Source organism: Leptodactylus fuscus, chromosome 4 (assembly GCF_031893055.1).
Source record: "Leptodactylus fuscus isolate aLepFus1 chromosome 4, aLepFus1.hap2, whole genome shotgun sequence".
In the NCBI taxonomy this organism is placed as follows: domain Eukaryota; kingdom Metazoa; phylum Chordata; class Amphibia; order Anura; family Leptodactylidae; genus Leptodactylus; species Leptodactylus fuscus.
In genome coordinates, this window is record NC_134268.1 from 167950437 (window position 1) to 168094615 (window position 144179).

At 41.9% G+C, this 144179-nt stretch overlaps 2 protein-coding genes across 3 annotated transcripts; one reads left to right on the forward strand and one right to left on the reverse strand.

The window, feature by feature from the left end:
* The first annotated feature begins 7652 nt into the window (after nucleotides 1–7652).
* On the forward strand, nucleotides 7653–44868 carry AZI2 (5-azacytidine induced 2). Of its 2 annotated transcripts, none has more exons than XM_075271337.1 (8): nucleotides 7653–8063; nucleotides 13097–13323; nucleotides 16627–16737; nucleotides 18103–18202; nucleotides 26161–26303; nucleotides 31697–31758; nucleotides 40310–40434; nucleotides 43930–44868. In XM_075271337.1, the coding sequence occupies exons 2-8, from the start codon at nucleotides 13102–13104 to the stop codon at nucleotides 44307–44309; spliced, it is 1143 nt and encodes a 380-aa protein (XP_075127438.1). In that variant the 5' UTR covers nucleotides 7653–8063; nucleotides 13097–13101; the 3' UTR covers nucleotides 44310–44868. The 2 variants fall into 2 exon arrangements, with proteins under 2 accessions (XP_075127438.1, XP_075127437.1); XM_075271336.1 differs by having other exon boundaries at nucleotides 7653–7757.
* A 12339-nt stretch (nucleotides 44869–57207) lies between these two features.
* Nucleotides 57208–94234, reverse strand: CMC1 (C-X9-C motif containing 1). The gene is made up of 4 exons (XM_075271378.1): nucleotides 94123–94234; nucleotides 86439–86531; nucleotides 59849–59939; nucleotides 57208–57426 (listed from the first exon to the last, which is right to left on the reverse strand). Exons 1-4 carry the CDS (start codon nucleotides 94139–94141, stop codon nucleotides 57306–57308), a joined length of 324 nt encoding a protein of 107 aa, XP_075127479.1. The 5' UTR covers nucleotides 94142–94234; the 3' UTR covers nucleotides 57208–57305.
* Between the last annotated feature and the right edge of the window lie 49945 nt (nucleotides 94235–144179).

Genomic DNA, 144179 nt, shown 5'->3' on the forward strand with positions numbered 1-144179 from the left:
GGATACATTTCTGATTGGTTCATCTTCGGAGGGATTGGATGGAAACGCACTGCGCACCATCGGGGCATGCCTCATGATACTGCCAGTGCTCATTGGCTTGTATATCTGTGATGGGCAGTACAGGCTGGGATTCTGTCTGTTACGGTTCTGTGTATATATATATATAAAAATAATAAACTTTAACTACAGAACCGCTAGTCTTCAGACACTGCAGAGAGGTCCACAGGCCCAGATGGGCGGCTGTAAGTCTGAACAGCGTGCTACCAGTTAAACTGCACTGGCCGTCATGTGGCGCGGTACACAATGTGAACAAGCTGCAACAACACCCTGCCAGTTAACCTCACTGGACAGGTGCACAGTACAGCTGAAACAGCAAGGCTGCAAAGGGTTAACCCCAGGTCAGCAACAAAACATGCTCCTGCAACAGCTAGGAGTACACAGGAAGTTTGACAGTATAAAGAGGCTAACTCAGAGACCACACCTGCTGTCAGCGCCTCAGGCTGGAACAGAGCCCACCGCTCCTAGCCTAGTGTAGGGCTGACAGTTCAGGATTTATAGGTACTAACTACAGAGCAGATAGAGGCTAAAGAAACCCCATACAGAGGCCTAGTCTGAACACCTGCCTGGATACTTGAGCCTAGCCCTGAACTACTGTCGTTAGCAAACTTCAGTCAATCTTTACACCCAGCGGACGTCGGCTCACACTATTTAAAGGGAACACCCCACCCAATAGGGGTGGTGGTCATGACCTCACCACTCATGCTCAGTAGGGGAGAAATGACACTTAGCTTGTGAGCAGCTCCAAAAGTCTAAGCATGCTCAATAGGGTGAAAGCTGGACTTAGACTGACCCGCAGGTGGCGCTGTGCGCCGGGAGAGCAACCTGCGAGACCCAATCCTAACACTGTCTCATTATGTCGTGCCGCTACTATCCATGCGTATGCGCTGCTAGAGTGTGTCTGTACTGATATTCTATCTAGTGTAGGTAATTTCATCCAACCCCTGATGATAGTCTATCCCATGGAAACGCGTAGGGTCGCTTATTCACAGGGTTTAGGCCAGTATACAGCTATATCAATGTAGGAGTTAGTCACAAGGCTTAGTACCAGGGCTAAACTGGGTGGTCTCCCTAGGGACTGTATAGGCTGGATAACACTGAGGGCCATGGATTAATATATTAGAGGGTTTGAATCCACTAACAGATCCATGGATCATTCTCTGAATGTAATGTTTTTTAAGTTTTAGTTCACACTCTTTGAGCACAAATATGTTAGATTTGTTATTTTTTATCGGCTAGTTTAATAAAAGATACATTTTATTTTGAGACCTTATACATATATTTTTCTCCAGTGAAGTTCAGTAGTATCTATAGGTCCATTTATCTTAGCCTTAATGTGTTAGCTCAATATTTTGTGGTGTATAATTTTCAGAGCATTTCCTTCTGTCTAAAGCAAGGAGTGACTAATTCACCTTGTTCATTGATTTTTCACCACACCCGTCTCCTTCACCTTCATTTCCCTCTGTCCCTCTAAGAGTTAAATTTTGTTTTGCCCTGTGATTGACAGCCTGCCTTCCTATCAGGTCCCGGGCAGGTTCTTCCTCCCTATTTATTCTAGGCTCACATTCACATTGGTGCTTGCTATTGCTCTTGGGTGCTGGCTTTTTCCCCGGGCTAGCTGACCCCCTTTTGTTGTTGTTGGTCTTGTCTGCGTTTTGTGTTTATAGGAAGGGATCGTCTCCAAGTTGCCGCCTATTACATAGGATAGGACTAGGCAAGCAGGAAGGGACAATGGGGGGCTTCAGCTTAGGGCTCACTGTCTCTTGTGCCCCTTCCTCCAGGGTTGAGCAGCTACTGGGGAACTGTTGTCCTAGCAATTCCCTAACACTGATTATATCAGGTAAGAACAGTCCATTAAAAAACATATATAGCTATATTGATTTTCATCTGAAACAGATAGTGGAAACCCTTCTATCTTATTTACGTAACACCAGTGATTTATTGAAAAGAATTGACGGTCTACCCTTGGATAGTAATGTAGACTTGTTGGTAATGTGTGATGTTTTCCATGAGGACGGCCTGCGCGCTGTCCGATTTTTTCTTGGTATGAGTAATTTGTCACCTGCTTTGTGCGAGTTCATTTTGGTTCTTCTCAAATACATCTTGACAGATATTTTTTTTACATTTAAGGGGTCCTTCTACCTACAGCTCCAAAGCACAGCAACGGGGGCTGCATGTGTGCTCTCATATGCTAATCTGTTCCTGGGGCTGTGGGAGAGAGACCTCCTACTGGACGATGTCGATGTGTCGATGACCTGAACATTCACCTTACCTACAAATTTGACATATCCAGGATTGATTTTTTGGATGTTTGTCTTTTCAGAGATAAGGAGGACACTTTACTATGTTCAGAAAGGAGAATTCAGTCAATTCACTATTACTTGCTTCTTCACCACATCCTACCCAGACAATTAAGGCTGTCCCTATAGGTCAGTTCTTACAGATGAAACGGATCTGTTCAACGGAGGAAGGCTTTGAGAAATCTTCCCAAAAGCCATCAGAAGTTAAACACCCAGAAATTTTTGGGTAAGTAGCCCTAGTAGCGGATGTTTCCCTTGTGGCCGTCGTGTGGCCTGCCCTAATATTCAGAGGGCCACAAACTTTCCCAATGCTCAAGGTAACAAATCATTCCAAATTAAACATCGGATTACCTGCAACACACACTATATAATAGCTACATGTCCATGTTCCAAAATCTATGTGGGTTTGACATCACGAGAACTAAAGATCCATGTAAGAGAATATGTACGTGATATTCTTGCAACCCCTAATCTTGAGGTTACCGCGGATAGGTCTAAACCTATTACTAGCCACTTCGCCTTATGCCATGATGTTAATCCTGCATTATTACACATACATGCTATTCACTGTATCCCAATTAACATTTGTGGTGGTAACCTTAAAAAATGCTTGGACCAATATGAGGCCAAGTGGATTTGGACCCTGGGAACTCGTTCCCCGATGGGATTAAGTGAATCCCTTAACTTTGGTACCGTTGGTATGATCTGCACATTGCTCGGTCATTAGTAACCCAAATAGTTTTTGTATAGGGGTTGTGGGGTTGCTTTTTAATTATTTTCATTTGTGTTATGCAAGTTCATTGTTTGTTCTATTTCTTCAGTGTTTGACTCACACAATTGGGGCGACTTTAATTGGATTGTGTGATTTGGCGTACTCTCCTCTGGACCTTAGCACTTTGCATTTTATCTTTTTGTCCCGGACTCAAGAGATTATCTGGACTTTATCACAGTATAATCATTATTATTATTTTTTCTACCATTATTTTGTTCTTTATTGTCTCATTCTTAATTATTTCTCACGTTTTTTTAACCTCTTTTTCCCTTCACTTTTTCTGGAATTTGGCCCTCTATGTACTATCACGTGGTCTCGTTATGCTTTGTATATATACTTCTGATAATTTCACATCGTGTGTCACTGTTTGTATGTATACTTTGTATTTTATTTTCACTTATGCTTCTCTGTATAATTATTCATATTCATTACACTATTTCATTCATGTGGTTTATGTCATGCCTTTTAGTCCTATATACTTCCCCATGTTCTATAGCCTACCCAAAGTACACAAGGGGTAACATCCTCTCAAGGGCTGCACGATTGTCTTGGGCATGGGGGGGGTGACAGAGGGTGTGAGTAACTACTTGGATCAAATCCTACGCCCCTTCATTTTGGCTCTCCCCTCCTATGTCCGGGACACAATGGATGTCCTCCGTCACCTGGATGACGCCATCAGGAAGTGCGGTATGGCGCCAAATTCAGATAGCCGCCGCTCACCGGTTTACAGGTACTTTGTGGTGGGGGTGGGGCGTCTTATACCTGCATAAAAACCCTCAGTAGTAGGGATACGGTGCTGCCAGAGTCACTACCTGAGGTAAGCATTAGGCAACAGCCCCGGTCATCTGGATGTTGTCCTACCACTGTGGGCATATCTATGTGGAATACAAAAAGAGAAAAACATGGCCCGCACATCCCAAGCTTATACATTGATCTAATGCTTCTCAGCAAATTTTACAATACAGAACATGAGGTTCTTAGTATACATATTGATCAATGTGCATAAGCCCACTAGCCACTTCACAGCGACCTCTTTATAGTGATAGAAGGACCAACAACTCAGTATGAATCCAGGAGTAAGGAACTGCGCTCTCTTGTTTGGTAAAATGGCAAATTCGGTTTTATTAACATCAAAAACTCTCACACAACGCGTTTCGGCGTTACACTATGCCCTTCTTCAGGTGTACTGGTTTCTATAATTAAAATGTAACAATAACACATGTCTAAGCAATATGTACTTGAATAAATAAATAAATGCATAAAAACATAAAAAGCTGCACTAAAGATTGGATAAAACGTAAAAAGACCATTTAAAACTACATTACACAATATCTATTGGTCCACAATTCAATGTATAAGTAACATTTACACAGTGTCTCAAATGCCCGTCATTATCTTTATGGTGTATGTTAATGGGCATAACTTGATACAATGACTTGGATCAGAAGCCATTTCCCAACACCCTTATAGCGGGGGCCTGACATTACTTAAACTCAAAATACAGTACTTATAAAAAAAATGGCAATAAGAAAGCCAAAGGAAGGGATAAATAGGTTGTTGGTTACCTCTGGGCTGGTTGCTTGACAGCCCGGCAGAAAGCAAGACCATTTATAGCATTGGTGGGGGTGGTGAAAGGGAAGCTATTGCTTCCCACGCGGGCGCGTGCGCTCATCTCGGGCCGATGTACGGCGTCCAGAGAGGCGCACGGCGCGTGCGCCCGCTCCCTTGTTCCCCGCATGCGCCTGCCTTGATAGCCGCGCACGTGCGGTACGTTATTTCTTATTTCTTTGAAACCTCTTTACAGTGGGTCCCTACTCTACTGGGCACATCATGGAGCGGCCGCATCATGGAGGCGCCCATAGCCGTGTATACAGTGCTCATTGAGCGCTGTATACACAGCGATCGAGAAGGCAGGGACAGGAATAAACCTTCCCTGCCTTCTCTCTGGGAGCTTCGGCTGAAGTTACAGCCGGCTCCCAGTGAAAGCAGTTGCACGATCTTGTGCAGCTGCTGTGTTCTGGTTAGACGTACCGGTACATCCTGTCAGAACAAGGCAACCAATTCCCGGACGTTTATAGTCTATGGGCGGTCCGGAAGTGGTAAAAAAAAAAAAAAAAAAAAAAGTTTTTTTTTGTTTTTTTTTTTAAAGAGGACCTTTCACCACTCCAAGCCTGTGCAGCTTTCTGCACCAAGTTATAAGTGCAGCTGCACAGACTCTGGTGCACTTTGAATCATCTCCCTAGCCCCCCTCGTTTTGGAGCTCTGAGCCCCGTTAATTCTGGCGCCATGTATGATAATGAAGCCATTCAGTGTCAGAAGGGCGTTTCTGACTATAAAGACAAGAGCTACATCAGTCTGACTCTGTCCAATTAGCATTGGACAGTGTTGGAGCTGCTTCCAGCTGAGTGTTCTCGTGAGTTCTCCAGAGATCAGGCAGTCTTCTCTTCACAGGGCTGCACAGAAGACCCTGAGAAGCGATCCAGGCCGTGTATTGAAGTGGATGAAGGAGAACATCAGTGACATTGCTACAGGTAAGTAAAGAAACCCCTAAGCAATGAGCATAACTGCCCAGTACACCCTGTGGACCTAGGTCTAGCCCCTATACAACGAGCATTAACCCCTATAGCCCCTAGGCAATGCTCATTGCCTAGGGGCTATAGGGGTTAATGCTCATTGTATAGGGGCTAGACCTAGGTCCACAGGGTGTACAGGGCACTTATGCTCATTGTTTAGGGGTTTCTTTACTTACCTGTAGCAATGTCAGTGACGTTCTCCTTCATCCACGGCCTGGATCGCTTCTCTGGGTGTTCTGTGCAGCCCTGTGAAGAGAGGACTGCCTGATCTCACGAGAACACGCAGCAGAAGCAGCTCCGTCACTGTCCACTGCTAATTGGACAGTGTCAGACTGATGTAGCTCTTGTCTTTATAGTCAGAAACGCCCTTCTGACACTGAATGGCTTCATTAACATACATGGCGCCAGAATTAACGGGGCTCAGAGCTCCAAAACAAGGGGGGCTAGAGAGAGAATTCAAAGTGCACCAGAGTCTGTGCAGCAGCGCCTATAACATGGGGCAGAAAGCTGCACAGGCTTGGAGTGGTGAAAGGTCCTCTTTAAACATAGTAAAATTGGTGAAACATAGAAAAAAATATAGAAATTTGGTATTACTGTAATCCTAGTGACCCATATAGAATGAATATGTCATTATTGCATTTTTTTACATATTGCTTTTTTAATTTTTTTGCCACAATTATTTGAAAGTTTTCATTACTGTCCCCACTCCCATCTGCATTTTGGAATCCTACTAATATTACAAATGTGAAAGTTTGTGTGTTTGGATGTTTGTTCCTCAATAACGCAAAAACTGCTGAACGGATTAGAATGAAATAGATAGTTTGTAACCTCGATTAAAACATAGGCTACTTTTTATTCCGGTAAATGACATGGCTTCACGACTGTTATGAATTTATGTTCACATACTATATTAAACTGCTCTTATCTCAGCTTCAGAGAAAGCCAGGGATGTTATCTTTCTGTATAAACACACGCTAACCCTCAGTAGTTTGTGTTCACACATTTGCATATTATCTGATCTGCTCCAGGCAGTGCTGACATACTGGATGGGAAAACACCTTTAACCCAAATTGGCAGTTTGCCAGTTTTCAACATGCCTGGAAAAAGAAAATCTAATTTGTCGCAAACAACAAGAGCTATGAAGGTAACCAGAAGTCGCAGAGCTCTCCGCAACCGAGTTGAGGAGAATCATCGACGCCAACAACGCACTCATTATATGGCATCCCAGCGAGCTGCTGAGATGCCGGAACAATCACGGGCACAGCTCGAGGAATAAGTTCAGCGGCAGGCCAGCCTGACAGCTGCTGAAACGCCGGAGCATGCAGATCATCAACGTCAACAACACGCTCATTATATGGCGTCCCAGCGGGCTGCTGAGATACCGGAACAATCATGGCCACAGCGCGAGGAATGAGTTCAGCAGCGGGCCAGCTTGATAGCTGTCGAAATGCCGGAGCAGACGGATCATCAACACCAACAACACGCTCATTATATGGCGTCCCAGCGAGGTGCTGAGATGCCGGAACAATCACAGGCATGGTGTGAGGAACAAGGTTGGCAGTAGGACAGCTTGAGAGCTGCCAAAATGGCGGAGCAAGCAAACCATCAACGGCAGCAATTTGCTGAATATAGGCGGATCATCAATGCCAACAACCAGCAGACGAAGTCACGGGCAGAGGCTAGTGCACTGTAGTATATACTCGTAGTACATGGTGCCAATAAATACTACAACTCGTCAAACAAAAACACTTCAAGTGTCAATAAAGAAATTAAAAAAAAAGTTTTTTGACTTTTGGAAACAAAAAGAAAAAAAAACAACAATCAGCCCTCCCTTTTCTGGTTACAGCAGTCACGTGACGTCCCCTATCAGTTCTACGTTCGGTTCCGTAGCAGACGGACAACCAATGACAGAGCTCCGGAACACGTGACTGCGCTGAGATCGAGGCTTGGACCGCAGCGTGTCAGTGACAGTACAGAACCGGTTCATCACGCCAGTGCGGACCGGTGGACTTCCTGACCCGTCGCAGTGTCGCTTTGAGCTGGAAGCCGCCATGGGTGAGCCCATCCTCTCCGCCCAGCTTGCTGTCCAGCAGATTTGTTCTCCGGTGTCTGCTGGTTACTGGGATAGCCCAATGCAGTTTTGCAGCTGCTGGAAACAAAACCAAAAGTAACCTGTGTGTCCGGAAGAGCCGAAGCTCCGCCCTCCTGTCCACCGAGGCCACAGACTAGTGCGGTGTGAACACAGGACCTGGGGTGTGGACTGCGGTGCCCAGGGCAGAGCGGCCCCTGGTCAGCCTGGATGAGTCCGGGAGGTTGTCGGGGCTAGAGCCATAGAAAGTGCTGTAACTCTGCGCCTATAAGGTAAGGGAGTGATGGCGACTATTACCTGCTCCTCGCTGAGCTGCTGTACATAGTGAGTGTGCCCTTTACCTCTAGGGGGCAGTGTTGTGGCTTGTGTGTTACCTGGGATAGCAGCTCTAGTCCTGGGGTAGGGGTCTTGTGTGTACAGGTAAGTCTAGTGTTCCCACACTTGGTGGATAGGGGTAACTAACCTGCACAGGGCTGGGGGTGATACAGTAATGTCACAGCTGTTCTACCATATAGATATATCACCTAAGAAGGATTCAAAGGGATTAAGAAATGTATGACCTATCCTTGGGCTTGTTTGTTTAATGCGGCCACAACATTTAAATGAGCACTACCTTGTCCAAAGCTCTGCCCCATACATTGTAAACCAGTTGTCCCTGGTATTACGGCTCAGCCCCATACACTAGAATGAGACTGAGCTATAATTGGGTCATATGAACAGAAGCAGCGTTCACTAAAATACAAAGGCTCCGTCTCTTGTCTGTGACCTATTTTAAGGACTTAAAGGGAGTCTGTCCCCAGGGTGAAGCATAGGAAGGTCAGGCTCACCTCAATGTAGAGACTTTTCCCCATGAAAATCCCAGGTCTTAGTTGTTGATATTCATTTATTTCACTATATGCAAATGAGCAATCTGATGGCTCTGTTGAATCAAACTACTACGCCCCACACTCTAAGTGACAGGTCAAGGAATCTAAGCTGTTCCCATGGTGAGGGGTATACCTTCTCCCACCGGGCCAGATACACGTTTGCCACCATTGAGCTAAGGTAAATGTTTTCCTGTTCTCACAGTCACAATGCCTGTCCAATAATGGCCCCCTGCACTTAAGCTAATGCATCAATTATCAGATAGGCAGCGTGATTGTGACAATACAGGGCAAGGCAAGAGTTCACCTTCACTCCCTGGCCCTGTCACTCAACAAAGGGAGGGGGGATGAGGGTGTATTAGTTTGGGGTGTTGCAGGTTAGAGTGATGGAGCGGCTCTCAGTGCTCCAGATTGCTCATTTGCATATAGTGAAATAAATGAATAACTCAACAGCTGAGGGATGGGATTTTCATGGGGAAAAATGCATTACATTCAGGTGAGCCTGAATGATCTGTATTATTGGTTTACTATACTTTACCTTGGTGACAAACTCCTTTTAACTGGGATTTGATGCTAGAAATGGAGAGTTCCCTCTACAAGAATACAAGATGTGCCATGTTCTCTGAGCATTCTTTCCCTAGACCTGGAGAAACTCTTGTAAAAGTCCTGACAGATATGCTAGGAAATCGCCTACCTACCTGTTAGAGCTTTGGAGACCTCTATTTATGGCTGGGTTCACACTAACATTGTTAATGTCCATTGCTGGCTTCTGTCATAGAATGGCAGCAATGGACATTAAACTGATTCTGTATCTGTTTCCATTGACACCAATGTAAATAACGTGATGGACGCTATCTTACGTCATGTTTACTTTTGTAACAGAAGGAAATGTCCTGCATACACAACATTCTGCCTAACAAATGATTTATTTTTTATTTTTTTTATAGCTTTGCATTATGCCGTTCCTTTGTTATTCCTGAATACCGTAAATTGACATCTGAGTGTTACCAGTCCCTGCATAGTCTAACATTGTGCACCCTTTTGACAAGGGTAATGGTAATAACATAAGAAAAGCATAGTGTCAAGTTTTATTAGGGTTGTCTGGGATAAATATAAATTCTTACACTAGTCTTAAAGGGGTTGTCCCATCACAGGGATCCTATCTATACTGCTTGTTAATGTGGATGTAAGACCTTTCCTAAATACACTGCTTCAGCAAAACTGCTTTGTTTGTCCACTATCTTACTTTATTCAATTCTTTGTGGCCACAGCCCTGACTTAGCTGCTCATGAGTCAAGTGATGTATCTGCTGCTCTCAGGGGGGAGGGAGGAGGGGCTAAGTGCAGGGAGCGAGCCTGTGTATCTAGCTATTCCTGTGTCTACACCACGTGACCTTGGTCCTGCACTCAGATAGAGGAGCTGCTTTCGTTTCTTCTGTCTCCCAGTTATCAGGTTAGCTAATTCAATTGTGTTCATTATGGCAGAGACAGGCAGTCTCTGTATGTAACACAGAATGGAGTTGCTGCTGCCTGTACTTCATAGTCCAATGTGGGTGGGCGGAGCTACACACGAATTTGGGGGCAGAGCTAAACGGCAGGTTGCCTGTGAAACCCCGCCCACCAAATGATGCAAGAAACCAGGAAGAAAGAAGATTTTACAAGAGTGAAGACTGCTGAGTATGTGAGGTGGGAATACCCCTTTAACACCCTCCCCCGCCTACTTTCTAGATGACATAATTCAGCAAAAATGTATAATAACCCATACATACATGTTCTGATTATCCGGTGACGATTTTTTTCCCCGTTTCTGTAAACAGAACGTCACTACTTCTCCCCCTCCTCCTCTCCATCATACTTGGCTCTCTTCTTTCCAGACTTCCTCCTGCGGGGAACGAAGACTCCTTATGGGATGTCTGCCTGCACGTGTACAAAAGAACTCGAGTCCCGGCTCTGTACTGTAGCCGACAATCCATCTCTATTGTGCATGCGTAGGAGCCAAGCACACCTGCGCAACGGAGATGGAGCGAAGGCTACAGCACATTGTTGGGACTGCTGCACAGTTGCTGGCAGAATCTTAGAAGAGATGGAGCTGTTACCTGTAGAGCGAAGTCTGGACAGAAGGAGATGGGCAAGTATAATAGGTAGGGGGGTGGGCTGAGTTAGTTGGGAAGGGCTATCGGTGGGATAGCTAAAGAGACAGGGAGGGGGTGTTAGGGAGTAGAGTTGAGCGAGTACTGTTCGGATCAGCTGATCCGAACAGCACGCACGCATTGAAATGAATGGAAGCACCTGGTGCTTCCGGTTTGACGGCAGCCGCTTAACCCGCCGTGTGCCGGCTGCGTGCATTGATTTCAATGCGTGCGTGCTGTTCGGATCGGCTGATCCGAACAGTACGCGCTCAACTCTATTAGGGAGGAGTGAGAGGGAGATGGTGTGAGAGGCTACAACTACCAAAATGCGTGGCATTAGCTAAAGCAACAAATGCCACAAGATGCCAGGTGCTCCAGACACCCAGAAATCACTCAAAACGCTGCTAAAGGTTTATGGGTGCACTTATTAACCCATTAATAGCACTAATAGACCTTTTAATAAAAAAATATTCCTATTTTTTATGTATACAAATATTAACACTACATGCCAGAAGTGATGTGACTGAAATACAGTATATACTATATAAATTTAACAAGCATGAACAATTTTGGTGCACTCACACACACGGCTACATGCAGTTTTTGCTTTGGTGTTCCATTGAAGGGACTGTATTTTCTGCAGTTTTCCACTGTCCTGCTCTCTGCCACATTATTACCCTGGTTCTGTATTGTGAGAATGGAGACAGCAGACAGGATGGCAGAATGTGCTTGTCCTATTCACAGGGCAGCAATGATTTAACACTCAGGGCCACATATACATTTTTTTTTTCTTGACTACTGCTTGTTTCTCTTAGGCCGAGTTCACACTGATATTGATCTGATCCGTCAGTGGGTGTTACCTATAATTTAATGCTATTGTGTGTATATATATATATATATATATATATATATATATATATATATATATATATATTTTTTGTAAACTCAAGCTTTTAAAGGATAGCTGTATAAAAGACGAGAGTTCCCCTTTAAGAAGCTGTCAGTCGAGGTTTCCCAAGTTCTCTTTTATGTAACTTGTCAGTTCCTGCGGTGACTCAATATCAATCAATAGTACCTCCTGGCAGGCCGGTTCCTGTGTAAAATGTCAGAAATCATCTATCGCATTTTAATTACAGTTCCCATAAATAGCCAGCATGGGTCCACGCGAAGTAGCGTCCGCCTAACCTCTACCAGTCTGGGAACTTACTGATAGTAAACTTTCAAACAGTATTTTTTTGCATAGGCCTTTATGTATTTGGACAAATCTATCATCTCTTTCCTAAACACGGAATTATTAAGGAGGATGTGTCCATGCCATACATCATTGGATTCTCTCAATTTGGTGTCTTTTGTTTTCTTTTTAAAATCTGTCCACATGTTCAAAAGATACGGCCCCTGGAAGGTCGTAGCTCTGATCCTCCGAGTGTGCGGTAATCTTATGTTTTTCTCCCGCATGGAGAATCAAGGCTAGTTCACATATAATCTTTTCAAGGGCCATGTCTTTTAAATGGGTGGATGGATTTTAAAAAGGAAAAACACCAGGTTGTTCTAGGGGACAACGAGAATGAAATGATGGTATTTGGCATTTCCTACTTGGTGACAGGTCCTCTTCAAGGAGGAACAGTGAGCCCCCCACATGTCTTATTGAGTAGCATATGTGTTGTCCTAGTTGTTCTTTCTCTTATTTCTAGATACAGGTTGTGTTCTGGCCTATTCTAGTACTGCCTGCCTACTAAAACACTCAGGTGTTGGTTTACGTAAAAATTTCCAGGAGGAACAACTAAGAACCAATGCAGAGCTATAAGAATTAATGTTTTATAGGGAATGTATGATGTCATGACAGACAGGTCCTAGTTAATAATATACACTACGGATCATTTAGCTACCGTATCAGGCAGACAAGTACTTCCCCTTCACTGCACAATTCAGTACATTGTATAGTAGGTGTGCTTTGTATTGCACCTCAGCCAGACTAAGCTATGAACTAGCCTGTGAAGTTTTGATTGGTGGCGTGCGGGGTGTTGGACATCATCCAATGTGATATTGATAATCTATCCTAAAGATAGATCATCAGTATTTAAGTCCTGAAATAACCTGTTATAACTTCCCAGCACTTCCCTGTTCATTGTACATGAAGCTGCAGTAATGCTATGTAAAGCTGAGCGGTAATTCCTCAGGGCCCTATGCCCGTTTAATACCCAGCTTTTGATTTATAACTTGCAGTGTCTTTGCTGAAGGTTTCTAAGCAATGTTCTCTATTTCTAATCAATATTAAATTTCCTACTTTTTTTTCTCTCTTTTTTTTCTATTTCAGCCATCATGGATTCCTTCCTAGATGACGATATTTGTATCTTAACACGTGAGAAAGTAGATCAAACAGGAAAAGATCAATGTGCCCCCATGTCTGTGTCTTCTGGGGAGGCATCAGTGGCCTCACACTTTGCCCTGGTTACAGCATATGAAGACATCAAGAAGCGCCTCAAGGACACTGAACGGGAAAATTACAACCTAAAGAAAAGATTGAGGGTAATGGAGGATAAGGTACGCATAGTTCAGACAAGGAAAGGTATCTATTCCTAATGAAGAACCTGTCAAATGCAGCGATTTAGAGAAAACCTAGTTTCTCTAAAAAGAAGCTGGCAACAGGAAGAAATAGTCAGCTGGGCGGCTTCCCATGGCCCTGTTTGGCTAGATGGACAGGTAACTTCCTGTAGGTAACAGGATTGTCAGTGTAGCTGATCCGAGCAAGGAAAAGCCAGCAGTAAGCCGTCCAGATGTCTCGCCTGTTCCTATGTTTTTGTTTTTTTTTTCTACGAGCCCAGTGGGATTCCATACTGCACGTGGTTCTGGCTCCATGGAGCTCCTGACAAGTTCTTGTTTGAGGACTAGATCTAATACATACTAAATATTGGCAGTTAAAGCGCTTTTCCCACCCTATAGCATTTTTTTTTTTAATTTTCCCACCCCTTGTAATGCCCAGAATTAAAGGGATTATGAGGGGGGGGGGGGGGTTAGAATGCAATTTTGATAATTACAAATACAGTTAGTTGAGGGGGAAATCGCCTATTATGACTGGCGGACAAGTGAAGTGACTGCTGCAAAGAATTCTCCTATAGAGAATGGAAACTCTCAGCATATTATTTGACTTAGTGGCCAGAGCTGGAACTGAGTGTAACATGGGAAAAAATATAATCCACCATAATTCATTCCAAAATGTTAAATATAAAACTTGATTGTAAAAAAAAAAAAAAGGTAATTTTCTGACCAGATATTCCTTTTTAATACCTGATATTTTGTGCAGGTTTCTCCTTTTAAGGTTGAATGACATTTGTTCACCTGACTATTGATTCATATAAAACTGCCCCGGAGCAAACAAATTTATTTGTTGGATCCTCAAATTATTTATGAGGGGATTAAAGTGCGCGTTGGTCAGCAGTGACATACACAAAAATGGCCGCCGTCCTAATAGAACAGTGTGGTGGCTTAAAAAAATAAAAATGGCAGTAGAGAGCGTTCCTCCTGCATGTAGTCTGCATTGGCGCTATGGTGCTTGGGCTGCGCACACAAACCGTCTATGTGAGGTTCATCTGTTTTATGACAAATGCAGTGCAGGTAGGACACGCATACCTGAAGTGCAGGAATATCCAGTCTTACCTCTACAATATGACCCTGCGGATGTTACTGGCTGCTATAAGGGGGCGTTCACACTACCGTCGGTGTCCGACATGTAGTGTCCGCTCCAAGTGTCCGCTCAAAATCTGTCACGGACACTAGGAGCGGACACTAGATGTGTCCGTGACACCTGTCATTCAAATGAATGGGCATCGGGTGCGTTCTTTTGCACTCCGTGCCCGTCCTTCCCTGTCCGCAAGAGAAGATGTCCGACTTCTCAAGCGGACAGAAAAGCCCTGCATGCAGGGTTCCTCTGTCCGCTTGAGAAGTCGGACATCTTCTCTTGCGGACAGGGAAGGACGGGCACGGAGTGCAAAAGAACGCACCCGATGCCCATTCATTTGAATGACAGGTGTCACGGACACATCTAGTGTCCGCGCCTAGTGTCCGTGACAGATTTTGAGCGGACACTAGGAGCGGACACTACATGTCGGACACCGACGGTAGTGTGAACGCTCCCTTACCGTCGCACACACATTCACAAGTCATCTAGAACAATGTATGAACATCTTTAGTTTAGTAAATTCTGTTAAATTTTAGGACAACTAACACTGTGCATAATGATCTATTAATATTTTTCTCAAAAATCTTGTACAGTTGAGGGATCTGAGGCAGTCTGGTCAGCAGGGGATATTTATTGGATACAGCAAGGGAATTGAACATGGCCCCATAGATCTGACTATGAGCATATGTGGCTTAATGCTGAGACCAGTGTCCTTGTGAGTCCTGGCTGATACTGCTGTATCGTTCCCTGCAAGGCTTTAATGTGTATATTGTTGTTGTTTTTTTTTTTTTTTTTCTTATTTTATTACTATTAGGAAATTCAGCTGTCAATGTCTGACGTGTCCCATAATACGTACCGCTCTGCAAACTGGATTTCTTGCTCATGGCTTATGATGTGTGATACAGAAAAAAAAATCTTTCTAAGGGTGCATTCAGACTACGTAACGCCGGGCGTGTATGAGAGCCGTACACGCCGGCATTACGGCAGACTGCCGAACACTTCCCATTCACTTCAATGGGAGCGCTCGTAAACGCCGCTGTTACGAGCGCTCCCATTGAAGTGAATGGGAAGTGTTCGGCAGTCTGCCGTAATGCCGGCGTGTACGGCTCTCATACACGCCCGGCGTTACGTAGTCTGAATGCACCCTAAAACAAAAATGTATTTTGTTTCCCAAAGCAACCAATCACAGCTCAGCTTTCATTTTTCAAGTGCTGTATAAGAAATTAAGGTTGTTCTATGATTGGTCTCAAATGCAAAGTCGCAGTGTTGGCAGTGCCTATCCCATATGTGTTATTTTACACCGTGCTTGTAAACCATCATCTGGCTATTACAGGAACGCCTGAAACTAATGCAGGGAAAAAGTATAGAAAACCTCAGACTAAGTAATAGTTTTTGTAGGAGTTGATAAATTTGAAGCACGCCATGTACTCTTGTTTACTATGTTTTTGGTACAACATGCTTAATACCGTATATACTCGAGTATAAGCCGAATTTTTCAGCCCAGTTTTTGTGCTGAAAAAGCCCCCCTCGGCTTATACTCGAGTCAACAAAAAAAAAAAAAAATTTTTTTTTTTTTTTTTAGGAGGGGGGGGGGCTATGACCAGCCACAATATTAATGTGCAAAAGAAAAAAAAAAGATTTAAAAAAAAATTAAAACATAAAGGTTGTAAATCACTCCTTTCCCTAGAATACATATAAAAGTAGAAAATGACTGTGAAACACAAACACATTAGGTATCCCTGTGTCTGACAGTGCCCGGTCTACTGAATATAGGGGATCTGCAGTGCTCCTGTCCCATCGGGAAGGGGTTAGGAATAGGAGCACTGCAGATACCCTATATTCAGCCAGACTGAATTCCAAGTGGGGGGAAGAAAACCCCTCAGTCCTAAAGCTCAGGGAAGGGGCAGACAGACAACCAAAACACACCCTCCCCTCCCCCAGCATCTACTGCACCCAAAAACTCAGACCATTTTAATTTTTGAAATTTTCCAGTAGCTGCTGCATTTCCCCCCTAGGCTTATACTCGAGTCAATAAGTTTTCCAAGTTTTTTGTGGTAAAATTAGGGGGGTCGGCTTATATTCGGGTCGGCTTATACTCGAGTATATACGGTAATCTTCAGTAATGTTTATCTTGAATCTCATGGACTGTTTCTAATTGTAATGTCTAGCTTTCTGGAGACTCCAGTATGGGGGAAAGTGACAAAGTGAACAAAGCGTTCAGCGCGTTCCGGGAGATTTCTATCGAGCGAGACAATCTGAAGAAGAAGCTGAGTGCAATGGTAAGTGTTTTGGTGTACCTTATATTGCCTGTAGAGGTTATTTTGCTTTCCCCATCTTTAGGTATGAGTGGAGGTTATAGACCAGAGAATTTTCAAAGTGTACCTATATTTTGTCTCCTTTCCATGAAATCCTGTCTGTATTATCTATGGATATACAGTATATAACTGGTTGAAAACACTGTTAGGATATGGAAGCTTTATGGGGGCCACATGGTGGCTCAGTGGTTAGCACTGCAGCCTTGCAGCGCTGGAGTCCTGGTGTTCAAATCCCACCAAGGGCAAAAAACCATCTGCAAGGAGTTTGTATGTTCTCCCCTTGTTTGCATGGATTTCCATCCCATAATCCAAAAAAGACATACTGATAGGGAAAAATGTACATTGTGAGCTCTATGTGGGGCTCACAATCTACATTAAAAAAAAAAAAAAAAGATATGGAAGCTTTATATATTGTGTATACATTTTGGTGCTATATGAAAGTTTAGAATCTCATCTTTCTTATGACACCAGACACCACTGTTCTAGGTTTTATAATGCCCACATGTACGCAGTGAGATGAGTTCAGGTGGAAATAGACACTGGAAAGAATAAATAATGGATAGTAGATTTACCGTATATACTCGAATATAAGCCGACCCGAATATAAGCCGAGGCTCCTAATTTTACCACAAAAAAAAACTGGGAAAACTTATTGACTCGAGTATAAGCCAAGGGAGGGGGGGGGGGGGGGAATGCAGCAGCTTCTGGAAAATTTCAAAAATTAAAATGGCTGGAGTTTTTGGGTGCAGTAGTTGCAGGGGAAGGGAAGGGGGTGTTTTGGTTGTCTGTCTGCCCCTTCCCTGAGCTTGGGGACTGGGTTTTTTTCCCCCCACTTGGAATTCAGCCTGGCTGAATATAGGGTATCTGCAGTGCTCCTATTAACCCATACCCGACGGAACAGGGGCCCTGCAGATCCCCTATATTCAGTAGACCGGGCACTTTCAGACACAGGATACCTAATGTGTTTGTGTTTCACAGTAATTTTCTACTTTTATATGTATTCTAGGGAACGGAGGGATTTAGAACTTTTATCTATTTTATTTTTTTAAAGCTGCTTTTTTTTCCACTATTTTATGGGAGATTCTATTCTACACATTACTATTGCGGCTGGTCATAGGTGCTGAAAAATTCGCCTTATACTCGAGTATATACGGTAGATAGTAGAATAATGGATAGTGGATTTCAGCGGAGGATGTCATGAAAAGGAGCCAAAATCTTTACAAATTTTAACAATGTAGATATTCATCTGCACATAAATTCCAACATGAAGTAAAATCCCATAGTGGTTTAATTCCTTTATCAATAATTCTGAATATTTCATTTATGTAGGAGAAGGACAAAGCAGAGTTCACAAGAAATTTCAATGAACAACTGCAGTCAAAAGAAGTAGAGCTTCTGCAAGTGAAATCTGAACTGGAGACTCATCAAGGTAAGCTGCTCTGTACTGCCATATTTGTGGGCTGCACTACTGCGTCCAGTATACTAGGCTTTCTTCAGATGAATAAGTGATTAAAATACACATAAAAAGGAGAGAGCTTTTGAACTTTTTATAAGAAAATATGGTATAAGGAAGACTGACTCCTTGAAAAGCAGGCCTTTCATAGTTGGAGCCATTTCATATTTTGTCTGTGTGATGGCCACATTTCTACACCTGGGCACAGTCCTTCTGAAATGAATTCATAGCACCGTATTGATATATCCTGTGATGAGTTCCAGAATCGCAGCTTTTTTTTGTCCCATACTTACACGTATGCTCTCTAAGGAATGAGTAGAGAAATTGATTTTCTGTCCACTCACACGAGCTGTTCTAGAGTCTTATTGCTGATCACATGACACAGTTGAGGACCAGAATGTGTTGGATATCTCACAACTACAGCGCTAGTGAAATAACTGCCTTGGGGCGGAGTCTGATCGCGGAGAGAGATGGACGCCTGACTGCAGAGCTCCGTCGAAAATAGCCAATTCCTCTCTGTTTTCCAGCAATTTTAACCAAAATGGTAAAGACGGGTAAAGAAAAGAGAAAAGAAAAGAGACTGGAACCCCCGGATACTCCTAAGCGCTTGAAACGGAAAAGGGATCTACAAAATTTTTTAAGAAAACAGGCTTCACACTCACCAGCCCGCGCTCTTAAAATGGCGCCTTCCTCCCACCACGATCCAGACGCAGCAGAGGAGTCTGACCTAGACAGCACAGCAGATGGTGAGGATGGAGACTCAGACTGTACAACGATCTCTAAAACTTACTTCCAAAAAGCTCTTTCCAGGGCCCTCAGGCCAGTGTATACTTGCAGAGATTAAAGCGGAGATTCGGAATGCGGGCACGCGAGTACAGGCTTTTTAGAAACTAGCTGTTCCGCGCTTACCAACCACTCCACCTCAGTTGCGGCCAGAGTCCATATTTATAAAGAGTACGTAGACAGATCTCTAACTTCAATTGAAGATCAAGAGAACCGCAATAGACGGAGAAATATTAGAATTACAGGCTTAGCAGAATCGGGCCTTCAGAAGATCTCACTAAAATGGTGTCGCAGCTCTTTTGTGATCTGTTAGGAAAGGACTGTGCAGCGTCATTAGTGGTGGAGAGGATCCACAGAGCAGTTAGACCTAGGCCTCAGCAAGGCGACCCACCACGTGATATTGTCTGTGGCCTCTTGTCCTTCCAAGACACTGCAGCGATATTAGCTGCTGCTAGGAATCATCCATCAATTCAAGCAGAAGATGAAATTACTATTTTCCAGGACATTGCCCCATCCATATTGGCAAAACACCGCATCCTCAGACCTCTCCTAGAAATTTTACGCCAAAAAGAAGTTAGATATGCATGGTTATATCCATTTGTCTTGGCAGTGACACATAGAGTTAAACGCTTCTCAATTCACACTCTAGATGATCTTCCAGCCTTGTGGGCTCACCTGGATATCCCACCAGTAGAAATACAATCTTGGCTTCCTATGCCACCACTACCAGATCTGCTCGAGCTTCCTGACACAGATGTGGCAAACAACCCAGCGACATAAGTCCCCAAGAGCCAAGAAGTTTTATCTCCCAAGCGAGACGGCAGTTGCAGCTCTGATAAGACATTCTTTCCTCAAGGCCTTCAACTCCAGTTGGTGAGAGATTGAGCTGATTTTCCCAGTCGAGAGGACTCTTCCGAGATTCATTTTGGTTTCCTGGTATGAATATCTATTGGATAGCTATCTCTACATGGATTCTTATCATACTGTTTCATACTGGAGAATCTATTTACAGATTGCACTTAGAATGATTGATTACTCCTCTAGAGTTCATTCCTCTAGAAGCGACTTTATCGATATAAGTTGGCTGTTCAGCTTAACGTTATCAATGGTGCCTTTAATCTGCTCTATATAGATACCTTGCCTAAATCCCACACCTCTCCTGCGCTTTCTTTAATTTAGATTGTTAGAATATATAGACTCAGTATCTGCATGCCCATTCTTTTCTAACCTTACTCTCCAACCCAAACTATTCCCCCCTTCCCGTTCTATCTTACTCTTATTACAGGCTCTAAGTAAATACATTGAGTATTTAAAGGGATTCTACCATTTTTATAATTTTTATTTTTCTAGTTGACACGTTGGAATAGCCTTAAGAAAGGCTATTCTTCTCCTACCTTTAGATGTCTTCGCCCCTCCGTTTGGTTAAAAATCCGTTTTTTGTCGGTATGCAAATGAGTTCTGTTGGAGCACTGGGGGCGGGCCCTAGCGCTCAAACACTGGGGGCGTCCGGAATGCTGTGAGAGAACTCTCTCCAGCGCCACTTCCATCTTTGTCACCAACGGCCTCTTAACCCTCGTATTGTGTTAGCTTTCAGTTACTCTCCCTTATGTTAACGGGTCGGTTTCGACCCGTGTCTTAAATCATCCCTAGGATACCCTAAAAACAGTTATTTATGATCCAATTAGTTTCTTACCTCTTAGTTACCTTGTTAGGGTTTCTCATCCATGGAAGGATTGATTTTAATATTTTGGGTGTGGCCCCCTGGGCCTTTCATTTGAGAGCATACCCTTCATTTTCAATATAAAAATATTGTCAAATGAACCTCAAGAGAATAATATAAACTTTAAAAAGTTTGTTATATCATCTGACTATTACTGAAGGGTTTTAGAAAACATTTCTTAAATGTAAAAAAAAATATACATATATATATTTTATATTATTAACTTTAGTAACATCTATGGTGTTACGGGTCAGTTTTGACCCGTATCTAACTACTTTATGAAAAAGGCAAAAAAACAGTTGTTTTTTTTTAATAGAACTTTAATGCAAATAAAAGCTGAAAATTATATTAACATTAATAGCAATAATAATAAAAAGTAGCTTTTCTAGGTCAAACAAACAAACAACAATCAATCAAGCAAATCAAATCAACAGAAATCAAGTACTAGTTTTTAGATGCATATGTGGCAAAAAGTGATACATTTTGTGTGTTCTTTGCAAAGGTATTTTTTTGCAGACAAAGCATGATGTGTTTTTCTTTCTGTCCTTATTGCTAGGGCAGACCTGACACCTCTTTCTTTTAGAATCAGGTGGTCTCACTGGGGTTGTGGCTGTTGTGGTTGATGTTGAGGCAGGGCTGGTTGAGGAGGATGCTGGTGATGATGCTCTTTGTGTTGCTGTGGGTGTGGGCGAAGCACTTGTTGAGCTCTGGAGTTGTCGGACCAAGGCTGCAGCGGCTGGGTCTCAGGGCACTCATTCCCTTTGGTCAATGTGCGCCTTGACAAGGGATCTTCCTAGTACCTCAAGAAACATCCTTTGTTTGTTTGTTTGTTTTTTCTTTGAATTCCATCCTTGGTGAATGTGGGTCCACAACACAAATGCATTGTATGCTGCCACATCAAGGATGTTTGAAAATACAACCATTGGCCATCTCCTAGTCACTCGCTGGCAAGTGTAGGTGACAGCTTGTCCAGGTTGTCCACTCCTCCTTTCGATGCGTCCCAGAGACTATCAGTGGCCTCATTGCAGGATTTGTACACTCCAACAAGGAGAAGAACACCAATGTAGGCATCCAGGTCATCATCATGAAGGTCATTCCACATGTTGCCATGGACTTTTTTTCCTTCAAGGTTTGTCATAGCAATAATGACTTTTTTTTTTATTGACAATGGCATAAACAGATCAAAACATGTCTTGATGTCACTTACTCTTGTCACAGCAAACCTTGTGATCCCAGGGGTCATTTTTATGACATTTGCAGCGTCTGCCCTGCCATGTACATCTGGAGGTACTGAGCTCCAACTGATCTTGCCACTTTTGGATTTGAATCTTTCAGTGGGAGCAGCTTCAGCACCTCATCAGACTGATCAGAATGGTCTGTGTCTTCCGGTTGATACTCCACATCATCTTCCTCCCCAGGAACCTGTTCATCTGTATCAGTTTTCTGCTGTGTGTCCTCTGATTCATTATCATCCCAGATATAATCCAGAATTTGGCTTGCATCTAATCTTCTCCTCATTGTTGCATGGTGTAAACTGAAGATGTATACTCTGCAAAGTACCAACTGTAAGCTGATTTGGCCATACATGCCTGGACATGTCCCTAACTCAAGTTGTTGGAGGTAGAGCTGGCTGTGGGCTGTTGGTTTATATTGTGTTTAGGAGTTCAGTTTTGGGACTTATTGTTTTTTTACTCTTATAATAAACCTGGGTCAAAAACGACCCCAACAACACAAGTGTTATAATTTTAATAAGAGCATTTTACAATTTAGTAAAATAGTTTTATTTTATTGTATTTTGTTTAAAAATAAGTTTCAGGAAAAGTCAAAAAGTCTTTAATGCAATAAACAAATGTATGTAGAATTTGTATGCATTTAAAAACTAAAACGGGTCGGTCACGACCCTAACACAAGAGGAAAGTTAATCTTCTTCCTGCGCTGGGGGTCACACTTGTACATCTGCGCAATCGGCTTTGCCATCGGGCTGCAGGAAGAGCCGATTGCATATGCCGGTGGCCGTTTTTTTTTTTGTTTTTTTTTGTGGCCGCTTATGCAAGCATGCGCAGTACGCTCCTGTAGTTCTATGGAGTACAGAGTGTACTGCGCATGCTCACGTAAGCAGCCACAAAAAAATGGCCGCCGGCATGTGCACTTGGCTCTGCCCGTGGCCCGATGGCAGAGCCGACTGTGCAGGTGTACAAGTGTGACCCCCAGCACCGGAAGAATAAGATGAAGAGGCAGTTGCTGACGAAGATGGAGGCGGCGCTGGACAGAGTCCTCTCGCAGCATTGGGGACGCCCCCAGTGCTGTTTGAATGCTGGGGCCCGGCCTCAGTGCTGCGAGTGAACTCATTTGCATACCAACGAGAAACGGATTTTTAACCAAACGACGGGGCGAAGACAGACATCTAAAGGTAGGAGGACAATAGCCTTTCTTAAGGCTATTCTGACGTGTCAACTACAAAAAAAAAAGGTTGTTGAGGTAAGGCTAGGTTACCGATCAGACATTACCTGCTTTAACGCTCCCGACTTTATCTCCTGTTGGACAACTTGTCTCTCGTTAAGATTGTATAGAGATGGATCTCCTGCCTAGATAAGAGATCTCGTTGGTAATAGAAATATCGACCTGTTTAGGGAGGCACATTCCGTCCTTTGACACATTTGATTAAAGGGCTCCCAATTGCACATTTGGTGGACATGTGATAAGATTACACCATATTGGTCTCAGATACAACAAAGGATTAGAGATATTATCGAATATCTCTCCATCACCTTCTCTTATACTGCTCGCACTTCTACAAACCAAATGACCTGATTACTCATTTAGTCGAGGCAGCAAAAGCTATCATTCCTGGTTACTGGCTACAACAAAACCCACCCCCGATCTCCCACTGGACAGAAAAAGTACACCGGATTGCCAGGTTTCAGGAACTGCTAAGCTGGTCAAGGGGCACACATGCCAGTTACCTGAAAACATGGCTTCCTTGGCTAAAATACCATGGAACTACTGTTAATACTGACACTATATCATAAATGAATCTCTAACAGATTGCAGGACTCTCCCGTACCACTTTTAAGTTTCTCATTCTCTCTCTTCTTTTACTCCTCCTTCTTCTTTTTCTCTCGCCTCTTCTCGCTCTCCCCCACTTTTCTTCTTGCCCCAAGTTTTCTCTTCCTACTCCCCATCCTAAACCAAACTTGCCTAACGAGACCTCTTAGGCCTCATTCACACGGGCAAAGGGACTGCGTATTTTGGTCCTAATTTTGATGCGGGATGGCGCGTCAGAATAGGACCAAAATGTGACTGTCGCAGCTTTGGACAGTCACAGCTTCCCGCTCCAGAGTAGGCCCAAATGAGGGTGTTGTCGCGAGGTGGACAACGGGGCTGACTCAGCTGCGGAATCCGCCTGAAGAAAGGGCAGCATGACCCGGAACATACCACTCACGGAAAAAAGGAAGGTAGCGATCTACATAGACCTCCATTGTGAGGGGGGCGAATTCTGAGGTGGATTTGGCATCAGATTCCGCCCCCTTTTGCCCCTTGTGAATGAGCTCCTACTTTCTCCGATTAGATTAAACAAATCACCTTGGTAGGCTTACATAAGTCGCTTGTTATTGTTAAAAGTTGCTTACAGTTTTTTGGATTCAATGTTTTTGTTATTTCTTGTATGCAGTCAGTTTCTTAGAACTTGGCCTTATCTTATCTCCTGGATATTGGACTTAGCTTGAACAGGCCTAATTCTACACTTCCTGGACTTTAGGGAATAACCTCCCACCAATGTTCTTGTATTGTATGATGACAGTATTTCACTTGTTATTTATGTTCTTCCTTTGTGAAAAATTTGTGCGTATGTAAACTATTGAAAAAACAATAAAATTAGATTTACCAAAAAAAACGGCTTTCACTACAGTTTACAGAATGCCCATTTAAAAGGTCAGAGAAAAAAAAATGTTAACTTTATAACTGACTAATACAAGAGAATGTACTTTAAGAAACTTTGTAATACATCTTGGTTGTCTTGCAATCAGTCTTCAGGTCTGCAGCGCATAGAAGTCAATGGAGAGAGAAAGTAGGAGGTGCACACAGATGATGCTGCTAGCCAAGGTTGTAGAGTCAGGGGCCACACCACCAAATGACTTCTGTATTTTTGCTCTGACTCCATTAATGGCTTAATAGTCATAGTCAGTCAGACACAGTAAAGTTTCTTTGATTCACAAAAAAGTAAGCGATTGACTTTGTATAAAAGCAGCAAACTATACATCTAATTAACTTATACAATATTGATACTTGTATAATCTGATTTAAAATGAGTTATTTTGATGACTGCAGAAAGCAAGTCTGAAACAGCTACAGGAATGGTAAAGGTGAAACATATAAAATCATACCAGCCTGCCCCCTGCACTCTGGTGTCTGATGCTGCCATCTGGTACAGCGTGCTCCTTGCTTTTACGGCAGAAGTTCTGAGGCCAGTTCGATTTCCTTTTCTGTGGTCACTGACTGGCCTCAGCAGACGCATGCATATATATACAAAAAGCAATGGTACCGCACACTCGCAATAGATGTAGCATGGTGCTAGCAGTAAAGGGCCCTTCGACCCTATGGTTCAGTATGCAAAAATGCTGCTGCACGCACTGTCGAAGAAAATGCAGTTGATTTATTTACAAGAAAAAATCCTGTTTACAGTCGTTGTGCAGTTGGACATAAGAAAAAGTCGGCATGTCTGAGAAACAATAGATCAATAAACCTTAACGTTTCGGTCTTTGGACCTTCATCAGAACTGATCTAATAGAGCAGTGCCGGGTAGTCTAATCCGTCCAAGGTGTGACAGTCACGTGCGGCGCAGGACTTCCGCGCCAAAGACATGGCACACAGTGGAACGAACAGTGACGGCAAACACTAGAGCGCCTGGGAAAGTTGGGCGTGTGGGTTTTTTTTTTGTGTTAAGTAAATGTTTCACCTTCCCTGGCCTCCTCCCTGACTTCCTGGACAACCCCTTTATATTCTACATATGTAAATCTTTACTTTTACTTATGTTGTATTGATTTTGAGAAACTTGTAACACTTTTTCAGTCTTTGCACCCAGCTGCATCTGTCTTTTGCGCTTTGTCTCATGTCAGTATTTTCTCTGTATGCATCTATCATGATGGATCAAAATTGATCAGTCGTAGATCCTGTCCAAGTGAGAACAGTGTCATAAGGCTCTCTCTCTAGTACAAATTACAATGCACAAGTCTATATAGCGTAATATTAATGTACTATATATAACATAACATTTGTACCTAGGAGGTAAGTGGCTGCATTAAGAAGTAAAATCTGTTAGGAAATCCCACCGTGTTGTAGTAGGGTAATTTTCTTAATAAAAGACATCATTGATCTACTCACTGCTCGGCAGAATGGCTCCTTCTGGATGAATTAACATTTTTCTTTTCTACAGTGATGAAAAGCTTAAGCAAAAGTATTACCGACTGGGAAATTGAAAAGCTAAACAGTGAGCTGAAAATCCGGTCAGTGGAGCAAGAACTGAAATTGCTTCAGGAAGAATGCGGACGTCTCCGAGCGGAACTTGAAAGGACAAAGGTAATTGTCCATATTGAAAACAGTGCAGTAAAAGCTTCATGTACGTCGCAGACTCGAAGTGTTCATTGCTCCAGGTATATGGTCTATAAGGAGTCATCCATTTTATTGTTAGCAATTAGTAAATCTCGCCTGCCGGATTGTACATTGGATTGCTATCGGCAGCAGTGAGCAGAGAAAGCTGAATCTGAGCGGGTCTCAATTCATATTTATGGGACTTAAGACTCCCATACTCAAGATAGGTGCAAGATCTGGAGGTGGACATGTGTAGCATATCATGTGGGCATGCCACAAACAGGAAAACCCCTTTAATAACACTGGATCAGTTGTCGTCATTCTGTGCTGATTACGTATTTTTTGGACTATAAGACGCACCTAGGTTTTAGAGGAGGAAAATAGGGAAAAAAAATTTTGAAGCAAAAAATGGTAAAATATTTAATATATGGGAGTTGTAGTTTTGCAACAGCTGCAAGGCCACATTGACAGGTGACCCTGCAGCTGTACGGGGACACATAGTGTTTTTTTTTTTTTTTTGCGGGGCCAGATGTACTTTTTAGTTATACCATTTTGGGGAATATCTATTGCTTAGATCACCTTGTATTGAAAAAAAACCCGGCTGTTTATGATATGATTTTCTACTGTTATATATATTCTAGGGAAAGGAGGTGATTTAGAACTTTTATTTATTTCATTTTTTTTATTATATTTTTAAAGCTTTTTTTTTTTTTTTTTTTTTTTATATATATTTTATTCCCCCCCGGGGGCTTGAGCCTGCGGTCACCGATATCGCAGGAGCCGGCCTGCAACTTTACAGGTATGGGGCCGGTGGGGACCGGCCCCGGGGGAGAAGGGGCCACCAATACTGACCCGGCATCCGCTGTACGCTGTACTAGAGAGGCGGATGCCAGCGAGGGATAGACGCCGGCACAGGTGCTGAGCCTGAGACATCGCTACGCTCCTCTGCCCTGCATGAAGCCAGCAGCGGGGGGACGGAGGAGCAGAATAGCATCACTCCTCCCGCTGCTGGCTTCATGCAGGGCAGAGGAGCGCAGCGATGTCTCAGGCCCCGGCACCTGCATCTATCCCTTGCTGGCATCCGCCTCTCTATTACAGCGGATGCCAGGCGCCACATTCGGACTATAAGACACACCCTTCTTTTCCCCCCAAATTTGGCAGAAAAAAAGTGCGTCTTATAGCCCGAAAAATACGGTATTTTACGAAACATATCCCAAATAGGTAGTACTATATGAGTGGACTTGGCATACATCAATATTACAAAGAATATAATAACACTTATTAGCGAAATTACCTCCTCCAGTCATCAGGCTTGTCTGGTCATACATTCAGTATTCACTGCTAAATCCATCTTGGCTGCCCGTATAATTTATACTTATTTATTTTCTCACACACCCCAACCATAGCGTTTAGTGAGTGTTGTACCTCACGCCAGTGCTGGATTCACAGCTGCACAGGTCATTACTTCTCTATTATGTCGTCCATGCTTGTGTTGGGAGTGTATGGGTCAGATAGCGGAACAGAATGTCATCGTCTATGTGTCCAATGTACGGGAGATGACATAGTGGCAAGTCCTCATAGTTGGAGAGAGCTCATGCATGGTTGCATTTATTTTTGGCATATGCCTCATAAGTGAACTGGAAGGAGAGAGTGAATCTGCAATTCGGGGTTTCCAATCCCTTTAATTTTGTTTTGTATATAACTCACTATGACATGTTGTTTAAAGGGATTCTCTAGTGGGTAAAAATTAATTTTTATTTTTTTTCTTAACCTTTATAAAGAAAGAAGCAACTGTTACCTACTACTCCCCTTTGGTCGTGTTTTGATATTTCCTGAGTGCTTCCTGATCCCTCTCCATACAAATGTGATGACCATTCAGCTAGTTGGTTATATAACAGTCCTAGACTGTATAGAAGATGGAAAGTAACTGATAATGAATGTAGTTTGTCAGACTGGGTCACACCCGTACGGGGTAATATGTAAATTTACTGTCTGTAGTCTGCCACCCATTTTGCACACGTTTTCGCATGGTGAGACTCAGAAACTCCTTCATTTTTTTTTATTTTTGTAAAATAATTTTTATAGTCAGATGTTTCTTATATGCTTTAATCTGCAGAATCCACTAGATGGCAGCAAATTCAGAGATATAAAACCTGTCATGCTACGATGCCTAATGTATACTACACTTATATCAACATTCACGTATTGGTCGTCCAGCTTTTAGTCCTGCAATACATTTGGGGAAAGTTATCCAGTCTAAAACGTGCTATTCATGGCATAATTAACACTTGTGGTGGGTACGAGGTGGCGGTAGTGACTATTGCTGCATTTATGGCCTGTTACTACTTTGGTTGGTCTCCTTGCATTATTGATTTTGATATAGTGGGATGTTTGTATCACTTCTACGGTTTTATCAGGGATTCCTGAGTATTATGGATAATAGACATTGGGCAATATTAATCGTGTGTGTATAAGACATGGATTTCTCTATTTATTGATTTATTCGTGCGGCCTGAAACATTGCGTGGATGGCTACGACTTTCCTTACGGTTTTAAAGATTTTAATGGACATCTGACAAACACTTTAGGATCGGTTGGTTTTTGTTTTTAGTGTATCCAGAAGAAAAAAATCTATTTTTGGTGGGTTCAACACTTGTTCCCTATCCTGTTGTTCCCGTGGATAGGAGATAAGTGAATGCTGGAAGTCTGAGCAACAGGACCCCCAGCAGGCACGTGAAAGGTGGTCTCCTAATGCTTCATGTGAGTGGAGTAGTGAGCTCTGCTTTATTAATTTCTGTGGGACTGACAGAGGTCACTGGCCCAAAATCTTATGGACCTAAATGAAGCGCTGGTCACATGCATACCACTGCCCCATTCACACACTTTACCCTGGGACCCCACTTCTTGTGGTCAGACACCTTAATCCCTATTCTTTGAGGGTCAAATGTACATCGGAGTGTACTGGAGAGCAGCGGGACCTAGGATACCTGGACGCTGCTTATCTCCGTCACTTGTTGAAATAAAGTGCACAATGCAGAGGGTAGAAACAGCAGCGTACTTGCAGTTCTCATCCTCTGACCTCCATGTCAGGCAATTTAGTCCTATACAGAACTTGCTAAAATGGACTTATCTGAACTGCAATCTATGAGAGCCAAGAATCTCCTCCTTCACTCGTCGCCTGAACCTCGTTTCTCCATTTTATAATTCCTTAGATCTAAGTGTTGGACACCATCTAACACATCCGTACATATACACTATAACAGATCTGTAGGACTTGGCACTATATGTAGTTTAGGACACAACATAGGTTAAAGGATTTCCTTTGTAATTTTCTGAACCTCTTCTCTATGAACATCCCCATGTGGGTATCCCCAGTACAGTAAGACCCTTCAGAAGCAGGGCTGGTGCGAGTGAATCATCATGACATGGCGTGTTGGGTTTTTTTGTGGTTATTACGGTATCTTCAGTTTACGATTAGTATGAGATCAGTTCGTAGTTATTTTTTTTTTGCACCTCGCTTTAGAGATGTAAAGATGTCACACCTACAGTCAACACATTCATCTGCTAAGCAGAAAGATATGGAAGTGTGCTGCCATACTCTTCTTGCATATGTAGTAAAGAGAAAAAAAAAACAACCCACATTTTGGTCAGTTTTGTGAATTTTTATATTAATAAAATATCTGCAATGTACCGTATATACTCGAGTATAAGCCGACCCGAATATAAGCCGAGGCCCCTAATTTTACCACAAAAAACTGGGAAAACGTATTGACTCTAGTATAAGCCTAGGGGGGAAATGCAGGAGCTACTGGAAAATTTCAAAAATTAAAATGGTCGGTGTTTTTGGGTGCGGTAGTTGCTGGGGAAGGGGAGGGGGTGTTTTGGTTGTCTGTCTGCCCCTTCCCTAAGCTTGAGGACTGGGTTTTTTTCCCCCACTTGGAATTCAGCCTGCAGTTCTCCTATTAACCCCTTCCTGACAGAACAGAAGCACTGCAGATCCCCTATATTCAGTAGACCGGGCACTTTCAGACACAGGGATACCTAATGTGTATGTGTTTCACAGTCATTTTCTACTTTTGTATGTATTCTAGGGAAAGGAGGGATTTAGAACTTTTTTTTATTTTTTTTAAAGCTTCTTTTTTTCCCCCACTATTTTATGGGAGATTCTATACATTGATATTGCGACTGTTCATAGACCCCACCCCCCCTCCTTTAAAAAGAATAAATACAAATTTTTGCTGACTCGAGCATAAGCCGAGGGGGACTTTTTCAGCACAAGTATAAGCTGAAAAATTTGGCTTATACTTGAGTGTTCATTACCGAGAAATATGCCAAGACCCACCATGGAGCGTAACAGCGGTCACCATTACCCATTACACTATCAGTACATTGTGTGGACTATGCTGGTTATTTATAAAATGGCCGATAAGAAAACCATTGCGAACAAGTTTTGATTTTCTGGCTACATTTATGACCTTTTGTAATTTTTTTAACAAGTTTTAACAGGTGTGAAATCCTGTATTTCTTTCTTCTTCCCCATGCTCCTCTACTGTTGCGCTGTGCGTAAAAATCACACTTGGCGGGCCCTTCACACCGCGTTTTGATCATCTATCAGTTTGGCGGATACAAAAACAGATGGGATATGAAGACCGTCCATTTACATAGTCACTGTTAAATAAAAATGGATTGTTTAATAAAAACAGAACGGCTGACGCTAGGTTCACACCTGCGTTCAGCCTTCCGTTCTATGCTTTCCGTCTTCTGCATGCCAGAAGACGCAAAGCACAGACCGGGTCCGGCCGTGAGCGGCGGTGAGCGTTTTATGCTCTCCGCCGCGAAACCGGATTTTTTAATCCGGACACAGAGTACTGCAAGTCCGACTCTGTGTCTGGATTAAAAAACCCGGTTTCGCGGCGGAGAGCGCAAACCGCTCACCGCCGCTCACGGCCGGACAGCTTTCTCACCCATTCAAATGAATGGGTGAGAGACTCCTGCAGGTTTCCGTCTCCTTCTCTGTTTTATGCAGGAAACGGAAACCTGCAGAACGGACCCCTTGAACGCAGATGTGAATGAGCCCTTAGGATGAAAAAGTCAAAAGAACAGACAGAAACTGATTGTTTTTTCTTTACATTGAACTGAGGCTCTTCAGTTTTCACCTGCTTTCATCTGTTTTTCGCATCAGGTTTTTTGTTTGTTTTAGATCCACAAAATGGATCAGTTAACAAATGATCAAAACTTGATGTGAACGGGGCCTGAGACTGGTAGTCCTTTCCACAAGCAGGAGGTATTTTCTTCTCCTGATCAGATGTATACTTGTAGAGTTTCCGTAAATCTAGAAGTTCTTGTGCGTGTAATGTAACCCATTCTGCTTTATATTTTAGAATGCTGCAGTTGATAGAAGTTCGCTGTGTACAGAGAAGGTTCAGGTCAATGCCGCTGACAGGTATTTTTTCACTTTCGTGTTTTTTGATTCAAATCTAATTTTAGGCTAAAGCCCCACATTGCGAAATGTTGCTAAAAAAAAAAACGCTGCAGAAAAAAAAAACCTTAGCAGAAACAGGTTTTTTTTTTGTGTAGATGGGATTAGCCGAAATCTGCTGCACTTTGCTGTAATGCGTTTTGGGTTTTTTTCTGCTGCAGCAATAATGCTGTGTTTTTGTAAGGTGGAGCTTTTAGCCCCAGTATCTTTCTGCTGTGTGGGGCATTTAAAACCTACTCAACATTTCACTCACATCTGGAAAAAAACCGCATTATGCATTCATAAAAAAAAAAAATTTCTCGTACATATAACACAGACAGACACATACATACATACACACACACACACACACACACACACACACACACACACACACACAGTGCCTTATCTAGTAGAAGTGACGGTTGTGCCTCCTCCATTAATAATCAGGTTTGTGTTTCATTCCATTGTAAGATGTGTGTCGGGGTTTCCAGGCAGTACAATTGTGGTGCAGATCACATACATTAGGATGATTTCGGAGTACCATTTTCAATTTATGTGTAACCTAGTAATATGACTTTTTTGTGTGTGTGTGGTTATTTAGCATGTATTTAAAGTGTATGCACTGAACACTGCACACAGGGCGTACAAGCAGTCCTTCCTTGTTCTAGTTGTTTTATGAGTTTGCATTTATTTTTAGAGCATACTGTTCTAATTGAAATAGCAAAAAAACATTCATTTACCATACGTTAGAAACTGCACCAACCATACCCCCGCTCTCCTGCATTCTCTTAATCCTGCTATATCACCAGTGTGCTGGCGATGCCGCTCGCACCATGGCTCTCTGTATCACATATTCTGGTCCTGCTCGTTTATATTGGGTTTCTGGAGGGAGGTGAAGGCCATGACAGATTCCCTCTTTATTCAGGGGGTTCTGCTGGAGCCGTTGATTTACCTCCATGGCCTTCCCCCTTGACACCTTGGCAAGGCATCTTCCCGGCTATTCCTGTACCTTTGCACGGCTGCAAAGACCTTTATTGCACGTAATTGGAGATCAGTGTCTTCGCCGTTGGGGCCGGATTTGCTCGGGAGGATGAAGGATATTCGCACCCTTGAATATATGACGGCAAACCTCAACAACAACACCGAGTTGTTCCAGGCTGTTTGGTCGCAATGAGATGCATATTGCATTCTCCAAGGCCTTTAGGTCGTTGACAGGTCTTTTTCCCTTTCGTCTTTTCCTTTGCTTCCCCCTTATATGTGCCCCTCCCCAGGCTAGTCTTTCTTTCTTTATTGTGTCCTATGTGTTCTCATTACTGTATTGCTGATGTGGTTGTTGAAATATCCAGAATTGTTTCTCCTTTCCCCGGTTCATGACCGACCTAACTACTGTTTTACTATTTATTTATTTTCATTTTTTTTTCTCTATTATCAACAAAACTTGAATAAAAATTAGTTATTGAGAAAAAAAATCAAAACTGTGCACCAGGCCCGTACTATACTAGTATTCTGTCACTTCTCCATAAGTGTCTGAAATATCACAGTGATCTTGCATGGACTGCTTCAGGTTTGATCCCTGACCAGCTCCTTCCAGTATCTATTCTCTCTCGCTCTTTTTATTGAATTGGGGCCATCTCAAGCCCTAATCTGTGGGGCATTAAATTATATCTCTATCTAAAATAAATAGATAATGATTGGTCCATCTATGTTTAGTGATGGGAAAGCATTATTGAGCACATACATGCTATCTTGCACACCTTTTCTTTTTCCCAGTCTTCCTTGTTGTGGCCGTGAAGGACTCAAACTAGTAAAGATGACTGTACATTGGCCCTGCACAGGGTGTATATATTATGTGGCTGTGGTATACAGATGAAGGACAGCTGCTGCTTCTTTTTTTTTGCCTGGTAAAGTAGCAAAGTTCCCCACTATGGTGATATCCATGGATTATTGTACAGCAGTCGTGCATGTACACATCTTGACCACAAGGGGGAGAGCCAGAGCTGAGAACGGGCCTCGTCTTACCAGTCTTCTGTAGTGTTTGTTCCATTTCTTCAAAGATTCTAAATAAATTGATGCAAAGCACTAAAAATAAATTAGAATAAATGTACTGTGCTGCAGATTGTGCAGTTTTACTTGCCTTACAGAAACATCTGCTTGCCTCCTAAAACCCCAGAGTGTTCGGCACGTAGGTGTAAACCACTTAATTAACAACTTGAGGTCTAAGAATGCTGGAAATGTTTCCATGTCTGTTTTCATATTCTGACTTACTGGTTAAGTGAAAGTAGGCCTCTTTTTTGATTAGAAGATTTTAGTTCATTTTTTACCTTTCATGGTAGCAAATGTTTATTAGGCTAAGGCCTCGCGTAGCCGGCCGCAGCAACAAAAGCGCTGTGGGGAAAAGCACAATGGAAATGCGTTGTAGTTTTTCCTACAGCGCTTTTCACAGAAAGTTTGCAGAATTTTCAGAGACGCCAGTATTTCTGCAGGTAGGATTGACTTGCTGCGACTAACACAAGTGCCATGGTTATTTTTCTGCAATGTATGGGTGGGATTAGCCAGAATCCCATTGACTTTGCAGATACTGTAAAACGTTGTGTATGAACTACATCAGGCCCTGGCCTTAAAGGGGTTTGCCAAACCAGAGGAAATGTGATAAAATAGTAAAAGAACCCATACTTATTAATTTGCCCCCACTGTTTAGTGCCACGGCTTCGGCCCTACTTGCCAGTCTGCTGACAATATACCCACATGAAAACTATTCAAACACTAGCCTCGCTGGTCTCCTACCACATACCAATGACTGAATCAGTGATTGGCTGCTGCAGTGATATAGCCAAATACCCACATGACCACTGTATCCAATCACTAGCCTCGCTGGTCTCCTGCCACATGCCACTGACTGGCTGCTGCAGTGACATAGCCTTGTACTAGCCTCGCTGGTCTCCTGCCACATGCCACTGACTGGCTGCTGCAGTGACATAGCCGTGTACTAGCCTCGCTGGTCTCCTGCCACATGCCACTGACTGGCTGCTGCAGTGACATAGCCACATGCCACTGGTTGGTTGTAGTAAATAGACTGTTGTTCGAAACCTCTTCTCTTCTCAGGGCCACACTTTGCCCATTTCTCAAGAGTGACCAAGTTATTAAATCGTAGATAAACTCTTAAGGGTTACAGCCCTAAAAACAGAATCCCCTTGGCCGTCTCACTACTTTTATCATCGACTTGATGAAACTTCTCTATACTTCCCTGGTCTCTAAATGTTCTTCATCCAAAAAATAAATAAATAAATAAATAAACTGTAATGCCAGTAACACGTTTGTACAGTCTTTTATACAATATTGTATTTATGTGCTGAAATGATGCGGGCTTCCACATCTGGTTCACCTTTGACTGTTCTTATGATTTCGTCTACTTTCAGTTGATGGTAAATGATGGTTTTGACATTACCAGGTAATTCCATCTTATTATTCAGAAGAACATATACTTTTTCTCTGTATTGTATACACAGTCACTGGATTTACGTCCATTTAATGGATGCTTTAAAGGGATGACAACGAATGGCCATCTTTATTTATAGATGACCATCTATTTTTAGAATCTTATAAACCGTATACACTCGAGTGTAAGCCGACTTTTTCAGCACAGTTTTCATGCTGAAAAAGCCCCCCTCGGCTTATACTTGAGTCAGGTTTCACGGAGCACAAAGAACTGAAGGACCTGCATAAATTAAACGAAGGGGGAGGTCCTTTAGTGCTACTGCTCTGTGATTGGCTTTGTCATGTAGGGGTCATTCCATATCAAGTGATCCAAATAGGAATATTTTTTTTACCTGACGTCTTTAGATTTTTTTTATTTTTATTTTTTATGAAGTACAACTTAAGTTAATTACAAATAAAAAGTTTTGAATTTTTTTCTTCATCAGTTAATTTTTTATAGACTTCTAAAGTTTTGAAAAAGTGTGAATTTTGGCCTGGTATGGCTTTACATTTTTTAACATATCTTGGGCTAGAATTAAAGGGGCTCTATCACTAGGAAAAGTCATTTTTAACTAATCACACCTTTGCATAGCCCTTAGAAAGTCTATTTCACACCTACCTTTTGTATGTAGATTGCCTCACTGGTTTCTGAATAAGTCCGTTTATATTCATATGCTAATTAGACTAGTGCACGATAGAAGGTGCACACCTCTCCTATTGTCTTCTATGGGAGACGGCTCCTGCTGCTGCTGATGACTCGCTTCCTGTTTGCCTCACACACATAGAAGATAATAGGAGAGAGGAGGCTGCTGGGAACTTCCTGAGCTGGCTGGAGGCTCATTAGCATATGAATTAAAACGGACTTATTCAGAGACCACTGAAGCAATCTACATACAAAAGGGAAGTGTGGAATAGCCTTTCTAAAGCCTATGCAAGCATGTGTTTAGATAAAAATGACTTTTCCCAGTGATAGAGCCCCTTTAAGATAAATAGGTGGGAGAGGCATCATTTTTCTCAGAGCGGTACCGGCTTTCATTTGATATGTCACAAGACGATGTTTCTTTAGATTTTGTTTTGGAGAAATCAAATTCAAAATTTTGATGCGCAATTGTGAAAAAAACGTATGTTTTAAAATTGTGAAAAAATGCATTTGTGTTACTTGTGTTCTTGGTTATATTTGTACAGGTTTTCAACTTGGGACCAAATTGGGATCAATTTTTTTTTTTTTTTTTTTTTTAAGCCTTGAATCATCTGATTTTATGTTTGTGTGAGCTTCTTCCTTTTTTCTTTTCAAATTACAACTTGCTGAATTCAATATTTATATGCAACAATAAAGAGACACAAAAAAAATCCCATAAGTGCCAGAATAAATGCATCTTATCATCAGAACACAGCTTGTTCAGCATTTTCAACCTGAATGCATTGAACAAACCGAAAGAAAAGAGCTGCTCATATCCTCAAGTGCGATTTTCTAAATAGTCTCATCCTAATTATATGTTAACAAGAGTACAAGAACCAATATTTATAACACCTATTTCTACATGTAACAATTTTTTTTTATTATATCACTAAACATGTCATTTATTAAGAAAAATAGTCCAGTAGATAAATCCTCATTCTATAAAATATGAACTAATCAAACAGTTAATAGGACATTTTTAAACTACTGGCCTTTTATCATCAATTTGTCCTTTCTAGTGAGTGAAATGTAATCTTGTCCATAAGCGCTGACTAGTAATGGCCATTTCCTTTTGTGTCAAAGAGTATGTCCGGCCTGTCATGGTGTTCGGCTCCACCTGAGTTAATATCTGATTTTTGTTGACTTGTAAAATGTCTGGTTTTCTTGGATACACAAAGGATGGTGCTGGACCAGAAGGATGCAAAAAAGTCAATTTTATGTCTTCATTTTCACAATCTTTGGAGAGTACAGTTGCCAGCCACCAGCGCTGATCATATTCACAGGTCACATAACCAGTTATGTCATCCATTGCCAATCTTGTGCCGCCTTCCTTACATCAGTGACTGCATCAACATATACTGAGCAATGCAATATGAGAACATAACAACATGACTTCTGTATTAATTACTCTACCTTTAATAATAAGGGACATGCATCAAACATGAAGATTGGAACCTCCCTTCTTGTGGTTATCTGAGGTGCACTACAATAAGTGTCCTACCAGAAACACACCTCTGAGAGAGATGGTCCCACTCTAGTGTCATATTACAGGACCTGTATACTGCTAGTCTGACACTAGTTAACATTAAAATTTTGTGAGGTGGATCATTCTCTGTACATATCTCACATATAGACCCCACACTTTTAGACCACAGGCTGAACAGATCTGAATTCAAGATTTTCGCAATGACACTGTAATAGTTATATTTTAAAATATTATCCCATTGCGATCCCAACTTGAATTTTGGTACAGATGTGGCTAAGGGCATAGCAGGCCCAAGTGCATTTTTTTGAAATTTTTAAATAAAATGTTTTTTTTGGAAATGCGTTTTAAAATTTTGCGTTTGCGTTCACATGGGTAAAATATTAACAAAGATACTCTTGTGACATATTTGGTGAAAGCCTGTATAGTTCTGAGTAGAATGGTGTTTATTTTGTTTCTCTATCTTTTTTCTAGCCTAAGTTATGAGGAGAAATGTAAAGGCAGGCAACACAGAAATTCGCACTTTTTCTGAACTTTGAAAATCAATTAAAAATCAAAAAAAATTTCTAGAATTTTTTTTTCTTCACACTTTGCATTCTCTGACACACTATTACCAAATAACACAATCTCAAAAGAATTAAAAATATAGAGGGAAAAATCATTGGTTCACTTGACACGGAATGACCCGTAGGTGACTATGAGGTCTTGTAGAAACTAGAATGTAACATCTGCAGATTAGAGATGAGCGAACACTGTTCGGAACGGCTGTTCCCATAGAAATGAATGCTCCCATAGAAATGAATGGAAGCGGCCGGCACGCGGGGGGGGTTAAGCGACCGGCAAAGCGTACGCGCCAGGTGCTTCCATTCATTTCTATGGGAGCGTGCTGTTCGGATCGGCTGATCCGAACAGTGTTCGCTCATCTCTATTGCAGATAAGTCAGTGGCCATTATGTGCAGGATTCATTGTGTCTGAAGATGTCTGTTGCATGGAGGAGACAAAGCTACAGTAAAGTGATAGTAAAACACGCAGGTACCTGCTGGTTACTATTCCTATTAATGTCAGGCATTTGGGGTTATTTTAGTTTCAGTAACTGAATGTGCCTCACATTAATAGCAGTTATCCCTATCATGTCCCTCATATTAACCCCTGTGTGCCCCATGAGGGTACTAATAAAGGACCTTAATTATGAAGATACCTAATTATCACCTCCATATGTCCCACATATCAGTAACTCTTGTGAGGCACGCAGGGGGTTAATGTGAGGGACATGATGGGGTTAACTTCTATTATGAGACACATGGTGTTACTAAGCTGTAATGCACATAACCATACTTTTTATCTGCAATGGTGGATTCCCCCCCCCCCCCCCCCCCCGGCTTATACTCAAGCCAATAAGTTTCCCAGTTTTTCGTGGTAAAATTAGGGGTCTCTGCTTATATTCGGTTCGGCTTATACTCGAGTATATACGGTATGTGACTGCTAAACTGATGGATTCCCCAGCCTGTACTTTCATTGTTTACTGGTAGCACAGTATAGGATGATGTGCTACTAGTGATCAATGAGGTTTTTTTTTTTTTTTTTTTTTAAAATGAATTAAAAATTAAGATTAAAGAAAGATCACCAGATAATAACTAATACTGATAAAGCAATGTATTTGTTACGTGCGCTCCTCAACTTTGAAATTCCAACACAAAGAAGGACAAGCCGTAAGCTTTTGCATATTGAGGAAGTAGCAGGTGTCTCTGCGATCTGCAAATTGTCAAATTTTCAATATGTGGAAGGGGCATAAATGCCAGATTGAAAGCTAAGTTTTATGGCTGCTTAAAAAACCCCTCAAAAATTAGATTGTGCACATGCTCCTGTGTGTCAAAACCTTGGTTTATTTCTCCATCAGATCCTAGCGCCTAGGCTAAAATGTCATCACTATTCAACGTTTAGCTGTATCGACAACACAATGTACTAATTACTAGAGATGAGCGAGTACTGTTCGGATCAGCCGATCCGAACAGCACGCTCACATAGAAATGAATGGACGTAGCTGGCACGCGGGGGGGTTAAGCGGCCGGCCGCCGTCAAAGCGGAAGTACCAGGTGCATCCATTCATTTCTATGGAGCGTGCTGTTCGGATCGGCTGATCCGAACAGTACTCCCTCATCTCTACTAATTACCCGTGATAAGAGTCCTCTCTGATACTGGGCACTGGCGCCAGAACCCAGCACCATAGTTAAAGTGCGGGTGTCAGTCATATGACTACAGCATGTTAACCTGTTCTCTGCCATTGGTGAGGAACAGGTTAACAACATGCTAGAGCTTAGATGTGCCTGAAAGTCTGTGTTCTTTTTTATTTATTTATTTCCAAATGCAGAAAAATGCTTTTACAGGCATTATTGCAAACTTTGTGGCATTATATGTGAAGTGTTGGTGGCCCACAAAAGACGATCGTATTTGGAAAACATTATGACCTGTCCTAAGGTCACCGCAACTTGAGGAACCAATATATATTTATCATTATATATTAGGGCTTGACAAATACCAGGTTCCTATGCCTGTAGGAATGCTGCTGATGTCTACATACAACTTTTGATAACATTTTGGGGCCGGAGATAGAGATAATATATATATATTTTTTTCATATATGTTATAGAGAATGTGCTGTCAGTTTTCCTAAAATATGAAGCAGCCATTCCCAATAGAAGTCCTCTTAGTGATGTAACTACATGTGTCTATTGTATATGTATCCATAGTCATTTAGAATAAATATTGCTCTTTATTGCTCTACGCTGTGATCTATAAAATATAAAGTAGCAACAGCCTGTGTCCCCAGGCAGGTGAAGTGGAAGATGAAAGATGCTACTGGGCAGCAAATGAAACCTTTCTATTTTCTGTTCTACCAGCGAGAGCAGCATGCGGCAGGCGTACTGGGAGCTGAAGAAGGAAATGTCTAATTTACATCTAGTGACTGAGGTACAAGCCGAGGTGCTAAGAAAGCTGAAAGGAACAGTGGCTGCGACCAAGAAAGGCAAGTCACATTACTTGCTGTAATAGGGCTCCTCCGAACCTCCTATCCCTGCAATGCCATTTAAAGAGCAACTGGCTATCATATCTCATCAGAATCTCTCTGTATGAGGCAGACGCGCCTGAGTGTATTAGAAGCTAAACCAGAAAATCGGGTAGGCTGCAGCTCGGTCTCATGCTGCATACTGGTCAACTTCACACATAAAGGTGTTGCTGATGTGTTTTTCTGCTGCGCTGTATTTTCTTCCCCCTTGTGGCTTTTTTTTTCTCAGCCAGTCTAAGTGTACAGGCAGAGGTGTTAACAGTTTATTTGTATTTGACCTTTTACCATATCTGCCGTGCATAAAAACAATGCAAATACTTCTCCAAGTTTCTCTATTGTCATCTGACTAGCCAGGGAAACTCAGAAGGCAGGTTACAATTTATGTCAATGTAGTTAACTTTGTTCTACATTTTATTTATTGTCAGATTTAGTGTTTCCTGCTTTCTGATAACTAAAGCTCCTACTCTATATGTAATACTATGCTCCATCCTGTAGCCCTAATAACATATGCAGCATCTCTGCCACGAAACCGCTTTTTTTTGCACGGACACAAAGTCCTGCATGTCTGACTTTGTTACACAAACATGGAATAAAGGGCACAACAACATCCAAAAACAGCATAAAGTGCCACTAATTAAGGTCATAAGTATACGCACTTATACAACCAAACGAACAAAATAAACAAGAAAAAAGGTTGAAAAATGCTAAGAAATGTATTCAAAGTAAATAACTGACATACAGCATTTAAAGTTAAAAAAGGTGACAAGGTACTACCATCAGGCAGGTGTGAATGAACCAAAACAGCAGGAGAGAAATATCAGATAATGAATCAATGTAGAAGTACATAAAAGTATACTGGGTAAGTAAACCCTACGAAAGTTCATACATCATATATTTGTCTAAAAAACCAATAGACACTAGACAGAATTCAAATATGTTAAATATAAATGACTCATAGGAAGTAAATAAGGAGTATGGGGCGGACAAGTGCCACATGATTATGTTTACCCTATCTTCTGTCTAAAAAAAATCAAGATTAGTGCTAGAGATGAGCGAACACTAAAATGTCCGAGGTTCGAAATCAGATTCGAACAGCCGCACACTGTTCGACTGTTTGAACGGATTTCGAACCCCATTATAGTCTATGGGGGAAATGCTCGTTTCAGGGGTACGCAAAATTCGATAAAATTCTACCTACCAAGTCCACGAGTGACGGTCGGGCTGGATTCTCCTTGAAGTCTTCTCCCGGCGCAGCATCCCCGCGTCTTCTTCCGGCTAGAATTCACTCTGCCTAGGGATCGGGGCAGAGTAGAGTTAGTAAATTTAGAAACTGTGAGGAGTCGATGGAAGACTAGATCAATCGTGTTTCCACCTACATGTGTGGCAGAAGACGGGACATGCGCAGTCGGCTCTGCCCGGCGCCTGAGCAGAGCCGACTGCGCGCGCATGCGAGGGCATGTCCGCGCAGTCGGCGATGCCTAGGCAGAGTGAATTCCAGCCGAAAGACGCCGCGGGGATGCTGCACGGAGAGGACTTCTAAAGGTAAGAGAAGAACCGGCGTTGATTGGCCGACTGTATAGCATTCTGCCAATCAACGCTGGTTCTGCATCGAACCTTAAACTTCGAACAGCAGTAGTGTTCGATCGAGTACAAATACCGTAGTATTCGATCGAACACCTACTCGCTCATGTCTAATTAGTACCTCTCCTGTTACTTCTTTACATAGATACCTATATACATATTCGTGGATTCGGCGACTATCTTTTTTTAGGAGTTATGGTGAATGTTTGCTCATTTACATCTTATTCTCCAAGTACTTAGCCCACTCTTTTACACCAGCCTTATGGATGAATTGAATTTACTAAGTATTATTAGTGTACTACTTTTGGACTAGCATTTGATTATTTATTGGTGACACTATTGTGGTACTTGTTGTCCGCCCATACTCCTTATCACTTTACTTCCTATGAGTCATTTATATTTAACATATTTGAATTTTGTCTAGTGTCTATTGGTTTTTTAGACAAATATATGATGTATGAACTTTCGTAGGGTTTACTTACCCAGTATACTTTTATGTACTTCTACATTGATTCATTATCTGATGTTTCTCTCCTGCTGTTTTGGTTCGTTCACACCTGCCTGATGGGAGTACTTTGTCACCTTTTTTAACTTTACATGTATGTCAGTTATTTACTTTGAATAAATTTCTTATCATTTTTTCAACCTTTTTTCTTGTTTATTATGTCTGACTTTGTGTCTGTGCAGAAAAAGGCGGTTTCACAGCGGAGAGGCTGCATACGCCACCAGCGGTTTGCGTTAAAAATCCATTGAAATGAATCGTTTTTTTTTTTAACTGACCGTATGCAAGGTGTCCCCAAGCTGTTTTTCCTGCAGTTTTGGCAGAATCACAGTGGGCAGACAGTGGCGCAAGTGTGAACACCTCCTTAGTAATGTCTCTCTCTGGTTTCCATTTTTTACACACAGAATGTTATATGACAGTGTGCCATGTTATATTAGGCATCAGAGATCAATGAAAGTGACTCACAAGTGTGAACTGAGGTTGTACCTATGCATACCTCAGTTTCAAATGGAAACCAAGCGAATTGTGGCCTGTTTTGAGGATACGTGCCATATGCCTTAGGGCGGGTTCACACCAGCGCCCGATCTCCGTTATGCAGGTTTCCGTTTCCTGCCCGAGAAACTGGACAGGAGACGGAAACTGGCATTCATTTGAATGGGTTTGAAAAATGTCCGCCAGTGAGCGTCTTCTGCTCTCCAGGGCAAAACTTTTTTTTTTTTTTTTTTTTTTAACCGGACACAAAGTAGGGCATGCAGGACTTTGTGTCTGTTTAAAAAAACAAACAAAAAAAACCCAAAACACAGTTTCGCCACGGAGAGCAGAAGACAGTAACGGGCGATTACCGGCAGACACTGAATGCAGGTTTCCATTTTCTGCCGACAGAAAACGTAAACCTGCATAACAGAGATCGGGAGCTGGCGTGAACCCGCCCTAAGACTGTACCCTTGGCTTTAGATGTGTGAAGGCTAAGGGTTAGTGCACACGGAGTTTTTCTGACACTGAATCCGCCTCAAAATCAGCCTCCAAAAAAAGCCTCCCAATAGAGTTCTATTGGGAGGCTGATTTTGATGTGGATTCAGCATCAAAAAACTGTGTGCACTGACCCTTAGTCTCTGTTCATTTTAATGAATTAGTAATTAGTCTCCATATTTGGTTGAGGTCATCGGGGTCACCATTTGAATCCATCCTACAATGGCCGTGTCAATATGTCATGGCTTCTAAATGAAAGCCATGATGTAATGTGAAGCTGCTATAGGCAGCCAAAACCGTTCTGCTTATAGACAGTTGTAATAAATCTGCCCTGATTTTATTAGGACTTTGCGCACACACCTCGTGATTCTAGAATAACTCAGTCCTTTATGTTCTTCTTTCAGCTTCTCATGGCCCAGTGCAATGTGAAGAAGACCTCGAAAGGACCTTTAATAAACTGCAAATAACTGCTGGTGGAGTCATTTACCAAAAGGCAGTATCCTCTAAAGAACAAAAGCTTCACGGCGCTTCCTCCACATTGCAACCGCAAGAAAGTACTGTGAGTACATTGTCTGAAAAGCCAGAGGGTATACAATGGACAAATGAGAGGCCTATTCCAATAGGCGGAAGAGACTGCGAAGAGACGGACTCTTACCAAAAGTCATGTTCTGAAGAAAATTCTTGGGTTATGCCAAGTCCCCCAAAGCCCAGTGAAACCCTTTTCTGGGAGACTAAGAATAATCCGGGCCAGTATTATAATCCAAATTATAATTTTGAGAGCTAAGACAATGGTCCTAGCATATTAGTATGCAATCCACTCCTCCTCTGAAGTCTTTCCTGTGTGTATATATAGGTAATTTATGCAATTTGTGGATTCATAGCCAGGTTCAATAACCTCTCCTTATGGACATTGACATGGATTCTGTTATGCACCTTATGGTTTTTCCTCTTTGTTAATTTAATTCACTAGTTTGATAGGATTCATCATATTAGGACATCATCTCTAACAATGGAAAGATTCTCGAGGGAGAGTGTCACTTCTATATGTGCCAGGAATATACGAAGGATGTGTCTATTTTTAATAACGATATAGTATTGATGGTAGCCTATCACCATCATGGAATGAAAACTTTCAGATCTATCTATGCACATAGATATAGTTGTAAATGATATATATATATAGCTGATTTTCTTTTTCTCTTCTCATATCATACGCCTGTAGTCTGAGACTTGAGTAGACTTTGGTGGTTGTGTGGAGCCATCGCAATGTAGGAACTCAAAAATAACACTGCAAAAAAAAACAACACTTTTTCTACCTATGTGATTAGAAAGAACTTGCTCATGGGTACATTGTTAGATATATATAATATATATATATATATATATATATATATATATATATATATATATATATATATATATATATATATATATAAAAATGTTCTTGGTCCAAATAAGAAGTGTAACATGTAGAGTAACCTGCACTTAATCTATTGCTGTACTCTTGTGATCACACAGCATTGTGACCAGGATAAAGCACGCATGTCATCTCTTCTCATTTTCCTGTCTCCTATCACTATTGCGTGTTGTGAACTATATAATTCAACTACATAACATAGAATCTGATATTGTTATCAGTTATCGATGTGGGGTTGTCCATCCACCGAAGGCTGGATTCACATCTGTGTCGGAGACTCCACTGCAGATTCTGCTTAAAATCAGCGGAGAGACTTCTTGCAAGGAGCAGTTTTCTCTCTACCGGTTTCAGTATAAACCCATTAACCTATGGGCTCCATAACTAACCACTCTTTAAGAAGACTCTTTAATGCAGACCCGAACGACTGAGACGCAAACGCTAGTGTGAAACAACGAAAAATAACCTTGTTATTCTTCCGCTGGTCTTGGTTCTTCCTGTCCCAGAGTTGAGGTTCTTACTAAGACAGCGACTGTTCAGTTATAAGAGCAGAAAAATGAAGACTGTCTGTCTCATCTGTCATGTATTGACTCTATGGTTTCCATTATATTTTGTGATTTTCTGGATAAAATAGTATATACACATACAGCCAGCCTTAGGTAAGTGTTACAACTTTTATTAAGCATTCTGTAATTTTTTATTTAATTTTTTTCCCCCCCAAAGTTTAGGTGGATTGGGATTGAGAACCCCTTAACCCCTGCACGGTGTAGGTTCACTTTATAAATGGACTAGATATGTAAGTGGTAGACCCGATCAGTAATAAATCTTTATTCTTTTACGATTAGTTCCCGGTCTTATGGGCAGAGCTAAAAAACCAGGTTGTTTATTGCCCAGCAGTAATTGTTTCAGATCCTCTATCATTATTGGGAACAGCAGTCTAGCACCGTATCCTGGGTTGTAAAACTGCAGTGTGGACTATCTCAGGCCCCGTAGCTCAAACGCTTCAGCGCTTTACAGTAACTGCAAAATGGATGAGATTCTGGCTAATCCCATTCGTTCATTGCAGAAAAACATCCGCAGCAAATCTGCTGAGATTTTAAAAAAAATGTTGCATTTTTAAAAAATCTCAGCATTTCGGTTAGAACTATAGAAGTACTGGCGTTTTCCCTATAGATATAAATGCAGCAGAAAATCCACAGGGGAAAACTCTGGAAATTTTGAAAAACACTGCAGGAAAAAAATGCAATGCAGTTTTTCCACAAGCGCTTTTTGGCTGCGGCTTACTATATGAGGCCTTAACTTTACATAGAATTGTAGTCTGGAACTGCCCCACTATATATAATAGCAATATGGTGGTATAGTCTGGATGTCTTACGCTAGCAGACTATATTGCTAGACTGCTGATAACCTAGGTTACAGAGGACAGGGTGTAGCCGTTTGCCCCCTCCCCTTCTCCAGCTTGTTATTTTAACAAATTTTCCTGGTCAAAGCTAAAAACCATACGCCCTACTTGTCAAGTATAAAGTGAGTGTACACTTTAAATGGGTTTTGGCAAATAAACCTTATTTATTGTATAATTCTCCGATTTTCCAATTTACTTTTGTATATAAATTTGTTTTAAGAACTCGACTTGTCATTGGATCAGACATTTCATTGCTAATATTTAGAGGTTGAAGATCTATCCCAGTCATGTGATAATCGCACAAACACTAGGCTCCATCTTTATACAATGATTTCCTTTTATTTGCTGATGGTGAATTGCTCCTTTTAGGCCGGGGCCTCTCTGGCAGTAATAAGGCAATGCGAACTTGCTGGTGGCTAGCAAACAAATTTCCTCCACTTGTTGCAACTAAAACCTGCAATGCAAAGTGACCTGCCCTCCGGTTCTCAAACCCACAGCATGCCAGTTGGATTTTAAGATGCATGTTGAGGCAGAGCTGTCAGAGGATCCTGCAGTTGAGCTGGTGCAAAACACATCTGGATGCGATACTGAATCTTCCGAATGGAAAGCACTTTGCTTTTTTTTTTTTTTTTTTTTTTTTTTGCAGTTTTTGATGCAGTTTTTTCGAGCCAAAGCCAGTAGTAAATCAACAGGGAGAAATAAGTCCTTCTTGGAGCATGTCAAGGCTTTCCCGTAGATATAATGGTGACAGAGTCCGCGGAGGAAAATTCTGTGAACTTTCTGTTCAGAGTGCCGCAGAAAGAGCCGCGGTTGTTCCTGCAGTGCTTTAGCTTGGCGTTTCTGGCCCGTGGGACATTAGCCTAAAATTGCAGACAGAGTGCTGCATTCAGGACTGTTTAGTCCATCAAACTGACAGAATATGGCATATACCCAATGCGCACCCAGTTATAGTTTGTGTGGATGAGCCATATGTTCCTATAATGGAATAGAGGAATGAATAACTAACTCAGATGTGAACTTTCCCTTACAATTGTTGCAGGCATAGGTACCTTATAGAAATCAAAAGTGGAGATGTAACCAGGCTTTACCACTCTAACCCAATGATTTATATGGTCTCACCAAGCCATCTGAGATCCGGAAATACTTAATTGCAAGACATATCGATCCAATTGCACATTAAAATGATTAACTGTCCTAAGACTTATGACTATTTCTTGTTTCTTTTGTTTTTCAATGAAGGAAATAAATTTTTTCTATGTTACTAGTGCCTTTTTTCCTTTACTTTTATTGGAAATTTGACTATACCACCATTGTATTGTATTATACATAAATGTATATTCTGGTTTTGTGTAACCAACAAGAAGTTATGATGAAAAGTGATGGCAAGAAAAATCGCTGCGAATGTCTACTTTCTAGTTAAAGTTTTATAAAGCGTTGTTCACACAGAAGAAACTTTCCTAGATGAGAATTCAACTTCAGGAATTTGAAGCAGATTTTTCTGTTTGTTCAAATTCATTTTGCGTCAGAATCCGTACCTGCCAGGTGGTATTTTCTGCCCCACTACCCCATTCAATGCAATGGGAATTATTTTTCTGCTACCTGAAAAAATCCAGTAGAGGAAGATCCAGCGTCTGACTCCCATTGAAATTAAATGGAGGCTGGTTTCATGAAGAATTTGAAGCCGATTTTAAGGCCTCAAATTCAGTGCCAAATTCCTCCATGTGAACATTCCCTTACAGAAACACAGCTTACTTTTGTTGCAGATTTTGCTGCGTTTTTTTGAGCCAAGGGCATTGGATTGAGCAGGAGGTAAAAGTATAAGAACTTTCTGTATATTTCCCATTTCTGTCGTGGCCACTTTTGGCTTCAGCTCAAAAAACTGCAGCAAAATTTGCTACAAAAAAAAAAAAGAAAAGCTGTTTGCAATGTGGGAGGAGGGGGGTGGTGTAGAGCTATAGTTAACCAGAGCTCTCAGGATGCTGCCATTGCCAACGGTTAGTCTTACCGTAGATGCTACATCTTTCTATATTATAAAAATGAATTTATATTTTTCTGTCTGTTCTTCATGCATGACCAAACAACTAGAATGAAAGAAATTTTTTGAGAGAAGTCCTCAGTAGTTGATACCTTTTTTAATGGCTAACTCAAAAAGTTTTTTGATGACATATCAAGCTTTCGAGACTCTATAGAGGTCTCTTCATCAGGATGGTATAACACAATTTCTGAAGGTAGGCATATATATACACAGAGAAATGGAGTGTTAGATGCAAAATAGATGGAGAACAGAACACAATATAAATAAACATATATATCAGTTCCCAAGGAAGTTCTCTGGGTTTATAGCTTCTTTGATCAGTGACGTGGTGTCTAGTGGTTGTAAAACGTCATAAAACCCTGGGCCTGGTTTAACCCCCTTTGGAGCGTGTCAAAGTTCGCCATAAGTTTAACCTCCCATATGAGGCGATGTTTTCTGCTCTTGAAATTCCCTCTCAGTACCAGGATCTTCATATCTAGAGAGCAAAGAATGGACCTCCCAGTGCCAAAACACTTCTGCAATCAAAATCATAATATGACCCAGGATATGAAGATCCTGGTACTGAGAGGGAATTTCAAGAACAGAAAACATCGCCTCACATGGGAGGTTAAACTTATGGCGAACTTTGACACGCTCCAAAGGGGGTTAAACCAGGCCCAGGGTTTTATGACGTTTTACAACCACTAGACACCACGTCACTGATCAAAGAAGCTATAAACCCAGAGAACTTCCCTGGGAACTGATATATATGTTTATTTACATTGTGTTCTGTTCTCCATCTATTTTGCATCTAACACTCCATTTCTCTGTGTATATATATGTCTACCTTCAGAAATTGTGTTATACCATCCTGATGAAGAGACCTCTATAGAGTCTCGAAAGCTTGATATGTCATCAAAAAACTTTGAGTTAGCCATTAAAAAAGGTATCAACTACTGAGGACTTCTCTCAAAAAATTTCTTTCATTTCATATCCACTGGCTAACACGGTACAAGGATATATATTTTTTCTCAAACAACTAGAGCAATCGTCACTAAATTTGGCACACAGATACTTCAGGTGTCCGGGAAGGTTTAGGAGGAGCCCTAAACGCGCTCGGATGTACCGTTGCTGATATACAGCATTCCCAAAACAATGACCACCCCCCATTAGCCCATACAAACCTGCAAGTCTTTCACTCATATTCCAACTGCAATACACATGGTCACTCCACATGCACAATCCAACACTAATGTACAAACTGAGATACATGCATCAGAGGATTAGATACACCGGTCAGCACCCATCATCATACGCCAGAGGATTAGACACTACCACATGCTGGAGGATTAGATACGTGCCACTGCACACAGTATCACATGTGGAGGGTTAAATATGTGCCTCTCCAGACAATGCTACAAACCAGAGGATAAGATATGTCCTACTGCACACAATACCACATGGGAGGGGGGGAGGATTAGATATGCGCCTCAGCACACAGTTTCAAACACCGGAGCAGTAGATACGCGCCTCAGCACACAGTTTCACACGCCAGAGGAGTAGATCTGTGGCTCAGCACACAGTACCACACATTAGTTTTACTCCAAGTTTCCATAGCAACCCAGCCATTTTTCTTCACTGCTGTAGGTCAGCTTTAAAGGGGAAGGGTGCTGTGGATGACATGGTTACACAAGGTCACATTCACACAGCTTTATTTCCAGGTATCCATAACAAACGATCACAGGTTTTTCACTGATATCCAAAATAAGATACACATGTGGAGCAAAAAACAACGCATCTGGCCTGACGTGACCTGCGAGAGTGGATCTCCTTCCCATCACGGACCTCTGGTTCTTGTTTCCTACACATGATCACGTGACGCTTATGGACAAGCACAAATGACATACAAAATAGACCAGTGCAAAACTGGACAATTTTTATGGGAGCCACTACACAAACAAAAAAAATTAAATCTACCCGTGCAATATTATATGTGTCTCTGAAGAATGATTTCCTTAGGGATTACAGCTGGTTGGAAAACAGTTACGTAGGGCACACTCCCCACTTGGGTGAACCTATACGCGCCTCTCTGCATAGCACTGACTCCCTGGAGGCTTATTAAATTCGCAGCATCAGAATAGCTCTCTCTCTCTCTGCGTTTAAGAGGGAGCTCTTTTTCTATGGGAATAGCTGATTTTAAGAGGACACACACTCTTATTCGTGCACGTCACATGAGCCGGGCCTGCATTCCGGGTCATGTGACGTCTGACGTCATTGAAGATCGACTACTTCGGAGGTCAACAGCGTAGGAGATGGGAGATAGGTGAGTAACAGAGTTTTTTTTATGTTTTTCTCCCCCTGGGTCTCCAATTATTATACTCTGGGGTCTGAAAAGGGGCCCCGCCGTTCCTAGTTACGTCACTGAGGAAGACTACTGGATATGACGGTGCTCCATGCACAGAAATACCGTATAAAAATAAAGTATTGATTTCAAAAACGGCGTTAGAGAAAAGATTAAGAAAGGTAGGGTTAGAATAGGAAAATTACCTAACTGTAATCATAGACTCCCTTTAAGGAGGCAAAAACTCCCATTTGGTTATTTAGATTTTTTTCCCCTCAATCAGTGATTGATGTGGAATTACCGTGATAGCTTAGTAGGAAAAGGGATAGCAGAAGAACGCTTGGTGAGTAATCGAACTTAAAGAGGACCTTTCACCATTTTGGGGACATGCAGTTTAATACATTGCTAGAAAGCCGACAGTGCACTTTCCCGTTCTGTGCCCCAGTGAAGAGCTATCTGCGCCAGTACGTAGCTCTTCACTGTCAATAGGGCGTTTCTGACAGTCAAAGAACTCCCTTCATCACAGCAGCGTCTATAGGGCTGTACTGTGAGAGGGGGCGCTGCTTACCGCCCAGTGATGACGCTGAGCAGTGAGGAACGCCCCCCCAGTACTCGTCTATGGAAGAGTACTATGAGGAGAGGGAGGGGCGTTCCTCCCCGCTCTTACAGTACAGTGTTACAGTAGATTGCAAGTAGCGTTTCAGGGACTCTGTACCAGTGGGAAAGAAGCCTGTAATTGGTTTCTGATATGTTACACAAGATGGAGAAACCATGATAACATTGGAAAGCCCTTCTACATTGAACTGAGGGGAATGATTTACCAAGCTCCCTACTCTCTAAATGGAAAAATCAATTCTTTGTTGTTGCAGAATTTCCTGTTTTGTTTTTTTTTTTGTTTGTTTGTTTTTTTAGCAATTCCATGAGTGGATTTAACAGAAGGGATAAATGTTTCCTTTATACTTCCCATTCCTTTTGATGCCATGCTTGACTTTGGCTCAAGATCTGCAACAAGATGCAGATTTTCCGCAACAAGGGCTCTTTACCTAACGCTAGCTTTACATTAGTGCTGTAGTTTTCATTCTTCAAGTCCACTTGGGGACCTAAAAACAGAATCCCGATCTGCTTAAAAACCGGTTACCCATGGACTCCATAAAGTATAATCGGGTCTGCTAGGTTTCCACCTGAATTTGGCGGAGAAAAAAGTCCTACAAACGGAATCGGGGATGTAGCCCCCGAAGAGTCACCCAATGCAGGTATGATCAAAGCCTAAAATTCTTGTTTTGTTATGTTTTATGTTACAGGCTACAAACAAGCCAGTCATGCAGTTATACTTCCTTCTTATTAGTATATATTTCTTAAGTTACTTTCAGCCGTATGCAGTAAACTCCTCTGTGTGGTGGTTGCAGAAAAATTAAGATCTTATTGCTATAACTATGTACAGAATATTAATTGGAAGATCATTTTGGACCTAATGCACTTAGGCTAAAAAATAAAATAAAAAAATGCTCAAATATGAACATTCACTTCAAAAGGATCTTGATGGTGTTAAGATGTAGGCAGCACAGAATATGTACTTTAGTCAACTTGATTTTGTTATGATCTTTGGCTCAAACGAGAAGTTTAGCTTTGTGGTTTAGTGGTCATATCATGGGGACAGATGCACCTGAGTCTCACTGCCCATGTATCTACCAAACATTGGTTTGACTTCACCTTCAAAGTTAAATTTTCCATTTCATTTGTAACTGTAGAAAGAGAACTTCAAATATGGAAAAAGCGAAAGTACAGAACAACACTGCAAACCAGAAACAATCTACTAATAAATAGAGATGAGCGAATACTATTCGAAACTCCAGTTTCAAATAGCAGGCACCCATAGGAATGAATGGACGTAGCCGGCACGCAGCGGGTTAAGCGGCAGGCCGCTTCCATTCATTCCTATGGGTGCGTGCTATTCGAAACGGCCGTTCCAAATAGTACTCGCTCTGCTGATCTCTAATAAAAATTATTGTAAAATATAGTTCTTTAGAGATCCAGTTCATAAAAGGAACCTCACGGAAATTTGGGACTCTAAACTACCAGCAAGTCCTTAGGGACTGGTGGTTTTATTGTCCCAAATATCATGTGCCAAGGTTTAAAAATAGAAGTTAGTACTTAGTACCAGTTCACATCTGCGCAGGGGATCCCCCCAAACAGAAACCTAATCCATATAAAAAAAGAAACCCGCGGACCCCAGATTACAATGGGGGTCTGTTTGGTTTTCCACACAAAAAATGAGGAGAGAAAAGTGTGTCTTTTAGGACTTTTCTCTCCACATTTTTCATGCGGAGAGGGAAGCGGAATGGCCTGAACTTATATGTGAACCGGACCTTATACAATATGTAAAGTGCTGGGAAATATGTTGACGCCATATAAATAAAATGTATTAGTATTATTACCTGCCTAATGATGACTGCTCTTGGTACAGGAAAAGTTCTATAATGAAGTCAGGACAGTACATGTAATGCTAGGTTCACACCTGTGTTCAGGTTTATGTTCGGGGAGTCCACTTGGAGACCCCCAAACAGAAACCTAATCTGCTTAAAAAAGCGCAGACCCCATAGACTATAATGGGCCCGCCAGCCGAACATAGCAGACAATGCACAGAGAAAATTCCGGCTTAGCTTAGTGTTTACACGTCGACAAATCATACTTTGTAATGGTACCATTTAATATTCTATACAATGTACAGTATACTGTAAAGCTGATATGGGTCACTTAGGACCCAGAAGCTCACACAGTTTCTGGCCCTAGCAGTCATGTAACCACTGGATCATAGGGGAGCTGCACAGTGGCTCCTATAGCTGTGTACACAACACTCCGGAAGGCAGGGACGTTAATAAACCGTTCCTGCCTTCCCTATATAGTAACAGCTGGCATCCCCATCTTACAGCTGAACCATTTCTGTGCAGCAGCCTAACCTTGCAAGGGTGAAAAGGTACTAGTTAAATAACAAAATTTTGTTTGGTGGCTGTAGGTAGTCAATATTCTCTTTCTATAAAGAAACACTTTTTAATAAATCAATACACATTTTTCTCTAGACATAGTTTGATAGAAATACAAGATTTTAAAGGGTGGACATTAACAGTCGCAAACTTCTGCACAAGTGTTAGTAATTTGTTAAATGGAGGCTCATTTTAAATTTATGGTTGTTCCAGATCAATCTCCCTGTGCCCAGATACAAGAGGAAACCATTAAAATAAAGAGTAAGGCCTCGTTCACATCTGCGTTGGTAATCCGTTCGGGGGACCCCTTCCCGAACGGACTACCGAACGCATTTTCCAGCGGTGTACAAGTGAAAGCACATGGACCCCTTAGACTATAATGGGTTCCGTGTGCTTGTGAGATCTCCACACGGAACATGCGGACAGGAATGTACTTCACAATCTACTTTCCTGTCCGCATGATTCGTGCGGGCAGGGTGCGGCAAGAACACGGACCCCATTATAGTCTATGGGGTCCATGTGCTTTCACTGCACACCGCTTGCATATGCGTTTGGTAGTCCGTTCGGGGGGTCCCCATGCGGACTCCCCAAACGGATTACCAAACGCAGATGTGAACCAGGGGTCATGATGGTCACAAAAAGACAAGCAAGCCCATGAGGTTAAGATTCAGCCAATATCAGAAAATCAGTACTGAATGATACCTAGAGTACATGGATAAATGTCCCTGGTACTGTAACTTTATTTTACAAACTATCCAGAGTTGCTTAGAGTTTTGCTTTAAGGTAGATCGTTCCAAAATACAAGGTAGAAAATGGTCAAAAACAAATGTATAAAGAAAAACAAAAGCAACAGTGTAACAATACCATAGACTGAACCCAAACCTTTGCAAATTCTTGGAGGCAATATCTATTCTCTATGTAGTGTCTGTTCTGTTTTCTAGAAATGTTAAGTGAATTGTTATCTTTACCCTGTAGTCACATCAAAATAACAATGTTTTCTTCAACGTAAGTGAATGATATTCAAAAAAACCATATCGGATTGTTCTCTTGATATCTTGTAGCTTTCCATTATCCTGCTCACATCTACACTCTGTAAATAATGGGTACGGTATCAGATGCTGAAAGTTATTGTGGCCAGTGAACACAACAGACTCGAGGGATTGCAATCTCCTGCAAAGTAATAGAACACAACTCAATATGCATAAAACAAATCCTACTTGCTCGGCTTTCGCTGATAGAATCAACTACCTGTGTAATAAGAAAGCAGAAGAAACTATTTCTCCAGTGACTGCCTTCTCCCTGTGATGGCTAATGTAGCTTACTCTCTACACCCCCGTAATTAGTCAGGTGGCCACAAATAAAGTAATGAGAAAATAAATTATTTGATTGCCATTAGAATTTCTGTCTATTGTATCTATGCAGAAAGAGGGTTGCGTCATGTTTACTGGCTGTTTAACCACTTCAGTACCGGGCCAATTTGTGGTCCAGGACCAGATACAATTTAGGTTTATCTTGTATGTGCAGTTTAGAGGGCTGTAACATTTTTCTCATACGTCTCTTTCAACAAATTTTTGTGTCTTTTTTCGGGGACACATAGGGCTTTATTTTTATGTTGTTTTTATTTTCAAATGTCTTTTAATTTTTTTTTATATCCGGGAAAATATAAACATAATAGGAGGGAAATTATGTCTGGTTTTCACTTTATTTTTTTTGTTATTTAATAACAAAGTGCTAATGAAAAACTTTATAAAATAGTTTTTCCTCTCTGCTACGGTAATTTTTATTTTGTATGGTGTTGTCAGGGGTGGAGCTATAACCTTTAATAATGGCGTTTCATTAGCGTATTATGTTATTTATTTTTTAAATTATTTTATTTACGTGACCGCCGGGTCAGAGGGCGGCCCCATTGAGCGCTGTATACATGGCGATTAAGAAGGCAGGGACGAGAATAAACCTTCCCTGCCTTCTCTCTGAGATCTCAGGCTGAAGTTACAGCCGGCTCCCAGCTTCAGCAGCTGCACAATCTCCGTGCAGCTGCTGTGTTCTGACTGGACGTACTGGCACGTCCTGTCAGAACAAGGCAACCACTTCTCGGACGTATACAGTCTATGGGCGGTCCGGACGTGGTTAATATGCTTGTACACAGATTTCCCATCCTGAATATACAGTACGTATAACAATTTGTCATTTTAATATGACCTTTTACCTTCTGTGAATTGAAAAAAAAAAAAAAATCTTGTGTAGGTTTTTTTTTTTCTTTTTAATCTATAAAATAGTTGGGGATCTAACAGGGTTTAAAAAAATAAATAAAAATTAGAACACCCTTTTAAATATTAAAAAAATACAAAAATCCAACCAAACATATTCTCCCGTAACCTCCTACTTTCCATTGATCATATGTTTTTGCATAAAATACCCAAAAAGAAAAAAACATCAGCCGCACATCCCAAACTTATACGTTGATCTAGTGCTTCTCAGCAAATTCTCCAATACTGAACACGAGGTTCTTAGTATACATATTGATCAAGGTGTATAAGCCCACTAGCCAAAATCCTCCATGTGAATGGACCCTTACTGTCTTGTGGATGGGATTTAACCACCTCACCCCTCTGAAAAAACCTGCAGTGCAAAAGGTCTTGCATTGTGGATGTTGAACACTTATAATGTGAATTGTTGCTTATTGTCCAGCTGCAGTTTTAAAGAAGACCTTTCATGGGTTTGGGCACAGGCAGTTCTATATACTGCTGGAAAGCTGACAGTGCGCTGAATTTAAAGCACTGTCGGCTTTCCCGATCTGTGCCCCGGGTAAAGCGCTATTGGTCCCGGTATCGTAGCTCTTTACAGTCAGAAGGGTGTACCAGACAGTCTGTCAGGAACGTCCTTCTCTACAACAGGGCCTATCGCGCTGTAGAGTGTGAGCAGGGAGGAACGCCCCCTCCCCTCCTGATAATACTCGTCTATGGACGAGCACTGTGAGCAGAGGGAGGAGGCGTTCCTCCCCGCTCACACTGCACAGTGCTATAGGCGCTGCTGTGAAGAAGGACGTACCTGACTAACTGTCAAGAGCGCCCTTCTGACTGTAAAGAGCTACGGTACCGGGACCGATAGTTCTTTACCCGAGGCACAAATTGGGAAAGCCGACAGTGCGCTGAATTCAGCGCACTGTCGGCTTTCCAGCAGTATATAGAACTGCATGTGCCCGATCCGATGAAAGGTCCTCTTTAAATCTTTTTCAATGCCCAGAGGTTGTTGCTGATAACAAGAAAATTGCCAGTTTTTTTGTTATGAGTGGGTCTGCAGTGGCCATAAAATGGATTCTCCCTTTGGCTATATATACTGTATAGAGTGGTGGTTCTTGAGTTAAACCTAATCCTATGTTCATGTTGCAGTAAACTCCTAAATAAACCCTGCTCCACCTGGTGGGGCCAAGACATTGAGCAGTATTTTCAAGGTGCCTATGTAGAATTGTTAAAGTTTGATAATCATAAACTAAAACATCACATTATATTCCAGACATTTAATACATTAAACCAAGGAAAAGAAAAGAACATTTATTAATAAAGAAAATAATATATCAAAATCAATTTTATGACTGATAATTTACAAGAAAAAAATCTTTCACTGTTTATCACATGCTGGTTGGTAGTTTCTGTTGTCTGCTTTTGTTGGGAACTCCTGTCCTCCTAAATTCTTCTCGTTCCTTTAAATATTCCTGTTTGCATTCTTCATAAAAAGTTGGGTCTTTATAGCTGAAAAGAGATTAAAATAGAACCTGTAGTGAGCTTTTGGCTGACTAGTAAATAAACACTGTAAAGGTAAGTTCACATCTGCGTTGGACTATCTAAATTTGGTGGAAAGAATTCCTGCACATAGGACTGGGCTGGTTTTAGTGCAAAACTGGTAGAAACCAAACAGACGCCTGGCGGACCCCATTATAGTCTATGGTGTCCATGTAGAACTTCCTTTTTGGTGGACAGGATCTGTCTTTCGGGTCCCCTTGTGAACCCCAACAATGAAGAGACAAATGCTAGTGTAAACCTAGCGTTAGGTTAGATACACATTCAGGTTTTGGTGTAGTTTTTAAGCCAATGCCTGGAGTGACTATAAAGGGAAGGATCTCTTGGCTGGAGCTTAAAAACATCATAAACTGAATGTGTGAATAGAGCTGTATTGGCAGTACTAACAACTTTACAGAAAATTTGCTAGCGGAAAAAAGCTAGAAGCAGATTACATAAGACTGTATGGGAAGGCGTTTTTAGGAGGAGGATTTTGAGGCGGATTCCGCCTCAAATTCCTAACCAAAAAACTCTGTGTGAACTCAGCCTTACACTTGGAAGATCCACTCTTTTACATATCTTTATAGATCAAAATGAGGAACAGGTCGAAGCATAACGAAGGGAGGAAACATTTTTAATATTTCTTTAGGGAATGCTTATCCCTTTACCCACTACTTATTTTGATCTAAAAAGACATTCAAAAGAGTGCATGTTCCCATTTTCTTGTGATAATCATTCAAGATGGAGTCAGTGTAACTCCCCTTCAGGATATTCAGGCTTCAGATACACCCCTTGACTCTGTTTATTGTTCTAGTGACCCCTGTGCAGTAAGCAGGTCACTCTCCACTATAATGTAGGAAAAATATATACATGCCCTTCCTTAACTTTTCCATTCCAGTTTTCCATCTTATGTGTGTGGCCACACAAAGGCTACATTGTGTTTAGGCTAAGGCCTCACGTGGCATTCTGTAGCATAAAAAAAAATGCATTAGACAGCAAGTTTGCAGAGGTTTCCTCCACGACTTTGTTTCAATTATACCTATGGGGAAACCTCTGCCATTTCCATAGGTATAATTTACATGCTGTGATTTCCAATAACACGCCAAATTTGGAAACTGCAGTTTTTAAATGAAAAATGGGCAAGGGATTGGCAAGATACTAAATTGTTAAATTGGTTTCAGCATAAAATTCTAGCTCAGGCTGAGTTCTCACCGCGGAGGGAAAAGTCCTGCAGGGGGAACTCTTCTCTGCCGCTTTCAATTTTAAGGGTCCATTCACAAGGCGTAAACGCGCGCTCATTTTGGCAAAATACACGTGTAAAGAATACACGTCTAAAAATAAGACTCCCATTGACTTCAAAGACATTTTTTTTTTTACACGTGTAAAAAAAACCAAACACGGCATGTTTTTTTACACATGTACAAAATGTCATTGAAGTCAATGGGAGTCTTATTTTTGCACGTATATTCTTTACAAGTACTTTGCCAAAATGAGCGCACGTTTACTCCGTGTGAATGGACCCTAAAAGAGTGGGAATTTGGGGAAGCTGGAAAAATCTTCTAGTCAACAGTTCAGATATGGTATTGGTAATGGTATTTAGGGGAGTATTTTCTCTTTTTTTATTTTTTAATTCCATGATAAATAGATGGGTAAGGGTATTTTGTTAAAATATAATAGTGTATGTATTTGTGATAAAAATATATATTGTCCTCTCAGTGTTCAATAGTATTATGTGTGTACGGGGTTGGCTTTACTGAAGGAGTCGGCCTGCTCCCACATACACATGAACACTGCAAGGAGGGAGCAGAGCTCCGTTCCAATCACCTGGCCTGGTGTTAGAACAATCCTGGAAGCATTAAACACAAAGAATCTGGGCAGTAGGTATGTAAGAGAGTTCATGGATAACACTCTCACCCCTGCAGAGGCCTAAAATAACAAACATTGCATACTCACATCTCCTTTCGGTCAGGAATCCCGTGCAGAGTCTCCATTTGGGTCTCCCGTGTTCCTGATCTTTAGCCCTCACATGAGTGATACACCAATCAGAGGCTGAGCAGTGATGTTTCGTATACGGCGTATCACTGCTCAGTCACCGATTGGCTCACGTACTCATGTAATGGCAGAAGGTCAACAAAGACCATGGACCCGAACAGAAACTCTTCACTGGATTCCTGGCTGAATAAAAATGATGTAGTGTTTGTTATCTTAGACCCCTGCAGGAGTTAAAAAAAATTATAATCAGTACACCCCTTCAAAATGGAACCCCCTGCTTTTGACAACTCCATTTTTTTCTAAGTGCAGCCCATTTACCCGGATGAGCTTGAGACCCTTGATCTAAAGATACGATACGGTTGGCTTGCTATCGAGTTTCCTGGTGACAGACATGATCACTTACTGTTTTGTGAGGCATTCCTTCAGTGCTGCATTTTCATCTCTGCACTTTATCACCATGAGAAAACCATTTTCTTGACAGCATTTTGTGAAAGCTGAAAAAAGATCAAATAAAATCTCAAACATTGTACAATCTCCATTCTTTTCACAGATTCCACACACAACATACAGGGATTGCCTTGCATTTAAAGAAAGTAGTCAACTTGTAGGGAATGGTCTAGTCGAACAAAACAAAGCAAAAAAAAACAAACCCAGAACTTATTAGTGAAAAAGAGGAATTTGCTTCCTCCCAATAGGTGGCGCTAGAAGTGAATTCCTATTTTTCACCAATGAGGTCTCATTTGTATTCCTTAGGCTGAGGCCCCACATTGCGGAAACACAGTTGTTTTTTTTTTGTTGCAGATTTTGAGCCAAAGTCAAGAATGGCTACATAAGGAATGGGAGATATATTGGAAGTTCTTATACTTCTCCCTTCTGCTCAAACCACTCCTGGCTTTGGCTCAAAAAAACGCAGCAAAATCTGTAACAAAAAAAGCTGCGTTTCCGCAACGTGGGGCCCCAGCCTCAGATTTCTTACCAGGGCATGCTTGGTCTAACACAGGTTTAGGGAACCTTTGGCTCTCCAGCTGCTGTGAAACTACAACTCCCAACATGCTTCATTCACTTCCATGGGAGTTCCAAGAACAACAAAGCAAGTATGCATGCTGGGAGTTGTAGTTTTGCAACAGCTGGAGAGCCGTACGTTCCCTACCCCTGCTCTAACAAGTCCCTGTACCAGTCCCTACCTAAGGCTGAGGCCCCACTTTGCGGGAACACAGCTTTTTATGTTGCAGATTTTGTTGCAGGTTTTTTGAGCCAAAGCCAAGAGTGGCTACAAAGGGAATGGGGAATATATAAGAAGATCTTATACTTGTATCTTCTGTTCAATCCACTCCTGGTTTCGGCTCAAAAAACTGCAACACAAAAAACTGCATTTCTGCAACATGGGGCCTTAGCCTAAGATTGCAAAGATAGTTCTCTCATTGGTCTTTATCTACATTTGCATTTTATGCTTATATGGACAACATTTTTTCACCACTTATTCCAATTCTGGATAGTCAACATTAACATTTTACATTGATGACGTTTGTTTCTATGCCGCGATTTTCTCCATAAAAGATCAGAAGACGCAACTAATCCAAGTCTGTATTCTTCTTCCCAATGTCATTTCATGTGTAATTACCTTTAATTTACTGGATGTACAAATGAAGCAGAAATTGTGTTCTCAGTGCTAAAATGACATGTACTGAGTCACAGGCTGGAATATTTTACCAAATAAATCCCAACATATACATGCCGCACGGTATATCCACAAGATGTAAGAGACAAATATGAAATGTAATTAAATGGAAAGACCAATATATTCTGCATGATGGCACAGGCTGAATTTATAGCTTCTGAAATTGGTTTACACATGACTAGGGCTTCTAATACAATGTTATAGCTTTGTGATCAACAAATTAATCCTTGTTGTAAGCATTTTCTCACTCGCTGACCAAATCTGATCCTCAAGTCTCGCTATGGCTGGCCTGCAGCCACACTCTGTTTGTAAGGTCTTTGTCGCTTATTTAGCACAAGGATTTAATTAGAATCCTTCCTTTCATATCGCATAACACATAACCTGCTTTTATTTGTTTCGATTGATAGAAACAAATGGTAGAAATGGGTGGGATGAGGCCGTGCTGCACATGTGGCTGATAAAATAAGTGCCATGCCGTGTATTAGTACAAAAGTATGTCTTCTGACATTATCATTAGAGATGAGCGAACACTAAAATGTTCGAGGTTCGAAATTCGATTCGAACAGCCGCTCACTGTTCGAGTGTTCGAATGGGTTTCGAACCCCATTATAGTCTATGGGGAACATAAACTCGTTAAGGGGGAAACCCAAATTCGTGTCTGGAGGGTCACCAAGTCCACTATGACACCCCAGGAAATGATACCAACACCCTGGAATGACACTGGGACAGCAGGGGAAGCATGTCTGGGGGCATAAAAGTCACTTTATTTCATGGAAATCCCTGTCAGTTTGCGATTTTCGCAAGCTAACTTTTCCCCATAGAAATGCATTGGCCAGTGCTGATTGGCCAGAGTACGGAACTCGACCAATCAGCGCTGGCTCTGCTGGAGGAGGCGGAGTCTAAGATCGCTCCACACCAGTCTCCATTCAGGTCCGACCTTAAACTCCGCCTCCTCCGGCAGAGCCAGCGCTGATTGGCCGAAGGCTGGCCAATGCATTCCTATGCGAATGCAGACTTAGCAGTGCTGAGTCAGTTTTGCTCAACTACACATCTGATGCACACTCGGCACTGCTACATCAGATGTAGCAATCTGATGTAGCAGAGCCGAGGGTGCACTAGAACCCCTGTGCAAACTCAGTTCACGCTAATAGAATGCATTGGCCAGCGCTGATTGGCCAATGCATTCTATTAGCCCGATGAAGTAGAGCTGAATGTGTGTGCTAAGCACACACATTCAGCACTGCTTCATCACGCCAATACAATGCATTAGCCAGTGCTGATTGGCCAGAGTACGGAATTCGGCCAATCAGCGCTGGCTCTGCCGGAGGAGGCGGAGTCTAAGGTCGGACCTGAATGGAGACTGGTGTGGAGCGATCTTAGACTCCGCCTCCTCCAGCAGAGCCAGCGCTGATTGGTCGAGTTCCGTACTCTGGCCAATCAGCGCTGGCCAATGCATTCTATTAGCCCGATGAAGTAGAGCTGAATGTGTGTGCTTAGCACACACATTCAGCTCTACTTCATCAGGCTAATAGAATACATTGGCCAATCAGCGCTGGCCAATGCATTCTATGAGCTTGATGAAGCAGAGTGTGCACAAGGGTTCAAGCGCACCCTCGGCTCTGATGTAGCAGAGCTGAGGGTGCACAAGGGTTCAAGTGCACCCTCGGCTCTCCTACATCAGAGCCGAGGGTGCGCTTGAACCCTTGTGCAGCCTCGGCTCTGCTACATCAGAGCCGAGGGTGCGCTTGAACCCTTGTGCACACTCTGCTTCATCAAGCTAATAGAATGCATTGGCCAGCACTGATTGGCCAGAGTACGGAATTCGGCCAATCAGCGCTGGCCAATGCATCCCTATGGGAAAAAGTTTATCTCACAAAAATCACAATTACACACCCGATAGAGCCCCAAAAAGTTATTTTTAATAACATTCCCCCCTAAATAAAGGTTATCCCTAGCTATCCCTGCCTGTACAGCTATCCCTGTCTCATAGTCACAAAGTTCACATTCTCATATGACCCGGATTTGAAATCCACTATTCGTCTAAAATGGAGGTCACCTGTTTTCGGCAGCCAATGACTTTTTCCAATTTTTTTCAATGCCCCCGGTGTCGTAGTTCCTGTCCCACCTCCCCTGCGCTGTTATTGGTGCAAAAAAGGCGCCAGGGAAGGTGGGAGGGGAATCGAATTTTGGCGCACTTTACCACGTGGTGTTCGATTCGATTCGAACATGGCGAACACCCTGATATCCGATCGAACATGTGTTCGATAGAACACTGTTCGCTCATCTCTAATTATCATGCTATTTGTGTAGAATAAGAGGGTCATGTCTGGTACAATTTCCCAGTTAAATGTTTATGGTATATGCCAGGTAAATGGAAGCAGCGACGTCTGTATCATTGAGCAGGTCTGCTACTCTAGCATCTTGCTCCAACTCTATGGGAACTGCCAGGTGGCCATATATGATTTCACCAAGATCCTTTCAAAACAGATTAAACTAAAATAAATAAAACTAAGGCCAAGTTCACACTTCTGTTATTTCTTGTCACGGGATAAGAGCGTCCCTCATGTTGTTTACTTCAGAGTGGAGTGTGGGGTTCGGTCTGTGTCAGTAAGGTTAGGTTCATGCCGGGACTGGATCTCCATTGGAGGATACTTTTCCCCATTCAGCTTTAAAAATGCAGAGAGAAAAGTCCTGTAAGGGCGGGTTCACACCAGCGCCCGAACTCCATTTTCAGTAGACTTAAAATTTGGCAGACCGTGTCCGGCCGTGAGCGTTTTGTGTTGTGTTTTTTCTAACCGGACACAAAGTCCTGCAACTTTGTGTCAGGTTAAAAAAAAACAAAAAAAAAACACGTTTCGCTGAAGAGAGCACAAAACGCTCACAGGCGCTCAAGGCCGGACACTTTGAAAAATGACTGCAGGTTTCCATCTCCTGATGGGCAGGAAACAGAAACCTGCATAACAAAAACCTGCAGGTGTGAACCCGCCCTCAACAGCGCTTTTCTCTCTGCATTTCTCCATCCTTTTCGACCACAATCACGACAGACCCCATTATAATCGGTCCGTTGGTAACCGCTTTTTAAAGTGAATTAAGTTTCTGTTCGAAGGAGGGGGCAAGGGATCTTCAAGTGAACATCCCAAATGGAAACCCAAACGCAGGGGTGAACCTAGCGTTACTCTGCTACGGATAATATCCGTTGCTGTCATCCGATGACAGTTAAAAGCAATGAACATTAATAACAGTAGCGTGAACATAGCCTAAGTCACTATGCACACGACTGAGTGTGCAGCCTGAAGCTCCACAGAGGGGGTGTCTGATGCTCCGTTCCAATGAATATAGAGCATGTCATCATAATAGAACAGATTGGAAGCCCCCATAATAGTGAGTGCATCATGGAAGGCACATGGCTGACATTCAGAATACATTCCACACTGCAAAATCCGGCCCACACTGGAAAACACACTCGGTCGTGTGCATGAAGCCAAAGATAGTACAGCCAAACATTAACTACTTTGTAAAAAAAAAAAAAAAAGCTAACATTTTTAGGGTGAAATGTTCATTAACTCCTCGAAAAACCTGATTTTGCTCCTATGCATACCAGCAGTCACAATTTTATTTTCTGTTTCATTTGGCATAGCTATAGGACGGTTTATAGTTGATTTGTACTTCAGGTTGGTGCTGGGATTTGCTACATGAACCTTAGCATATCATTTCTATTCATTTTTTTAAAAATTGCAGAAGAAATTCCACTGCAGTTTTTTTCTGGTTATACATCAATGATCTTATGAATTTATTGCACAGGTTATAGATGTGACAATAGAAGTGCAAGTTTGTATTATTTTACCTGCTGGGACTTCTGTTTAGTAAAGTACGTGCTTTTATGTGATCTGCCCATACAAGGTTATGGGTCCCATTGTGTCACAGGGATTACCTTCAGGTCTTCTCACTACAGACTCTGTCCTTGAACACTAATAAGTGACAATACATGCAACAATTTTAATCGGGGAATTCCATGTCAACAGTAGGAGTTGCCCAACCGCACCACGCAGTACCATAATGTTTCTAGCTTTCTATGAAATGTCCATAGGGCCGGGTTCACACAGGTTTTTTTGGTCAGGATTTTGACCAAAATCTGGCTTAAAAAACTGCCTCCCATTGAATGCAATGGGTTCCTTTTTGTTCTTGCTCGCAAGAAGCGAGCTGCCCTTTCTTCAGGCAGATTCCGTGGCTGATTCAGCCACGAACATCCACGGCATGACACCCCCTCCCGACTAGGCCCATTCGTTTGGGCCTAATCCAGAGCAGCATTTTTTGGACTGGATTCCTCCGCCTCAAAATCCTGTCCAAAAAACTCCCGTGTGAACCTGGCATAAATGACCACCTTGCCATTTCAACATGGCAACTTTCAGACATCCTTATTACAAGTGATGGATACCAAGAAAGAGGGGAGGATGTCAAAGTACAGTATATCACACACTATGCCCAAATTCTCAAAGTAAATAATCAGTATTTGCCAGTTGGTGGTGTAAAATATCAGAAATAGCATTTTGCAGGATGCATTAAAGCAGGATATTTCCCAGTGAAAGGTTCCCTTTAAAAAAAGAATACATGCTTGTTATTTGAGACTATGAGACAATACATATGTATTATGGTAAACCATTAAATGAACACTAAACCTGGGAATAAATGATAGAAGTAAAGAAGAGATAGCGCTACCTTCACTGTTTACTGAATGATCCTGACACACACCATCTTGGATAATCCTACAAAGGGTTAATCTGCTGATCTGTTCCATCTTCAGCTGCTGGGTGGCTTGTAGGGTGAAGCTTAGGGTTGGTTCACACTAGCGCTTTTATTCCATCTGCAAGGAGTCCGCATGGAGACCCACCCGGACGGAATACCAACGCTAATGCAAGCGCTGTGCAGTTAAGCACACGGAGCCCATAGACTATAATGGGCTCCGTGTGCTTGCCGCGCACTGCCAGCACGAATGAATTGTGCGGGCCATGCGCGGCAAGCACACAGACCCCATTATAGTTTATGGGCTCCGTGCGCTTAACTGCACAGCGCTTGCATTAGCGTTGGTATTCCGTCTGGGGGGGTCTCCATGCGGACTCCTTGCGGACGGAATACAAGCGCTAGTGTGAACCAACCCTTACAGGCGTTTGTCCTATTGTAAACAGGGCATAGGAAAGGCTGTTGCTCTAGCCAGTTGTCTTACAGCTACTCAGAACAAAACTGTGTGCCGTAAAATCTCAGCCCCTTCGCCTCAAACAATATTTCTTATATATTGCTACATTTTAATGGATCTAAAGAATGGAGGCGATTAAGGGATGCATTTCTGGGATTTCTGTATATTTTCAGGCCTAAAATACATATATCTAAAATGTATATAGAAGAACTTTACTGGTGTAAATGTGATAACTATATCTCACCTTTGTAATTGTAATATACAGCAGGTCTATAATGAGCTTCCTGATGCCTCCAAGCTATGAAATGCGTCTCATTTACCTTTGCCAGCTTACAGGTTCATTTCATTAATGTGACAATGTAGGGGGTATTCAGCTTCTGTATCCATTGGGGTTTCAGAATTCTAGCTCTTCACATATAACACTGACATTTCAATAATTCATACCGCTTACCCGTATATACTTGAATATAAGCCGAGGCCCCTAATTTTACCACAAAACAACTGGGAAAACTTATTGACTCGAGTATAAGCTTAGGGGGAAATGCAGCAGCTACTGGAAAATTTCAAAAATTAAAATGGTCAGAGTTTTTGGATGCAGTAGTTGCTGGGTGCTGGAGAAGGGGAGGGGGTGGTTTGGTTGTCTGTCTGCCCCTTCCCTGAGCTTGAGGACTGTTTTTTTTTTTTTTTTTTTCCCCACTTGGAATTCATCCTGGCTGAATATAGGGTATCTGCAGTGCTCCTATTAACCCCTTTCCGACGGAAGAGGAGCACTGCAGATCCCCTATATTCAGTAGACCGGGCACTTTCAGACACAGGGATACTTAATGTGTATGTGTTTCATAGTAATTTTCTACTTTTATATGTATTCTAGGGAAGGAGGGATTTTGAACTTTTATTTATTTTATTTCTTTAAAACTTTCTTTTTTCACTATTTTAAGGGAGTTTCAGACACCCTCGAGTATATATGGTACTTTCCAATATTTCTCTTAAGTCAAAGTTCTCTAACTGGAATATGCTAAGACATTCAAATTGGAAGTCCTGCCTTCTAGGTTAGCAAATAAGAGATGTGTACTATAGAATAAGAGAATAATATACAGTAATAAAAAAATACCGTTGTCAAATTAAAAGATGACTTATTTGTTTACTTATGAAGCGTCTTAAGAATTAATAAAAGCAAATCATCCAAAAGATCGACACTCGCACCAATGAAACTAAAAAGCTAAAGTAGCATCAGCCTTGTATTGTAGTCAGGCAAGGGCGCGAGATTTCAGGGGAAGAGCACGCACACATTCTTCAGCTGTAGGCTAGTGGAGGTATGATGTGAGGTCCCCACTGAAAAATGACTGCTGAGTTGCTTTCAGTAAAAGAAATAATTTCTCTTGACGCTTTTGAAGGCTGCTTTTATTTAGCAAAAGCCATCGGGAGGTCCCTCTCACTTGTTAAGTCACCAGTCTTGTTTGGTTAAAAGGTGTGATATCCCAGGAAGAGACCCCGAGTTACAGCAGCAAGCACGCTCTGCAACCGTGATAAAAAAGCCTTGCTTGGAATACACAGACAGAATCATTGCAAGGTGATAAAATAAGCCCTTCCAGTTATAGCCTATATACTGATACAGACAAAGCGTACATTTAATACTTCACTGAGATATAGTTTCTCTGCACTTTATGGATCATTATACCTCTAGATATATACGGTGTCATTTTAGACATTAGCTAACCATAACATTACACGTATACTGCATGTATATGGCAATGCACACTCCTGTTAATAGGTAGATCTATTTGTTAGTAGTGACACAGAACATCCTTTACCCACAAAACTCAGTTCTTCCTGGTAAGGAACCCCAAAGCTGTAAGATCATGCAATCTATACTTTTTAAGGCTATGCCCCTCCCCATATTCCTATAGCCCACAGTCCCTAACCTAGTGCTCATGATCCAAGACTTTAGAATATTACAAGTACGGTAATCTGTCATACTGAACATGTATAATCTGCAGGCTGCAAGTTAGACAGTAGAAAGAGGGAAGCAGACTGATATTTAGTTTTGTGGCTACAGATTCAGAATGACTTATTGATGTAAAATCCTACTCCTTTTTTACGCCTAGGATTTATGCGGATAGACAGCCTTCCTGGTATGACTGTACATACAGAGATAGCTAGGACGCTAAACTCAAAAACATCAGGGTTTTACATCAGTAACATACAAATACTGGATCTTTTCCCACAAAACTGTACCTGTTTGCTGCACTCCTCCTGCTCTATAATATGTTGCCCACAGAACATACAGGACTGTAAATAGGTTCCCTTTAAATTATGGTATACCTCCATACTAGCACTGACCCCATACAAGCGGGGGGAGAAGAATGAACAGAAAAGAATGGCTAGCTACTATGTACCTGTATACATAAGCTTGTCTGCAGGGTGACTGGCGCTGGATACTGGCAGAATATGCACAGTTCATACCCTTTCCCATTACAGGAATACGGCAAGGCTACCTACTGTATATTACCTGATAATTCATGAATGCTCTTCTCCATGTCACCATTGTAATAAAAGTTTTTTGTTTGTTTGTTTGTTTGTTTTTGGTTATACAATGGGGGAAATTAACTAACCCATTTATACCAGTTTTCTGGCTTAAATATGGCACATTTTTCTTTATTAGATAGGATAATACGGGTAACTAATACAAAACTGTAGTCTGATCACTGCATTTAGAGTTGAAAATGACTTTTGACAACTAATTTTGGGTCTTTTTTGTCATTTTCCTGGATCGACATTGCAGTATACTAGGTTGAGCTTCACAATCTTTATGTTGTCTTTAAACACAATATAACTATACATTCAAATATAGCATAGGTAACTATTTCAGCCTGACACACTATCTTTATAGCTCAGGTTTACCAGGTATACTGGAAAAGCTACTGACATACAAGCTAAATGTGTCCTCATTGGTTCATTGGACAGACACTAAACCTGATCCGGTAGAAAAAAAAAAAAAAAAACTTGGAACATCATTGCCTATGCTACTTCAGACTCGGAGACTAGTGAGGAGGCTCCAGTGAGATAACTGTCTACACCCATAACCCACTTGCAGAGATAAGACGAAACACCCTGCACACACCCTGCGACCTGCTGCAGACTGGCCATTCAGTAATGCAATGAGCGAGATCCCATTACTACCTGCGTCTCACCCTTAGCTAAGGAAATACACAATGCTATCAGGGAAAAGCTTAATAAATTAATTGAAAATACTGTGCAAAAGATTTAGAAAGGTGTGGGAAAATGCTGCAAAGTAAGAATGCTTTTACTTGTCTGGGATTACATGAAGAGACAGAAGAATCTGAGCATGCCCTTATCCAAAGCCAAGGAACAACTTACCTGCCAAGATCCTTCAAAACCTGTGTACAAGTGTACCTAAACAACTGTTTGGAAGACAAAGGATGGCTACACCTAATATTGATACGATCTAGATTTCCCTTATGTTGATTAATTTTGCATTTTGAAAGCATTTTTACTTTTCAACATAACTTCCCCCCCCCCCCCCCACCGGTCTAAAACTTTACTGTATCTCTGATGGAAGGCTCAAAACATCATGCATAGCTCACCACAATACAAAGTCAACACTTTCAGGTCACTTAAGTTTCCTAAGACGCACAAGAGTATGTATAATATAAGTCATTGGGACAAAACTCTTTCAAAGTGTCCTGCAAAAGGACCTCTTGTCACATCAGTTTGATCTTAGCAGAGTTAGGCCTAGTTCGCATCTGTGTTTGATATTCCATTCGGAAAGTCCAAATGAATTAAAAAGCTGTTAGCTAAGAAAGTACATGGACCCCATAGACTATAATGGGGTCTGTGTGTTTTCTGCGTCTTCCGTGTCCGCAAGAATCATGCAGAGAGAAAAGTACTTCAAGCAGTACTTTGCTCTCCGCATGATTCGTGCGAAAAACACACGGACCCCATTATAGACTATGGGGTCTATGTGCTTACATAGCTAAACGCTTTTTAATGAGTTCAGTATTCCATTCGGGGGTTCCCAAGCAGACTCCCCAAACGGAATACCAAGTGCAGATGTGAACCAGGCCTTAGGCTAAACAGCAACCAAGCAGCAATGAGAAAAAGTGGCAAACATAAGGCTACATGCACACGACCGAGAGTGCAGGCCGAGGGGGAAGGGGGACAATCATATAGCGGAATGCACTCGGACGACATCCATCCCCCATTTACTTCAATAGGGGTTCATTTGTTCCGATGCTACAGAGCAGGATAGGACCTGCTGTATAGTCATTGGAATGGAGTATCAGACCATCCATCAGGATAGCCTCGGCCTACACACGTAGTCCTTGCTTGTATGTATGAGGCATAAGCTATAGGTACTGACATATGGTCGAATTTTTGAGCTCAGGACTGAACAGTCACTTTAATTGCAAACCTGTCTAGTAACACAAATAATAAGCACTGTGTACTTCTGTATATAGGGCAGATATGTAAATAGTAACAATTAGAAGGGTTTTTTCCTGTCGCAACTAGTGCTGGACACCATGTGACATAATTGTGATCATTATGCAATGAAAGATTAAAAGTAAAGCTCTGTCTTCATAGTAGTTTAGATTGTCCAGCTTTGTTCTTAGGCCTGGTTTTCGTTTCTTACCGTACTGATCTTCTACCTTTGAAAGTATTGCTTACAGTCAAGTTACGTGCTGCACTTCCATGGCGTCTGCACAGATGTGGTATTCTATGTTCACATGCAATGTATCTGGCGACTACTGAGACATATCAACAAGGCTCGCACTTGTTAAGAACATAACTATAGACAGCGGCATAACTTTGCCCGTTTTGCCCTGGCTGCAGCCTGAAAATCTTTACAATTTTTCTACTTAGTAGCTGGCCCTACTGAGGTGTCATCTCACCATGTATATTATCACAACACTTAAGATATTGTGATCACACTCTTCAGATAAATGAAAGTGTTTGCCATGAATAGGGAGGGCTACTTTTATTTATTTATTTCTCCATGCTCGACACCTTGCACTGATATGATTTGCAGGCGTTAAAACAAAGAGCAGCCGAGGTGCAGGAGTGTGCGAAGCCCATAGCTTCAGTACAGGAGGAAACATTGTCACTACAAGCTGCTTACAGGGTACAGTGTGTCGCAAAGACGATTTCTCCGACGCTTGTCAAATAATATAGTTGTGAACGTGTCTGCTGCTAAAACTACAGAAGTCACACAAGGAGAATATAGCACAACACTCAGCAATAAAATATAGCAATGGATATACAAATGATGTCCGCCATGGCACACAACCTCAAGCTCTGTAGCTGGCATACTAGCCAAGAGTCATCCGCTGGCATATATGTGCATTGTAGATTAGCTATTGACCAAACCGTTGTAACCCTTTGAAAAAAGAATTGTCATAGCTATTTTAAGGCGTCGAATATACACTCTTATTTACTCTGCTTTGAGAAAAGTGGATTAACCAGGAATAGTCAAGTCTTCAGTGAACTTCATATGTTCTAGTTAACCTTTTAATAATAACTTACAATTTAAAGGGGGTCAGGCACCAGAACTCAGTCACTAGGATCACTTGAATTAAATGATATTCTCCATTGCTGAGATATCGCGGTTTATGTCAATCTCATATGAGAGCTTTACAGCAACAAGGGTGTTGTTGTAGCTCCAAAGAGGTAAGCGGCAGCGCTCCCATTGCTTAAAAGAGCTCAACTGCATATTGACAAAAGCAATATTGCGGCAAAAGAGGCAACGATTCACAAGGGAAAAACATTATTTGATTCAGGTGACTCTAACCTATGAGTTGATGTGCTGGGTTCTGGTGACATACTTCCTTTACGCCCTGGGACTGCCTAAAAAGCTGTAAAGAATCTGCCAGTATTGTCTAGTTGTGCTCAACATTAAGTGCCCTAACTTAGCAACAATCCTTTAAGACTCTCAAAACCAATGTGACCTACTCATCCAACTTGCCACATTGTTCCCTTCTGATGACTGCTATGTAGAGATGAGCGAATACAATTTGAAACGGCCGTTTCGAATAGCACGCTCCCATAGGAATGAATGGATGCAGCCGGCATGCAGCTGGCGCCGGCCGCTTAAGCCCCTGTGCGGCCGTTTCGAATAGTATTCGCTCATCTCTCTATGCATTGTGTAGAACCATCACTCAAAGTGGCATACAACTGTCCAACTGTCAAACTTCTTTTTTTTTTTTTTTTTTTGGGGGGGGGGGGGTTGGACGGATGCAAAGTCCTGCATGTCCAAATTAGTGTCTGTGCAAAAAACTGTAATGTCCTATATGTGGAAGAGAGACTCTAAAACTGCCAAACTCAGTCCATTCTTACAATGAGCTGATGGTCCGACATTCTATAGGGTATGAATGAGTGACAGAGACCAAAATGCCAAGACTTGTAAAAACCACTGGTATGAAGGTCCACTGCCTTGACCAGACCTGGGCAATGTACGGCCTGCGGGCCATATCCGGCCCCCTGACTGATTCAGTCTGACCCGCATAGCTTGACTAGGGTGGCGTGTCTTAGTGTCGGCAGGACAGTGCAAGAAGATGGAGACATGTGTGGTGTGTGTCCCAAGGTACTGAGAGGGGAGGGGAATGTGAGCTCCAGGTTGGAGAGTGTGTGTTTCTCTTTGTGTGTGTGTCTGTCTGTGTGTATGTCTCTCTCAGTAACCTAGGGGAAGAGATGGAGGGGGAACATGAAACTGGGGGCAGATGGAGGGGGGGACATGAAACTGGGGGAGAGGTGGAGGGGGGACAAGAAATGGGGCATATGAAGGAGGATATGAAACTGGGGGAGAAATGGAGGGAGGGACATGAAACTGAGTGTAGATAAGGGGGGCACTTAAACTGGGGGGACATTAAACTGGGGACAACTGGAGGGGGGATTAAACTGTGGGAGTAGCTGTAGGGGGACCTGTCTGCCTCTAGTTGCCCCCAGTTTAATGTCACCCTCCAGCTACCCCTACAGTTTAATGTCCCCCTCTAGTTGCCCCCAGTTTAATGTCCCACTTTATCTGCAATTAATTTATTGTTCCCCTCCAACTACCCCCACTGCTAACGTCCCCCTCCAGCTGCTCCAGTTTCATGTCCCTTCTAGTTTCCACCAGTTTAAACTGGGGCACTAGGAGAGGGACTTAATACTGTGGGGCAGTTGGAAGGGAACATTATAATGTGGGGACATATAATGTACGAGTGACTGTAAGAAGATTATACTGGGCAGAGTCAACGTAAAAGTGGGTGGAGCTAAATTTACCACGGCGTGCATAGCCCTCTAGAATAGTTTCAATTTATTATGCGGCCCCATGGGAAAATAAATTGCCCACCCCTGGCCTTGACTATATTTGGAAAGAAAAAAAAAAGAAAGAAAATTCTTCATACCTTTAATATTAGAAACAATAACTTTTTATTTGATGCACACCTATGCAGTGGACACACCAGACAGTTTAAGAGGAAATCACACAAATAAAGGGTGCAGTATGAGAACCCAATATCCTTAGCAAGCAGCGCCTTGACAAAACACTTCTAGCCAAGTCTAGGTGTACTTTATTATATACTAGCTGTTACCTGTGACTTCGTTTGCGGTGATTGTAAAAATGGGTATATACAGGCGCGGGTAAGGTTTTCGTACTGTGTATAAGGTATGGGATATGAAATGTAACTTTGTATCTTGTTTTTGCTGTAATTGCGAGAATACGTGAGACTTTTGTGTTCAACGTAATTTGTATTTGAGCATCTATACGGTGTTGGTATAAACTGTACATAGTGTCTTTGGGACAGAGGTATTTGAAGTTAATATACCTCGATATACGACATTGTATGCTTTGTTATTTTCTGCCATTAGTGTGTTGACCTTTTTTTGTTTTTAAAAGTTTCCATATTCTGACAGCAGTCACTTTTTTATTTGTCTGTGTCGGCGGATGTCTTTTTTTGCGGGGCCGGGTGTAGTTTTAGTTGTTGCATTTTCGGGAAATGCTATTGGTTTGATCACCTTTGATTGATATTTGTATGATAATGAAAATAGTGAAAAAACAGCAGTTTTGGACTTTTCAGTATGTTTGCCGCTACGGCGTTAAGCGTCCAGGCAAAATATTTGTATAGCTTTGTAGAGCGGGTGATTTCGGACACAGGGATACCTAACATGTATCTGTTTCACAGTATTTAACTACTTTTATATGTGTTCTAGGGAAATGGGGGGAATTTGAATTTGTAATACTTTTTTTTTTTGTTTTTGCATTTATTAGACCGCCTAGGGGTATTGACATGGGTGGGGGGTGTCACGGATTGTCAGAGCGCTGGGGGTCGGCAAACATGGCTGCTCCGGAGCGTTAAAGAGAGCCTCCTGGAGTATCGTTAAGGTGAGGGGCAAAGTGGTAAAGTATATGTATATGTGATTGTGTGGGGTTAGGGGCGAGGCTGTAGAGGGCAATATGAATTTTGGGGCTTGCTATGGTCCAAAGTGTGTGAGATTGCAGAGATGGTGGTGTGAGTTTGGGTTTTGTGGGGGTCCTGGCACAAACGTATGTGCGCTATTGTGACGAAAAGTAGCCTATTGCGCAATCGGGTGTATTAACTATGTTTGTGGAAAATTTCAGCCAAATCGATCGAGCGGGTTTTGCGTGATTGAGGAACAAACATTCAAACATCCAAACACACAAACCCACAAACTCATATTAATAGGATGGTTTTTGATATTTTTATGGATTGCCCTGATACCCTCACGGTGGGTCTGAATTATCCAGAAGCTACTCAGCCCTGTTGTGACAATTTACAGAACCTTTTCATACCAGACTACAAGTGTGCTCTGGGGGAGAGACCAAACTCTCTGAATGAATACTCCAGGCTCATAAGCCATGTGTCTGCTGTTTTCTTTCAGCATTCCTAGTAAACAAACAGTACATATTTTTCCCTGCCATTTGGGTATTATGGACCTCTAAACCAGTATATGTTGCCCTCACATAGGAGGGTTTTTTCCCCATGAACATAATCCATATACTAATTTGTAGACAGCGAAAGTGTAACTAAACTTTCAAGCAACTTTTTATGTTGTCAGTTTCTGTGACTTTAATAATTATTATTATTTATTATTATTAGATTTTGGCTCCTCTCTGTGAAATCACGTACTGGAATCCACTTTATGTCCCTTCTGTTCTCTCTATAGCCACCAAAAATCCTCTTAGAGTAAGTTCAGACGGGGTTTTTTGGTCCGGAACCTGAGACAGTTAGCCAAAACCGGCTAGCCGCAACTGAAAGCCGATGTACTGCACCGGCATCCAGTTGTGCACTCCGCTCTGGATTAGGCCCAATGAATGGGCGACGCTGCCCGAAGAATGAGCATCTCGCTTCTTTTTCCGGGAGCCAGAACAAACTGGCTCCCGGAAAAAAGAACTGACCAGCATCCATAGATTTCAATGAGAGCCGTCTTTTTCCTCTTTTTAAGGCGGATATGGCCTCAAAATCCTCACCAAAAAACTCCATCTGAACTTACCCTTACTCTTTCTCACAGTGTGTATTGAAAGGCAAGCTCCTGTATAATGCAGGGAATTTGGGGCTGGGGGCAGGGGCACTTTAAACTGTTTCATTTCAGGGGCTAATAAAATGTAAAACATAAGACTCATCTTTCACACGATACAAAGATTGTATTCACGCAGAAATCACCAGCTGAAAACATTGTCGGGACTGGGTGAAGCTGCATATAGATATGCCAACCTTTTATAGAATGAATACATTTTATAGATTTTCTCTAACTACCTTAGTGGTGGCAGTCTGTTGTTTTGATAGGTTGCCGATGGATATGACCATGAATGCAGGAACTTTCTATGGACTGGGGACTTGTCAGAAACCCAGAAATCATTTCCTCATTGTGGCTGGTTATCTTCTCGTGCGAGAACACAAAAACAGGCAGGGCCAGGTGCTTGTACATGGCGATAACCCAGACACAATAAGGAAATCAAGATTGAGTTAACGACATGCGCCAAACCATAAAAAAGTTCCTGCATTTCTGATCATATTGGCAACCTATGAAGACAACAGTCACCACTAAAATGGTTAGAAAACAATACGCAAAATCTGCACAAATGTTTAACTTTTAATTGACTCCTAATCTAAATATGGTTATGTTCATGGGAAACCCCTTTCAAGGTGAGAGATCAGTTTTAATTCCCTTATGGTACATTCTTTGTTTGCTTACGGTGTATACTCATTATTGGTTTCCATAGCAGTCCATCCCAATTAAGGGCCCAGAAGGGGTCCCTAATCTTTCTCCCTCTATTATGAAGACAACAAATTTAGATTCCCCATTCACAGTTCCTCTCCTGTTCTTGTGTCCCTAATATTTTACTGTATATTAGGACGAGATGCTTCACAGCATTTCTATGACACACACTATTTTACGTTTTTGGTGCATTCTAGTTGTCACATGATTTACCATGATTTTTGCTTCACAATGCTGTAAAGTCTCTTACCATAAGCCGTATCCTCCTGACTTGACTTGTATTAAAATCGAACTTCTGCTTACTCTGACTTTAGATTTATAAAAAAAAATAAAAAAACTAAATTACAAACTTTAATGAACTCTGTGCGGACAATGCTTATACCCCAGTAACACCGAGTCCTCAGATGACACTTTCATACATGTACCCCATTGTGTGCGAGACTTGTAAAGGAGGCAAGAGCGCATTCCAAAAAGCGATTTCATGATAAAGCTAGCATGTCTTTAATTCGGTGCCAGATCAAGGTTGATTGGTTTATTATGTGGCTGCCTACAATGTGAAAGTGCTCAGAGAATCTTTAGCGGGTGCACGTAATGAGCCAGGAAGTTGAGAGGATGAGCATGAGAATGAGATTGTTGTGCATTGTTCAACGCCGGGCGCATAAGCTGCTTGGTATTGTCAGTACATTGCGCAAAGCAGACTGGCCTAGATTGATCATGGTTCAGTTAACATCACTGAATATCTAAAACCTCTGACTCAATTAATTCTCACCTGATTAGGATGAGACGGAGATTCAAAGTAAATCATCTCTCCAGTCAAGTAGAAATCAATATTTCTGATTTTACTTTTAAATCACGCAAGAAATAATAAAATATCTGCCGCTGCCTCCTCTCTACGATACAACGAGGGCCGCTTTTATATTCTACCCTGCACGACTGATTAAAAAGAATTATTCTAATTTGAGCAAGAGCATATAGAGGAAGGAGATTAATATAAAGAGTGGTAGATGAAACAAACTAATTACATTCACACAAAGGGGGAAGCACGTTGCATTTGTTGCCCTGCCAAAGATCTTAGGAACACAATGGCATCTCCAGGTTTTATTAAAACTAACAATATACAATAGATTTAAGGCGTAGATCAAAAACTGCAGGAACCTCTATAGACGGTTTCTTGATATGGAAAGGAAGTTAACAGAAATTTGTAGGCAATTACATTTTTTTCATATATAAGTCATTTCAAATTTTGTAGAGTTTTAGGTTAAGGCTAAATGTAGCGAGCCACAGAAAAAAGCGCTACAGAAAAGAGCGCGGTGGAAACGTATCAAGGTTTTTTTCTGCAGTTTTTCACAAATTCCCTCTGCAGACTTTCTGTCCCTATTATACCTATACAGAAAATGCTAATGCTTCCACAGGTAGGAATGACATGCAGCACAACGGTTTTTGAAATCGCACGATTTCCGATGTGGATATTTTCCTACAAGCTGTGGATGGAATTAGCCAGAATCTTATCCACTTTGCACGTACTTTTCTCTCGTTCTTTGTGCTGCTATTTGGTTCTGACGCTTCAGTAACAATGCCGAGGATCTACAGCTTTTCTTTCATTTTGACCTCTTCCCTCTTTTAATTTTTATTTTGCACCTGGAAAACGCTCTTAATTACAATAGACTATTTTAACCAACAGAATTATCTAAGCTGACTGATTACCAGGAAAGAAGATGAATGGTTTTTTACATGTTTGTTCAATAGTTACTGGTCCATAAGCCATATCTGTGAGAGAGAGATCCATCACTTACCACGTATGGCCAATCTGAACAACTGTAACAGCCACAATGGACTAAGATCTGCCTGACTGTGTGGATCGCATGATCAGGACCATAATTTGTTCGACCATCAACCTACTTGTATCACGCGAATATGAACACCTTAATAGATAGCGTACAGGACATAACCATAAGACCATGGTGAGCACAGCCTAGCACTATATGACATCTCTATCTAAGTTGTCACTTTAAGTGCAAAGCCCTTCTTACTGACTTTTAGATTCCTTCAAGTGCTCGTAATCCCTCGTGTATTGTCTACAAGCAAGGGTTGAACAATACGTAACACATTTGGTATCAGTTAATAAGTCTTTCCTACAATCCCCACAGCACATGTACAAACTACTCACCATTATTATTGGAGCTATGGGGTAAAGTTACCTTATAAACTACTGTTTGGCGTTCTGTTTGTGGACAAGAACTTCACAGACAATTCTCCTTTTTGAGTAGTTTCAGCGCATTTTTGGCCAAGCAGAAAACCTCATACAATGTGGGCACTGTGGGAGATTATCCAGTGAAGTGTGCTCCTTGTGAAAGCCAAGCCTACCAATGAATGTCGTGTGAAACAAACCACACCGGTCAAAAGACTTATTGAATGACACCTACTTAACAAAACGAGGAATTAACTTACGTGAGGATCCATGTGATAGCCTATACAGCAAAATAGCAATGTGACTTGTTGGCTTAAAAAATGGGACCCTTAGGAAGCGAGAAGACATTAAATAAAACCTTGAGAAAATTATCTAATTTCATTATTTGACTAAGAATTGCTATGGACATAACCTTGTCTTCTGATGCCTTTATGCAATGTATGTATCTCTAAATGATAGCAATATCTCATTACTCCTTACATAGGAAAATATATACAGTATACAGATACAGAATGCAATACGTTCTTTTTTTTATATCACTAAGCATGGGTGGAAAAAGAAAACCCTGTCAGCTTGCTGAAATTGATATTCATTAGGGCACTTTTACCTGAATAGGGAACATTTGGGCTCTGTGGTCTTTATGATAGCCCCAGCTGGTTATGGTGGAAGGTTACGGCTTTACCACATTCTGTTCAATTCTGAATCCTAATTAGTCCAACGAATCTATAGCTGTGAGCACCAAGTGTCCGGGCTCAAAAGAAACTAATTAATGCCAGCAAATTAGATCAACTCCAAAGATCCAACAGCCAAACTCTTAGTTAAATGCTCCTTGTTAATAGGAAGTGTAGCTGTCAATAACTGCTGTTGGTGGCTTTAATGAGGCCCGTTTCTTTCATCGAAAGTGATTTCATGTCTCTTTGTCCTTGTAAAAGCTGCTCCTTCCCCTTAAAAAACACTGTACATAGTAATGGTGGTGCTAGCTCTCTCACTTAATTCTTCTGATAAGCTGGGTTGAGATGACATTGAAAATAAAATGGAATAAAAGTTCACTCCCATTATATTTTACATGCTGTACTGAAAGCGTTGGTTTGAACCTGCCTGCTTCTTGCAGATATACATATATGAATCCGCATTTCGAGATTTTATTTCTCATTTTTCTTTGCAGTAAATTTGGAACATACCTTAGGACAGTTTAGAAATCTGAAAAACCCTGTAATCCACAGACAATATATATATATATATATATATATATATATATATATGTGTATATAGGCGCTCAGGTGTGTCTTGTAAGAGGTTGTACAACAGGAAACATTTTTAGAAACACACTACCTTAACCACTTCCATTCTTTATGGCAAATTAGTCCCGTGCCAGGACTCGCCACATCAGAACCAGAATGGTCTCATTGGTCCTGTGAGCCTATCAGTGGTCTCGGCAGTCACTGGTAAAGGAACCAGTAACGTATGTGAGAGTTTACCAGTCTTGTTATATGTAATAGGTACATAATGAATAACTGGCTGGACAAGGATACCTCTTTTTCAGCTGTAATAACTATGTAACTACCTGGATAATTATCAGAAGACAATGATGGCTATCAGTGCCAATAAGCTTTGTAACTAAAATTGTGTTTTATGCGCTTAAAGAGAACCTTTCAACACCTCAGCCAAGTGCTGTCCTTTGCACCATTTAATAGGTTTCACGGATTTCAGCACAGTTGGATTTTTCTCTCTAGCCTCCGCCATTCCCAAGCTATAAGTGCTGTTTGTATCAGTGTCTATTATGCAATTTAGGCTCTATATTGTCAGGATGGCAGTAAGGCCGAGTAGGTAAGGGGTGTTCTGATACTGTCTACATCCAAATCATTAAGATATGGACCAGCCTCCTCACAGGATTCGGCCTAATGAAAACAACGCTTGCCCAAATATGATGATAAATACTCCTTTATTGCCACACACAACGCGTTGCTTCTGGCCCACTGTGGAATGAAACCTACCGTATACACTTGAGAAAGGGCTTTTTAGCCAGAGACGCATTGTGTGTGTCAATAATGGAGTATTTATCATCATATTTGGGCAAGCGCTGTTTTCATTAGGCCGAATCCTGTGAGGAGGCGGTTCCGTATCTTCCTGTATCTTCACGTCCGAGTGACGTCCGCAGCTGCTGTCCTCAACCCTTACCTCAGGGCATCATGAGCCTTAAGGGTGTTGTGCCATTGCACAACCTCAACAGGTAAGGGGTCATTTTGTCCTACCTAATTTTCGCCCATTGTTTTATTTAATGCACAAGGATCTGCTCGGTGTGGCTCTCTTTCTTGTTTTTACATCCAAATCATGTCTCCTTGCCTGCTTCTGTCTGACACCGCCCACCTGACTGTACAGAGACTAAATAGCACGGGGCCACATGGTGGCTCAGTGGTCAGCACTGCAGCCTTGCAGCGCTGGAGTCCTGGTGTTCAAATCCCGCCAAGGGCATAAAACCATCTGCAAGGAGTTTTTGCATGGATTTCCATCCCATATTCCAAAGACATACTGATAGGGAAACATGTACATTGTGAGCCCTATGTGGGGCTCACAATCTACATTTAAATAAGAAAAAAAAAAAAAAGGAGACTAAATAGCACATCAGGCACCAAAACAAAGGAGACTAGAGGGGAAAAAAAGAGTCCAACTGTGCAGGAATCAGGGGAGCGGTGCTTATTATCAGATTCTAAGAACTGGAATTGGTGGAGGCGGTGAAAAGTCTTCTATAAGAAGACTCTAGCGACATGCCACACACATGGGCACACATACAATATGTGAACACTGTAGCCACTGACTGACTGCATGCTGGCCACTTGTAAACAAAGAAGAGGACAGCTGACAAAAATATGTATTGAAAAAATAATTACATATACATTTTGTGATAAATCGGAAGCATATAATTTATTATATATTTATTATATAAAAATATACTCGCATATCGTGTACATCTATGGGTTCGTTCACATCTGCGCCCGGTTTCAGTTCATGCAGGTTTCCGTTTCCTGCACAAAACTGAGCAGGAGACGGAAACCTGTAGGACTCTTTCAAACCCATTCATTTGAATGGGCTTGAAAGATGTCCGGCCGTGAGCGCCGGTGAGCATTTTATCCGCTTTATCTCCGTCGCGACACCGATTTTTTTAAAATCGGACACAGAGTCGGACATGCAGTACTCTGTGTCCGGTTTAAAAAAACTGGTTTCCCGGTGGAGAGCATAAAAACGCTCACCGGCGCTCACGACCGGACCCGGTCTGACAGCTTTCCGTCTTCTGCATGCAGAAGAAGGAAAGTTCAGAACGGACTCCGGGCACTAGTGTGAACCTAGCGTATGTTGTATATAAAAATGTTGTATGTTGTGTGCACAAATATACATACAAATCGAGTACATCTATGTTGTAGTGTGAGTGAGAAGGAAAGAATAAGTCACTGAGTAATAAAGTTTTCTGAACATAGTTTGAACCATGTAAATCTGAACACGTCTGATAAGGAATATTATGGGTTTGATTAGTATGATAAAGACTAGTCAAGTGTAGCTGCTGGAATAAGTGGGAAGTCTGTATGGATAAAGGGCATTATGCCAATTACTACTCAGGTACAAGATTTCGGCAATCTTACCTCAATAAAGAGCAGGCAGATGTCTCACATCCCAATACTATTAAAACGTGTCTATTAACTGCAAGTACATCATTTGGCTAAGGTCCAATGGAGGAAGCAAGACTATGTATTACACGGACAGATCTTGACTACCCCAAGTGCTGATCATCGATAAACACTTTGATCAGCATTCATTTGCATTTGCCTTTTTGTTGTGTTTTGCTCATTAGACACAGGCTTCAAGAAGAATCACAAGCTTCAAGAAGGCCCTGAAGACTCATCTATTTAAGAAGGCCTACAACCCCCAATAACACTACTGTCACCACACCACCAGTCTCCCCCCTCACCTTCTGTCTCTATCCCCCCCTTCCCTCATAGATTGTAAGCCCTTGTGTGCAGGGTCCTCTACCCCAATGTGCCAGTCGGTCAGTGTTAGTATTATATTTGTCCGTATATTTTGTGCACTGTATGTAAACCCCCAAATGTAAAACACCATGAAATTAATGGGGCTATACAAAATAAACAATAATAATAGTACTGATCGAAAACACTATTAGACGGAGCTGTTATCAACAATGAATGTTCCTAGGAGAACTCATTTCAATAATATCCCTGAATATCGGGCAGGCCAATAGTGCTTTCTTCTGCTGGTTGACTCCCACCCATTGCTAAAGGTGGCTATACATACGAGAGCAAAGTCAGGCAAACTTGTCAGGACTAGACTGACTACTTATGTGTATAAAGTGTGTTGACAAGTGATCATACTGAAAGAAAGACCCGATACAGCCCGATACCTCCAGCAGATTACTTCACTTTCCACACTGAGAATCCAAGAACACTTGGCGGAGCCAAGCATATATGTATATGGGGGAGTATGGTGAAGTTTAGATGACAGCTCTATAGAATATGTATGACCTTCACCAACATTCACATATTTTATAAGTATAAAAGATCATTTTGAAGAAATTGTTAAGACTTCCCTTAAGATGCCAGCTTTCTAACACATTACAATCGGTCTGAGCGGTGCCCTGAGCTAAACCACATTAAAAGCTTAGGAAAGAAATAGAAGACTGACATCAAGAAATAATTAGTCAAGGAGCTCTCCAATAAAAACCAGATTTAGATTTGTAGACAACTAAAAGTTATAGATTTTTGTAAGTAAATATAAAATTGCATAGTTTTAAAGATTTTCTTGAACCATCTTAGTGGTGACAATCTTGATGGGTTGCCAATAAATACAACCATCAATGCAAGAACTTTCTATGGTTTGACAGTTGTCAGAAACCTAGCTGGCAGGAGGGGCCAAATAGGAAGGTATCTCTGCAATCATATCCCAAAATTTAAAGGCAAGCCTTATGAGAAGCGTAAAGGTTTTGTAGCTGTATCACTGATATTACTGTCCATGGTACTGGAATGAGATTTTCAACAAGTACACAAGACTTTTGAGTGTCTACATACTAATATAGAGAATATATTCTAGAAATATTCAAGCACTTTCTTAAGTTAGCACATCAATTCTTAAAATGTTTACTGTAGGAGGCAATTCTTCAAAAACTACAGAAGCAAATTATTTTTGAATCTAAAAAAAAAACATATTGCCACCTTAAACCATAGAGCAGGTATAGCCAAGTCATACTGGTACCTTCTGTGATAGCAGCATGCCTTAGGTCCTATAATATGCCCTCCACAAACTGATTTAATCAGACACAACCTAACCTATACGCTTAGGTTCCAAGACGGCCAAGTATCTCACACTTCTCTTGTGGTTATACCACGTCTCATAATAGGCCATAACTATTCCACAAGTTATTTCTATCAAGTGTCATTTTAATTTGCCCTTGGGCAAATAGAATGAGCAGAGTGGGGCTGGAAAAGGGCTCTGATCTTCGCGAGTGACTCTTCACATGTCACTTGAAAATGTCCTATTCTTAAGCAAGTGCAACCCTTGAGGGACACAATGGCCCCTGTTGGTGAAGTATTGTTGAACAAGTGCATGTTACTGAAACCATGGTTGACACTGGCCAGGCTTTGCAGAAGGGAGGCCTGAAGTTATGTTGCGGCCCATCATTCTTACTAAAGATCACTGTGTGCCCAGAGGAGGAGAGGTATGAGAAAACCTAGGTGGTGCAAACCAACTGTTTATATTACACATTTATTTATTTTAAATGATCAGTTCATTTTTTAGTTATTTCATCCAATTTTATACTTCAATAGTGTCATAGAACATATTTTACTCATTGGAACAAAAAGAAACATTTAATACTACTACTAATAGTATATGTCTTCAGAAGCTGAGGGAATGTGATGGACTAAGTATGGTCAGACACATTAGATAGATGTCAGCCAAACCCACCTAATGTTGGGATAAACCACTGAGTGGCGGATGTCAGAAGGAATAGCTGTTGGGTAACAGTTATCTAAATAGACAACTTCATGTCTTTCAGAATAGAGAAATTCTTTTATAGCATGTGTATGCATCTGCAATTCTTAGTGAATTCACACATGCTGATTTGGTTGCAGAAATTTTTGGAACTGTCCCAATCATCGGAATGAAACTTTAGAAGAATGGAACCGATTTTAAGTTGCAAAAACTTCCGCGACAAAATCTGCCACATGTGACTCAGCCCAAATCATACACACTGAAGACTCTTGTTTGGTCCTGGACTGATTCTATTTGAGAACAATTCTGTGCATGATCATATATATTTATATATATATATATATATATATATATATATATATTTATTGTCAAGTACAGGACTGGATGTGGTCATGACAGATCAGAAAAGTCTCTCAAAAGCCTTGAACAAAGGGCTTTCCTGAGCACCTAGATACAATCCCAACCTTGATAGAGGAAATACATTATATAAGGCCTACATTATAAAGGTAGGCGTAGAATCCAGCACTTAAAAGAAAGGTAAAGCTTTTGCAACAAATAACTTGGGGAGTTCAATTAATGGCAAGTAATGTCCAAGTAATGTCTTCCATGAAGATCTGCAGGCAGAGCCCTGGCCTAATGTTGAAATAAATGTCAAAAAAGTGAACTAAATTATTTCAGTCAGTATTTTGCATTAGTTTTTGTATATTATAACCAGGGTTGTCCTCCTCTTTATGCTTCTGATTTCAGTTTGCAAACACTGGTGCAAAACATTAGCCAGAATGCACATGTATGAAAGGGACGCTGGATTCCTTTCTTGAAGAGAAAAATATTACAGGTTATGGACTCTAGGTTTTAAGGACACGTTGATCCAGGGTTTTTATTCTGACGGCCAGATTTGGAGTCGGAAAGGAATTTTTTTCCCCTGAAATGGGGTAATTGGCATGAGCCTCATGGGATGTTTTGCCTTCTTCTGGATCAACACTGTAGGGACTGTAGGGTTATAGGTTGGACTTGATGGACTGATGTCTTCATCCAACCTCATCTACTATGTAACTATGTAAAGACATGACTTTGCTCCAGTTCCCTAAAGAGGTAGCCACCATAACGAACTTAGAAACGTCAGGTTTTTTTTCATAAGTGCCATTGTGAAGTTTATAATCACGTAATGTACAAAAAAACATTGTTATTCTTAACAGCTGAATGGTATATATAGTTGCTTAAGCTTGAAACTGGTATAATGTTATATGATAAGATGGTGCCTGCATCCAGAATGGGTGCAAGAAAAACAAATGCTTGGCTTGCTGCCAGAAGACAGCTCCCCAAGGTTACCACACAGGATCGGGAGTAGCTGGCTATATATGGAACTACTTAAACTTTTTCAGTTTGATTGAGATGTACCATACCAATCAGGAATGAATACGAAAACTTACGTTGTTGTTGTATCACTTCCTTTCTCTGATACTATTTAACCCCCGTGGTCTTAAATAAAAGTGCATCAGTGCACACTGTCTTCACTGCTCAGAGAGGAGTTAATACCAACATTTTGTGTCTGGTATCAATGCCTCGTCGCTAGCCCTTAGCTCATATCAATTAGGACAACGAGAGTTACCCAGGATTATTGGTCAAATAGTCATAAACACGGCTTTGATCTCATCACCATTATGAAAATAACTGATATATTACCCATAAAATAAAACGTCCAACCTCACCTTCTACTTGTTCGGCACACCGCAGCCTGGCTTTCTCTCTCATAATCTTAGGGATAAGAACATCTTTCTCGACATGTCGCAGATCATGGTCCTCTGCAAGAAAATGAGACCTAATTGTAAGAAATTAAAACTAATATAATTATTAAAACAGTGAACTAACTTGTAACAACAGATGCTCACAAGCAAGATGAGACAGTGAAGAGAAAACACTTTAAATGAAAAGTTTTCCAACTTTCATGTCCATATATAAATCAGTGAACGTAACAAAAGAAATCCAGAAATAAAAGAAGACAAAGCTTAAGAGTTTTCATTATTCTGACATTGAGGAGGAATCAATTTTCACCTCCTTCACTGACTGAATTTGTTAGGCTTTATTTGTGCTTTAAGACTCTTGGATTCTCATAATGTGCTAGCACAGAATAATGCTACAAATGTGCACATCATAAATATCTAGTGACTAAATGAGTTGTTTGCTGCAACAAAAACACTCATCCAAAGTCCAAATCAGCCAGTAAATGGATGTTATGTATATGTACTGTATATATATATACACACATATATATATACATATATATATATATATATATATATATATATTATATATATACACACACACACACACTGTATACATACATACACACACACATACACATACAAAGTGGTCACAGAAATAACTTGAATCTGACAAAAGTAATAATAAGTAAATATTCTATGAAAATGAACAAATGACATTGCTTTTCGCTTCAACAGAATTTTTTTTTAACCCTTTCCTGATATCGGCCATACTAGTATGGCGCATGTCGGGTGTTTAACTATGGCGGCCGCCCGGGCATTAACCCCTCCGGTGCCTCAGTAACTGTACAAAAAAAAAATATCAAAAAATGCGAGGCAAATCCACCTGAAGAATGAGCATCTCGCTTCTTTTTCTGGGAGCCGGAACAAACGGCTCGCGGAAAAAAAGAGCTGATCGGCTCCTATTGATTTCAATGGAAGCTGTCTTTTTAGTCAGCATTTTGAGGCAAATACAGCCTTAAAATCCTGACCAAAATACTCCATGTGGACTTACCCTTAGACAGGCTGAATATTGGATACAAGTGTTTGTTCTCGATACCTGCCTGCAAGATCTTCTTGTCTAAGAGGACCCTAGAGCAGGCTGTAACTCAGTATCAGTGCCATTTCAGTAATTCAGTTTCCTTGTAAAGTTACTCATGTAGTTTACTTCTATATGTGGTCAAAGGTGAACATACACTTTAAAACCTATCTCCACTTGCAAAACCACTCACTCCCTACCTTGTGCATACACCGAAGCTTTCTCCACAGCTGTCAATGACTTCCTGTATCCATGTCCACAGTGCCTATACAGCTAATATACACAATGGCTGTGGTCACCAACAGTTATTCTGGGCGACACAATACTGACAAGTAGCAGTAAGGTGGTGCCTTGTCATTGCAAAAGCTAAAAGAAAAATAATGAAGGTATGTGAATTGAAACTACTGGTTTTACACTGGCAAACCCTCGGTGCCGGTACCATAGCTCTTCACTGTCAGAAGGGTGTTTCTGACAGTCAGTCAGGAATGCCCCTCCTCGCAGTAGCATCTATTGTGCTGTACTGTGAGAGAGGACGTTCCTTATCGCCCAGCGATGACACTGAGCAGTGAGGGGCGTATCCCACCACTCTCTCAGTACAGTGCTATAGTCGCTGCTGTGAGGAAGGGCGTTCCTGAGTGACTGTCAGAAATGCAGAAGCCCTACGGTACCGGCACCGATAGATCTTCAGCGCACTGTCGGCTTTCTAGCTGTATATAAAACCGCATGTGACCCAGGAGGTGAAAGGTCCTCTTTAACACAAGTGCCTAATTCAATAAAGGAGAAAACAGGCATTGTGGCAAGTGGAATCTGTCGTATTCAGACACTATGTTGGTGGGTAGAGATGAGCGAGTACTGTTCGCATAGAAATGAATGTACGTAGACGGCACGCGGGGGGTTAAGCGGCCGGCCACCGTCAAAGCAGAAGTACCAGGTGCATCCATTCATTTCTATGGAGCGTGCTGTTCGGATCGGCTGATCCGAACAGTACTCGCTCATCTCTATTGGTGGGTATCGCTCACATAATGCTGCTCATTTCAGGTTTGAATATAGATTATAATAAACCTGTACTGAAATTGCTGCTGAAACAACTCCTAAAAAGGTAACAGAATTGCTATTAATTTCCCCAATATGCACTACATATTAGGAAAAGAAGCTACCTACAATCCTATACCCCTCTGGTTCTAAGACCACCCTGAGATATTCACCAGAGCCCGCTACAAAGCAGGATTGACTTTATAACTTGGGACCCAGGTTGCAACCCCAGAACAACTGGCGCACCTGCAGGCTAAGAACAAGACCAGTAACCTATTATGGACAAAAGAGTAATACACATGCCAGTTTCAAAAACCAGGAGAATATGCAAATAGCCAAAACAAATGCAAAGGAATACATGAAGTCCAGGCCACAGTTAAGTCTTGGAGGTCACAGATAAAGCTGCATCCGCAAGAGAAGGGTTAAACCAGGAAAAAACAGGGAAAGGCATAAGGATTGTCTTCTGAGATCAAAGAACCTACAAAACCAAAGCAATCATAGGCACTTGAGTAACAAAAGTGTCAGATTTATATCAGCCTCGACTCTGCACCTCCAACTTCTGACTGGCTGCACAGACCCTGCCAAAGTTTAACTGGTAGACAAAGCAACAGGCATGTAGTAAATGCAGTTTCCGTACAGGATATCTGTATACAAAAGAAAATGATGACTGCAGAATGAAGAAGTAGATGCGCAGATATTTACGTTCCTGAAAAAACCAGTCAGGACTTTTTACTATCCTAAATCATCAGTACTGTGCTAGTGTGACATCCCTTTACCTGGGATTCACCATCACAAGCTGGCTCCAATGCATGCAAAGTGAAACGGGGTATACTAGCCCTACTCCACTACTCCGGAGCTGGCATCTGATGATGAATCTCAGGCACAGGTATGACAAAGACAGAAAAAGGTAAACCTGGCTGTTCAAGAAAGTGGTCCCACATCTATGGCTTGCTTTTGTATAATGTCAGAGCACACAACTGGCATAGTGATGTGCACAAACCTAGTTCCTTGCGCTGTAATGCAGCAGTGGCAGTTTTCAGGGATGGAAAGTCCTGGCGAGTCCTCTTTAATTATTTGCAAATCTAACTAGTTCCAAAGTGAACTTAGGCTTTAATTTCTTTTTTATCTGTGTGAAGTCATAGTAGCCATGTTTGCTTATTAGATGAGCATATAATGAGGTCTATGTGCTACATTAGGACCTCGTTCACAAAGGAACTCCAAGCAAGTTATTTTAACTGGCTCTTACAGGACCATAAACTAGCCATTAGGTCCGTGGTGACTCTCACAGCTCTCAAATTCAGATCTCAAAAATGTACTCAAAATGTCAGGGAAGGAGTAATGTTACAGTTAAGATACGGCAGATAATGATGACTTCATTAACACATAGGTCCCACATCTAAGTCTATCGTGGCTTAGTTACAAGGTGACCCAGATCCATTCATTTACATAGCGTGTGGAGTCAGCACAACCCTTCTACTGTAAATGTGAACGCCCCCCCGCGCACAACATATTTATTGCTTACACGCTCATAAAGTTATGCAAGTAAAAGATAAGCTTTTTCCAGTAAAATGTGTTGATTGGGAAATGTATAAAACACTGAATATATGTAATCTTACTACCTAATCCTGTAAGGTTGTAGTCTTGATGTAAAGTACAGGTAATAAACATGGTACAATTTAAAGAAACACTCTGCCACCAAGTGCGTGATATACCAACACAGCACCACATGGGCGGTAAATACTGTACTCTACATGCTACCTACTGTAATCTACCTGCAAATCTCTATTGTCCTAAATAATCCTAAAGAGACTATAAGTATATAGTTAGTATAGTTAGTTAGTTAGTATAGTTAGTATATAGTGTGACAGGAACTGTATTCACATCAGTAGTTAGCGAAAGAAGTTTCTGTCTCCCCCATGGAGAGTCTGTATGGTGCATTCCAAGGGACCTTGTAGTATCTCATGTAGATTTTTATGGGGTCAGAGTGAGAGACATGACTTTACTGAAGAGAACGAATTAGATAGCTAAATAACTAAAGTAGTAATACTGCATAATAATAATAATAATAGCCATCAAAATGCTTCTTTAACCAGATACTGACCGTCCGTTAACTATGTACGCTTGGGGGGTCGTCCTCAGTCTCTGCAAGGATGGATATATAAATGCCTCCCCTATGCTCTTTTGCCTTTCTGGATCAATGAAACTAAAGCAGGGTTCGACAGCAAAATCTTGCGCGGACATTAGCATTGGACACTAGCTGTGTCCGTTACATTTTGCATTATTTTAAATAGGACATGATGTGTGTCCTTTACTGTCAGAGTCTGTCCTTAAGTGTCCATTTGCAAAGATGTCCGATTTTTCAAGCGGACAGATAAATCCTACATGTAGGATTTGCTCTCCGCTTGAAAAATCGGACATCTTTGCAAACGGACACTTAAGGACAGACACGGACAGTAAAGGACACACATGATGTCCCATTTAAAATAATGTAAAATGTAACGGACAAAGCTAGTGTCCAATGCTAATGTCCGCGCAAAACACCAACGCTAGTGTGAACGCCCCCTTAGATAACACACTGATGCCATCAGTTTTTTTTTTCATGGCCCACACTATGGTTCATGGTGTGGTGCATTGGCATCCTGAAAAACACTGACATTTACAGCTATATATAACTCTATATATCTCAGAGGTTATTTGATATCTTATTACAGCCGTGACTATGATTCTTGCTGCACATAAGGATTGGGCAATGGAGCATTTTAAAATGGGGTAAAACTGAAATTCATTATAATGTTATGGACCTAATTACCGATGGGGGTGACAAGTCAGACCTGATATACCATAATATAGCCTAAGACCTCATGCACACAGGGGAGAATACCTTTGTAAGTTATGATATGGGATGAAACATTCCAAGGCACACACAAGTACAGTATGGATTTATAAAAGGTTATGGGTGCACACCAGTAAAATAACCATGTACAGGAGTTCCTAAGTTGGTAATATACTTTGAATAGATATCAACAAATTCAACTAACAGCTATTCCTCATGACCTCCCCACACTGTTTTCTCTGAAGTTAAATGGCAGGAGGCCCCTCTTACCACCTTCAACAACTCAAGCTCTTTGCATCTTTTGATAGGCATAGCACCACTAATTCTGGCAGATGGAGTTTTTTCCTCTAGCCTCCCTCTATTCCAAAGAAGTCAGTGCAGTTCATTTTTTTTTGTAGCGGACAGTGTGTTGGGAACCCAATGTGCCTCCTAACTCTATTGGCTCCCAAGGGTAAGATCTAAGTAGTCTTCCAAGTATTCACCCTTTAACCCATATATGGGGATCTGAACTTCATTATGGGGAGATTACCAGTTTGTTTCCTCTCCGAGTGGTCCCAGTGTAGGTGGCAGCTGGCAAAAGAAATAAAAGAAACAATGGTCTGCAGCACCAAAGAGTCAGATAACATGTGGTAATGTAAAGGAGTCGATCTGTGGAAAAATTGATGTTGGGGGGGTTTGACCACCTCTTAACTTTCAGCCTCAAAATGTAAATCAAGTCTGACATGGAGGGCCTCTTTGGCATGTGTCAACCCAGTTAGCTTTCAGCATCTTGGAGATGCCGTATTAAACTTATAACCCCCAAACTTTCATTTAGTGCCCTTTTTTACAACCAAGTCCCATCTGTGGAACATACAGTTTGATTAAAGAGGACCTCTCATGGGTTTGGGCACAGGAAGTTCTATATACTACTGGAAAGCCGACAGTGCTCTGAATTCAGCACACTGTCAGCTTTCCTGATCTGAGCCCTGGGTAAAGAGTGATCAGTCCCGGTACCATAGCGCTTTACAGTCAGAAGGGCGTTTCTGACAGTCAGGTACGTCCTTCTCCACAGCAGAACCTATCGCACTGTACAGTGTGAGCGGGGAGGAACGACCTCTCCCCTCCTGATAATACTCATCTATGGGCGAGCACTGTGAGCAGAGGGAGGGGGCGTTCCTCCCCGCTCACACTGTACAGTGCAATAGGCGCTGCTGTGGAGAAGGATGTACCTGACTGTCAGAAACGCCCTTCTGATAGTGAAGAGCTACGGTACCGGGACCAATAGCTCTTTACCCGGGGCACAGATCGGGAAAGCCCACAGTGTACTGAATTCAGCGCACTGTCGGCTTTCCAGCAGTATATAGAACTGCCTGTGCCCAAGTTGGTCAAAGGTCCTCTTTAAGGCTAGGTCCACATCTGTGTTGGGGTCTCCGAAGGAGACTCTGCCACAGATTCCACTTAAAATTGGAGGAGCAAGGGGACAGACTCTATGTCTTTTAGGTCGCCATGTAGACCTGAACGCTAGTGTTGTCATCAATATTAGAACTGCGGTGATACTACAGCGCTGTCCTTTAAGCTGGTCTTACACGGCCGTATTGATTTTACGGTCCGCAAGTTGCTGATCAGCATCATATACACCACAGACGCCCGTGGCCTGCTGCACTTGCCCATAGAGTTCTATAGGCGAGTCCATGCAGTGCTGTGAATTCATGGCCTTTGCTCTATACAGTGCGGACCTGGGTTACAGCTCGGGACCACAATATCCGGTGGTGTAAGGGCTAGTTCACACGTGGGCAAAGGGGAGGTTTTTGACAGCGGAATTCGCTTCAAAAACCTCTCCTTTAACATGGTGGTCTATGTAGACCACTAGCTTTTTTTTTCCTCCTAGCGTTTTCCGCCTGAAGAAGCGACATGACCTTTCTTCAGGCGGAAAACGCCTGAAGAATTGCATAGAAGTGAATGGGAGGCGAAAACCGCGCGGTAAAAAACCGCGCGGTTTTTTGCAAAAAAACGCGCGGTTTTTGCCTGCAGTTTCTATAGCACATATAGGAAAAAAAAAACCCTAGCGAAAACCGCTAGCGAAAACCGCGTCAAAAACCTCGTCAAAAACCGCGTGGAATGCAAAAAACAGCGTCAAAAAAACTCCTCGAGGTTTTTTACCTCGCACAAATAAGCTAGGCGGTTTTCACGTGTGAACTGACCCTAAGAGGCCGCACTGAATATAATGTGTCCGCAATTGAAAACCCTGAATTGCGGACTTAAATTACAGTCGTGTAAGACCAGCCTTATACTTCAATTAGTACTGCAGACAAAACTGGCAGCTGTTTTTTTATGGCGGCTCCTGACATGTAAACAAAGTGACTACTGAGATCAGTGATTGACTACAAAGGTCACACGGTAACACCATGTCCGCTGCGGTGGGGACCTGAAACCACAGGAGCAGCCGTGCTGGATTGGAAGGGAATATTATATTTTTTATATAAAATTTTCCTGCTTTTAATAACTTAATATATGTTAGACATCCCCTTTAAGAACTTCTAGCATTATTACACCTCCACTTCATGTATTATAGTTTTGATAGGGGGTAACTGTGAGCTGCGTGCTGCGTAGTTATGTACCATGCACCTACAGGGAGCACAACCCTGCAACCTGCATAACTAATACTGGGACACACGTGAAGACGAGCGCAGAATATCCTGTATTCACGTTTGAGTTTTGTCAGTGCGCAGCATGCAGAGGACGGGGCTTACCCGCTGTGCCGGGGTCCATGGTACAGAAGACAGACAAGCACCTAGTCACAGCAGCTTGTCAGAGCCCAGCGCATGAAGGAGCCGGCATGTAACCTTCCTGGGGTCGTGACGCTCCGCCCCGTTCTGTCATGTACTTCCGGGTAATACACAATGGGCGGGGCCGAGGTAGTTGCGTCACTGTCATACAGTGCGGGACAGATATATGTGGTGTATATAGAGCTGTGACGTCATCGCTACTGCAGAGTGGCTGCTAGTTTATATACTCTGCTCTCACTGCTAGTACTTGTAGTGCGGTAAGAGACAGCAAGTAGACTTTATGGTAATGTGCCAGGCTCCAAATGTGGTAACATACTGTGACCTGGCTGTGGAGGGTAAGCTGGGGCATAACTAGAAAAGATTGCCACCCCCCAACAACGGCTTAGCACCCCCTCTTCAGGCCTCCACACAGTGTAATGTCCAAAAGTGGCTTCCAGACAGTACTATGCCCCACAGTGGCCCCTGCACACAGTATTATGTCTCCTAGTGGCCCCTGCACACAGTATTATGTCTTATAGTGGCCCCTGCACACAGTATTATGCCCCATAGTGGCCCCTGCACACAGTATTATGTCTCCTAGTGGCCCCTGCACACAGTATTATGTCTTATAGTGGCCCCTGCACACAGTATTATGCCCCATAGTGGCCCCTGCACACAGTATTATGTCTCCTAGTGGCCCCTGCACACAGTATTATGTCTTATAGTGGCCCCTGCACACAGTATTATGCCCCATAGTGGCCCCTGCACACAGTATTATGTCCCATAGTGGCCCCTTCACACAGTATCATCCCCAATTGTGGCCCCTGCACACGGTATTATGTCCCTTAGTGGCCCCTGCATACAGTATTATGTCTCATAGTGGCTCCTGCACACAGTATTATGTCCCTTAGTGGCCCCTGCACACACTATTATGCTCTATAGTGGCCCCTCCACACAGTATTATGTCTCATAGTGGCCCCTGCACACAGTGTTATGTCCCACAGTGGCCCTTGCACACAGTAGTATTTCCCACCACAGCCCCAGCACGCAGTATTTGCCACATAGTAGACTACTCACAAACTATTAATATATTCTTGAGTATTTTCAGACTCCAGAGTATAAGTCCCAGAGGAGGTGACAAACATAAAGACCAGTGGCAAGTACCTCTCCTGGGATTACTCCAGCAGGTTACAGTCTATGAAGAAAAAAAAGTCATCAGGCCCCCTAAGGTTCTGGGCCCTGTGGCAGCCTCTACGACTGCTACTGCTGTACTTACGCCACTGATGGTCAAGTTACCTGGTTCAGGTTTAGGTGGAGCGGGTGGATTCCATCTCCTGCTTCTGAATTATGTTATATTATACACTTATTAATAGGGTATGGTTGATAAACTGCAGAGATTTTTACATATTCACCCTGGGAAGTTCATTCAGATAAATCTATATGATTAATCTATATTAAGTTCTAATGCTCTTATATAAACTTGGTATACATGAATATTTTTTCCAGGTCTTTCTTTAATTCCTTGGCCCGATATTGAAGGCTCTCCTCAGAACAAGCTCACTAACTCTCCTTAAACATATGGGACGCTTCCACAAAAAGGAGATGACTTGGTGCCAACATGGAAGAGTGGACAGAATGCTTCTGTTCCAATAGTACTTGACTATAATACATGTGGCATGTACTTTAATTACCAGCCACGTCAGAAAAAAGAGCTGTGGCCAGAACATTTTGTGTCCTTGTGTCCATTTTACAAAAAAGGGCTATAACACAACAAAAATGGATGTACCTTGCCCCAAAAGGGGTTAAATTTTAGTAACAACATTTTTGCAGAATGCCAGTTTAGCTTCCATCTCTTCCTTCACAGCTCTGTTTATATCTTATATCTTCTTTCTCTCTTGCATTCTTGTCAACATCACTGCTTTTTTCTAGAATCAAAGGAGCTTTCCCTGTTCTTAACTTTACCCTGATCTCCTCACTGGCATGGAATAGGTCAGACCTGGGCAATGTGCGGCCCGCGGGCCACATCCGGCCCTCTGACTGCTTCTATCTGGCCCGCATAGTTAGTGGAAGCTTTTTCAAGGACCTATGATGATGTCATCACAGCCTATCACCAGGATAGGCTATGACTCGTTAGTGGGCAGAGCCACACGGGACTGTGTGCTTCCTGCAAGCTGCCAGCAATGGAGGCTGCTGGATAATAAAGAAGAGAGAAGAGACGGCATATGTGAGCAAGAGGGGGAACTAGGGGCAGATGTAGGGGGGAAGTTAAACTGAATGCACATGGAGGGGCAGATGGAGGGTGACATTAAACTGGGGCAGCTGGAGGAGGATATTAAACCGTGGGGGGTAGCTGGAGGGGGACATGTCTGCCTCTAGTTGCCCCCAGTTTAATGTCCCCCTCCAGCTGCCCCAGTTTAATTTCCCCTCTAGTTTATACTGGGGTACTAGGACAGGGACTTAATACTGTGGGACATTTGGAGGGAAACGTTATAAGGTGGGGGTGTATAATGTTAGGGTGACTGTAGGAGGATTATACTTTGTGGGGGCACATGGAAAGATTATTGAGAATGGGCAGAGTTAGCGTAGAAGTGGGTGGAGCTAAATTTGCCACGGCGCTCATGGCCCTCTAGAACCGTTACAATTTCTCATGTGGCCCCATGGGAAAATTAATTGGCCACCCCTGGAATAGGTGATGAAATATGTAGTAAGGGGCAACACAGTGGCTCAGTGGTTAGCCTTGCAGTGCTAGAGTCCTGTGTTTAAATCCTGCCAAGGACATCTGCAAGGAGTTAATATATTCTTCCTGTGTTTGTGTGGCTTTCCTACCATACGCCAAATACATACTGATAGGGAAAAATGTACATTGTGAGCCTTACATTGGGCTCACAATCTACATTAAAAAAAAAAAATGTAGTAAGTAGTTGATGAAGTAACATGGCCAAAACAATCCCTTGTGAGAAACAGTCGGTGTTCTTTCATCCATGTTTTTTACTTTATTAGTATCAGTCTAGTCCTTTGCTGCCACTTCTACATGACATTACTAGCACTAACAGACCTTTATAAAAAATAAAAAAAAAAGTGCCTAGAAAACCCCTTTAAAGTTACTGTTATAGATGTTGTTCCCCCATTTGTACTGTTTGGGTTCCTTGTAGTGTTGCCAGACATCTTATTAGTGCAGTGTTATTAAAGGGGTTGTCCCATCTCAAGGATCCTATCTATATTGGTAGCTTATGTAAATTGAGCCTTTTTCTAAATATATTGCTTTACAAATGCTGCTTTGTTTGCCTGCTATGTGAATTTATTCCTTCCATTGTTTACACAGCGTTGCTATAACCAAAGACCTAGGAGATTGGACAAATGACGTCACTTACTCAGTGTCAGAAGAACAATCCGTTCAGATAATTGCACTTTGCTGATAAAGCCGAGAGTCTGTTAACTCTCTTAAGTAAATACACAGATAACACAGAATCTGTTCTGTACAAGAATCTGCAGAATATTTGACCTGCAGAAGTGTTGTGTGTCTTGTTCAGCAGGAGGGGGGGGGAGATAAATACAGACAGTGAGAAGCAGACACTGCATACAGCCTGGCTGAGATAGGAGAACCCCTTTAATGATGCCTTGACTCTGGATCACATGGACGATCCTGTACTGCTCCTTTCTCATCCTAGTAGACCAGAAGACAAAGCAATCACCCTACAACCACAGTAGTCACAGCAGCTTTTTCACTCTTTCTCAATAGTCGCAGTAGCCCTTACTGTTCTAGTTACCGATTATCAGATATTCAGATTTTGTCCAACTCTGTTCTGTATTATTATACATAAATTAATTTTAGCAATATATTTCTATTAAATGAAAATTCTACTTTTTGTTTGGTAATTATTTTTATTTGCAACCATATAAAAATGAACTTAAGCTGTTAATCTAACAAACTACACATTTGCCATAAAGTATCACACTTTCTTCTCAAGTAACATTGAGAGCTAACATGGCTCACACATTTACATTGTATCTGCATGTGATACATAAGTATACAAGGTTTATAAAAAGTAGTCACTCTTATTTTTTCACCCCTCTGTTACTCACAGTGCTACCCTCCAATACCAGTTACCAAAGCCACTTGGCAATTCAAAAAGGACGGATCTAGGCTATAATTTACAGTTATAGTGGTTAAAACAGTTTTTCCATAATAAGAATTTGCAGCATAGCCACAGAATGTGCAATAAATGTTATATCAATGCAGGACCCACCTCTGAGACATAACCTCTGTCACAGCTCCCTCCATTGATTTTTATTAGAATTACAAAAACAACCAACCATTACTCAACTGTCAACCTTCATAGATATAAATGGAGAGAACAACACATGTACAGTTACATAGTAGATGAGGTTGGATGAAGACATCAGTCCATCAAGTCCAACTTATAACCCTACAATCCCTACAGTGTTGATCAAGAGAAAGTAAAAAAAAAACATGAGACTTATGCCAATTGCCCCTTTTCACGGAAAAAAAAATTCCTTCCCGACTCCAATCTGGCAGTCAGTTGTAAACACACAACACGTTTCTGGCCTTGCCCTTTATCAAGTATTGTACTGTATACATAATAAAGGGCAAAACACGAAACACGTGTGTTTACTACTTGGAATAAAAATCTTCACTTCTGTACCAGTGCTGTTATGCCTCTTTTTTTGCATTTATACCCTTTACTTCCATATTGGCATTTTATGGCAATTTATATGGATATAACTTACTATAAATGTTTGAAATCAGAAAACACCTTTATACCCTAGTACTTTGCTATACCTGGTCATCATCATTTTTCATATTGTGAGTGGTATTGACTGACTTTCATCTAGATGGGTGCTTTCTTTTTTACTGATTGGCACTTTGTGCCTTTCTATAGTGCATTTATTCTTTGTGCCCATCCACAATACATTTCTGCATCTAGGTAGTGCATTTATCTCATGTTACCTCCCTCAAAGGCCATCATGGTACTCAGGACAAAGGCAATGAAGGCTAAAATGGAGGTCTATCCTCTTCAGACACGATTCCTGCTTTTGTCTTGAACGCAATGATTGCTGGAAATTTGTCTGGAGACCAAGTGGGCAACATCATGAAGAGGACTTCTTCAGGGAACATCACACCAGTCCAACACCAGGAATTATTGGTGGGCTAGCATAATGTATGTTATCTGGATCTTTCTAATCTTCATTACAGGTACACTAACAGTTGACTGATACATTGCTTTGGTCGTGGAACCAGTGGTATGGACATTTCTCCAGGAAACATTTTTCAACAGTACATGTTAAGAAGTTTATTTGCAGTTCAATTTGCTTCAATATTTATCTGTTTAAGTTTGACCCAGCTTGTTGACCATGTGGCCACTATTGCTACTAGCCTGTAGTGGTGACCCTTACTGTGTAAGACCCCTTAGGGTATGGAGGCCCGTAAAGGGGATCCTTATGCCTGTGAAGCGGAAATATAAGGTGGGACCTTTAAAGGTCCGATAGAGGTGGTGTTATACTGTGTGGAAACCGGTGGGCTAAGTCAAAATCTTGCTATTGGGCCTCCTTGTTTCTAGTTTCAGTCCTGGATTAAATGTTTGTTAGAAATGCCAGAATGCTGGTAAAACATCCTGTTACATGACAAATAATCAGCACAAGCCCTCCACCCAAGGGAAGGAAGTGTAAGGTTGAGGTTTGAGATCCAGATCCCATTTTTAAAGGGAATGTGTCAGTACCATAAACATTACTAAACCAGCCCCAGTGCCGTATAGTGCTCAGAGCTGTGAACACAGTGCTATGATATGTTTGTACAATGACAAAAAACTGTTTTTTTGCTTCAATGCAAATAAGCTAAAATAAAAATCAGGGCCATGTTCCCAGACAGCTGATATCGCAGCAAGATTTTTCTCTTTCTCAATACCCCTCCCAGCAATACGTAACAATATAATTGAATCCTCCATCACCACCTTCTGAGTATCTTGCATCAATGCTCAGCTACCTGAGATCATTCCTTGTTGAACTTGTAGCTAATTTGAATATTAATTAAAAAAAAGTAGCTTTTTGCTAAAATAAAACAGTCATTATACAAGTAAATGACAGCTCTGAGCAATATACGGCTCTGGGGCTGGTATAATAATGTTTTTAGTGCAGCCTTTGAAAAAGATGTTTTTAAAAAGAAAAAGAAAAGTGATTGTTTGCGATAGGCAAATGTCTTATAAATCTCTATTTTGACTAAATATCCCTATTGTTTCAATCAGAATGTTGCAATTTTAGAGAGATTACAAAATAATAGATTATTTTGAGTCAATTTGCCAGATTGGTTTACCTCCTACCATTTTTTCAATTTTCATGTTTTACTCCCTACTTCCAAAAGCCATAACTTTTTATTTTTACATTCACAGAGCTGCATGAGGGCTTAATTTTTGTAGGACAAATATTACTTTGTAGTTGTAAGCCATAACAGGGTTGGGCTCCCCAGAATACAGAGAAGTCACAGAGAAGAAGGACGAAAAAATACCAGTTCAGCTAAAACACACTTTACTAAGACCGCGGTAAAAGAACCACACAGAATTTCACACACACTCAACTGGATAGCCAAGACCTCTGTGCTGCATAACCTGGTAAGCTCTATATGTCCAAACTACCTCACTATAGTTTGCCTATCGATGGGCTCGTCTAGGACGGCTACCTCAAATACCCTCATAAAGCAGGAAGGCTTTGTGTATAAAGCTGGCTTACCAGTAATGCAGCATGGGAGCTAACAAAAATATAAGAAACTCTAAACCCAGACCTCCCCGTTCCCCCTAGTGAATAACAGTAGCCAGTCCTGAACAAGTGGTACCAGGCAATTTGATGGACTTGGTGTAACTTAGAAATGCATAGGATTCTCTGATGTTAGGTTGCAACAAGAAACAGTGAATAATCCGGAGTCTTTAATAATGCAAATAACAATTTACTGAGGATACTATATGTAACTGATAGCAACAGGCCAAACTGAGTGTCAATAGAAGGTGCTATCCAAATCCTGTGCTTTTGCGCCAAAGCTAACTGTTGTTATGTGCACGTTGTAGGCCACACAGTGGACCTGTGCTCAGGCTTACCGACCCAGGTCATGGACCTGTCCAGCAGAAATAGCTGTACCCGCTGCTGGTGACGTGAGGTCTCCTCCTCTGCTAGTGGCACCGCCTCCAGATTGTCATACGTTCAGTCATAGATTCCAATGAGGCTCCTCACAAGACCCAGCTTTTGTCGCTCTTCAACGGCACTCTCCTGCATGCTCTCCTCCAATCTAAGGTGAGGAGTGTAGAGGAGGTCGTCTCTTTTCACCCAGTGTTGCTTTCAGTTCCAGCAGAAAGTTTTCCAGCGCAGGTGGTGACAGATCCTATCCTAGCATCTCTGCCTTCCACAGATGCTAAGAGACTAACTACTAACATGGCCACACCAGAGCACAAAGTCTGTGAAGGAACAGCAGGGGGGAACAGTGGCTTCTTGTGGCCTGAGCTACAATACTGCAGGCATTAGTTCATACAATATAATGTAATCAGTATACGTTGTGCAACTATATACAACTGTACAGCTCAATCACAAACTCCAGATGAAGCATTTGTAGACAAAACGCGCATCAGGTGTTAGCTTATTTATACCACTGGTGGTGTACTGGGAAGTCTCCCCTGAATAAGCCTATTGTGACTGTGAAAACATGTCTGTAGGTATGTACTTGTGGCCAATTCTGTGATCTCCTTCTTCTCTATCTGATATTTGTGTATTGACCATTCATGGGTATTAGGTTATGTTTCCATATTAACTATTGTAAGCCGATGGCTGGTAATGGACTACTAAGACTACTAAGGTGGGTGAGATGAGAAAACTCCAGAAGGAATGTTTGTTCTCAGCAGACAACTTTTGCTGGTAAATGCTCAGTATTGGGCTGGATTTTTAGGAATGGCAGGTAGGTTGGTAGTGGGACCTGTCATTCCACCCTCCTCCAGTCCACACTTTGGGGATGGTCCAGCAGTGACTCAGCTGCAGAGAGTCTGCTCATCAAGGAAGCTTAAGAAGCCAGCTCCAGCAGCAGACTTTGGGCAGAGCTTGGCTGGAGTGCCAAACAGAGAGGTCATATTTTTGGAGCTGTGTCCTGAATGATTCTACTGGCTTATGATTTCTGTTATTCTAGGTGAGGTAACCTATTCTATGTTTAGTTAGAGACTAGCCGGGCAGGTATTTATTTTTGTATTGTTTCCTGTTGTTGCTACACTGTATTTTTGAGTGAAAATAAAACACTACCTTTGTTTTGGACTAAAGAATCTGGACTTGTGTGTCTATGCCACCCCACCTAGCAACCCCAGACCCTGACACTATGTATATACATTTTTCTTTGGACATATAGTTAATCGTGTGACCTCCTTTATTTGAGGATAGAGTCCTTATTTGTTGTTCAGATATTGATTTTGTAGTGCTATAGTTTGCTATTTTAGCATATTTATCTGACCACATATGTACATTTATATATCTTTTGACATTTTTTTTCATTGTATTATTATGTTAAGGAGATATCCTTAGTTGACTACCAGTGGGAGGGTTGCGGCATTTGTTCGTCACTTTGTGGTGGACCCTCCTTTTTGTGTCTCCTCGTGTCTTATATGTCTTTTATTATTTGAACATTTATTAAATGTGTTTTTGTAAATTTTTTAATCATTTCTAGTATCTTGCTTTTTTTGTTTTATAAGATAAGATAAAATAAGATAATCCTTTAATAGTCCCACCGTGTGGAAATTCAGTGTGTTGCAGCAGCATAGATCATACAGTAATGTAATTCAAGAAAGAACACATACAAGCTCATAGCAGATAGAAAAAGGAGTCATAGCAACTAGGAAGAAAAAGAAAGACTCAGGATCATTTAGTTCTCCGTGCGGAGTAAACAAGTATTGGTAGAAAAATTAAATGAACCCTTGAATTTAATAACCAGTAGACCCATCTTTAGAAGCAATTTCCTTCCCCTAATGTTTCATATAGGTGCAAATAAGATTTTATCAACATTGAGGAATAATTTCAAACCATTCATCCATGAAAATCTGTTTAGGTTCATCAATAACTGCATATACAACCCTCTTCAGGTCATATGACAATTTCTCACTGGGATTTTAAAGGATTTTTAAAACAGAAAACACAGCCTTCTTTGCAGTCATTTAGTTAATATATGTGTGTGCGTTGGGTTATCACCTTATTACATTACCAAACTTCTATTCTTGAGGCCATGGACTGTTGCCCTTACACTGTTCTTTAAAATGTTTTCATACAATGCAAAATTTATTGTTTCCTTAATGATCGCAAAGTGTCTTGGCCTGAAAGAGAAAATGTCAGGGCGATTGGCACTAAACCGCCCATTAAAGATCAGGGGCTTATTGTCCCAAATTACCCTGTTATAACACAATCTGCATTAAAAAATTTTAAAAAAACTTTATACTCACCTATCAGCTGTACTCTCTGCATTGGTGCAGTTCTTCAGTGAAGCCAGAGGAGCATACCTTAACTACAGATGTACATCTCTGGCTTTCCTAAAGAACAGCGCAGGCGCATGGAGCACCAGCGATGAGTCCATTATAGTGTCCTAAATCGCCCTGATAAGTTCCCTTTAAGGAAGCAAGGCAGACCGAAATGATGATTCCCCTCTCACCATAGTATTAGTGTGCCGTGTTTGCTAAAATGTTTCACTTTTATTTTTTCCTGGCTAACGGTGGCTTCTGTTTTGGTGTCCTTGCATTGACACAATTTATGTTTAGAGCCTTTCTAATAACTGACCCATGAACTGAGGTTTTTGCAGTTTGTGAATAGATCATACACATAACAAATGTTAGTCATTCTTTGAATCTCCCTGACATGAACTGTATATGTATGGCGCAGCAGGGAATGAGTTCCCTCATATTCTGTTCTTATAAATCAGAAGTTGGTGCCAAATAACCTGTGATACCCTCCTGTAGCAACCATGATCAGCGATAACCCTGATCACAGGTTATTAACCCCATAGATGTTTCAGTCAATAGAGACCCAAGCGTCTATGTGGATGATAGAGGGAAGGGCCTCACTTTCTGAGTCATTAGGGGCCCATGCAATGTGAATAAGGCATTCTGTGTCTGCCATATATGTCAAAGGCTGTACCTAATAGGCAGTGTAAGTGAAAAGAAATTAGTTCTAGAAATACAATTACAAAATTATGCTAATGCATTATACAAGCGATCAAATGATCACACAGTGAAATTAAATAGAATTTTTTCTTATAGAAAAATATAAAAAATTGAATCTTCCTTTTTCTCTTATCAAGTCCTTTAGTACTGAAAAAAACCCTTTAAATAGAAACTTTTGTGGTGCTTTCCCTCCTACTACACCTTGTGAAAATGAAAAAATGGGACTGATACAATTTAATTTAAAGAATGTATTTTTCAATATTCATGCCTATCTGTTAATAAATTCTATGAAACACATGTAGGACTGAAAATGGTCCCCATAAGGGACAAACCTCTACAAACCTTACATGTTGCCACACATCCTAAGTAAAATGTCACATTAGGGCCACATGTGGGATAAATAAGTGTAATAAATATTAAACTTTTTTGTTTTTAATGCTTGAAAAAAAGATTAAAATGTAACTAATATGATTTTTTAAATTTCAACTCCGTTTTGCCTTAATTCCCATGTAAAAACGTATTAACAAAGTTCCTCAATGCAGTTTTTAATAATTTTAAGGGGTGCAGTTTTTAAACTGAGGTTTTCTACTACATAAGGTCCTTTTCTTGAAAATTTGCTAGTGAAAGTTTTCTAACATCTAACAAAAGTAAGAGGATGTTTAGGTTTAAAAAATAATACCAACATAAAGTAAAGATATGGTCAATGTTAAGAATTTACTATTTTGTATAGCATATGTCTTAAAAGCGAATCGATTGATTTTTTTTTTTCAAAAATTGCTAATTTTTCCATTTTTTCTATAAATTTTGGAATATTTCATAAATAAATTTAAAACTTATAAACCAAACTTTATCACTGACATAATGCACAAGTTGCCATGAAAAAAATTAAAAGCATAATTAAAAACATTTCAAAGTTATTACTCCATAAAGTGTTAATTGGGCATAATTGGGCTATGTCATAAAGGTCAAAACTGGCTGCGGTGGCAAAGGCTTAATTTAAATCTTTGAAATGTTCTTCATATTGTATTAAGGTATACACTTCTGAATGCCGAACACTAAAGATCTGATGAAGGGGTGGTGCCTGTGGAGTACCAAAGGACCCCGAAATCACGTTGTTGTTACATCAGCGTATCAGCATTTCATTCCACCGAAAGGAGCGCACAACCGGTTCCTGAGGGTATATTCCTCAGAATAAGTTGCACTTATTTTGTATTAACAATGAATATATTTGCAATAAATGCATTTAAAAATATTTGGATAAAGACTTGTTACATTTTATAAGGTCCTCCAATATTTTTACATTTATAGCAAAGAATGAATTTTAACATTATACAGACACACCTAAATGAGGCTTATGTATATAGTACATCATTTCCAAACAGAATTTGTCCCCTAGTTTTCCAATATAGTTTTGTTACATAAAACCTTATGCTATAATTTAGTAATTTGCCTATTTCCCCATAATTGGATACATTGTAAATGATTCCCCATTGTACTAGCAACTGTATCACCAACTCCATCTGGCAGTTGTAATGTATAGCGTTAGTTTCTTAAAGGGATTCTACCATTAAAACTAGAGATGAGCGAACAGTGTTCTATCGAACACATGTTCGATCGGATATCAGGGTGTTCGCCATGTTCGAATCGAATCGAACACCGCGTGGTAAAGTGCGCCAAAATTCGATTCCCCTCCCACCTTCCCTGGCGCCTTTTTTGCACCAATAACAGCGCAGGGGAGGTGGGACAGGAACTACGACACCGGGGGCATTGAAAAAAATTGGAAAAAGTCATTGGCTGCCGAAATCAGGTGACCTCCATTTTAGACGAATAGTGGATTTCAAATCCGGGTCATATGAGAATGTGAACTTTGTGACTATGAGACAGGGATAGCTGTACAGGCAGGGATAGCTAGGGATAACCTTTATTTAGGGGGGAATGTTATTAAAAATGACTTTTTGGGGCTCTATCGGGTGTGTAATTGTGATTTTTGTGAGATAAACTTTTTCCCATAGGGATGCATTGGCCAGCGCTGATTGGCCGAATTCCGTACTCTGGCCAATCAGTGCTGGCCAATGCATTCTATTAGCTTGATGAAGCAGAGTGTGCACAAGGGTTCAAGCGCACCCTCGGCTCTGATGTAGCAGAGCCGAGGCTGCACAAGGGTTCAAGCGCACCCTCGGCTCTGATGTAGGAGAGCCGAGGGTGCACTTGAACCCTTGTGCACCCTCAGCTCTGCTACATCAGAGCCGAGGGTGCGCTTGAACCCTTGTGCACACTCTGCTTCATCAAGCTAATAGAATGCATTGGCCAGCGCTGATTGGCCAATGTATTCTATTAGCCTGATGAAGTAGAGCTGAATGTGTGTGCTAAGCACACACATTCAGCTCTACTTCATCGGGCTAATAGAATGCATTGGCCAGCGCTGATTGGCCAGAGTACGGAACTCGACCAATCAGCGCTGGCTCTGCTGGAGGAGGCGGAGTCTAAGATCGCTCCACACCAGTCTCCATTCAGGTCCGACCTTAGACTCCGCCTCCTCCAGCAGAGCCAGCGCTGATTGGCCGAAGGCTGGCCAATGCATTCCTATGCGAATGCAGAGACTTAGCAGTGCTGAGTCAGTTTTGCTCAACTACACATCTGATGCACACTCGGCACTGCTACATCAGATGTAGCAATCTGATGTAGCAGAGCCGAGGGTGCACTAGAACCCCTGTGCAAACTCAGTTCACGCTAATAGAATGCATTGGCCAGCGCTGATTGGCCAATGCATTCTATTAGCCCGATGAAGTAGAGCTGAATGTGTGTGCTAAGCACACACATTCAGCACTGCTTCATCACGCCAATACAATGCATTAGCCAGTGCTGATTGGCCAGAGTACGGAATTCGGCCAATCAGCGCTGGCTCTGCTGGAGGAGGCGGAGTCTAAGGTCGGACCTGAATGGAGACTGGTGTGGAGCGATCTTAGACTCCGCCTCCTCCAGCAGAGCCAGCGCTGATTGGCCGAATTCCGTACTCTGGCCAATCAGCGCTGGCCAATGCATTCTATTAGCCCGATGAAGTAGAGCTGAATGTGTGTGCTAAGCACACACATTCAGCACTGCTTCATCGGGCTAATAGAATGCATTGGCCAGCGCTGATTGGCCGAATTCCGTACTCTGGCCAATCAGCACTGGCTAATGCATTCTATTAGCCCGATGAAGTAGAGCTGAATGTGTGTGCTTAGCACACACATTCAGCACTGCTTCATCACGCCAATACAATGCATTAGCCAGTGCTGATTGGCCAGAGTACGGAATTCGGCCAATCAGCGCTGGCCAATGCATTCTATTAGCCCGATGAAGCAGTGCTGAATGTGTGTGCTTAGCACACACATTCAGCTCTACTTCATCGGGCTAATAGAATGCATTGGCCAGCGCTGATTGGCCAGAGTACGGAATTCGGCCAATCAGCGCTGGCTCTGCTGGAGGAGGCGGAGTCTAAGATCGCTCCACACCAGTCTCCATTCAGGTCCGACCTTAGACTCCGCCTCCTCCAGCAGAGCCAGCGCTGATTGGCCGAATTCCGTACTCTGGCCAATCAGCACTGGCTAATGCATTGTATTGGCGTGATGAAGCAGTGCTGAATGTGTGTGCTTAGCACACACATTCAGCTCTACTTCATCGGGCTAATAGAATGCATTGGCCAGCGCTGATTGGCCGAATTCCGTACTCTGGCCAATCAGCACTGGCTAATGCATTGTATTGGCGTGATGAAGCAGTGCTGAATGTGTGTGCTTAGCACACACATTCAGCTCTACTTCATCGGGCTAATAGAATGCATTGGCCAGCGCTGATTGGCCGAATTCCGTACTCTGGCCAATCAGCACTGGCTAATGCATTGTATTGGCGTGATGAAGCAGTGCTGAATGAGTGTGCTTAGCACACACATTCAGCTCTACTTCATCGGGCTAATAGAATACATTGGCCAATCAGCGCTGGCCAATGCATTCTATTAGCGTGAACTGAGTTTGCACAGGGGTTCTAGTGCACCCTCGGCTCTGCTACATCAGATTGCTACATCTGATGTAGCAGTGCCGAGTGTGCATCAGATGTGTAGTTGAGCAAAACTGACTCAGCACTGCTAAGTCTCTGCATTCGCATAGGAATGCATTGGCCAGCCTTCGGCCAATCAGCGCTGGCTCTGCCGGAGGAGGCGGAGTCTAAGGTCGGACCTGAATGGAGACTGGTGTGGAGCGATCTTAGACTCCGCCTCCTCCAGCAGAGCCAGCGCTGATTGGTCGAGTTCCGTACTCTGGCCAATCAGCACTGGCCAATGCATTTCTATGGGGAAAAGTTAGCTTGCGAAAATCGCAAACTGACAGGGATTTCCATGAAATAAAGTGACTTTTATGCCCCCAGACATGCTTCCCCTGCTGTCCCAGTGTCATTCCAGGGTGTTGGTATCATTTCCTGGGGTGTCATAGTGGACTTGGTGACCCTCCAGACACGAATTTGGGTTTCCCCCTTAACGAGTTTATGTTCCCCATAGACTATAATGGGGTTCGAAACCCATTCGAACACTCGAACATTGAGCGGCTGTTCGAATCGAATTTCGAACCTCGAACATTTTAGTGTTCGCTCATCTCTAATTAAAACCTTTTTTTTGTGGATAAGACATCGGAATAGCCTTTAGAAAAAGCTATTCGTCTCTTACCTTTAGACGTGGTGGAGTCTGAAAATTGAACGCTTTAATTGTTAGACTCCACGCTGTGTAGTGATTTAAAAAAATCCTCTGGCTACTTAGTCCCCCCTGGTGTTCACTTACCTGCACAGAAGCGCTGCCACTGGTCCGTTCCCCGCTGTTCTCACTCCTCTTCTCGCCTCACTGCCCCCGCCTCCCAGGTTAGTGTTACAGACCTAGGAAGAGGGCGGGGCTTGTGGCTTAGGAGAGTGGGCGGGTACAGGGCGGGGAGATGTGAACGCATCACTCACGTCTCCCTTCCCAGTATCTGCCCACACTCTCCTAAGCCACAAGCCCCACCTTCTTTCCAGGTCTGTAACACTAACCTGGGAGGGGGGGCAATGAGGCGAGAAAAGGAGCAAGAACAGTGGGGACCAGACCAGCGATCTGTGCAGGTAAGTGTTAGCTACTAGAGATGTTAGCTAGTCTCCCATTAGAATGAATGGACGCAGCCGGCGCGCAGGGGGTTAAGCGGCCGGACGCCGGCACAGGCTGTGTGCTGGCTGCATCCATTCATTCCTATGGAACCTAGCTAAGATTGTTAGCTTTTCCCACAATGCTTGGCCAGTAGCAAAGCATTGTGGGAAGTAACCTCCCACCTCGATCCCACCTAAAAAGATCGGGATCAGAATTCCGATCTCGATCGTGAAATTTACTCGATCGCCAATTGGAATCCAATCTTTTCCGAAACCCGATCGCTCAACCCTAATTGCAATACATTGTACTGTAGTAAATCACACATACACTATGTGATCAAAAGTATCCAGACACCCCCAAAAACATACGTTTTTCATATTAGGTGCATTGTGCTGCCTCCTACTGCCAGGTACTCCATATCAGCGACCTCAGTAGATATTAGACATCGTGAGAGAGCAGAATGGGGCGCTCCTCAAAACTCACGTACTTCAAACGCGGTCAGGTGATTGGGTGTCACACCTCACACAGGTCAATGCCAAACGATGCCTTGCTTGGTGTAAGGAGCGTAAGCATTGAACAGTGGAAAAACATTGTGTGCAGTGACAAATCACGGTACACAATGTTGCGATTCGATGGCAGGGTGTGGGTATGGCGAATGCCCGGTGAACGTCATTTGCCAGCGTGTGTAGTGCCAACAGTAAAATTCAGAGGCAGTGATGTTATGATGTGGTCGTGTTTTTCATGGAGGGGGCTTGCACCCCTTGTTGTTTTGCATGGCACTATCACAGCACAGGCCTACATTGATGTTTTAAACACCTTCTTGCTTCCCACTGTTGAAGAGCAATTCGTGGATGGCGACTGCATCTTTCAACACGATCAAGCACCTGTTCATACTGCACGGCCTGTGGCGGAGTGGTTACACGGCAATAACATCTCTGTAATGGACTGGCCTGCACAGAGTCCTGACTTGAATCCTATAGAACACCTTTGGGATGTTTTGGAACGCCGACTTCATGCCGGGACTCACCGACCTACATCGATACCTCTCCTCAGTGCAGCACTCCGTGAAGAATGGGCTGCCATTCCCCAAGAAACCTTCCAGCACCTGATTGAACGTATGCCTGCGAGAGTGGAAGCTGTCATCAAGGCTAAGGGTGGGCCAACACCATATTGAATTCCAGCATTATCGATGGAGGGCGCTACGAACTTGTAAGTCATTTTCAGCTAGGTGTCCAGATACTTTTGATCACATAGTGTAGGTTACCTAGAAATAAGCCATTGCTGAGCCTCTCAGTAAGATCGCAGGGAATCTGAGGGGTGGAAGCACCCAATGAAAAACACCATAGACCAATGGCCAGAAAGGTACTTTACTTTTCTGGCCATTTGTCTGTGGTGTTTTTCAGGTGTTTGTGATACGTATGGCCTTACTAATGTGAGGATATTTTTGAGTGTTTGGTTCTGAACCACCCAATGCCATGATCGCTGTTGATCAGAACATCCGAGAACTTAGGCTGTCAGAGTCTGAGGTTTTTTTCTACGTCTGATGGCTAGTCCCAGCTGTGTAATACAGCCAAAATCCAGAAGATCCAGTGCCTGCAGCATGAAAGCACTATACTATTACGGCACTGAGTGTTAACTATATACGCAATAGTGCCGTGTGGAATTTGAAGTTAAGGACCAGTGGTTTAGTGTCCCAAATAGCCATGTTTGTGCCTCCATTAAAAATAGGAAACTGTTTCTCCTGCACCTGAGCAGATCTTTAAAGAAGCCGTAGAAATGTAACTCAGCTTTAGTGCACAGGAGCTAGATCTCAGACACATATACAGTGAAGTTGGGGTGCAGATGTCCGGAGCATTAAAGATGAGACTGATAGTACTCAACTAAATGAGTATAAAGATTTGGTTTTTTTTAATGTGATTGTGGACAGTGTTGCAACAGGGCCATTTCAGAAACTAAACTCCCGCTCCACTGTTACAGTGGTGTCTGGAACTGCAGCCCATGTCCCATTCTGTTGTGTAGGAGCAGGACAGCTTCCAGTCATATACTTAGTGTATGGCTTCCATTAACTGCATCAGCTTTTTGGTTTGGGGTTTTATTGTCAAACTCTGACTGATCTAATACTGATATACAAAAAAAAATCTTCAGGTCCTGGAATATCCCTTTAATTAATTAAATAAATAATTTGAATAATCTTATTTTTAGACATTGTGGGCTTTGGGTGGGTGTACACTACTGTTATTAATGTCCGCTGCTGTCATCTGTCATAGAATGACAGCAATAGACATTAAATGTATTAGTGTATTGGACACAAACATAGCCCATTGACACTAATGTAAACAACATGACACACACTGTCTTCATTCATGCTTGTTTACTTTACATGATATGATGGAAGAAAGCTTCCTTGTTCTCTTTACGTTAGGTGAATGCAGATGGACACCCAACGGAGAGAGCTAGGTCTACATCTGTCATTAAATGTCTGTTGGTATCACCCTGTGATGGATGAGAACAACAGACATTTAATACAGGAGGGTGAACCCACCCTTATACACACACAAGGATACCTTAAATGTTTTATTATTTTTTGTTTATTTTTAAATTATAAAGATTTTTATGGGTTATTATTAGAGATGAGCAAATAGTTTTCGAATCCTAGATACCTCCGCTTCCATAGGAATGAATGGGAACAGCTGATCGTGAATGGGTTAAGCACCTGCAGCGCGCCGGCCGCTCCCATTCAATCCTATGGGGCGAGGTATTTGAAACTAGAGTTTCGAATACTATTCGCTCATCTCTAGTTATTATTTATTTATATTCTTTATACATTTTAAACTTTGTTTCAAAGTCCCACAAGGGAACTTGACCTTGGGATCTCTTGATCCACTGTGTAAAAGGTACTGCTATGCTCCTGTTTATTGATCTCCTGGCTGACATAGCAACTAGAGATGAGCGAACACTGTTCGGATCAGCCGTTCCGAACAGCACGCTCCCATAGAAATGAATGCTTCCATTCATTTCTATGGGAGCGTGCTGTTCGGAACGGCTGATCCGAACAGTGTTCGCTCATCTCTAATAGCAACCCTTCAAGGCAATCTCATAGCAGGAGACCTGAAAGTTGAAAAGAAGGCAATCCCACCTCTTAACCGCCCTGATAATATGAAGCTAGTACAAGATCCCGACTGTGTAATACAGCCAGGATAAAGACACAGTTTCTGGATAAATGGATCTATGTAATCTTTTGTATCTGTAATAATGAACAATGGACATTCAGTATTTAACTGGATATCCCATAAAATTCTATTTACTGCATACAACATTTTTAATATATAAATAAAGAAGTGTATGTAAATTGAGGATTGATGAGATGTGGTGTCAAATTTTGCGGAATATGATTTTTTTTAACGTATTCAACTATTTTTTTTGTAAACAGAATCACCAAGAAAGTAGAAAAAAATAAATTACTAAAAACATACACTTATTTCTAACAATAAATAATGTGTTTACTTGCTAAGAAATCTACTCCACAAACTCCTAGTATAACATTCATTCCAAAGCTCTAGTCAAACATCCATATTGTCATTTGATTAGCTAATCATCTGTTTTGTGAGGTGTGAATGTGTTTTTGCACTTTTAAGACAGTGTTAACTATGAAACTATAGATAGCAATACAGATTAATTATCTGTTGCAGAAATCCCACACCTTTTGGTTATCAAAAAAGAAAGAGAGGTTATGGCTGCCTACAGGTGTGACACTTGATTAAAAGGTTTTTTTTATTATTTAAATAGCGCCTTTTAAAGATATAAACTTGACATTGCACCTTTGATATTTTTTCATTAAATATTTGATTGTCAATTGCAAAATTTAAACATACTTGGGAAAATGGTCTAAGGGAATGCTTATTGTATTGATAGTTCAACAACCCTTTATTCTTTCCTGGCTTGTTATTAGCATAGTTTAACACAAGCATGTTATAATTGCATTTTGGCATCCTTGTTATGTCCAAGTTTTTGACCTTACCCTGGATCTTATGATATGAAATGACAGCATAAGGGCGAGTTCACACGGAGTTTACGGGCGCGCATTCTGGCATGTATACACGTGTAAGAAAGTGAGCGCTCAAAACAAATCCCATTCATTTCAATGTATCGTTACGGGCGTATAACGCGCGTCATTTTGCGGCCGTAACGACACATTGAAATGAATGGGATTTGTTTTGAGCGCTCACATTCTGACACGTGTATGCGTGCCAGAATGCGCGCCTGTAAACTCCGTGTGAACTCGCCCTAAAAGGGATCCTGACCAGGATATTCAGCTGTAATGTGAGCACAAAAGTGCACCTGTAATACACCCCTGTGAAACTGGCCTTAGGCTAAGCCTATATTCACAAGGCAGTGAGTCTACTGACACCTAGCTGCATTAAATTCTCTGTACGTGAATGAAAGCTATTTACATGACCGATTTTTGATGAAACATTTTAACAGACCAAAAATTCTGATTTCCTCAACGTATGGGCTCTGCTTTATGCTTTATTTTATTTCTTTCTTAGGAAGGGTTCACGCTACTGTTGGATTCCGTTATTAAGGTGTCTGTTTAAAAAACAAACAAAAAAAAAACACCCAATGGGTGTTCTGGTGTTCAAATCCCACCAAGGGCAGAAAACCATCTGCAAGGAGTTTGTATGTTCTCCTGGTGTTTGCATGGATTTCCATCCCATATTCCAAAGACATACTGATAGGGAAAAAAATGTACATCGTGAGGGGCTCACAATCTACATTTAAAAAAAACAAACAAAAAAAAACCGGACACCTATCATAACGGACACAAACGGATAGTAACTGATGGCTATCAGTTACTGTCCATTATAAGTCCGTTGCCCATAGACTTCAATGTTAAAAAATAACAGACTCTTGCGTCTGTTTTTTTTTATAACGGACAGAAAGTCCTGCATGTAGAACTTTTTTGTCTGTTGGAAAAAAACGGACTTGGGTGTAAACAGACACAAACGGACACAAGATAAAATCCCATTGAAATGAATGGAAATTTTAACAAACTACTGACGATTAAGCTAGTGCCTGTTGTTAAAATTTTGTAACGGACAATAGCTACAGACACTACTTATGATCACCAAAGGCAGTGTGAATGCCCCCTTACTTTCTTATGTTCCCTCAATACCATTTATTATACATTGCAATTGTATTTACTTGAGACATTTGATGAAAAGCCTTTAATTTACTAATCCTATCCTACTAATATTATAAATGTGAAAGTTTGTGTGTTTTGATGTTTGTTACTCAATCATGCAAAAACGGCTGAACCGATTTGGATGAAATTTGGCACTTAAATAGTTTGTACCCTTGATTAAAACATAAGCTACTTTTTATTCTGGTAAGTGACATGCCTTCACGACAGTTATGAATTTATGTTCATATACTATATTAAACTGCTGTTGCTAGCAGCACTATCAGCTAATTGGAGATTGCTGATAAAGCTGCTCTGTTATCTCTATATGTAAACACACAGATAACCCTGAGTCCATTGTGAGCAAGTATTTGCATATTATCTGATCTTCTCCAGGGCATCCCCTTAATCCAAATTGGCAGTTTGCCAATTTTAAACTTGCTGGGAAAAATCAAATCTAATTTGTCGCAAAATTCTAATAACACGAGAGCTGTGAAGGTAGTCAGAAGTCACAGACTTTTCCTCAAGCAGAGCTCAGGGGGATTGAGCAAGCTAGGTGTCAAGTGGCTCTTAGAGCAGCCAAAACGCTGGAGCAGGCGGGCCATCGACGCCAACAACACGCTCATTATATGGCGTCCCAGTGAGCTGCTGCGATACCAGTACAATCACAGACACGGCGCGAGGAACACATTCAGCAGCAGAATAGCTTGAGAACCACTGCAATGTGCCGAATATAGGCCGATCATCGATGCCAACACCACCCTAAGGCTGAGGCCCCACGTTGCAGAAAAGCAGCTTCTATTCATGCAGATTTTGCTGTGTTTCTTGAGCCAAAGCCAGGAGTAGATTGAGCAGAAGGTAGAAGTATAAGTGCTTCCAACATATTTCCTTTACCATTCCTTTTGTAGCCATTCTTGGTTTTGGCTCAAAAACCGCAGCAAAATCTGTATAAAAAAGCTGTGTGTGGGACCTTAGCCTAATACTAGTTGAACAGAAAGTGTAATTGACTCCTAACAAACATATTATATATGAAATGGCTTCTTGAGACACTATAAATGAGAACTTTGTATTTGTAACTTGCAAAACTCTCCACTTTTGACATTTTATGAGACTCTAGTTTATGTTAGCTGTTGGCAATGCAGTCTTCATGTTCCAAATTTAAACTTGACACCTAGATAGAAACCTGAGAAACAGGATATCAGAACAGAGGAAGAGACTCTTCCTGCCACACTTGATATGATTTAAACACTTTCCTTTATTTCTTTCAGTTCTTTAACCCTTGACAATAAAGGATAACATACTGTAGACATATGCATATTTCCCAAATGGATAAACAGACAGTTTATCTTGCAGACAAGACTCTAAAAAGTTGTATTAGAGTTGTTAAAATGGAATAGCGCCACTTTTGGACATAGGCTGTGTTTGACATTGCAACTATGATCACTTCAAATCAGACACAATCTGTGGACAAAAATGGTTTTGCTCCTAGAAAAAACATAAGAGTCAAGTCAATCTAATTTTGTTCATGTCTGATAAATGAAAAATGTGCTAAAAGAGTATTGGCAAGTCTTGCCAGGGTGATTTGTTTGTTTATCTGTAGGGTTTTGGGGTGTTAGGGCTAGTTCATACAGGACAAGAGGGGGCGGATCCGCCGCCTCACAATAGAGGTCTATGTAGACCGCTAGGATTCTCACGGAAAAAAGAAGCGAGCTGCCATTTCTTCAGGTGGATTCCGCGGCTGAATCAGCCCCAGCGTCCGCCTCTCGACACCTCCCTCCTGACTAGGCCCATTCACTTGGGCCTAATATGGAGCGGAAAGCCATGATGGAATATGTTCACGCGGAACACCATGTGAACTAGTCCTTACATGGGTTTATGGTGTCTTATGCTGCTTATAAAGATAGTATTAATATAGTTTTTCTAAATTGAACAAATTATGACTTTTATTTCTTGACTTGACTTTTTAATTTCTAATGTGTACATCTACACATTAAACAGGCTTTCCCAAGATAGCAAATTATTACCTGTCCAAAATCAGTTAGTCTTAACTGCCAAAACCACCACTGATCTTACCCCTCGTTCACATCTACATTTGGTAATCCAATCGGGGAGTCCGCATGGGGATCCCAAGAACAGACTACCAACTGCATTTTCAAGCACTGTGCAGTAAAAGCACATGGACCCCATAGACTATAATGGGGTCCGTGTGCTTGCTGCGTGATCTCTGCAGTGAACATGCAGAGAGCAAAGTAGATTGTGAAGTACTTTCCTGTCCGCATATTCCCAGTGGAGATCTGGCGGCAAGCACACGGACCCCATTATAGTCTATGGGGACCCGTGTGCTTTCACTGCACAGCGCTTGCAATTGCATTTGGTATTCCGTTTGGGGGGGGGATCCCCATGCTGACTCCCTGAACGGATTCCCACACATAGATGTGAACCAACCCTTCCATGCTCCCTTTTGGAATGTAGCACTGGTTGAGCATGTGCTATATATCTCTGAGGGACTATTTTTGTCTTTCTTTGATATACCTATAGGTTTTGAATTGTACAGCTGTGTGCATGTATGGTCGCAGAAGACAATATACAGGTAGGTAAGTTATTATGTCCCCCAAAAAGATAAGCTTTAGGCTAAAGACGCCTATTGAAACACTGCAGATATTCTGAAAATATGCAGCTTTTCTGCTGGAAATTTGCAACTAACAATAAACACCAGGGACATGGTTTGGTTGCGGATTTCATTCAGGAAATGCTGCAGATTTTTCTTCATATTTCCCTCTTTGCAAATAGCAAAGGATGAAATCTGCTATGAAAATCCCCTAATTAGAAATGACCATGTCTGCACCACTGCCCAGTTTCTGCTGCAGATTTTTTTCAGCAACGTGACGATTTGTTAAAATCTCATCCCCTTTGCAAGTATTGTAAATCACTGCGGGGTTTTTTTTGTGCAAGCGTTTCTGCAGCATCAAAAATACAGCATTTCAGTACTAACGCTTTGTGTTCCCAGCATTGAAGTACCAATTTCATGCATAATGTGACATTAGGACTATGGCACTGTAAAGTTAAACACAGGGGACTCTTCTGAATTGGAAGGTAATAGCATTGTAAGTGTAAGACCTGTTGGGGTTTCAGTAAATCTAGAACTGCTGCCTGTGGTTTTTCATTGTGGTTGTGTTTTTGACTTATCACCTATTCAAGAAGAGTTTAACCAACCTCTGGTGTGTATGAGTACCTTAAGAGTTAGTATATATATTTTTAAGTTGGAAAGAAGTTTTAATATTATGTGGCACTTCATTGAAACCTTTCTGTATGTATAAATTATTTGTATATTACATTGTATAAATATTACATGTAGTTTACATTTAAAGGGATTCTATCATTAAGGCTAAGGCCCCATGTCGCAGAAATGCAGCTTTTTTTGTTGCAGATTTTGCTGCGGTTTTTTGAGCCAAAGCCAAGAATGGCTACAAATGGCTCAAAAAAACCATAACAAAATCTGCAACAAAAAAAGCTGCGTTTCCACAACGTGGGGCTTCAGCCTAAAGCACTTTTTTTTCGCGTTAACACGTCGGAATAGCCTTAAGAAAGGCTATTCTTCTCCTACCTTTAGAAGTCATCTCCGAACTGCTGTTCGGTTAAAATCCCGGTTTTTGTCGGTATGCAAATCAGTTCTCTCTCCAGCGACGCCTCCATCTTCTTCAGCAACCGCCTCTTCACTCTTCTTCTTCTGGCTGGGGTCACACTTCGACACCTGTGCAGTCGGCACTGCCATCAGGCCTCACGCAGAGCCAACTGCAAATGCCGGCGGACATTTTTTTGTGGTGGCTTACATGAGCATGCACAGTACACTCCTGTAGTTCAACAGAGTACAGAGTGTACTGCGCATGCTCGTGTAAGCAGTTCTAGATTTATTGAAACCCCAACAGGTCTTTACACTTACATGCTATTACCTTCCAATCCAGAAGAGTCCCCTGTGTTTAACTTTACAGAGCCATAGTTCTAATTAGAGATGAGCGAGTAGTACTCGATCGAGTAGGTATTTGATCGAATACTACGGTATTCGAAATACTCGTACTCGATCGAGTACCACTCGCTATTCGAATGTAAAAGTTTGATGCAGAACCAGCATTGATTGGCCGAATGCTATACAGTCAGCCAATCTATGCTGGTTCTTCTCCTACCTTTAAAAAGCTGCGTTTCCGCAACGTGGGGCTTCAGCCTAAAGCACTTTTTTTTTCGCGTTAACACGTCGGAATAGCCTTAAGAAAGGCTATTCTTCTCCTACCTTTAGAAGTCATCTCCGAACTGCTGTTCGGTTAAAATCCCGGTTTTTGTCGGTATGCAAATCAGTTCTCTCTCCAGCGACGCCTCCATCTTCTTCAGCAACCGCCTCTTCACTCTTCTTCTTCTGGCTGGGGTCACACTTCGACACCTGTGCAGTCGGCACTGCCATCAGGCCTCACGCAGAGCCAACTGCAAATGCCGGCGGACATTTTTTTGTGGTGGCTTACATGAGCATGCACAGTACGCTCCTGTAGTTCAACAGAGTACAGAGTGTACTGCGCATGCTCGTGTAAGCAGTTCTAGATTTATTGAAACCCCAACAGGTCTTTACACTTACATGCTATTACCTTCCAATCCAGAAGAGTCCCCTGTGTTTAACTTTACAGAGCCATAGTTCTAATTAGAGATGAGCGAGTAGTACTCGATCGAGTAGGTATTTGATCGAATACTACGGTATTCGAAATACTCGTACTCGATCGAGTACCACTCGCTATTCGAATGTAAAAGTTTGATGCAGAACCAGCATTGATTGGCCGAATGCTATACAGATCATACAGCAATTGGAGCTATGGTGTGCCAATCCAAGTGTCTGAAGGACACACACAGTTACACCAGATATTATTACATAAGCAAAAGCACTGATGCCCAATATTAAAACATAACATTTATTTATTCCTATATAAAATACCTTGATCCCTTATAAAATATCCTTGTGTAAGGACAACAGATAGTCAAGCTTTCAGACTCAGCACATGAGTATTATTCTTTCCTCACCCATGTAGCAAAGCCCAACCGTCTATCAGATGTAATAAATAGAAACGGTCTTACCAGGTCTACTCGCCGGCAGGAGTACTGTGGACAAAGGGTTAATTCAGGAATCCTCCCTATGCATATTCTCACAATGACCCTCAGTTCCCCGTAACTCCCGCCCTGACAAGGGCAGTCCACAGCTGTCCCTTACAGTTGCCTGGTATAATACAGTATATATCCCTACGCGTTTCCTGGCACCGTATTGCGCCAATCATCAGGGGATTTTCAAAAACACTAAAGTATCCAAGTACTATGCCTGCCCACAGTGGTGAGACTAGACTAACTTAGCTAGACAGTGCTAACTAGCATGACTACCAATGATGACTATGATAGCAAATGAGGAACGATACCTGGTTTCTTTTTAAAGCCATCCAAGCTCCACCTTTTCTTCTGTCACCAAGTCAGCAAGTTATGTTTTAATATTGGGCATCAGTGCTTTTGCTTATGTAATAATATCTGGTGTAACTGTGTGTGTCCCTCAGACACTTGGATTGGCACACCATAGCTCCAATTGCTGTATGATTTGCTTTTTCTTGCCGGAGCATGGCTGGATTGTTATCAGTAGGTTTAAATAAGGAAACCTGGTTGAATGAGGCTAAAGAGGTTTTTTCTGATAAAACTTTTGTACAGAAACGCTATACTCCTTCATTTAATGTGGCTTTCAAGGACCTGACGGTAGCGTTTAAAGAGCAAATTGTGTCATGGTGGGAGATCCAGAGCCTTGAGAGCTACATAAAGAACGGGATAGTACCAAGGGGTTTGAGAGTGGGTCTGCTTCCAGCAACTCGCATTAGGAGTACTGGTCTCTTAAACAAGTGGGAAAAAGAAGCGACTAGCTTCTCTTTAAGATTGTTGGAATTGCTGCTTGAGGAGGAGAAAAAACATTTGGAGGTTGTAGAGGGTCAACTTAAAGAGCAACTAGAAATTGTAAAAAAATTTCAGGGAGAGGCTGAGTTTGCGTCAAAAGAAATACAACTTCAAAATACTCTGGAAAAATTCCAGTATCATTTAAAGGAACGCAAACATAAACAATTCTCTCGTGATTTACAGGACTTTAAGGATAATAAAGTTTATAGTACCATAGGTGATAGATCAGTATTCAGGGGAGGTGAAACAGAGGCCTCCTCCACAGACACAGAGCGCTCAGACTCTGAAACTCGTATAAAAACCACACGAGGGAGGTCAAGAGGTAGAGGAAGGGGTCGGGAGAAGGGAGGAAAAAGCCAAACAGGGGGTTTTTTAGAACAAACATACCTCCTGAGAAACCGAAACCAGACTCAAGCCTCATTGAATCCCAGATAATTAATTTATCTTCAAAAAATATCTCTGCAACAGAAATGTGTGTTCTAAGCAAGGGCCTGTCTTTTGTTCCCAGCTCTGATTTTGACCTGTTTAATTGGGTGAAAGATTTGCACCTTTTTGCCCGTAAGTTAAAATGGAAGAAGTTTTTTCAAAATCAGGATGAACGATTGAGTTCAGAGCTGGGGATATCAGTGGACCTACTTCCTGACGTCAGGCTTCTAGCGGAGCTGGGGGAAGGGGGTGGAGAAAATATAGGCCAGGGTCCATTTACAAATTTGTCTATAAAAAGTTCTAAACTACCACCTCTGGGGGAACTATCCTGTGTTGACGTTTTTATTAAAAAGGTCGTACAGGAAATGGAGAAAATTGGGAGCACCCACCACCCCTTTAATTTGAATAGGGAACAAATGGAAGCCCTACAGAATCTGGAAAAGAATAGAGAGCTGATAGTTAAACCAGCTGATAAGGGGGGGAATGTGGTGCTCCTGGATACTCCACAATATATTAAAATGTGTGAATCCCTCCTCCTCCAAAGGGAAAACTATGCAGTCCTCCAGAGAAATCCAACAACAGACTTTAGTAACCTACTACGGTCATTACTTTTGAATGCAAAAACCTCAGGTTTGATATCAGATGGTGAATATGAGTTTTTGATGCCCTTAGCCCCTATTGAGGCCACGTTTTACTGTCTGCCTAAAGTCCACAAAGGCCTGTCCCCTCTAAAGGGACGACCAATAGTTTCTGGAATTGGAAGTTTATGCCAAAATGTGGGGATTTATCTGGATAGAATTTTAAGACCATATGTTCTGTCCCTCCCATCATTCATCCAGGATACATCAGATTTGTTACGTAAACTGGAAGGAATCATCCTGGATGATGATGTTATACTATGTTCCATCGACGTAGAGGCGTTGTATTCGTCTATACCACATGAATGGGGTCTGAGAGCGGTGGATCATTATCTGCGCTCTCGGAGGAATCAATACCGTGCCCACAGTCGATTTATTCTGGATCTCCTGGAGTTCTCCCTGACACATAATTACTTTGTCTTTAACGGGAAGCACTTCCACCAGCTCAGGGGCACCGCCATGGGCAACCCATGTGCGCCCACTTATGCCAACTTGCTCCTGGGCTGGTGGGAGGAGACAATTGTGTTTACGGAGGAAAATGGAGATTTTACATCTGGAATCGAACTGTGGGCACGGTATATCGATGATATACTAGTGTTATGGAGAGGTACACCGGAATCCTTTAAAACCTTTGTTGAACATCTCAATGTTAATGAGATTGGTTTATCATTTACATTTGAAATAGGGGGCACGTGTCTTCCATTCCTAGATGTGTGTATCTCCAAGGGAGTGGGTGGCATACTTGAAACTAAAGTATATAGAAAAACAACTGCCACAAATTCCTTTCTTCACTGGAGCAGTAGTCATCCGTACTCCTTGAAAAAGGGGATACCTCGTGGTCAATACCTAAGGTTGAGAAGAAACTGTACGAGGGGGCAGGACTTTGTGGACCAGGCGGCAGACTTGAGAAATAGATTTGTAAGACGGGGGTACCCGGATCACATTTTGAGAAAGGCATATCAATCCTCTTATAGGTCTGATCGTACTCAATTACTAAAGGTCAAACCTAAAAATAAAGAGTCTGATGACTTAATTCGAATAATCGGAACCTTTGACAATGGAGCACCCCTGGTACGTAATATCCTACAACGTCATTGGGACATTTTAACCATGGATCCCATGATAAAAAAGGTGGTTGGGGATAGACCAATGATCACCTTCCGCAAGGGGAGGTCAATAAAAGATAGACTAGTACATAGTCACTTCAGCATTGAAAAAACATCTACGTGGCTTTCTCCACCAAAGGGCTGCTATAAATGCAGCGGTTGCTCCTCATGTCCTTTCTTGCAAACTGGAAAGGAATTTTTTTCAGAAAATTTGAAAAAACATTTTCTGATTAGGCATTTTATTTCCTGTCGTACAAAGGGAGTGATCTATAAAATCACATGTGAGTGTGGTTTGGAATATGTAGGGAAAACAAACAGAGAACTAAGAAAACGGATTGGAGAACATCTGGGCGACATACGAAATGAAAGAGATACCCCTGTTGCGAGACATGTGAATACATTGCACCAGGGGAATCCAAATTGTCTTAGGTTCACAGGGATTGATGTTGTAAAACCGAACCCGAGAGGGGGTGATTGGAATAAAAAAACGTTACAGTGTGAAACAAGATGGATTTTCAGGTTAAAAACGGAGGCCCCTCGGGGGCTAAATGAACAACTGAACTTTTGTTGTTTTATCTAATCATAAATGCGAAAGGGGAGGGATGTTTAGATACACATGCTCCTAACCATCAATTTATTAGCCTCGAAAAAAGGTGTTTCTGTAGAATAAAAATTAACTGTAATGAACTGGCCAAAAATGCTCTAGGAGCAATGTAGTTGTGGCTCTAGCTGTATATGTGGCCCCTTTAAGAACACCCGTCTAGGTCCTTTTTTAAAAAGAGATGGGAGGGTGAGGAAGGGGTTAACAGTATGCAGTATGTCCTGGGTAGTTAGGAGAAGTGACAGAGGAGCCCCCACTGCCAGGTTACTGTGAGTGGGGGAGAGATCCATGGATGAGGGGCGTGGCTAAGGCTTTGCCAGCCCCTGGCCCTCTCTGCTGAGACACGAGCTGCTGAGTTTAGACATGTTAGTGCCGGCCGTCACTGTACGGCCGAGCTGTGTAGTGTGCACGTGAGAATCTCCTAGGAGACGCCTGACGCTGAATGCGCATGTGCATTATCTCTGTTCGGCACTCCGTTTACAGAGAAGGGGAAGGGGGATGACGTGGTCCCATGTTACGTCATCACCAGGCGCGGAAAGGGCGCGAAATCTCTGGACAGTTTGTATGGGAATGGACTTGGTGACAGAAGAAAAGGTGGAGCTTGGATGGCTTTAAAAAGAAACCAGGTATCGTTCCTCATTTGCTATCATAGTCATCATTGGTAGTCATGCTAGTTAGCACTGTCTAGCTAAGTTAGTCTAGTCTCACCACTGTGGGCAGGCATAGTACTTGGATACTTTAGTGTTTTTGAAAATCCCCTGATGATTGGCGCAATACGGTGCCAGGAAACGCGTAGGGATATATACTGTATTATACCAGGCAACTGTAAGGGACAGCTGTGGACTGCCCTTGTCAGGGCGGGAGTTACGGGGAACTGAGGGTCATTGTGAGAATATGCATAGGGAGGATTCCTGAATTAACCCTTTGTCCACAGTACTCCTGCCGGCGAGTAGACCTGGTAAGACCGTTTCTATTTATTACATCTGATAGACGGTTGGGCTTTGCTACATGGGTGAGGAAAGAATAATACTCATGTGCTGAGTCTGAAAGCTTGACTATCTGTTGTCCTTACACAAGGATATTTTATAAGGGATCAAGGTATTTTATATAGGAATAAATAAATGTTATGTTTTAATATTGGGCATCAGTGCTTTTGCGAATGCTATACAGTCAGCCAATCTATGCTGGTTCTTCTCCTACCTTTAGAAGTCTTCTCCGCGCAGCTTCCCCGCGGCGTCTTCCGGCTCTGAATTCACTCTGCCCGGAATCGGGCCTGGGCAGAGCCAACTGCGCATGTCCGCTTGTAGTGCGGGCATGCGCAGTCGGCTCTGCCCAGGCCCGATGCCTGGCAGAGTGAATTCAGAGCCGGAAGATGCCGCGGGGACGCTGCAAGGAGAAGACTTCTCGAAGGATCCAGCCCCCGACCCTCACTCGTGGACTTGGTAAGTATAATTTGATCGAATGTTGCCTACCCCTGAAACGAGCATTTTTCCCCCCATAGTCTATAATAGGGTTCGATATTCGATTCGAGTAGTCGAACATTGAGGGGCTACTCGAAACGAATATTGAACCTCGAACATTTTACTGTTCGCTCATCTCTAGTCCTAATGTCACATATATTTATATAATTTTTTGTTTTATATCAATATATATTGACGTATGTTATTTTATTTCCTACAAAGATAAAGGAAATTAAAAAAAAAAAAGAAAATAATTATATTCTTTTACCTGTCCTATTTCGGCTGAGGCCATGCTGAGTGTTACCAATGTGGCTACAATGTGGCTGAGGTTTTTAAATTTATTGTTGAATAGTTGCATCAATATAACCGCATTTACAGAATCATTCAGCTAACTACCAGACAGTCTAAAGACCACAGTGGCCATCTGCAGCTTGTAAGATGAAAAACATGCTTTTCATTATTCTGCAAAAACAGTGGTAATCTGAAGTAAAATTTCATGGTTATGGACTATCCGTCATCCTACTATTACATAGAATTGCAGACTAGTTTTCTTTACTCTTTATTGTAACAAATGTATGGTATCAAAGACATCTTTGAGTCTACAAATGGATTGGATAAGATCTCCAGTAGTTTTGGACATCCATTGAAGGATGGTCTACGAATAGAGAAAGCTTCAAACAACAATGTCAGCATGTCCAGGTCAGGTCATTTGGGAAATTCCAGCATGGGAACAGACTGCAAGATGCTGAAAGAAGTCTCATGCAGCTGCAGAAGTGTTATAACATTTATTAACATCCCTGCCATCGCAAAGAGCGCTGTGTATAGCTATGGGAGCCACCATTATGTACCTCTCTTTCTGGGACAGAAGAAAGAGGCAGTTTATTACCATCACTGCCTTCTTAATCCCTGTGTACACAGTGTTCATTGGGTGTTGTACACACACCTATGAGAGCCACCATGATATGGCTTCCGTTCTGGGACCAAAGAAAGATTCAGTATATTTCTATCACAGACTTCTCAATCAATGTGTACATAGTGTTCACTGTCGGTTGTATATACACCTGTGGGAGACACCATGATGTGGCTCCCCTCTGGGACAGAAGAAGGGGGTGGTTTATTACCATCACTGCCTTCTCAATCAAAGGGTGCACAGTGTTCATTGGGGTTGTATACATGCCTATGGAAGCCACCATGATGGCAGCAGCCTCCCTGCTCTCAAACACACATAGCAGACAGTGCTCGCTGAGACTTCCAGTGCTCGTTGCTGGCTTAGGATATGAATAAAAATGGGTTCATTTGAAAACGAGTGAGGGGATTAACATAAAAAGTTATGTGTGGAGTAGCCTTTCTAAAGGCCATGCAAGTATATGCTAAGTTAAAAATGAGTTTTCCCAATGATAGTGCCCCTTTAAGTAAAAAAATAAATACCAATACCACATGCATGTCACAAGTACTAGGTCCACCCCTGGTGACATAACAATATGTGTCACTTAGGTAAAACTTATTGTAGAGGAAACTAATAAAATTGTTCAGTAGTGATTAAAAAAAGTTTCCCTTTATTTTTTGCTTACATTTTCTCATATACTTAAATGAAGAAAAAACATGCAAAGCAATGTAAAAGTAAAGCCCTATTTATTAGTGATAAAAGACGCAAAAATTAATTGAATAACCCAAAGGACAAAAATGTGGTAGCCCTCAAAACTGCATGTATGAAAAAACCTGAAAATATGTCTCATCCTGGCCCGGTCCTAAAGTGGTCCTAAACAAACATTCAGTGCTGTGATAATAGCGTAATATGCCAAACATCCAGATGCTATTTCTGTAGCATGCATGTTCCAATTCTAAGTGCAAATACCCTATTGGTCTTCTTCATTGTATCTCTGAGTATATGTATGAATGGCCACTTTATTAGAGCCACCTAACTAGTAGCAAGTTGGACATTCTTTGGCCTTTAGGACTGCAGCAATTCTTGTTTTTCCCACTGGAGTCTTGCGTTTTTGTTTCCCTTAAACAGTAATGACAACTGGTTGTTTGTTATAGCCTATCCTCCTCTCGTTCCTTTTGTTGATGAGTGGTTACAGCCACAGGATCCCTTGTCCCTATCTGCTTTTTCTGGATCTCACCGTTCTTGGTATAGTCTTGACAACATAGCACAATAAAACCCTTGAAAGCACTGATGGCCATCTTTCCCAGTTAGGCTTAGACTGTCATATTCTTCATATTTCAATATGAAATCTGGACTCACACTGAAATTGATCCACATAACATTTGTTCATTTCATTTTATGCTGAACTACAGGCTGAAATATAATTGTCCAAGTTGATTGTCCATGGAAACAGAATGACACCAGTCACAACCAGTGATGATACTGAAGGATCTACATTTTCTTCATCTTGTTTACAAAATGTGTGTCACCACAAAAAGTCAACTGCTCAATCTAACAAAACTGTCATAAGTGAAGTTTTACTTAAGTAACAATTAAATCATGACCTCTGAAGACTTGAAGTCAGATTTCAGGTGTAAGAAGCAGTGTAGCAGATCTAGGCCATCAACTAGGTGGACCCATTTAAGCTGCTCTTGCGGAAACTAGAGAAACCACATGTATCTTTTTAGGACTGTTTCAGTAAATACGATGCAACCTGTGGACAAATATATGGTTAATGTGTAGCTTAACACTTGCAATTAAAGCTTTGTTTCATTTTATGCATTCAATTTTACTTTTGATTTATTTTGCAAGGTTATCTTCCAAAATACATCCTTAAAATCACATCTTTATTTTCTGTATATTGGGAGTACACTGTGTACTTATCTTGAGAATTTATGACTGTTTTGGACTGCACCGCTATAGGAAACTAAGTGGGGGAGTTAAATTCTCTTTTTGTTGTTATTTATTGTAAATAAATAAAGTATGTTTTTGTAAGTACTGTGCAAATAAAGACTGGAGATGAGCGAACAGTAAAATGTTCGAGGTTCGATATTCGTTTCGAGTAGCCCCTCAATTTTCAACTACTCGAATCAAATATCGAACCCTATTATAGTCTATGGGGGGAAAATGCTTGTTTCAGGGGTAGGCAAAATTCAATCAAATGATACCAAGTCCACAAGTGAGGGTCAGGCTGGATCCTCCGAAAAGTTTTCTCCTTGCAGCGTCCCCGCGGCATCTTCCGGCTCTTCATTCACTCTGCCAGACATTGGGCCTGGGCAGAGCCGACTGCGCATGCCCGCACTACAAGCGGACATGCGCAGTCGGCTCTGCCCAGGCCCGATGCCTGGCAGAGTGAATGAAGAGCTGGAAGACGCCGCAGGGAAGCTGCACGGAGAAGACTTCTAAAGGTAGGAGAAGAACCAGCGTTGATTGGCCGACTGTATAGCATTCGGCCAATCAATGCTGGTTCTGCATCGAACTTTTACATTTGAATAGCGAGTGGTACTCGATCGAGTCCGAGTATTTCGAATACCGTAGTATTCGATTGAATACCTACTCGATCGAATACTACTCACTAATCTCTAATAAAGACCTCTCTACTTTAACTAATAAAGGGGTTATTCTAGAGCAAGGGTCCTCTTCTCGTACATCTGAATGCCATGTATTTAAGGGTATATTCATACATGGAAAATTTAATTTGTGCAAAATTTCTGCAAGCACCATTCAGATTCATGAAAAATCTGTTCTCTACATATGAATGGGAAACCTAGCTTAACTCGTGCCATGTCACATCTAGTAATATCCATAATTTTGTGATATTTGTAGCTCTAGTAATAAAAAATATATTTTTGATATAGGTATTTGTTTTATATGTATTTCTGGCCCATCACATGGTATATAACCCACTTTTTCTGATCCATCACAAGGTATACATACCTCCCAACTTTCAAAGAACAGAAAGAGGGACAAAATATGCTGCATGTTATGCGCACTGTGGCAACTTTAGCTCCACCCACTTCTATGTTGTCTCCACCCATTCTCATCCATTTTTTTGTACGCCCACACAGTATATTGCACCTACAGTCACCCTAATATGATATGCCACCACATTATAATGTTTCCCTCCAATTGCCCCACAGTATGAAGTCCCTCCATCTGCCCCAGTTTAGTTTCCTGCTTTCATCTGTCTCCAGTTTAATGTCCCCCCTACATCTGCCTCCAGTTTCATGTCCCCCTACATCTGCCTCCAGTTTCATGTACCCGCTTCATTTTCCCCCAGTTTAATGTTCCCGCTTCACCTGCTCCTAGTTTCATGTTCCACCTCAATTTGCACCCAAAGTTTAACATAAAAAACACTGATACTCACCTCTCCTCATTCCCCTGCTTCTCTGTCTGAAGTCCAAGTCACTGAGTGTTCTAGGAGCTGCAGGCGCGATATGAGTGATGTCATCACATCATGCCTACATCTCTTAGGGCCAAAGCTCACGGAGAGCACAGTGGAGGTGGCTGTGGATAGCTGTTGCTTCATTCACTATTGTATTCAACTTATCTGCGTCCCGAAGAGTTGAATCTGGGACATACCTTCCACCGACTGGGACCGCGACACACGACTTGGAATGCTGGACTGTCTTGCAGAAAACGGGATTATTGGGAGGTATGGGTATATGACCCCTTTTTTCTGGCCCATAACACTGTATATGATCCCCTTTTTCTGGCCAATCACATGGTATGTGACCTCCCTTTTGTTTGCCCCCACACAGTATATGACCTATGACCCCTTTTATGGCCCCCACACAGTATATGACTCCTTTTTATGGCCCCCACCACAGTCTATGACCCCTTTTATTGCCCCACTTAGTATATGACACCTTTTTTTTTTACCCCCCCACACAACAGATAATCACCCTATTTATGGCCTCCCACACACTTTTTGACCACCTTTTATACCCCTACACAAAATATATGACCCTTTTGTATGGCCTACCCACAGTATATGACCCCCTTTTTTCCACTGAAGCCCACACAGAGTAGTAGCCGATAATTTTTAATCACCTGTCCACACTCCAGTAGCCGATGCTGAAGAACGCCATGTTGCTGTACATAGTGTCCTAACGTTCTTCAGCATCATGACGTAACTATAGCTTCGCTTAGAGAAGGCAGCCAGGATAGCAACAAGGACAGGTGAGTAAAAATGATTGTCCGCTGCTTATTGCAAAAACACAATAAGTAGCTGCCAATGTGTGTCACCCAAAATGTCTTGACGTGTTACATTTGACACACGTGTCATAGGATTGCTATCACTGCTATAGAGTGTTTTATAGGATATGATATGTATTGCACTTTCAGAATGAATCTGAATATATTTTGGAATGTTACATGTATCTCCATTCACTCAATGACCTAAGACTAACATCCTTCCTCTATTATCAGAACCTACCACGCTCGTATACAAGACTTCTCCCGAGCTGCACCACTTCTCTGGAATACTATATCCTGTACAATCAGATTAACTATCTATTTCTTCAGCTTCAGGTGCAAACTAAAGACACATATTTTCAGTCAGGCCCATCACAATTCCTAATGTAAACCCTTCTGTTCCGTAATTGGAATCCCTAAAACAAACCCCTCTTTGTTCCATATTACCACACAGGATATGATGCCGTTTCAGGCTAACTTTATATGTCCAGGCAACATCTGCACGTTAAAGGATATAACTGGTGATGGCTCATACAGTTTTGTTTGTGTAAGGGCTAGTTCACACGGGGTCTTTTGGCAGCGGCTTCTGACGCGGAATCCGCCTCAAAACTCGCTGCCAAAAATGGATCCCATTGACTTTAATGGGAGCCACTCGCTTCTTTTTTCTGCTAGCTAGTAGCAGAAAAAGAAGCGAGCTGCCCTATCTTGCTGCAGATTCCGCAGCTGAATCAGCCACGGCGTCCGTGGTGCGAGGCTGCGGCCCATTCATTTGGGCCTAGTCTGGAGCGGAATGCCGCGATGGGATGTCAATGCTCTGCTCCGGCATCTCGTTGCGGCAGCCGCAATGGAATGTGTACATGCGGAACTCCGTGTGAACTAGCCTTAATGACAGTAACCTCTATTACAAAATTGTCTGACCATTATATAAGCAATGCTACCTCCGATAGCTCTTGTGTCACCCCCTCTACCTCATAGATTGTAAGCTCTTGTGAGCAGGGCCCTCAGTCCCATTGTATGAAGTGACTATTTCTTTATAATGTATCTTTTTGTTTGTACTTGAACCCTACAAATTGTACAGTGCTGCGGAATATGTTGGCGTAATATAAATAAAATGTATTACTATTTTTATCTACAGGATAGGGGTTATATATTCAGTCGGGATCCTTAAGATACCACTCTTCAACCATAAGACCCACCTAATGGATATTCTTTGACTATGCCTGCAACAATTGTAAATCCAACCCATACTCTTGTTTATCTAGTCCGGTCAGTCGTAATGGAATTCAGCACATAGCTGCATCACTACAAGGTTCTTACAATGCATTGGCATTTTATAGAGGGGAGTCTTCAGGAGTCTGAAGGCATTATACTGTTCTTTAGAGGCAGTATTCCATATAATGCACTGCTCCCTATTCTGTCACTTGGAACTGTTAATTGTGAAAATAAGGTAATAATGTTCAGATAGCTGATCTGATTTATTTTGACATGACAAGGGAGGTGGATGCTCGAGAAAGTGGAGGAAGTAGCTTTGGTATTTCAGATTAGGCTGTATGCAGAATTCAAATCTCTTCACACCTCCATAAAGGTGCTGATACATTGCTACACCTACAACAAAGGATGTGTGAAAGTGTTTCATTTGCTCTACAATATTTTGCTAATCATATTGCATCTGAATCATTAAAATTGAAAAGAAAATGTTGACTGATAAGCTGTTATGTGGCCTCTGTGGGCTATTCATTGTTCAGCAGAACCTTGACATAGCAATGATATTATTTTAGTTTACAAACCGGCTGCAATAGCCTAAACAAGACTAAACAACATTGCTCATTTAATAGCTTCATCAACCAGCATGTAAAATGGCTTCACTTCAGAAGTTCAAGTCTAGAAACAGGTGCGAGTATGATAGACCTGTGTTTTTCATTGTTATTTTTACATCTTTCAGCCATGACGTTATTTATTTCCCTTGCTTATATAATGCCGAGATACTGTGCAGCATTTTACAGACATTGTCATCACTCAATGTCCCAGGTCGGTCTTATAATCTACATTCCCTGTTTTTGGAGTGCGGGAGGAAAGCAGAGTACCCAAAGGAAATCCACCAACCACGGAGAGAACATGTAAGCTCCATGCAGATGTTGTCCTTGGTCAGATTCAAACCATAGACCATAGTGCTGCAAGACCACAGTGCTAACTATTGTTTCGCCTTCGAATTAATGATCTTTTAGCTATTCTATACAGTCATTGTCTATTATCTTGAATACATGATAGATTTATTTCTTTGATCTGAATATCATTGACATTTTCTTCAGTAGCACGTTTGTTGTATAGAAAAAAAATACATATATTTCAACATCTTTTTGTTAAAGGGATTCTACCACTAAAACACATTTTTTTCTAGTTACCACGTCGGAATAGCCTTTAAAAAGGCTATTCGTCTCCTACCTGTGGAAGTGCTCTCCGCCGGTGCCCGCACTATGGCTGGGACCGCAATTTCGCGCATGCGCAGTACGTTCGGCAATCTTCGCCAAACAGAGCATACTGCGCAGGCGTCCGACAGACGCTGAAGAAGCAAGGGGAGGATACAGAAGACCATAGAGGCAGTGCTGCGGTCGGTTTTCGAGCTGCAATGGGGACGCCCCCATCGCTGCTCCTGCGATGGGGACACCCCCATCGCTGCGAGAGAACTAATTAGCATACCTATACAAACCGGTATTTTGAACGAACGGCGCGGCGGAGAGCACTTCCACAGGTAGGAGACGAATAGGCTATTCCGACGTGTTAACTAGAAAAAAATGTGTTTTAGTGGTAGAATCCCTTTAAACATATTTTTTCAAGAATGTGTGATGATTTTAAAATGTTTCCATGTCATAATTTATAGTTTGAAAAAGTACTGTATTGTGCAATTTTAACTCTGGCCTCTAATCCTAATGATAGATTAAGACTTGCATGTGGCCTACAAGGGGAGGGGAATAAAGGGTAAGTATGCGTACTTACCTGTCTGCTCTCCAGACCCATCGTGCATATTTGATTCGAGTAGCCCCTCAAAACTCGACTGTTCGAACGAATATCGAACCCCATTATAGTCTATGGGGAAAAATACTTGTTTAGGGGGAAACCACTATTCGACTCAGGAGGGTCACCAAGTCCACTATGATACCTCAGCAAATGATGATAACACCTCCGGAATGCAACTGGGACAGCAGGGGAAGCATGCCTGGGGGCATCTAACACGCCAAAGTCCCTGTATTACGCCACTAATAATGCGGGAGCTAACTTTTCCCCATAGGAAAGCATTGGCCAGCGTTGATTGGCCGAATGCCGTACAGTGTACAGCATTCAGCCAATCATCGCTGGTTCTGCCAGAGGAGGTGGAGTCTAAGATCGGTCCACAGCAGTCTCCATTGTGGTCCGATCTCAGATGTAGCAGAGTATTCCGGAGATGTACAGATCTGTGTCAACTCTGCTATTCTTGAGATGTACAGAGCTCTGCCATCTCTGCTATTCCGGAGATGTAGCAGTGCTGTGCAGTCAACGTTGCTACATCTGAGATGTACAGAGCTCTGTCAACTCTGCTATTCTGGAGCTGTACAGAGCTCTGTCAGCTCTGCTATTCCGGAGATGTAGCAGTGCTGTGTGGTCAACACTGCTACATCTGAGATGTACAGAGCTCTGTCAAGTCTGCTACATCTGAGATTGGACCACAATGGAGACTGCTGTGGACCGATCTTAGACTCCGCCTCCTCTGGCAGAATCAGCGTTGATTGGCCGAATGCTGTACACTGTACGGCATTTGGCAAATCAACGCTGGCCAATGCTTTCCTATAGGGAAAAGTCAGCTCCCGCATAACACAAGCTGAAAAAAGAAAAGAGAGAGACACTGAGCGCCAATAGTGTAGTATTCCCAATAAGATGAGGCAATAGGAATAAATTAAAGCCCCTTACCTTGTTGTGTTGTGATGTGACAAATCACAACACTATTAGCACACAAAATTAAAGCATGGTGGCAGCAGCTAGTCCCCTTGCGACAGCCAAGGCTCGCAAAAAATTAAATGTACAGGTGGCCCTCAAAGTCCAAGACCAATCGGGTAGCAGAGGAGTTGGGTAAGGCGCGCACAAACCAGCTGGACATAAATTCTTCCAGAATCCTTATTGACAAGGCACTACGCGTTTCGGGCACTAGCCCTTTTTTATATATTTTTTTTCTGTATATGACTAATTTATATATGTGTACGGTTTGTTCCTTGTAGGCCTATATGCACTTGAGAAAGGGCTAGTGCCCGAAACGCGTAGTGCCTTGTCAATAAAGTTTCTGGAAGAATTTATGTCTAGCTGGTTTGTGCGCGCCTTACCCCACTCCTCCGCTACCCGATTGGTCTTGGACTTTGAGGGCCACCTGTGCATAACACAAGCTCACAAGGGATCCTGACTAGCATATAATAGGCTGCCCCGAGATAGAGCCCTAAAGAGCTGTTTGAGAAACATTTCCCCCTAAATAAAGCTAATCCCTAGCTAACCCTGCCTGTACATCTCTCCCTGTCTCACAGTCACATAATTCACAGTCTCATATGAACCGAATCTGAAATCCACTATTCGTCTAAAGTGGAGGTCACCTGATTTCGGCAGCCAATGGCTTTTTCCGATTTTTTTTCCGTGCCTACGCTGTCGTAGTTCCTGTCCCACCTCCCCTGCGCAGTTATTGGTGCAAAAAAAGAGCCAGGGAAGGTGGGAGGGGGAATCGAATTTTTAGTGAGTTTGCCACGTGGTGTTCGACTGGAATCAAACATCTCAAACAGCCTGATAACCGATCGAACATGTACTCGGTCGAACGCTGTTCGCTCATCTCTAGTTGTGACATCCCTTCCACTACCTTTTCTACCATTAACTTTTTTTTTTTTTTTTTTTTTTTTTTTAATCTGTACCTACTGCAATGCCTCTACCTTGGAGCTTTTGTATTTGTATATTGTATTATCTATGCTGCTGTAACACACTGAATTTCCTTATGGTGGGACTATTAAAGGATTATCTTATCTATCTTATACATTTGGTGCAGATGATACCAACGCAGTCTCTAGCACACCTGACTGTAAAAATTCCCCTCATTATAAATTCCCCCCCCCCCCATAAGTTCTTTAAACATTCATTAGGAACAAGACAAGATGATCTTAGTGATAGAGTCTGTCTTATAACGTGCTACAACTGATGTGGACAAACAATGGTTAAAGCTCATTTTCTTACAGCTTATTATAACGAACCGTTACCAGTAATTGTAAAGGTTATAGAGAATTGTAAACACAGTAAAAGTTAAAAAAAATCTTGCCAACAATTTTCTCCTAGTAGATGATGATAGACATATATTTAATATATGAAAAGAATATTTTCAAATTTGTGTTTTGCTGGAATTGTTTTATAGGAATGATTTCATCCTACTTTCACTTCTGTTCTATGACTTTTCCTAAATTATTATTTTACATGTCTTGATGTTTAAAACAATTGATTCAAATAAGTAATATGGTGCTTGGGCTGGGAAAAACAGGCTCTGTGCATCTGCTGTGTACAGATGCCATGGTTAATAATAAAATGAGTCACACAGAGGACCAGCTTATAATGCTTCAGCAGACCTCCTTCATATATCCTTCACTTCTGCTACCCCGTTTGCTCCTTGCATAAACTTTGGCTGCTCTCCCAAACTCCACCGAGATCTGCAGCATTCATTGTCTTCCTAACAATTCTGTTAAGTGACACAATAGCTTTCTCTATGGATTTCAATAATACATATAAATGGACTCGCATAGGATATTAGAATTTAAGTGGAAATTATAATTTTCTTGAGTGGATAAAGTTGGTACATTGTATTTCTAGTGTAATATTTTAGCATTTTATGTGTAGTTTTTGTTCGCATTGAGAAGCTAGCCAATGTATAATAATTAGAGATGAGCGAACACTAAAATGTTCGAGGTTCGAAATTCGATTCGAACAGCCGCTCACTGTTCGAGTGTTCGAATGGGTTTCGAACCCCATTATAGTCTATGGGGAACATAAACTCGTTAAGGGGGAAACCCAAATTCGTGTCTGGAGGGTCACCAAGTCCACTATGACACCCCAGGAAATGATACCAACACCCTGGAATGACACTGGGACAGCAGGGGAAGCATGTCTGGGGGCATAAAAGTCACTTTATTTCATGGAAATCCCTGTCAGTTTGCGATTTTCGCAAGCTAACTTTTCCCCATAGAAATGCATTGGCCAGTGCTGATTGGCCAGAGTACGGAACTCGACCAATCAGCGCTGGCTCTGCTGGAGGAGGCGGAGTCTAAGATAGCTCCACACCAGTCTCCATTCAGGTCCGACCTTAGACTCCGCCTCCTCCGGCAGAGCCAGCGCTGATTGGCCGAAGGCTGGCCAATGCATTCCTATGCGAATGCAGACTTAGCAGTGCTGAGTCAGTTTTGCTCAACTACACATCTGATGCACACTCGGCACTGCTACATCAGATGTAGCAATCTGATGTAGCAGAGCCGAGGGTGCACTAGAACCCCTGTGCAAACTCAGTTCACGCTAATAGAATGCATTGGCCAGCGCTGATTGGCCAATGCATTCTATTAGCCCGATGAAGTAGAGCTGAATGTGTGTGCTAAGCACACACATTCAGCACTGCTTCATCAAGCCAATACAATGCATTAGCCAGTGCTGATTGGCCAGAGTACGGAATTCGGCCAATCAGCGCTGGCCAATGCATTCTATTAGCCCGATGAAGTAGAGCTGAATGTGTGTGCTAAGCACACACATTCAGCACTGCTTCATCAAGCCAATACAATGCATTAGCCAGTGCTGATTGGCCAGAGTACGGAATTCGGCCAATCAGCGCTGGCTCTGCTGGAGGAGGCGGAGTCTAAGATCGCTCCACACCAGTCTCCATTCAGGTCCGACCTTAGACTCCGCCTCCTCCGGCAGAGCCAGCGCTGATTGGCCGAAGGCTGGCCAATGCATTCCTATGCGAATGCAGACTTAGCAGTGCTGAGTCAGTTTTGCTCAACTACACATCTGATGCACACTCGGCACTGCTACATCAGATGTAGCAATCTGATGTAGCAGAGCCGAGGGTGCACTAGAACCCCTGTGCAAACTCAGTTCACGCTAATAGAATGCATTGGCCAGCGCTGATTGGCCAATGCATTCTATTAGCCCGATGAAGTAGAGCTGAATGTGTGTGCTAAGCACACACATTCAGCACTGCTTCATCAAGCCAATACAATGCATTAGCCAGTGCTGATTGGCCAGAGTACGGAATTCGGCCAATCAGCGCTGGCCAATGCATTCTATTAGCCCGATGAAGTAGAGCTGAATGTGTGTGCTAAGCACACACATTCAGCACTGCTTCATCAAGCCAATACAATGCATTAGCCAGTGCTGATTGGCCAGAGTACGGAATTCGGCCAATCAGCGCTGGCTCTGCTGGAGGAGGCGGAGTCTAAGGTCGGACCTGAATGGAGACTGGTGTGGAGCGATCTTAGACTCCGCCTCCTCCAGCAGAGCCAGCGCTGATTGGCCGAATTCCGTACTCTGGCCAATCAGCACTGGCTAATGCATTGTATTGGCGTGATGAAGCAGTGCTGAATGTGTGTGCTTAGCACACACATTCAGCTCTACTTCATCGGGCTAATAGAATGCATTGGCCAGCGCTGATTGGCCGAATTCCGTACTCTGGCCAATCAGTGCTGGCCAATGCATTCTATTAGCTTGATGAAGCAGAGTGTGCACAAGGGTTCAAGCGCACCCTCGGCTCTGATGTAGCAGAGCCGAGGCTGCACAAGGGTTCAAGCGCACCCTCGGCTCTGATGTAGGAGAGCCGAGGGTGCACTTGAACCCTTGTGCAGCCTCGGCTCTGCTACATCAGAGCCGAGGGTGCGCTTGAACCCTTGTGCACACTCTGCTTCATCAAGCTAATAGAATGCATTGGCCAGCGCTGATTGGCCAATGTATTCTATTAGCCTGATGAAGTAGAGCTGAATGTGTGTGCTAAGCACACACATTCAGCTCTACTTCATCGGGCTAATAGAATGCATTGGCCAGCGCTGATTGGCCAGAGTACGGAACTCGACCAATCAGCGCTGGCTCTGCTGGAGGAGGCGGAGTCTAAGATCGCTCCACACCAGTCTCCATTCAGGTCCGACCTTAGACTCCGCCTCCTCCAGCAGAGCCAGCGCTGATTGGCCGAATTCCGTACTCTGGCCAATCAGCACTGGCTAATGCATTGTATTGGCGTGATGAAGCAGTGCTGAATGTGTGTGCTTAGCACACACATTCAGCTCTACTTCATCGGGCTAATAGAATGCATTGGCCAATCAGCGCTGGCCAATGCATTCTATTAGCGTGAACTGAGTTTGCACAGGGGTTCTAGTGCACCCTCGGCTCTGCTACATCAGATTGCTACATCTGATGTAGCAGTGCCGAGTGTGCATCAGATGTGTAGTTGAGCAAAACTGACTCAGCACTGCTAAGTCTCTGCATTCGCATAGGAATGCATTGGCCAGCCTTCGGCCAATCAGCGCTGGCTCTGCCGGAGGAGGCGGAGTCTAAGGTCGGACCTGAATGGAGACTGGTGTGGAGCGATCTTAGACTCCGCCTCCTCCAGCAGAGCCAGCGCTGATTGGTCGAGTTCCGTACTCTGGCCAATCAGCGCTGGCCAATGCATTCTATTAGCCCGATGAAGTAGAGCTGAATGTGTGTGCTTAGCACACACATTCAGCTCTACTTCATCAGGCTAATAGAATACATTGGCCAATCAGCGCTGGCCAATGCATTCTATTAGCTTGATGAAGCAGAGTGTGCACAAGGGTTCAAGCGCACCCTCGGCTCTGATGTAGCAGAGCTGAGGCTGCACAAGGGTTCAAGCGCACCCTCGGCTCTGATGCTACATCAGAGCCGAGGGTGCGCTTGAACCCTTGTGCACACTCTGCTTCATCAAGCTAATAGAATGCATTGGCCAGCACTGATTGGCCAGAGTACGGAATTCGGCCAATCAGCGCTGGCCAATGCATCCCTATGGGAAAAAGTTTATCTCACAAAAATCACAATTACACACCCGATAGAGCCCCAAAAAGTTATTTTTAATAACATTCCCCCCTAAATAAAGGTTATCCCTAGCTATCCCTGCCTGTACAGCTATCCCTGTCTCATAGTCACAAAGTTCACATTCTCATATGACCCGGATTTGAAATCCACTATTCGTCTAAAATGGAGGTCACCTGATTTCGGCAGCCAATGACTTTTTCCAATTTTTTTCAATGCCCCCAGTGTCGTAGTTCCTGTCCCACCTCCCCTGCGCTGTTATTGGTGCAAAAAAGGTGCCAGGGAAGGTGGGAGGGGAATCGAATTTTGGCGCACTTTACCACGTGGTGTTCGATTCGATTCGAACATGGCGAACACCCTGATATCCGATCGAACATGTGTTCGATAGAACACTGTTCGCTCATCTCTAATAATAATTGTATGATAGCCAATATAAGCATATTTGTTTGTAGTCAGGATAATCTGTCCTGTAGATATATTTTATAACTACTTGCACCTTTCTTATTGAAAAGCATCTCTGGGATCCAAATATTCATTATACCCATTGATAAATTTTCTGAGGGTTGCAGCCACCTTAGGGTCATGTTAGCGAACCTATGGCAGGCATGTCAGAGGGGGCACTCAGAGCCGTCTCTGCTGGAAAGTGTGCCGTCACCAGATCACTCACCAGCGGGGAATCCGGTATAGCTGAAAGCTGACAGCATAGGCCGCAGGACCACAGCTTACACTGACTGCAGAGTGTGTCCTCTGCCCTGACGTAAGTCATCAGCGCCTGCAGTCAGAAGAAGGAGGACGCCCGGCTGCTCTTTGTGGGACTTCAGGTAAGTACAATACTGTGTGGGGAGGGGGGGCCTACTGTGGAACATATAATACTGTGTTGGAGGACCTACTGTGGAGCATATAATATTATGTTTTGGGCTACTGTGGAGCATATAATACTACATTGGGGCTACTGTGGAGCATATAATACTATGTGGGGAGCCTACTGTGGACCATATAATACTGTGGGGGAGAGCTACTATAGAGCATATAACATAATGGTGCATATAATACTATGTGGGGACCCAAAGTAGTACATATAATACTGTGTGGAGGCCACTGAGGAGCACATACTGCTGTGTGGGGGCCCACTGTGGAGCATATAATACTGTGTGTGGGCCTCTGTGGAGAGTATAATACTGTGCGGTGGCCCACTGTGGAACGTATAATACTGTGCGGGGGACCACTGTGGAGCATATAATACTGTGTGGGGGCCACTGTGGAGCACAATGTACAGTCTGGAGACAACTATGGAGCAGATTGTACAGTGTCGGGGTCACTGTGGGGAGCTTGTACTGCTTGGGGACTCCTTTACTATTTATATCACACAGTATTTGGGTTGCAGTTTGGATACTTGGTCTCTAAAAGGTTCACCATCACTGCTTTAGGGGCTCTGCAAATGTATTCATTACCTAAAAATGATTCTGTCCTCTAAAAGCCTAATGGTGCTCCTTGTCTTCTTTGCATTGCTGTGTGCCCAGATGGCATTTCATTTTCACACCTCAATGTTAATAAATCTGTGAAACAGCTGTAGGATCAAAATGCTTACTGTACCCCTTGATAAATTCCTTGAGGGGTGTAGTTTCCCAAATGAAAATTGGAGTTTCCACTGTTCTGGTATCTCAGGGACTTCATAGTGCCTGAAAATGATTCCATCAAAATCTATCCTTAAAATGCCCAGTGGCGATCCTTCCCTTTGGCCTAGTGCTATGAGCCCAAACATCAGTTTCCAACCACATGTGGATGATTTCTGTGCTCTGAAAAACTGCATAACAAATGGTGGATTGCATTTTCTCCTTTAGCACTTTGTGAATGTGGTACTTTTAGGGCTAAATTAACGTATTATTGAGAAAAATTAAGTGATTAAATTTCACCTCTATTTTGTTTTAATTCTTATTTAACTTAACGAGTTAACAAACTTCTTAAATGCTGTTTTGAGTTATTTTAGAGCAGCAGTCTTAGCTGTATATCACACCCTCTACTTCCTGACACTGCCTACCTGACAGTACACAGCTAAGTAGAATATCAGGCACAGAAATTAATAGCATTGATTGCTTGGGTAAGGTTGAGGCTAGAGAAAGTAATTCAACTATGAATGAATCAGTGGAGCAATAGCTATTAGCAGATGCTAAGAAATGGAGTTGGTGAAAATTGTATAGTCGTAAGCCTTCCAATGTCCAAAATAAATTCATGGAGATTTAAAAGATAATGCCTTCATAAAGCACAGATATGGTAAATAAAATTTATTAACTAGTTTAAGTGATATGACTCAAAGCAGAGTATTTTGCATTTTGAAAATTGCATTTTTTAAAAAAATTTTCAAATATCTTTTTTTTATCTATTTTTTCCAGAAATAAATGCAAACAAATCAACCAAAGTTCACCACTAAAGGGAAGTGCAATGTATCACAAAAAAACATTCTCAAAATCACTTGGGTAAGTTTTAGAGTCCCAAAGATATTACCACATAAAGTGACGTGTCAGTTTGAAAAATGGGGCTGTGTCCTTAAGGTGTTTGTAGGCCATGTCCTTATTGGGTTAATATAGAAATCAGCACAGTGGCCAGGGATTTATAATGCAGCTTGAATGCAAAAGGTCCCTGATGAAATGAAAGTCATTTAGAAAAAAGCCAACTATACTTACAATAAAGAAAGCAGTGTGGAGGAGCTTGTCCTGCCTCAACGCGCAGTTCACATTGCTTGCATTAGCCAGTCGGTCATCTTCGTCACATCTGGTGATTTTTATATTATAAGCTACTTTGCTGTTGTTCAACCAGTTTCATTGTAATGTCTATCTTGTAGACAACTAATAGTCTTTTCATGGCATATTGGTTTTGTATTTAAAGGGGCTCTATCATTGGGAAAAGTAATTTTTAACTAAGCACATGCTTGCATAGCCTTTAGAAAGGCTATTCCACACATACCGTTTGTATGTTAATCCCCTCAGTAGTTTTTGAATGAGCCCTTTTTATTCATATGCTAATTAGGCTCCAGCGAGCACCAGAAGTCTCAGTGAGCACTGTCTGCTGTGTGTATGTGAGAACAGGGAGATGAGTCATCAGCATTAGCAGCCTGTGCTGTACACATAGCAGAGAGAGGAGTGCTTGCTGAGACTCCTGGTGCTCCCTTGAGGCTAATTAGCATATGAATAAAAATGGACTCATTCAAAAACTACTGAGGTAAGACTTACCTTTCTCCTGTTGGCGGCAGCAAAACTCCTCATCACGTTGTACTGGCTCAACACTTCACCCCCGACTCTGTCGGCCTGGGAAAACAAAGTAAATCAACTGTCCAGATTTGAGGAACTGCTTAGCTGGACGAATCGGAACCATGAAAGCTACCGTGAAAACTTGGTACCCTTGGCTCTTAAGGAAGGCTCACATCTAGTTACATTTGCTGGACTCGTAACAACCTGTCTTAGGGCTCGTTCACATCTGCGCCCGGTCTCTGTTCTGCAGGTTTCCGTTTCCTGCACAAAACAGAGCAGGAGACGGAAAGCTGCAGGACTCTTTCATACCAATTCATTTGAATGGGTTTGAAAGATGTCCGGCCGTGAGCGCCGGTGAGCGTTTTATGCTCTCTGCCACGAAACCATTTTTTTAAAACCGGACACAGAGTCGGACATGCAGTACTCTGTGTCCAGTTTAAAAAAAACGGTTTCGCAACGGAGAGCATAAAACGCTCACCGGTGCTCACGGCCGGACCTGGTCTGACAGCTTTCCGTCTTCTGCATGCAGAAGATGGAAATTTCAGAATGGAATCTGGGCGCTAGTGTGAACCTAGCGTAACTGCGGGCGTGTTCTTCCTGTCCACATTTGCCCCCCCCCCCCACTATCTTCTCCTTTCTTTCCCTATCCTTCACTGTTTTTTATTTGCATATTTACCAAATGTGAATTGTCTACTATGTATTTATCATTTTGTTTTAGGGGTTAGAGACCTTTCAGATCTTGATTTTTGCAATGCATGTGGTTAAGGTATTCCTTTGTTAATGTTTTGCTGAATGGAGCATACCCATTGTTGTTTCTTGACTTAGGTATTGCTTAAAAAACAAAAAACTTTTCAATACAAATTTGAATAATAAAAAAAAACTACTGAGGTAATTTACATACAAAAGGTAGGTGTGGAATAGTCTTTCTAAAGGCTATGCAAGTATATGTTTAGTTAAAAATGACTTTTACCAATGATAGAGCCCCTTTAAAGGGGTTTCCAGGTATAATAAGAACTATTTATCAAATGGTTAGCTAAATGCTAAATAATGTGCATACAACCAATGAGACTATATATAACACTGATGGTGATGAACTTTGCTGTTTCTAGAAACTTTGAATAGAGCAATCGCATGCATACTTGACTTCTATTGCAGATGGGAGACCCTTGGTATCCTGTTCTGGTGATTGGTGCAATGCCATTGCTTACTTATCCAGTGAATAGCTCATAAATTCTTCTTATCTTAAATTTGAGGGAGAGATATATAAAAGAGGAACAAGCCAGCTATCAGTGACTTCTGCTCATATGCACAGTACTCAATAAGTACAGTATTAGTCCAAGCGATCATGTGATCATGCTGCTCTGCCAGGAAACTATAGCTACTGGGTTTAACAGGATTCTAGGAATTTTCGCACATCATGAGGTTTCAATGTGATGTAATATAAAAATAGAATATAAATCACCTGAAAGGTTTATTTAGATTATGGAAAAATAATTGATATACATTAAAAAAAAAAAAAAAACTGTAAAAATAAAACCCTCTAAATTTAATACACATTTTAATACACATAATACAGGAAAGTACTCATTTCTACACCTATAATTTATTATTGATCACCAAAATAAGGACTCGTTCAAATAAAGTAGTTTGGCACAGAAAATTCTACAACTGTCCCACTTGTATACATGTAGCTTATAGAAATCCACACACAGGCTGTAGAAGTAAAAACATTCAGATGTTTAAGGTCGGGGCTGAAGAATCGCGTAATTTTACAGTATTTGCAAAGTGGATGGAATTCATACAAATTCAATGCCCACATTGCGTTCCAAACCACAGAGCAAACACGCTGCGATTTCCAACTCTGGCGGCTTTCCCATAGATATAATGGTAACAGAAAGTCCGTGGAGGAAAACT

What these genes read in the sequence shown, in the direction of transcription:
- AZI2 (XM_075271336.1), top strand. An exon ending in TGAACTGGAGACTCATCAAG is followed by an intron (nt 18,203 to 26,160) that starts GTAAGCTGCTCT and finishes TCTTTTCTACAG; the next exon opens with TGATGAAAAGCTTAAGCAAA. An exon ending in AGTGGCTGCGACCAAGAAAG is followed by an intron (nt 40,435 to 43,929) that starts GCAAGTCACATT and finishes TTCTTCTTTCAG; the next exon opens with CTTCTCATGGCCCAGTGCAA.
- CMC1 (XM_075271378.1), bottom strand. An exon ending in GTGTGCCGAACAAGTAGAAG is followed by an intron (nt 59,940 to 86,438) that starts GTGAGGTTGGAC and finishes ATCTTTTTTCAG; the next exon opens with CTTTCACAAAATGCTGTCAA. An exon ending in AAGGAATGCCTCACAAAACA is followed by an intron (nt 57,427 to 59,848) that starts GTAAGTGATCAT and finishes ATCTCTTTTCAG; the next exon opens with CTATAAAGACCCAACTTTTT.